This window comes from Tachyglossus aculeatus, chromosome 20 (assembly GCF_015852505.1).
Source record: "Tachyglossus aculeatus isolate mTacAcu1 chromosome 20, mTacAcu1.pri, whole genome shotgun sequence".
NCBI lineage: Eukaryota > Metazoa > Chordata > Mammalia > Monotremata > Tachyglossidae > Tachyglossus > Tachyglossus aculeatus.
Genome location: NC_052085.1, coordinates 747,443 through 871,868, shown reverse-complemented (window position 1 = coordinate 871,868; position 124,426 = coordinate 747,443). Strand labels below are relative to the sequence as shown.

The window sequence follows — 124,426 nt, the reverse complement described above, 5'->3', positions numbered from 1 at the left end:
ATGAACTAAGGGATTCGAGTCCGCCGCGCAGCCTGCAGGTGGGCCGCTCTTGCCCCCTCCCGGTGCCCCTGCTGGAGTTTATTAATAATAATAATAATAATGATGATGATGATGGTAGTATTTGTTTAGCACTTCCTATGTGCCAAGAACTGTTCTGAGCGCTGGGATAGATGCAAGGTGATCAGATTGTCCCATTTGGGGCTCACAGTCTTGATCCCCATTTTACAGATGAGCCAACTGAGGCCCAGAGAAGTGAAGTGACTTGCCCAAAGTCACACTAGTGGCTGAGTCGGGATTAGAACCCACGACCTCAGACTCCCCAGCCCGGGCTCTTTCCACTGAGCCACACTGAGCACGGGCTTGGGAGTCAGAGGTCGTGGCTTCTAATCCCGACTCTGCCACTCGTCAGCTGTGTGACTTTGGGCAAGTCACTTCTTGAGGGAAGGGATCGTGTCACCTAACTCTATTGTACTTTCCCTAGCATCAAGCACCACGCTCTACACACAGGCACTCAAGAAATACTATTTGTTGATTCAGAAGCAGCTTGGCTCAGCAGAAAGAGCACAGGCTTTGGAGTCAGAGGTCATGGGTTCAAATTCCTGCTCCGCCAGTTGTCAGCTGTGTGACAACTTGTACTCCCCAAGCGCTTAGTACAGTGCTCTGCACACAGTAAGCACTCAATAAATACGACTGATTGATTGATTGACTTTGGGCAAGTCACTTAATTTCTCTGGACCTCAGTTACCTCATCTGTAAAATGGGGATTAAGATTGTGAGCCCCACATGGGACAACCTGATCACCTTGTATCCCCCCAGCGCTTAGAACAGTGCTTTGCACACAGTAAGCGCTTAACAAATACCATCATTATTATTATTATTTATTTGACCGATTGATTGATCGTGTCCCCTGGCCTGCTACGTGACCTCGGGCAAGTCGCCTAACACCTCTGGACCTCTGGTTTCTCATTTGGAAAATGGGGATAATAGAGTAGTTCTTGCCTCTGCCTCCCTCGAAGGCATGTTGTGAAGGCCAGAATGAGATGGGTCACGTGAAGGCTTGTGTAGGAAATAATCCCGCGCTTTGAATTCAAGGTAAGATGAGAATTCTCCCAGTCTTCAAATCAACTGCGGGGCCTCAGAGGGCACAGGCCAGTGTGAGAGAGTTTGCTTATGTCACAATATTATTCTCGTTCTTGAAAACAGATTACACTGCAAAAGGGAATGGCCCATGGGGAGATGTCGCTTTGGAGAGGGGTCCTGTTCACCTCTCTGCCTTCTGCCCATTGAGTTCCTCCCAAGTCCCCTCTTCCCTGGTGATTCTCCTCCTGCCGTCCCTTCAGATCTCCCTTGGGGCTGCTCAGATTCTGCCCTGGGCGGGTCATTCTTTCAGTGAATTTATTGAGCGCTTACTGTGTGCAGAGCACTGTACTAAGCGCTTGGGAAGTACAAATCAGCAGCAGAGAGAGACAGTCCCTACCCCACAACGGGCCCACAGTCCCCAGTGCCTCTGTCCTCTTCCCTTCCCTTCCCCGCTTCTCCTCTTTTTCATGCTGTAGCAGTGCCCCCTCCCCTCGTGGAGTTCCGGAGCCGTCTCCAAGGCAACGATCCCGATGTCTGGGGCCGTGCCATCAGTGGTGAAGGTTTCTGACCAAAGAACCACCTAGGGCTTCCCGTGGGGTGGATGGGCTCGGCAGGATTCCTGAAAAAAATTGGTTAACGCGGGTAGCAAAGACCATAGCGACCCCGAGGTGGCAATCCTGGCAACCCCCTACCAGGTCATGGTGTTCTGGTACCCAGCATCGGCAGTAGACTGTGTGCCCCTTGGCCATCAGTGGGCCCTGCAGGTAAAACACTTTGCCATGTGCTGCCCCGCTGCCCACCTACTTTCCCATGGCGCCCCGTGCCCCAGGGAGAACCTGACAGGGAGGGGCAAGAGAGTGTGCAATCAGTTCTTCTGCACGGATTCTTGGCTGGGGATGGGAGGTGGGGGTCCTCTGGACCCCTACAGCTCCTATTTGGACACTTTTCCAAACTGCCATGCTGCTCACCCACCACCGCCCGGGACCCTGTTCTGGGCAAGCCTGCTGGGAGAGGCTGCCCCTGGAGAGGTGGAATGGAGAACAGACAATCAATCAATCAATCAATCAATCAATCGTATTTATTGAGCGCTTACTGTGTGCAGAGCACTGTACTAAGCTCTTGGGAAGTACAAGTTGGCAACATATAGAGACAGTCCCTACCCAACAGTGGGCTCACAGTCTAGAAGGGGGAGACAGAGAACAAAACCAAACATATTAACAAAATAAAATAAATAGAATAGATATGTACAAGTAAAATAAATAAATAAATAGAGTAATAAATATGTACAAACATATATACATATATATGTATATACAGACAAGACAACCAAGAGAGCAAAGAAGGGGTCTCGGGCGGAATGGGAGGCTGAAATGGGGTAGGAGTAGTAGAATGAATTTGCAGGTTTGAACTGTGTAGAATTGTGAGCACTGGAATCAATCAATAATATCTATTAAGTGCTTACTTTGTGCAGAGCAGTGTACTAAGCATTTGGAAGAGTACCATAGAGTTAGCAGACACGAACTACGCCTGAAGGGAGCTTTTTGGAAAGTAGAGGGAATTGAGAAAAGAAAATGGGTAAGGGGAAAGGCAAGGGAGACACATCTTTCAGCTGTTGTCTTTTCTCACCAGTGTAGAATTGTGAGCACTGGAATCAATCAACAGTATCTATTAAGTGCTTACTCTATGCAGAGCAGTGTACTAAGCATTTGGAAGAGTTGCATAGAGTTAGCAGACACAAACTATGCCTGCAGGGAGCTTTTTGGAAAGTAGAGGGAATTGAGAAAAGAAAATGGGTAAGGAGAAAGGCAAAGGAGAGACATCTTTCAGCTGTTGTCTTTTCTCACTAGTGTTCTAATTCCACTTTTATTCATTGTTTTATCCACTTCTCTCCCCCTTCAATGCCAGGAGGGGCAGGAAGAGGGGGAGCAAAGAGCTAGAGATCATAATGATTATCATTATGGAATTTATTAAGCAGTTACTATATGGTAAGGGCTTTCTATGTGCTAAATCCTGGGGTTGATACAAGGTTATGAGATTGGATACAGTCAAGGGTTGGGTCTAATTCTCATCTGTGTAATTTTTTTTCCGAGTGTTTGGTATAGTGCTTTACACACAATAGGCTCTTAGTAAATACCAATGAATAAATGAATGAATGAAGATATTCCATGCACTAAGACATGGCAAGCACTCTCCAACCTCTTTATTCTATGCCAAACACTCAGGGAAAAAAAAGGAAACCGGTAGCATTCCCCCCGTCAGCCCGCACAGGCGGAGGGGGTTTGCCTGTGAGAACAGAGTCGTTTCTCCAACCCCCACCCAGCCAGAGAGTCCCAGGAGAGCGGTTGTTGCCAGTCAGGGGCCGAGACTGCAGCCACGAGTGAGGGGAAATTCTTGGGTGAGTTCCCTGGCGAGTCTTTGTGTGTTGACCTCCCGGCCCCCCACCCCTGGTGAGGAGAGGCGGCTGAACATCCCTGCACAGACACTATTGCAAAATGGTCGGAGCGGAATGTGTCTCCTGTTAGGAGATGAGTGATCATGTCTGGGTTTGCCTCGAAAGCAAAATGGGAGCAGAAAAAAGATTCTATGAAGACTCAGTGTCCCCACAACCACCCTCAGCGCTTGTCTCTTTGATTTCCATCCTTAGCAACTTATGTACAGAGGGACATTGAATTATTTAATCAGTTCTTTCATCCTGACACAGTCACGCTACTATCGATCGTTGTTCTTCCTCCCGCTCTCCTCATCTGTAAGAAGTATTTGTCTCTCTCCCCAATTAGGGTGTAAGCTCCTTGAGGTCAGGGAACATGTGTCTTATTGCTGTTGTACTCTCTCAAGAGTTCAGTACTTTCCCAGTGGGAACTCAGTATAATGCAGGTCACTCGGTAACATCCAGTACATTGTGCATTCAGCAGCACTCAGTACAGTGCTGGTGCACTCGGTAGTCCTCAGTACAGTATTGGTGCTCTCAACAGTCCTCCGTAGGGCGCTGGGGCACTTACGAACCCGCAGGACAGCACTGGACATTCGGTAGCCCTCAGTAAATAGAAATGGTCAGTGGATATGCTGGACAATCAATCTGCCTTCCAATAAGCAAGGATCTAGGCAGCCCAGTTGAGGAGAAAACCTGTGTGCCCTTCAAGGGGAGCCCAGATCTCACCTGCCCTCTGAAAGAGGAAGTGTTTGCCACACCCCTGGGTGGTTCACTTGGCTGGGTGTAGGCCGGGAAGGGCAGAGGGAGTTGTCTCTGCAACATCCTCTATCTCCAGAAGATGTGCAAAAATGGGAATAGGACAGTTCCACTGTTCTTCAGGATGACAGGGTTCTAGGGCCTCCAGGCAGATGGCAACATCGTTGATCACATCTTTCCTACCGTCCAATTCAGAGGAGCCCTTTGAAACAGAGCGACACTGAGCCTGTTGGAACTTGCCAGTCGTGTTTGAGGTTTCTTCTCCACGTCGCTGTAACTCGATCGTGCCCCTATTGTGAAGGTGGTTCCATATTTGGGATTATTGACTTAAGGGTTGGGTGGTTTACCGCATTGGGCATTGACTAAAAAATGCATAACGTGGACGATTCCTTAGCTCTCCGGATCCAGGAGTGGGCAAGGACCCCGCCTGGAGATGGATGTGCCATCTTTGAAGATTTCTGCCCAGGTGGATGGATTTCACCACGTGACTTCCCACCAGCTGAGTTCTTCAAAGACGTGGCCCATTTTCCGTGCAAATCGGGACACTTTGTGTCATTGTGTCACAGTTGCGTCACTGTGCAAATTAGCCAGATAAAACGATGGATGTGAGACTTTTCAGAGTCTCTCTCTAGGTCGCCTAATCTTAGGGAAGGTTTCCTCTCCGAAGACACTACCATGTGACCAGAAGCAGGAACAGGCATGGGTAAAGAGAATCGCCAAGGTGCATTTGCTGAATACTAGCCAAGTGAACCCCGTCCTCCAAGAGCATGGGGCTGCATTCTTGCAGACCAAGTTAGAGAGAACTCGAACCGTCGCCCTCTCCGTATCCTCCGCTGCACCTATGCCCACGACTGTCTCTCCCTACACTGTGGCCCTCTGCATTTAGACAGGCTCATCCTGCCGACTCACGTTCCCTGATTCCCTGGCAGTGTCCGTCCAAATAATTGTGCCGCTGACCTGATCTGCCAAGTGCTTTAACAAGCTTCATTTCCATTCCCTGAAAATAGGGGTGGCCCAGTGGAAAGAGGAGGAGCCTTGGAGTCAGAAGTCCTGGGTTCTAATCTCTCGCCTGCAGTATGACCTTAGGCAAGGCACTTAACTTCAATCATCAATCAATCAATGATATTTATTAAGTGCTTACCATGTGGAGCATATTGTACTAAGCACTTGAGGGGTGGGTCCAATTCAACAGAGTTAGCAGACATGTTCTCTGCCCACAGCAGAGCTTACAGAGAATAAATAATGAATTAATAAGTTGCGGGTGTGTACGTAAGTGCTGTGGGGCTAAGGGAGGGGTCAATAAAGGGTGCAAGGGTGATGCAGAATGGAGTGGGAGAAGAGGAAATGAGGGCTTAGTTAAAGAAAGCCTCTTGAAGGAGATGTGCTTTCAAAAAGGTTTTGAAGGTGGGGCGAGTGATGTCTGTCAGCTGTGAAGAGGGAGGGATTTGTAGGACATGAGCGAGAGGTTGATGGTGAGATAGAGGAGATCGAGGTACAGTGAGTAGCCTTGCCTGGAATGCCCTTCCTCTTCATATAATGCTTACGGTATTTGTTAAGCGATTACTGTGTGCCAGGCACTGTACTAAGCGCTGGGGTGGATCCAAGCGCTCCAGGTTGAACAGACCCTGTATGGCCTGGGGATCATGGGCTTAATCCCCTGAAGTGGCTTGCCCAAAGTCACACAACAGACAAGTGACAGAGCCGGGATTAGAACCCATGACCTTCTAACTCCTAGGCCGGTGCTCTGTACACCAGACCATGCTGCTTCTACTCTATACATAGTTGAGGTCGATATGTAGTATTGAATTACTAAGGTTTTGCTCTACTTTGTCCATTAAATGTTTCTTCTGCTCTCCTTGTTTGGGGGGGCCCCATCACTTTTTTAGGTTTCTGGACGTTCTGCTTCTTCCTCACCGGTTCAAACACACCCCAGTTCAATAGCTGCTGGATTGTTTAGAGAAGCAGCGTGGCTCAGTGGAAAGAGCCCGGGCTTTGGAGTCAGAGGTCATGGGTTCAAATCCTGGCTCCGCCAATTGTCAGCTGTGTGACTTTGGGCAAGTCACTCAATTTCTCTGTGCCTCAGTTCCCTCATCTGGAAAATGGGGATTAAGATTGTGAGCCCATGTGGGACAACCTGATCACTTTGTATCCCCCCCAGGGCTTAGAACAGTGCTTTACACATAGTAAGCACTTAACAAATGCCATTATTATTGTTTTATACTGTCAGGTGCCTTGTGGTTTAGAGGAAGTGGATGGGTCACCTTGGTCAACTGCTGATGGGAGGCAGGATCAGAGCACAGGTAACTAAGCTCTGGGCCATCACTCCCAGCTACTGCTGACAGAGGCCAGAAAATAAAGCTGCAGAGTGTAAATGACCCTCTCCCCCCAGATGCAATATTGCCATACATTGTCAAGGCCTCTGTTTATCTCTCTGGGTAAAGAGAATAAATAGGAAAGGACCTGGGCTCAGTAAATACCGGTAATGGATTTAAAAGGTGCAGGGGAAGTCAAAATTTGCTCAACAGCAAGAGATCAGATTATTGCTCTGGCAAAATCAAGTGAGCTAGCTAAAAAGAGTAGGTGATTTAGATTTTTTTCCAAGCAATCAGAATAGGTTTATTGCTTTTAGAACTGTCTCCAAAGAAAGAGTAAGCACTTAAATGTCAAGCTAAGCTTTGATGTTAACACTCCATTAAAATGAATGGTAAAAGTTCACACTTGTGTTAGTGTCACAGCTCCAGCACATCTGCTGTAGAGCAAGATAGCAGACCTGGGTTGATTTACACTCCCAAATCGGGCTGGGTTTTATTTGGTAGCTTTCGATTTAGTGTGTGTTTCTACTGCCAGGGCTATCGGGCTGACAAATCATAGGTGGTTATGAGAAGGCTTCAGAGAGCCAAACCCTCATTCTCCTCTGCCCTGTTGGTGTCTTACTCCCCCTTTTAGACTGTGAGCCCACTGCTGGGTAGGGACTGTCTCTATATGTTGCCAACTTGTACTTCCTAAGCGCTTAGTACAGTGCTCTGCACACAGTAAGCGCTCAATAAATACGATTGATTGATTGATTACTCCCCACACTGTCCTCTGCCCTCCACCCCACATGGCAATACCACCCGAATAGACCTGAAACCAAGAGGTAGCTTTGTGCCTAAAGACAGGGCTCACAAAAATAATAGTAATAATAATGATAAGGGTACTTTAAACGCTTACTATGTGCCAAACACTGTTCTAAGCCCTGAACAATTGTCCCCAAGTCACCTGGGCAACAGGTTTACATTTTAAAAAGTAATATTACTAACTGAAATGATGTCTGCGCTTCCCGCTACAGCTGTGGACAGGAAATCCTCTGAACGATTCTCGGTCTTGCCACTTGCCTGGGGTGTCGGTGGGATTCCACGGCTTTTTGCCCTAGAGAAAATGAGAAAAATAATACTTGTGGTTTACCTGAGAGCGACGTTGTTGTCGCTGTCACCCTAAAGCACCCTGAGAAGGAGCACAGGTGGAAGGAGCACGGGTCTGGGAATCAGAGGACCTGGGTCTAATCCCGGCTCTGTCATTTGCCTGTTGTATGTGACCTTAGGCAAGTCACTTAACTTCTCTGTGTCTGTTTCCTCATCTGTAAAATGAGGATTAAATCCTATTCCTTCCTACTTAGACTGAGAGCCCCATGCGGACAGGGACTGTGTCCAACCTGCTTTTCTTGTATCTACCCCATTGATTAGTACAGTGCTTAGTACATAGTAAGCACTTAACAAGTACTATAATTCCCAATTATTAAAGCACATTAATAGCTTTGTTAGTGGGGCAGGGTTCCTGTCCTTCTGGGTCACTCTCCCAAGTGCTCAATACAGTGCCCTGCCCATAGTAGGTGCTCAGGAATTACCAGTGATTGATTTAAAAGGTGCTGGTTAAGACAAAATACATATTAGATTAGTGTGCCTGCAATAATCTCCTTTTAGGAACCGGAGGAAGTCTATTCTCATGTGTAGCCAAGCCACACTGCAGTGCAGTATTTGGTCACAAAAAAACCCCCCAACAAAACAGTATTTCTGAGAAATCTACTGATTACCAGGGGCTCTGGTGATTTTATGTAACAAATGTCTTAGCTAAGAATTTAGTGGAGAAATTCACTTCCCCGGGATGATGGTGGCGTCTGCTATGGAGGCCACGTTCTCTTCAAACCCCACGTTAAAGAAAATTGCACTGCAGTCCTCACCCCCAGCCTACTGTATGACCAAATGAGTGAATGCCCTGGAATGGAGGCTGTTTGTTAGAATGGCAGCCCCCTGTGGTTAGGGAACCTGTCTCAGGCTTTAGTCTGTTGTGATTTCTCAAGAGCTCAATCCACTGCATAGCATCCATGGACCTTAATAGCAGTAGTCACTGTACTTAACCACATTTACCATCTGCCTGTGCTAAGGGAAACACCTCCTCCACTGGGTCAAAGATTGGAGGGAAACTAGAGTTATTTTTGCATCATTAGGGCCCTATTGCTGCGGGGAATGGGATCTGGTTATCGCGTAATGGTCCCAGTGCTTAGCCTGATGCTTGGCACCTAGCTAGTGCTTCATAAATACCATAAATAAATAATGAGAGAATACACGTCTCCCATAACCATGCCACAGAGGCACCTTGCTTTCATGAATGAATGTGTCCGAAGGGTCCAAGGGGGCTGTATTGTTCTGGCCATCGTGAGAAAGCACAATTGGGGGGAATTAACGGAAGTTGGTCTGTCAGCGTGTGTCTGGGTCATCCACGGCATGATGTCGGAAGAAATGGATTCATGCCCCACATGGTGTCGGACATAGTGCATGTGAATTTTCCTCAGAGTGGGTCCACCAAAAAACAGCCCCCACTCTTCAATCAATCAATCAATCAATCAAATTTAGAACATGTCTACTAGCTCTATTGTATTGTGCTCTCCCAAGAGCTTTGTATAGTGCTTTGCACGTATAGTAAGCATTCAGCAATTACCATTGATTGGTTATGTCACTCGTTCACTGGAATATGTTTGTAAGAAACTATCTTGACCCGTTATGCGTTTTAATTCCATTTTGAATGCATTCTGATATGTCTCTCTCCCCCTCTGGACTATGTAAATGTGTTCCTAGTAGGCAGGGAACATTTCTACCAACTCTGTTGTATTGTACTCTCCCAAGCACTTAGTACAGTACTCTGTACAAAGTAAATGCTCAATAAATACCTTCGATTCAGTGAGTAAGGGCTTACCACGTACAGAGCACGGTACTAAACTCTTGGGAGAATATATACAAAAGAGTTGGTAAGCATGATCTCTGCTTTCAGTCTACCAGAAGAGATAGACATTAAAATATATTACAGATAGGGGAAAACAGTAAAGTATAGCAATATGTACATAAGTGCTATGGGGCTGGGTGAGTTCTTCAGAAGAACAGAATATATTTCAGGCCCTGAACTCTTCTTTTGAATGAAACACCTGGGTTATTTATAAGAAAGTGGATTTTCTGCCCTGAATGATCTAGATCCTTGCCTGATGTTGTCATAATAGTAGTGGTAGTAGTGGTGGCAATGGTATTTACTGAGTGCAAAGCACTGTGCCGAGTCCTTGGGGAATACACAGAAGCACAAGATACGTTCCCTGGCCACAAGGAGCTTGTTACAATTCCAACTCTTCTTGTGCTCAAAGAAGGAGTCAAGATGGATCCAAGGGAAATTCCAATCCCTCTCCAGCCACTTCGACTCCGAGGAAGCTCTTTAAATTCTCAGCCAGGGTGTCTGAAAGGGTTGACTCCAAGTGGAGCAGACAACTTGCATTTCAACCTAGAAACAGACGAGCTGAAGCCTCTCGCTTCCCAGCTCTGAAAAGAAAACATTCCCAGGAAACCAAAGGTGAGAGAGTGTTTCAAGAACTGGGAAGCTCAGGACCTCCTTCCTTTTTCACTCCTCCATGCTCCCCCTCCCCACCAACATTCAACAGGAACCACTGAGATGCTTCTAGTCTATCAATAGATCAATAATATTTATTGAGCACTTACAATTTGCAGTGCACTGTACTCTTCCAAGTGCTTACAGTAAATGCCCGATAAATACGATTGATTGAAATTGCGGCTTTCATATTCCAGTCCTGGAGCTCCAGGTTTGAAAGTTTCCTCCTTTTTTTTTTTACTATGTTTTTTGCTTCTGTTATTAGCTACTTTGACTACCAAAGGGACCAGCTTCAGTTTGTTGCTCCTGTAGACTGTTAGCTCATTGTGGTCAGGGAACGTGTCTGCCAGCTTTGTTGTATTGTACTCTCCCAACCGCTTAGCATAGTGCTCTGCACAGAGTAAGCGTTCAATAAATACTATTGATGATGATGGCGATGTTATTAATGATAATAAAGCTACACCCAACAGGTAGAACAAGGCGAGTTCCTCCAAAAATTCAGATTGGAAAGCTTGTTTATGACTCTGCAAAACCACCTTAATCAGTAACAACTGACCAGCTTGTACTCACAGTGAAAAAAACACTGAAAAATATCTATTATCTCCGTTTTTCTCATCTCTTTAAAATCAATCTGTCAGTAGCATTTATTGACCTCCTACTGTGGGCATGGTACTGACCTAGTCGGCAGAGTTACAGTTGAGTAAGAGACCGGTCTCTGCTCTCAAGGAGTTTATAGTCTTATGTATATATGTACATATTTATAATTATAAATCTATTTTTATTAATGATGTGAACATATCTGTAATTTTATTTATTTGTAATGATACTGACACCTGTCTACTTGTTTTAATATCTGTCTCCCCCCTTCTAGACTGTAAGCCCATTGTGGGCAGGGATTGTCACTATTTGTTGCTGAATTTTGCTTCCCAAGCACTTAGTACAGTGCTCTGCACACAGTAAGTGCTCAATAAATACGATTTAATGAATGGTTTAGCAGGAGAGACAGATAGATACGAGTCATCCACCAAGAGTCGATGGAAGAGAGAGAAACAGAGCCATAGCAGCTGGTAGTTATGACAGCAGGAGTAAGGGAGGATAAATAGATAAATAGGTGTAAGCTAATCAAAGTCAAGAATATGCATAAGGGCCAAGGTGTCAAAACCTAAGTGCTGAGGGAGGCTGTTGCAGGGACACTTTTAAGTAAAGATGTAAACTCCACAGCCAATTAATTCTGAATGCAAAAAATTTTGTCTGAACATAAAAAGGAGCCAGTTACTCCAACTGGTGAAACTCTTGCTTTCAGCCTTTCACCTTCCATTTGGTGGTTTTGATGAAAAACTGAGATTTCGTTTTCTCTTGCTACTTCCGCCCTTAGGTATGTCCGTCCACATCTGTCAAAGACTGTGTTTTCAAGGAGACACAGAGCCTGTTTTATATGGCAAAGACAGCCGAGCCAAATCACATGGGCGTGATCAGAAATTCTTTATCGCCTTGTTCTCTTGGATTTTTTTTCTTAAAGTGTTGCATCTGTGCACAAAACCAAGGATGGAAACAATGTTTCTGCCTGTCTGCCAGGAAGCTTGTCTAGGGAGCTGCTGTTTACCCCGATGTACTCTTCTTCTTCCCACCCCATATTTTCTCTTGTTTCAAAAACACGCTTACAGCAACACAGATTACTCAATCTATAGTATTTATTGTATGGCTAATAAGTGCAGAGCACTGTGCTAAGCCCCCACTAAACTGTAAGCTCGTTGTGGGCAGGGAATGTGTCTGTTATATTGTACTCTCCCAAGTGTTTCATATTGTGCTTTGCACACAGTAAGCACTCAATAAATATGATTGACTGACTGACTAAGCACTTGGAAGAGGAGAGGAGAGTTAGTAGATGTGATGATCCCTGCTCTCGAGCACCTTCCAGTCCATCCACTGGGGAATGTCAGACTCTCCCAAGAGACTTTCCTCTCCACTCCTGTCCCCTCTGCTTCCCTCACCCCCCAACTCCAGTTCCCCAGATAGCACCAAAACACAAAGCCATTGGCAAAGCCCCAGAGCTGCCAGCAGTGAAAATACCATGCTTGCTGTCTTGGTTACATTCACCCAAATCAGCTTCTTCTGGGCCCTGGGGTGAACGCCGCGGTGAGTTTGAGGGTTTGGTGGTTTAAAGATTGGATGTTCATCTGCTTAGGGACATGAAAAGGAAAAGTCAAAAACATGGTACAGGGACCATAGACTCTGACTTGTTTCAATTTCTGCTTCTCACAGGACCTTTGAAAACTTCCCCAGCCAAGGCCTCCTCACCTTGCCTCAACAGCCAGAAGGTCTTTGGGGACGTTTCTTATCACTGAGGTATTTATTTACTGCTCACTCTAGGCCAAGTGCAAGAGAATCAGATTGGAGGCAGTTTCTATAGAACAGGAACCTTATCCCCATTCTACAGCTGAGGAATCAGGTCCAGAGATGTTAAGTATTTTATCCAAGGTCACACAGCAGGCCAGAGGCAGAGCCAGGACTGGAACCCAGGTCTCTGGACTCACAATTCTGTGCTAGGTCCACTACGCTGTGCTGCACCTCAATCTGAGGGGCCTGAGGGGAATATTTTTGTTTTCCATTGTTCTGCTCTTTCCCTCCCTCATCTCTTGTTGTCTCTATTTATTGCCGACTTGTACTTCCCAAGAGCTTAGTACAGTGCTCTGCACACAGCAAGCACTCAATAAATATGATTGATTGAATGAATGAATGAGTTACCTACTAGACAAGCAGATTGGGGTGGTATGATGTCACCCAGCGGCGGTGTCCTCTTCCAGCAAGTTTGGTTCATTTATCCAAGGAAAGTGGGGATCACAACGGTGAACTCCCCGAATCTTTGCTGGCCGGACCATTACCTGGCCCCATCTGAGGAAAAGAGGCTGCTTTTCCCCACTGTCCTGGAGGTGGTTCCTGAGAAGGACCTTTCTGCCACGTTCTGTGCCTGGGTAACAAGACCTCACCACCTCCCGCAAGCTCACTGCATGAGTGAGAAATTTGCCGTCTGGGAGCTCCACTGGGAGGGGAAAGTGATTGGCGGTGTGTGTGACCGTTCTCGGTATTGTAACAATAATAATGGTATTTGTTAAGCTCTTATTATGTGCCGAGCACCATTCTAAGCACTGGGATAGATCCGAGGCTATCAGACTGTCCCATGTGGGGCTCACAGTCTTCATCCCCCTTTAACAGATGAGATACCTGAGGCACAGAGAAGTTAAGCAACTTGCCCAAAGTCATACAGCTGACAAGTGGAGGATCCGGGACTAGAACCCACGACCTCTGACTCCCAAGCCCGTGCTCTTTCCACTAAGCCAGGTTGGCATCGTTCACTTCACGGAGGTTTCACAGATTCACTGTCCCGGCGAGATCTCCTCCGCCAGGTGTCTTGCCCAACTCTCACTTTTCCCGGCTCTGCCAGGACGCAGGCTCTCACCGTGTGGTGCGGACGGAGGCTGCTGGGGACTCCGGAAAAGTTCGCCCGACAGCACACGTCCATTTGGGCACAGCGTGCCACCTTCACGGAAGAGACGGTTAGTGGGCATGTGGACGGTGCATTCACAGGGCAAGCGTAACTGTGCAGTCCCTAGGACATGGAACCCCTGTGTTCTTGGAGGACTGGGTTTAAGACGCTTGTAGAACCTGAAGAAAACTGGGTGGGAAATCCTTCTCGTGGTCATTATTCACGTTTGTGCAGTCTGTTTCATGCTCATTATCATTCCCTTCTCTAGTCTCAACAAACCAAATGACCTATTGGTCTGCAGACGCAGGCACGCACACACACACACAAACACACACACTCCTTTTACTTAGGAGTTTGCAGCCGACAATTGCTGCATGTTCACTTTTTGTGTCATCCTTCCTTGCTTTATGTAGAAGCGCCCGCTACAGTGCAGTGTATCTATTTGAAACTCAATAAATACTACTATTATTCCTACTATTATTAAGCCCCATTTCAAGGGGCCAGTGGTGAGGTTTCCTAATTCCTTTGGGAATAGACTGAGCGATGTCTAGAGTTCCTGGAAGTACTGTACCTAGCTTTCTCCCTGTGGGAAGAGACATTGCTCCACTTTAGCACTGGGGTTTTTTTATTCCTGTTCAGATGTCTACATTTTTATTTATATTGCTCCATATTTATTTGTACATTTGATTACTTAGCTATGTCATCCTGATGTATTTGAACTACTTCCTGTTCTATCCTTGTTCTTCCTCCTGCTTTCACTATCTGTAAATAATTTTTGTCTTAATAGAAGCACCTTGAGGGCAGGAAAGGTATGTCTTGCTTCTGCTGAACTCTCCCAAGTGCTTCATACTCAGTAGGCACTCTGTAAATTCCATTGATTGATAGACTGCTGGATGGAGAGACATCAGAGGGTCTGGGGGATGACCTATATGTGGATTTTCTCCTTGCTGATCTGCTTTGGTCAAATAATTCAACAGGGTCACGTCTGTTAAGTCCCGAGTAGTTACCATTGAAGCACATACATGCAAATGAGGAAATATAATAATAATAATAATGGTATTTATTAAGCACCTACTATGTGCAAAGCACTGCTCGAAGTGCTGGGGAGGTTACAAGGTGATCAGGTTGTCCCACGGGGGGCTCACAGTCTTAATCCCCATTTTACAGATGAGGTAACTGGGGCACAGAGAAGTTAAGTGACTTGCCCAAAGTCACACAGCTGACAACTGGCGGAGCCGGGATTTGAACCCCTGACCTCTGACTCCAAAGGACCTAGCACCCACACAACCGTCCACCAGAGGTTGAAACAACACCCCTGAAATGATGGGGTGAGTGTTACAGGGCGGTGGACATGGAAAATTGGTGGCGTCCCTTAGAAATAAAAATCCTTATGGCCCAAATTTCTTAGAGGGCTCATAAATGACTCGGCTTAGAGTAATTTCCCCAAAGGTAACATCATTAAATGCTGCTTACTTTTTTATGGTATTTGTTAAGTGCTTACTACATGCCAGGCACCGTACTAAGCACGCGGGTAAATACAAGTTAATCCGGTTGGACACAGTCCATATCCCACATGGGGCCCACAGTCTTAATCCCCAATTTACAGATGAGGTAACAGGCACACAGAAGTAAAGTGTCTTGCTGTGTGGCCTTGGGCAAGTCACTTATCTTTTCTATGCCTCAGTTCTACGCCTAGTATGGTGCCTGGCACATAGTAAGTGCTTAACAAATGCCATTTAAAAAAAAAAAAACAATCACAGAGCAGAAAAGTGACAGAGCTGGGATTGAAACGCAAGTCCTTCTGCCTCCCAGTCCCAAGGTCTTTCCAATAGGCTACACTGCTTTTCTTGTTGATATATGGAACACAAAAAAGATCAACTGCATGTTCTTGACTCCGAATCATAAAAAACTAAACACTCAACGTGATCCAGAGAAAATGATTTATGTGCCTTGGCTTGTCTCTAAGATGTTCATCACCATTGTCACCATCATTAGTATTGTATTGAGTACCTGTGTGCCCAGCACTATGCTAGATCTTGACACATACAAGAAAAGAAGACAAGGCCCTGCCCTAGAGAAGCTTACAACGTATAGCAACCAAATTTAAAAGATGGAGAATACAGTGCTGTCCAGGAGAAATACGTGCCATGCTTATATTCCACAGTGTCCATAAAGAGGGCAGGAAGAACAGCAGGACTAAGCTTCATGAGGGATGTCTCTATGCCAAGTTGAATGGAAACAAACTTTCAGATGAAAAGTAATAAAAAATGCCACCCACCCCAAATAAGAGGTTGTGCATTCTCATAAAGCAGTCAGTCATAGGCGCGTGCGTGCATGCATGCACGTGTGCATACTGGGAATTGCAGGCCAGAACAAGGCCCAGCTCTCTCTGCAGTTATTCACAATGCATAGCTGGAAAGCATTTCCTAAGGAGGCTCCTCACACTCCACTGATTTTCAGAAATATAACTGTGGAGATAGATGCCAGTGAAAGGAACCATGAGGTAATTTTGCCTTCTGTGGTGTGGTGACTTAATAATCTATTAAGAAATATTTTATGCTGATCCCCATATAGTTATACCATTTGTCCTTTATATTCAAATAAGATGCCACCAAGTGATGAAGTTCTCCCATCAGGCGTGGTGTAGCTGAAAAGGCCAACATGGAATTCAGAGCTACCCTGTGCAACTGTACAGCTGAGAAATATAAGGGCTAAGCAATTAACTAGCAAGCAATTGACAAGCTTGATTCTTCCCTCTCAAAGAGCAAAAGGAGAAATAATCTCCCCTTCTGGAGGACAGAGGGAGAAGGACTCTCCCCTCTCGGGGGGCAGATTTTATTTTGTTAATATGTCCTGTTTTGTTGTCTGTCTCCCCCTTCTAGACTGTGAGCCCGCTGTTGGGTAGGGACCGCCTCTATGTGTTGCCAACTTGTACTTCCCAAGCGCTTAGTACAGTGCTCTGCACACAGTAAGCGCTCAATAAATACAATTGAATGAATGAATGAAAGAAAGAACTCCCATCAATCAATCTATCAGTGGTATTTACTGACCATTTAATGTCCAGCTTCTATTAGAATGGGGAGGTGGGGAGATTTCCTCAAATCCCCCCCCCCACCCCAAAGTGTCCCCTAACCATGATTTCAACTCTGGGTGGCCGCTAGCAGAAAGCTGTCCAGTGATCATGGAAGTGGCAGGGTGGAAGCAGAGCCAGAATTTGTGCTGCCCTTTAACTTGAAAGGGGCAGTCTCTGCTTTCCCAGTGGAGGCCTTCCCAGACTGAGCCCCTTCCTTCCTCTCCCCCTCGTCCCCCTCTCCATCCCCCCCATCTTACCTCCTTCCCTTCCCCACAGCACCTGTATATATGTATATATGTTTGTACATATTTATTACTCTATTTTACTTGTACATATCTATTCTATTTATTTTATTTTGTTAGCATGTTTGATTTTGTTCTCTGTCTCCCCCTTTTAGACTGTGAGCCCACTGTTGGGTAGGGACTGTCTCTATATGTTGCCAACTTGTACTTCCCAAGCACTTAGTACAGTGCTCTGCACACAGTAAGCGCTCAATAAATACGATTGATTGATAGAGTCCAGACCTGCGGGTGCAAGCGGACTGTCCCCAGGGGAATGCCCAGCCTGGGCACGATCTTTAGGATGGAGTATTCAGTCCGGGGTTAGGGGCAGTTTAAGGAATGAAACCACTCACTCTCATCTCCCTCCAAACCAAGCCACTGGAGCCACTGGGGTCAATCCTCAAATTCAAAATGAGCCAGTCCAGCAGGATATGTAGTGAAGGTCACTGATTCTTCTGCCCAGGGGCTAGTGCTGGGGGCAACCTTGGCTTAGATGGTCGTGCTGACATTATTATTAATAATAATAATAATAATGATGGCATTTGTTAAGCGCTTACTATGTGCCAAGCACTATGTCCCAAGTCGGGACATCCCGACTCCGCCGCATGTCAGCTGTGTGATCTTGGGCAAGTCACTTAACTTCTCTGGGCCTCAGTTCCCTCATCTGTAAAATGGGGATTAAGACTGTGAGCCCCACATGGGACAACCTGATCACTCTGTGTCCTCCCCAGCGCTTAGAACAGTGCTTTGCACATAGTAAGCGCTTAACAAATGCCAATTATTATTATTATTATTATTATTCTAAGTGCTGGGGGATACAAGGTAATCAGACTGTCCCACATGGGCCTCACAATCTTAATCCCCATTTTACAGATGAGGGAACTGAGGCACAGAGAAGTGAAGTGACTTGCCCAAAGACACACAGCTGACAAGTGGCAGAGCCGGGATTTGAACCCATGACCTCTGACTCCCAAGCCCGGGGTCTTTCCACTGAACCGTGCTGCTTCTCCCTTACTTCCTCCCACCTCCGCCATTTCACACTCATTGTTGAAAATGATGACATTCTCATTCAGCCTCAGAGCATGTGCCATTTTCTGACTCTCAGTTGTTCAGGTTTGCCAGTTTGAGCCACCTTGGTTGAAAAAGCCACATCTCATTATTGCAAAAAATGATTTAGTTCCTGGTGCAAGAAGTCCTTCCTTACGAACTTAGCTAACAAACTAAGGACATCTTTTCTCAGCCTTAAAAAGAATTAAAATCCAGGCTTCTGTGATTTCCACATTCCCTGGGGAAATGTGATCGTGAAAATGTTGCTATTCCTGTAGTTTGCCAAGGAAATTCATCCCAATCATACACTGAGATGTCAGGGCTCCTTTGCTTCCCCTGGTATGAGAAAGACTGTCTCATTGCCCAGTTTGCTTTCCATTTGATCTCACACTTCCCTCCCAAAGAGCTCAAAACACTTACCAAAAGTGAAATTCTCCCCTCTTGGTAGGGGAAACATCCACAGTTAAGCACTGTAACACTCCTACGAAACAGTAATTGGCAGGTAGTTTTACAATTTCAGCCTTTATTGGGGAGAGAAATAATTATATACACTTAGTCATCTTCAATATTATTTTTAAAAGCATCATATTTTGAGATAGTCATTACTATTAATTGCTATTACTAGCTATAATGATGCTAATTATAATCATTAGCTGCTCAGACAAAGAAATTAAGGGTTCAGTAACATTTAGAACTTCTTCCACTTGAGCGTTTTCACGCACTGTATAATTTTGAAATACTGAAAATAGATTTAAACACAAGTACTTCTATATTTGTTTTCTAAAGGGTGTTGTGACGTAATGGATTATTTTGCCCTATTTAAATCGTATCTTCCAGCTGCCTCCATAACAATTACCCTAAACTGTGAAACTCGCATTAAACTGAGCTTGACAGCCTAATAAATCTTGCTGGGATTTGGGGCACAGTGATGTAGATCAATTTTGTTAGTATTGACTCGCCTGACTTCCAATCCCCTGCTCATTCCACTAAAGCGCAGATAACATATATAATCTCGTACCTTGGACTTCAAGCCCTGAGTGAGGCAGGAACTGTGTCTGATCTGATTGTATTGCATCCACCCCAGTTCTTAGCACAGTGCCTGGCACCTGGTATGTGCTTAACAAAAAATGCAATTCTACCATCTCCCTCATCACTTAGTACAGTGATCATTAGTGCTCTGCACACAGTAAGCACTCAATAAATACGATTGATGATCACCATGCTCTGGTCCTGAAGTCCGGGAACGATAGTCATTCATTCATTCATTCATTCAATCGTATTTATTGAGCGCTTACTGTGTGCAGAGCACCGTACTAAGCACTTGGGAAGTCCAAGTTGGCAACATATAGAGACGGTCCCTACCCAACAGTGGGCTCACAGTCTAGAAGGGGGAGACAGAGAACAAAACAAAACATATTAACAAAATAAAATAAGTAGAATAAACATGTACAAATAAAATAGAGTAATATAAAATAAATAGAGTAATAGTAATGAATAGTAATAATAATCATTGTGGTATTTCTTAAGCGCTTCACGCAGGTTGAGCGATGGAACCCTCTAGACTGTAAGCTCCTTGTGGGCAGGGAATGTTCTGCTCTATTATACTGTACTTTCCCAAGTGCTAGTCCTGCCCAAGATAGGCAAGGAGAAAGACTATTCCACTGAGGTTCTGAGCCAAGGGCGAAGGTGAAAGAGCAGTACTCAAACTGCACTTCACCCTCTCTCTCCCCGCATCTTTCATCAATCGCATTTATTGAGCGCTTACTATGTGCAGAGCACTGTACTAAGCGCTTGGGAAGTACAAACTGGCAACATATAGAGACAGTCCCTACCCAACAGTGGGCTCACAGTCTAAAAGGGGGAGACAGAGAACAGAACCAAACATACTAACAAAATAAAATAAATAGAATAGACATGTACAAACGTCCTTGTTCTCCTCATCCACCACCAACATTCCACCTGTCCTAGGTTTCTTAGTCTCAAAATCCAACCCAACTAGAATTCCCTGATGCTCAGGTTCTGGGAATACCTGTATTTTTCCCTCTCATTCCTTAATATTTCGATTTATTTGCCCGGAGATTGGCAGCTTGTGTGCTAGTGCCACCTATTGGTGAAAAGTAGATATAAAATTGACCCTCTCAATGAAACTAGAATCTGGTTAGAGTTGGCGCTTTGTTAGCACACGGGAAGAGGCCAGTGAAAGTTAGTTTATAAACTGCCGTGGAGGGGGGAGAAAATAACGAGATATCACCCCTTTGTCTTTTGTTTTGACTGCCCTTCCTCAACTTGAGAGACATCCATACTAAATTCTAGGACTGAGCCAGATTAGAAGGACAAGGGTGGCTTCTAACTTTGGCTGTCGCGTGGTGAATGCCATGAAGTCGGTCAATCAGTCAATATTATTTCGCTGAGAACTGTGTGCAGAGGAAATACTTGGGAGAGGTCAATTCAGTTGGTAGACTCGACCCCTGCCCTCAATGAGCTGTAATCTAATGGGGGAGACACTTGACTTCTCTGTTCCTTCATCTGTAAAATGGGATTTAAGACTGTGAGCCCCACGTGGGACAACCTCATCACCCTGTATCCCCCCAGCACTTAGAACAGTGCTTTGTGCATAGTAAGCGCTTAACAAATACCATCAATCAATCAATTGTATTTATCAATCAATCATTTATTGAGCGCTTACTGTGTGCAGAGCACTGTACCATCATTACCTTCTAGACTGTGAGCCCACTGTTGGGTAGGGACCGTCTCTATATGTTGCCAACTTGTACTTCCCAAGCGCTTATTACGGTGCTCTGCACACAGTAGGTGCTCAATAAATATGATTGAATGAATGAATTACAGTAAATTACAGGTAGGGGTTGGGGAGGGGGACACCTAAAAAGGATTGGGGTTGGAAAGATAGAAGATTTAAGGAAGCTTGGAGCTGGAGTTGGAGAGGAGGGGTGTAGATCCTGTGTCAGGAGCTTCTGATGATGATGGTGCCGATGTTGACAATGCCGGTGGTAGTGGGGTGTTACGTAGGACTCTGGAAAACTCGCACATCACGGGGGATTGTTGGAACTGGGTTTTCCACTGACTTGTCTGATTTCGGGTGCTGCCTTTGGTTTCGTTGAAAACCACTGCATTGTGAAGATAAAGCAGCTTCTTCCCAAGATTGCCTCATTGCATTTCCCAACAAATCCCAATGAGTCATCTTCCATTTGGGTCTAGTTCTGGGCTCCTTGGCTCAGAAGGGATATGGAGGTTTGAGAGAGGGACTGTGAGTGGCTGGGAGCTCCAGAGATGATTAGTGGGCTGGAGAGAAAGTGCTGGAAGCTAGGGTGGTCTGACTGGCTCGAAATCACTCCTGAGAGACATCTATTGCTTTCGGGACAGGAAATTGTTCTACTTCTGTTGGACTCTTCTGAGCTTCCAGTACAGAGCGCTACAACAAGTAGGTACACTGATTGATTGAAATTAACTCCAGACAGAAAAATCTCAGGGCAGTGGGGAGTGAAGAGGGTGAGAGTGCTGAGAAACACAAATATGGCAGGTAGCCTCAGCTGCTGGGCTCTAGTTGACTTGCAGAGCAAGGAAATTGCTGTTCAGAAGCAGAGGTTACTTGGGGTGACCCACAGCAGCTCATGTGGTGACTCCAACTTCACACCCCATCCTTTCCAGAGATCCAGGGGGGCCAATCCAGCCTTTCTGTAAGGAAAGCACTTAGTACAGTGCTCTGCACAGAGTAAGCACTCAATAAATATGATTGATTGATTGATTGAAAGGTTGAAGGAAGGGGGAGAGCATTACTTAGCTTATGTCTTTGACCTCTCAAGGTCCCCTTGAGCCCTGATAATAATAATTGTGGTGTTTGTTAAGTGCTTTTGGTTTCAAGGGGAGAGTGGTGGAGAACATCTCTAAGAGATGTGGGGGCTTCTTACAGAAGTTAAGTCTTAGCGGGTGTCTCGGAGTTGGAGACAATGCATTAAGGACCTTTGCACAAAACTGTAGAAACATTGAAGTTCTGAATCTCAATGGGTGTACGAAGCCGACGGACGCCCCAGCCCGCACCCTCCGCTCCTCTGCCACCGCTAATCTCCTCACCGTGCCTCATTCTCGCCTGTCCCACTGTCGACCCCCGGCCCACGTCATCCCCCGGGCCTGGAATGCCCTCCCTCTGCCCATCCGCCAAGCTAGCTCTCTTCCTCCCTTCAAGGCCCTAGTGAGAGCTCACCTCCTCCAGGAGGCCTTCCCAGACTGAGCCCCTCCCTTCCTCTCCCCCTCGTCCCCCTCTCCATGCCCCCCATCTTACCTCCTTCCCTTCCCTACAGCACCTGTATATATGTATATGTGTCTGTACATATTTATTACTCTATTTATTTATTTATTTATTTTGTTTTACTTGTACATATCTATTCTATTTATTTTATTTTGTTGGTATGTTTGGTTTTGTTCTCTGTCTCCCCCTTTTAAACTGTGAGCCCACTGTTGGGTAGGGACTGTCTCTAGATGTTGCCAACTTGTACTTCCCAAGCGCTTTGTACAGTGCTCTGCACACAGTAAGCGCTCAATAAATACGATTGATTGATTGATTGATTGCTTTTCTATGTGCCGGGCATTGTACTAAGTGCTGCTGGTCCCTGGCCCAGAGCATGGAGTCAGTCAGGGCGCCTCTGGGGTCTGTTCACTTGAATTCATACCCCCAAGGCTTTGATGCTTCGCCCAACCTCGAGTAATTATGTACATATCCTTATATTCTGTTGCTTCTTTTAGCAGTAGTCTGTTTTCTTGTCTACCTCCTTGTGAGCAGGGATAGTGTATACCAACTCCCAAGCACTCCTTAAGCACTCAATAAATACTACTGATCGATTGATTGACTAATTGAGCAGTAGCTCATCCGGCAGAGAAGTGGACTTCCAAAGGCTGGAAAAGCCAACTGAAAGGTTACCAGCACTGTCCCTCTGCTTTCAGGCAGACTCGTATTTAACCCTTTCTCAGAAGAGAATAATGGAAGAACTGAAAAGAAGAGGATTCCCCCTGCCCCCCATCTATTTGATTATTTTCTTTCATTGTTGGGGGATTCTCCCTTATCTTCCTTATCTCTCAATCACCCTTAGCTCAGAATCCCATTTAGGGCCATTTCCTGTAGTTAGATCCCAGTGGTGGGGAACAGCTGATCACCATCTCCCCAGCCCTCTCTGAAATGTCTCCAGGCCTGGGGAAGATCAGAAGACCAAAAGGCTGATTTGAACATAGCGAGAGGGAACCGGGCAGTAGAATAACAGAGCATAATCTTAACACAAAACCCATCTCCTTTCAGGCTCCACCTCACTCACAGGCAGGAGCTCAAGGACAGTAGCCTCATTTCACATTCAAAGGCCGGCAGGGACACACTCACCTATGCCTATTTATAGAGCTATTCAGACCCCAGAATGACCTGTTCCATTGGTCTGCTCTTCTCCTGTGTTTCTCCGACCTTTCCAAATCAATCAATCAGTGGTACTTATTGAATACTTACTTTACACAGAGCACTGTACTAAGAACTTGAGTGAGTACTATACAGTAGGTAGCCCTCAAGGAGCTCACAGCTTACAGTAGTAGTTCTCAGGTTAATTCTCACCCTTATGCCTTGCCTATCTCTGGCTCGTCATTGGGCTTTCTGCCTCCTTTCCCAGTTCTGAGGCCTGGAATGAATGCCGTCCCCACTGAGGCCCTAAGATGCTGAGGGGTTGAGGGCTGGGGTCTAGCGCATCACTTTTCCTGCCCAAAGAACTTCCCTGACTAGATAGTATACCGTTGGTCCTAATCAGCTTGTTAACTAGAAGCTGGAGTGGGAGAGGGGAGACCAGGCTTCGGCAGGACAGGAGGCTGAGAGGTGGGGGTGGAGAGAAGGCCTAACTACTCCCCTGGGGCCACTTTTCCAAGGTGGCAAGGCTTGGCCAGCCTCCCCTATAGTGCCCGTTGCAGGTTCAGTACACCCCTCCTTGGGCAAACCATTACCTCTCTCCAGACACAGCGGCTCCTGGCTTGTTGAGATCCCCTCTCCAAGGAAGAACGGAGCTTGGTGGTACCCACTTCCATGGCTCCAGATCTGGGACCCATCCCCAGTTACCCTTTACCCCAGCTCTCTGCCTGGAGGCTACTGGGTCCTAGGGTCTCCCTCTGTCAGCCAGGAGTGTCACAGTGGGCAATGGTGCTGGAGGCATAGATACAAGATAATCAGATCAGACCTAATCCCTGTCCCATCCTGTCCCTTTCCCTGTCCTGTCTCTGTCCCACCACCTAATCAGTGAATCAATCAATCATATTTATTGAGCGCTTTCTATGTGCAGAGCACATAGGGAAACACAATATACCAGGGTTGATGGAGACATTCATGCACCTGTATATATGTATATATGTTTGTACATATTTGTTACTCTATTTATTTATTTATTTATTTTACTTGTACATATCTATTCTATTTATTTTATTTTGTTAGTATGTTTGGTTTTGTTCTCTGTTTCCCCCTTTTAGACTGTGAGCCCACTGTTGGGTAGGGACTGTCTCTATATGTTGCCAACTTGTACTTCCCAAGCGCTTAGTACAGTGCTCTGCACACAGTAAGCGCTCAATAAATATGATTGATGATGATGATGATGATGATTCCCCACCCACAAATAACTTACAGGCTAAAGGGGGAGACAGACATTAAAATAAATTATGGATATGTCCATAGTTCTGTGGAACTGAGGGTGGAATGAATATCGAGTGCTTTAAGAGTACAGATCCAAGTATAGACGAAGCAGAAGGGAGACAGAGTAGGGGAAAGAGAATTTAGGGTAAAGCATCTTAGAGATGTGATTTTAATAAGGCTTTGAAGGTGGGGAGTATGATGATCTGTGGTATATTTAGAGGGAGAAAGTTCCAGAGTAGAGGGAGGATGTAAGCAAGGGGCTTGGGGGTGAGCTAGACAGGATTGAGGCCCAATCAATAGGTTCGTACTAGAGGACCAAAGTGCGCAGGCTGGGTTGTAGTAGAAAATCAGTGAAGTAAGATAGAGGCGGGGAGAGCTCCTTGAGTGCTTAAAAGCTGATGGCAAGGAATTTTTGGTTTATGTGAAAGTGGAGGACAACCCCTGAAGGTTTTTGAGTTGTGGGAGACTGTTTTTTAGAAAAATGATCCAGGCAGCTGAGTGAAGTAAGGACTGGAGTGGGAAGAGACAGGAGGCAGAGAGGTCAGGACGGGGGCTGATGCAGGAATCAAGGCAGGGTATATGTGCTTGGATCAGTATAGCAGCAGATTGAATTGAGAGGAAAGAGAGAATTCTAGCAATGTTGTGAAGATAGAACCAACAGGATTTGGTGACAGATTAAATATGTAGATGGATTGAGAGAGACGAATGGATGGTAGCACCAAGGTTATGTGCTTGGAAGACAGGGAGAATGGTGGTGTTTTCTACAATAATGGGAAAGACTTGGGGGACAGAGTTTGGGTGGGAAGATGAGGAGTTCTGTTTCAGATCTATTAAATTTGAGCTGTCGGCAGGACATCCAAGTAGAGATGCCCAGAGAGCAGGAGGAAATGTGAGACTGCAGAGAAGGGGAGAGATCAGGTTTGGAGGGATATATTTGGGAATCGTCCACGTAGTGATGGCAGTTTCTTAGACTGTAAGCCCTGTGTGGGACAGTGTCTAACGTTCAAACTAATTATATCATATCTCCCCCAGTGTTTAGTATAGGGCTTAGCACATAGTAAGCACTTAATAAATATCATTACTATTATTATTAGTTGAAGCTGTGAGAGTGAATGAGTTCTCCAGTTCTCCAAGGGTATGGGTGTATATGGAGAATAAAAGGGGACTCAGAACTGAGTCTTTAGGGATTCCCACAGTTAGAAGATGGATGGCACAGGTGGAGCCCATGAAAGAGATTGAGGTGGAGCAGCCAGAGAGATATGAGGAGTACTAGGAGAGGCCAGTGTCAGTGAAGCTGAGATTACAGAAGCGGGGTGGTCCACAGTGTTGAAGACAGTTGAGAGGTTGAGAAGGATTAGGATGGAGCAGAGGCTGTTGGATTTGGCAAGAGGGAGGTGACTGGTGACCTAAAAGAGGTCATTTCCATGACATGGAGGGGGCAGAAGCCAGCCTGGAGTAGGTCAAGGAGAGTATAGGAGGAGAAGAGATAGGGAGAGTACAAAACTGCAGAAACTGGGGCCCAGAGATGTTAAGTGTCTTTCCCAAAGCCACACAACAGGCCAGTAAAAGAACTGGGATTAGAACTCAGGCTTCCTGATTCCCATTTCTAGATCTTTCCCTTAGGCCATGCTGCCTTTCTCTTTTGTGTGAACACTTCATGTATTCATTCTTCATGCATTTCTATGCTTTGACCTAAAACTTTTCTGTCTGTTGTTCAGAACATTCGAGACCTCTTTGCTGCGTCACATTCTGAAATGAAATGCTCATGTTCTTCATTCCCCTCACATCCTCCATTTGGACTCTTTTTATCACTAGTTCCAGGTTTGATTTGCTCTCTGACCCTGAATTTTCAGGGCATTGCTCATCATATTACATTTGAATTCCCTTCCTAATCCCTTCCTGTTTAATTTTATAGACAGTACCTTTATCTCCTCTCCATGCCCTTCTGCAGTCCCAGAGCTCAGAAGCTACCTCCTTAAGGAAGGGACCTTAAATTGGAGAAGGAAATCAGGGACAAGAAAATCAAAAGAAATGTCTTTAGAAACCGATCTCGCCTCAGCAGGAGCCTAGCCTGGGAGTCAGAGGCTCTGGCTTCTAATCCTGGCTCTCCCATTTGTCTGCCGTGTGATCTTGGCCAAATCACTTATTTTCTCTTTGTCTCAGTTTATCTATAAAATGGAGATTAAAGACCTGTTTTCCCTCCTAGACTGTGAACCCCGCGTGGGACAAGGACTGCGTATGACCTGATATCCTTGTCCCGCCTGGATTACTGCATCAGCCTCCTTGCTGACCTCCCAGCCTCCTGTCTCTCCCCACCCCCAGTCTATACTTCATTCTGCCACCCGGATTATTTTTCTCAAGAAACGCTCAGGACATGTCACTCCACTCCTCAAAAAACTCCAGTGGTTGCCCATCCACCTCGGCATCAAACAAAAACTCCTCACTATTGGTTTTAAAGCACTCCACCGCCTCGTCCCCTCCTAACTCACCTCACTTCTCTCCTTCTGCTATCCAGTCCGCACACTTTGCTCCTCTGGTGCTAATCTTCTCACTGTGCCTCGATCTCCCTATCTCGTCACTGACCCATAGCACATGTCCTTCCTCTGGCCTGGAACATCCTCCTTCCTCAAAGCTGACAGACAATTACTCTCCCCTCCTTCAAAGGCTTATTGAAGGCACATCTCCTCCAAGAGGCCTTCCCAGACTAAGCCCACCCTTCCTCATCTCCACTCCCTTCTCTGTTGCCCGGACCTGTTCCCTTTGCTCTTCCCCTACCCAGCCCTACAGCACTTGTGTACATAGCTGTAATTTTATTTCTTTGCATTCATGTCTGTCTCCCCTCCTCTAGAGTGTATGGTCACTGTGGGCAAAGACCAAAGAGCTTACAGTCTTAAATTATGGATGGGAAGATGGAAAAGGGGATATGTGGGGATATGTGAGTTAGTGCTTAAAGGTATGTAAGACGTGTACATAATTGCTACTGGAAGTTGTGGGAAGACATAAATGGCCTCAAAGCCCAAATGGAAGAGACTAATTTTGAACAAGTAATTTAAATGAACGATTAGGAAGGTCTCAGGTCCCTATCAAGAGACAGGTTTCTATTTTTAATGTCTGAATTATTGAAGGAAAAAGCTTTGGTTCTTAATTTGCACAGCCTCCTTCCTTCCTCAAAGTTGCAATCTGTAGCATAATCAGAACTCGTACCAGTACCTTTAAATTCCAAAGGCTAGTGGAGCCTGAAAATTTGGTTTTATTCTCAGAATGGTTGTAGAAAAGGAAAACGTCCTCCCTCTTAAGAGAAATGCCCTTTCTCAAGACATTTTCATCTCATTCTCCATGTAGTTTCCATGGTGGCCGGACAGTGATCAGTTTTTCAACTTTTTCAAAAAATGGTATTTGTTAAGCGCCTACTATGTGCTGGGCACTGTACTAAGCTCTGGGGTGGATACAAACTAGTCAGGTTGGGCACAATTTGTGTCCCACATGGGAGACTTAATCCCCATTTTACAGATGAGATACCTGAGGCACAGAGAAGTCAAGTGACTTGTCTAAGATCACAGAGCAGACAAGTGGCAGAGCCGGGATTAGAACCCAGGTCCTTCTGCGCCCAAGCTCTATCCACTAGGTCACGCTGCTTCTCAACTTGCTCTGAGAATCAGGGGTTTCCTATGGAAATGTTTGCTCTTGCTAGAAAAAGTTTTGCATTGCATCAGCGCCGCTCTATTAGACTATCCTCAGTCAATCCCTCACGGGAGAGGTCAGCTTTTTGGACAGTACACTCAAAACAGAGCATACAAGGCCTTGTGTGCAGATCAAGTCATATGGACAAGTAATTGAAAAACCACAATGATCAGAATCCTGTCCTCTGAGGAAAGAAGGCGGCATGGCCAAGTGGAAAGAACATGAGGCTGGGAGTCAGGAAACCCAGGTAATTTATTTATTGATTTATATTTAGATTAATGTCCATCTTTCCCTCTAGACTGTAACCTCACTTGGAGAAGGGAATGTGTCTGTTTACTGTTGTACTGTGCTCTCCCGAGAGCTTAGTACAGTGCTCTTCACCCAGTAAGTGCTCATTTCCTCTCCACCTCTCCATCCCCCCCATCTTACCTCCTTCCCTTCCCCACAGCACCTGTATAGATGTATATATGTTTGTACATATTTATTACTCTATTTATTTATTCTACTTATACATATCTAATCTATTTATTTTATTTTGTTAGTATGTTTGGTTTTGTTCTCTGTCTCCCCCTTTTAGACTGTGAGCCCACTGTTGGGTAGGGACTGTCTCCGTATGTTGCCAATTTGTACTTCCCAAGCGCTTAGTACAGTGCTCTGCACATAGTAAGCGCTCAATAAATACGATTGATGATGATGATGATGATGATTAAGGGCGGATCTTGGCAATGTTGTTCTGTGTCTCCCCCTTCTAGACTGTAAGCCCACTGTTGGGTAGGGACTGTCTCTATATGTTGCCAACTTGCACTTCCCAAGCGCTTAGTACAGTGCTCTGCACCCAGTAAGCGCTCAATAAATACGATTGATTGATTGATTGATTAAGTATAATTAACTGACTGACTGAATCATGTCTTCTATTTATGCTACGCTTGAGATCTCAACTGCTTACTACAGTGTTCCGCGCATAGTGGCTGCTAACTAAACACAATCGATTGACAGATGTGTTGATTCAGTAAAAGTATTATCTTATTCCATTTATTTTGTTAATGATGTGCATATAGCTATAATTCTATTTAGTCTAGCGATTTGGACACCTGTCTACATGTTTTGTTTTGTCGTCTATCTCCCCCTTCTAGACTTTGAGTCCGTTGTTGGGTAGGGACCGTCTCTATATGTTGCCGACTTGTACTTCCCAAGCGCTTAGTACAGTGCTCTGCACACAGTGAGCACTCAATAAATACGATTGAATGAATGAATGAATGGGCAGGGACAGTCTCTATTTGTGGTTGAATGGTACTTTCCAAGTGCTTAGGACAGTGTTCGGCACCCAGTAAGCGCTCAATAAATACAATCGAATGAATGAATGAATTCTGTGAGCCTCAGTTCCCTCATCTGTAAAATGGGGATGGAGACCGTGAGCCCCACATGGGACCACCTGATAACCTTTCATATAGCTCAGAGCTTAGAACGGTGCTTGAAGCGCTTAGTCCAGTGTTCTGCACACAGTAGGCACTCAATCAATACGACTGAATGAATGAATGCTTGGCACCTAGGGTTTAACAAATATCTTTATTATTACGATGATGATGATGATTACGGGAAGCAGTGTGGCTTAGTGGCAAGAGCCCGGGCTTGGGAGTCAGAGGTCGTGAGTTCTAATCTCGACTCCGCCACCTGTCAGCTGTGTGACCTTGGGCAACTCACTTCACTTCTCTGTGCCTCAGTGCCCTCATCTGGAAAATGGGGATTAAGACTGTGGGATCAAGATTGTGATTAAGATTAATGGGGATTAAGATTGTCCCATTTGGGACAACCTGATCACCTTGTATCCCCCGCCCCAGCACTTAGCACAGTGCTTTGCACCTAGTAAGTGTTTAACAAATGCCATCATTAGAGAAGCAGCGTGGCTCAGTGGAAAGAGCCCGGGTTTAGGAGTCAGAGGTCATGGGTTCTAATCCCAGCTCTGCCACCTGTCTGCTGTATGACCTTGGGCAAGTCACTTAACTTCTCTGAGACTCAGTTCCCTCACCTGTAAAATGGGGATTAAGACTGTGAGCCCCACGTGGGACAACCTGATCACCATGTATCCCCCCAGCGCTTAGAACAGTGCTCTGCACATAGTAAGCATTTAACAAATGCCATCATTATTATTATTATTATTGCCCAACAACGGGCCCAGGGTCTAGAAGGGGGAGGCAGACAAGAAAACAAAACAAGTAGACAGGTGCCCAAACCGTCAGAATAAATAGAATTCTAGTCATATAATCGAAGTTTATTTAAAACCACTTTTTAGCACTCAAAAAAGATGAATGAATGAATGTTACTCTTTTTGTACATATTTATTCCATTTATTTTATTTCGTAAATATGTAAATATGTTTTGTTTTGTTCTCTATCTCCCCCTTCTAGACCGTGAGCCCGCTGTTGGGTAGGGACCATCTCAATATGTGGCCAACTTGGACTTCCCAAGCACTTAGTACAGTGCTCCGCACACAGGAAGCGCTCAATAAATATGATTGATTGATTGATTATTCTCTTTATTTTATTTTGTAAATATGTAAATATGTTTGGTTTTGTTCTCTGTCTCCCCCTTCTAGACTGTGAACCCGCTGTTGGGTAGGGACCGTCTCGATATGTGGCCAACTTGGACTTCCCAAGCGTTTAGTACAGTGCTCTGCACACAGTAAGCACTCAATAAATATGATTGATTGATTGATGATTGATAGACAGGTGTCAAAACCGTCAGAATAAATAGAATTCTAGTCATATAATCGAAGTTTATTTAAAACCATTTATTAGCGCTCAATAAAGACGAATGAATGTTACTCTATTTGCACGTATTTATTTTATTTCGTAAATATGTAAACAGGTTTGGTTTTGTTCTCTGTCTCCCCCTTCTAGACTGTGAGCCCAGTGTTGGGTAGGGACCGTCTCGATATGTGGCCAACTTGGAGTTCCCAAGGGCTTAGTACAGTGCTCCGTGCTCAGTAAGCGCTCAATAAATATGATTGATTGATTATTCTATTTATTTTATTTTGTAAATATGTAAATAGGTTTGGTTTTGTTTTCTGTCTCCCCCTTCTAGACTGTGAGCCCACTGTTGGGTAGGGACCATCTCTGTATGTTGCCAACTTGGACTTCCCAAGTGCTTAGTACAGTGCTGCGCACACAGTAAGTGCTCAATAAATATGACTGATTGATTGATTGATTATTCTATTTATTTCATTATGTAAATATGTTTGGTTTTGTTCTCTGCCTCCCCCTTCTAGACTGTGAGCCCGCTGTTGGGTGGGGACCATCTCCATATGTGGCCAACTTGGACTTCCCAAGCGCTTAGTACAGTGCTCCGCACACAGTAAGCGCTCAATAAATACGATTGATTGATTGATTATTCTATTTATTTTATTTTGTAAATATGTAAATGGGTTTGGTTTTGTTGTCTGCCTCCCCCTTCTAGACTGTGAGCCCGCTGTTGGGTAGGGACCGTCTCCACATGTGGCCAACTTGGACTTCCCAATCGCTCAGTACAGTGCTGCGCACACAGTAAGCGCTCAATAAATACGATTGATTGATTGATCATTCTATTTATTTTATTATGTAAATATGTTTGGTTTTCCCCTTCTAGACTGTGAGCCCACTGTTGGGTAGGGACCGTCTCGATATGTTGCCAACTTGGACTTCCCAAGCGCTTCGCACAGCGCTCCGCATATAGTAAGCGCTCAATAAATATGATTGATTGATTGATTGATTGATTGATTGATGGGAGTGAGGGTGTGAGGGAGTGAGGGAGTGAGGGTGTGAGGGAGTGAGGGTGTGAGGGAGGGAATGGTGACGATGACTAGGCAGAAAGGCGGCAGGCGGGCGGGCGGGCCCAGTTCTCGCGAGAACATGGCGGGGGGGGGGGGGGGGCGCGCGCGCGGCGGGGCTGAGGGGAGAGGCGCCCGCAAGATGGCGGCGGCTGTGGCGGCCCGCGGAGCGGCCATGGCGGCCCGCTGCGGGTCGGGGCGGCGCTGGCGGGCGGCCATGGCGGCCGCGGCTATGGCGGGCGGAGGAGCGGCGGCGGCGGCCTGGTGGAGGGGCTACCGCGGCCGCGCCCCGCCGGGGCCGGACCTCCGCACACCGGCCGCCCTCCTCACCGTGCTGGCGCAGGTAAGGGGCGCCGCCCCTCAGTCAGTCAGCACCATCACCGCCATCATCAATCGTATTGATTGAGCGCTTACTGTGTGCTGAGCACTGCACTGAGCGCCTGGGAAGTCCAAGTTGGCAACATCTAGAGACAGGCCCTACCCAACAGTGGGCTCACAGTCTAGAAGGGGGAGACAGAACAAAACCAATCAGTCGTATTTATTGAGCGCTTACTGTGTGCAGAGCACTGTACTAAGCGCTTGGGAACTACAAGGTGGCAACATGTAGAGACGGTCCCTACCCAACAGTGGGCTCACAGTCTAGAAGGGGGAGACAGAACAAAACCAATCAGTCGTATTTATTGAGCGCTTACTGTGTGCGGAGCACTGGACTGAGCGCCTGGGAAATCCAAGTTGGCAACATCTAGAGACAGGCCCTACCCAACAGTGGGCTCACAGTCTAAAACGGGGAGACAGAGAACAGAACCAATCAGTCGTATTTATTGAGCGCTTACTGTGTGCGGAACTCTGGACTAAGCGCCTGGGAAGTACAAGTTGGCAACATCTAGAGACAGGCCCTACCCAACAGTGGGCTCACAGTCTAGAAGGGGGAGACAGAACAAAACCAATCAGTCGTATTTATTGAGCGCTTACCGTGTGCAGAGCACTGGACTAAGCGCTTGGGAACTACAAGGTGGCAACATCTAGAGACAGTCCCTACCCAACAGTGGGCTCACAGTCTAGAAGGGGGAGACAGAGAACAAAACCAATCAATTGTATTTATTGAGCGCTTACTGTGTGCAGAGCACTGGACTAAGCGCCTGGGAAGTACAAGTTGGCAACATCTAGAGACAGGCCCTACCCAACAGTGGGCTCACAGTCTAAAAGGGGGAGACAGAGAACAGAACCAATCAGTCGTATTTATTGAGCGCTTACTGTGTGCGGAACTCTGTACTAAGCGCGTGGGAAGTACAAGTTGGCAACATATAGAGACAGTCCCTACCCAACAGTGGGCTCACAGTCTAGGGGGGGAAACAGAGAACAAAACCAATCAGTCGTATTTATTGAGCGCTTACTGTGTGCAGAGCACTGGACTAAGCGCCTGGGAAGTACAAGTTGGCAACATCTAGAGACAGTCCCTACCCAACAGTGGGCTCACAGTCTAGAAGGGGGAGACAGAACAAAACCAATCAGTCGTATTTATTGAGCGCTTACCGTGTGCAGAGCACTGGACTAAGCGCTTGGGAACTACAAGGTGGCAACATCTAGAGACAGTCCCTACCCAACAGTGGGCTCACAGTCTAGAAGGGGGAGACAGAGAACAAAACCAGTCAATCGTATTTATTGAGCGCTTACTGTGTGCAGAGTACTGTACTGAGCGCTTGGGAAGTCCAAGTTGGCAACGTATAGAGACGGTCCCTACCCACCAGTGGGCTCACAGTCTAAAAGGGGGAGACAGACAACAAAACCAAACAATTGTATTTATTGAGCGCTTACTGTGTGCAGAGTACTGTACTGAGCGCTTGGGAAGTCCAAGTTGGCAACATATAGAGACGGTCCCTACCCAACAGTGGGCTCACAGTCTAGAAGGGGGAGACAGACAACAAAACCAAACAATCATATTTATTGAGCGCTTACTGTGTGCTGAGCACTGTACTAAGCGCCTGGGAAGTCCAAGTTGGCAACATCTAGAGACGGTCCCTACCCAGCAGTGGGCTCACAGTCTAGAAGGGGGAGACAGAGAACAAAACCAAACGTATTTATTGAGCGCTTACTGTGTGCAGAGCACTGGACTGAGCGCTTGGGAAGTCCAAATTGGCAACATATAGAGACGGTCCCTACCCAACAGTTGGCTCACAGTCTAAAAGGGGGAGACAGAGAACAAAACCAATCAATCGTATTTATTGAGCGCTTACTGTGTGCAGAGTACTGTACTGAGCGCTTGGGAAGTCCAAGTTGGCAACATATAGAGACGGTCCCTACCCAACAGTGGGCTCACAGTCTAAAAGGGGGAGACAGAGAACAAAACCAATCAATTGTATTTATTGGGCGCTTACTGTGTGCAGAGCACTGGACTAAGCGCTTGGGAAGTACAACGTGGCAACATATAGGGACAGTCATCATCATCATCAATCGTATTTATTGAGCGCTTACTGTGTGCAGAGCACTGGACTGAGCGCTTGGCAGTACAGGTTGGCAACATCTAGAGACAGTCCCTACCCAACAGTGGGCTCACAGTCTTAAAGGGGGAGACGGAGAACAAAACCAATCAATCGTATTTATTGAGCGCTTACTGTGTGCAGAGCACTGGACTAAGCGCTTGGGAAGTCGAAGTTGGCAACATCTGGAGACAGTCCCTACCCAACAGTGGGCTCACAGTCTAAAAGAGAAGCAGCGTGGCTCAGTGGAAAGAGCCCGGGCTTTGGAGTCAGAGGTCAATCAACAATCGTATTTATTGAGCGCTTACTGTGTGTAGAGCACTGGACTAAGCGCTTGGGAAGTCCAAGTTGGCAGCATATAGAGACGGTCCCTACCCAACAGTGGGCTCACAGTCTAAAAGACTCAAAGCGCCTCCTCCCCGGGGAGGAACCCCCGCACCGGGCCAGCCGAACCTCCCAGCCACCCATCAGCCGGTCAGTCAGCGAAGCATACTTATTGAGCGCTTCCTGGGTGCCGACCACTGCACTGAGCGCCTGGGAAGGCCAAGTCGGCCACAGAGACCGGCGGGCTTGACCTGAGTGGCTCGGTGGAAAGAGCCCGGGCTTTGGAGTCAGAGGTCGTGGGTTCAAATCCCGCCTCCTCCACCTGTCAGCCGTGTGACTTGGGGCGAGTCACTTCACTTTTCTAGGCTCAGTGGAAAGAGCCCGGGCTTTGGAGTCAGAGGTCGTGGGTTCAAATCCCGCCTCCTCCAACTGTCATCTCTGTGACTTGGGGCGAGTCGCTTTTCTGGGCCTCCGTTCCCTCATCTGTAAAATGGGGATGAAGACTGTGAGCCCCCCGTGGGACAACCTGACCACCTTGTAATCTCCCCAGCGCTTAGAACAGTGCTTTGCACATAGTAAGCGCTTAACAAATGCCATCGTCATTACTATTAACAAATACCGTCATTATTATTATTATCATCCACCGATAATCCTTTCATTCATTCAGTCAGCATCATGATCAATCGTATTTATTGAGCGCTTACTGTGTGCAGAGCACTGTACTAAGCGCTTGGGAAGTCCAAGTTGGCCACATATAGAGACGGTCCCTACCCAACAGTGGGCTCACAGTCTAAAAGGGGGAGATGGAGAACAAAACCAAACATACTAACAAAATAAAATAAGTAGAATAGATAGGTACAAATAAAATAAATAGAGTAATCAATCAAATCAATCAATAGAGTAATAAATATGTACAAACGTATATACATCCATACAGGTGCTGTGGGGAAGGGAAGGAGGTAAGATGGGGGGGATGGAGAGGGGGAGAGGAAGGAAGGGGCTCAGTGTGGGAAGGCCTCCTGGAGGAGGTGAGCTCTCAGTAGGGCCTTGAAGGGAGGAAGAGAGCGAGTTTGGCGGATGGGCAGAGGGATTGGGGGCATTCCAGGCCCGGGGGAGTCAGAGGTCGTGGGTTCAAATCCCGACTCCTCCAACTGTCAGCTCTGTGACTAGACTGTGAGCCCACTGTTGGGTAGGGACTGTCTCCTTATGTTGCCAGCTTGTACTTGCCAAGCGTAGTACAGTGCTCTGCACACAGTAAGCGCTCAATAAATACGATTGATTAATCCCCGTTTTACAGATGAGGGAACTGAGGCACAGAGAAGTGAAGTGACTTGCCCAAAGTCACACAGCTGACAATTGGCAGAACTGGGATTTGAACCCATGACCTCTGACTCCAAAGCCCGGGCTCTTTCCACTGAAGTCACGTCACTTCTCTAGGGTCAGTGGAAAGAGCCCGGGCTTTGGAGTCAGAGAGTGGGTTCAAATGCCGACACCTCCAACTGTCATCAATCTGACTTGGGGCGAGTCACTTTTCTGGGCCTCTGTTCCCTCATCTGTAAAATGGGGATGAAGACTGTGAGCCCCCCGTGGGACAACCTGACCACCTTGTAATCTCCCCAGCGCTTAGAACGGTGCTTTGCACATAGTAAGCACTTAACAAATACCATCATTATTATTATTATCCACCGATAATCCATTCATTCAGTCGTATTTATTGAGCGCTTACTGGGTGTGGAGCACTGGACTAAGCGCCTGGGAAGGCCAAGTCGTCCACAGACGGGCTTGACTTGTGTGGCTCAGTGGAAAGAGCCCGGGCTTTGGAGTCAGAGGGTGGGTTCAAATCCCGCCTCCTCCAACTGTCAGCTGTGTGACTTGGGGCAAGTCACTTAATAAGAATAATAATAATGGCATTTATTAAGCGCTTACTATGTGCAAAGCACTGTTCTAAGCGCTTGGGGAGGTTACAAAGTGATCAGGTTGTCCCACGGGGGGCACACAGTCCTAATCCCCATTTTACAGATAAGGGAACTGAGGCTCAGAGAAGCGAAGTGACTTGCCCAAAGTCACACAGCGGACAATTGGAGGATCCGGGATTTGAACCCACGACCTCTGACTCCAAAGCCCGGGCTCTTTCCACTGAAGTCACTTCACTTCTCTAGGCTCAGTGGAAAGAGCCCGGGCTTTGGAGTCAGAGGGTGGGTTCAAATCTCGACTCCTCCGACTGTCAGCTGTGTGACTTTGGGCGAGTCACTTCACTTCTCTAGGCTCGGTGGAAAGAGCCCAGGCTTTGGAGTCAGAGGTCGTGGGTTCAAATCCCGCCTCCTCCCACTGTCAGCTGTGTGACTTGGGGCAAGTCACTTTTCTGGGTCTCCGTTCCCTCATCTGTAAAATGGGGATGAAGACTGTGGCCCCCCCATGGGACAACCTGATCACCTTGTAACCTCCCCAGCGCTTAGAACAGTGCTTTGCACATAGTAAGTGCTTAATAAATGCCATCATTATTATTATTATTATTATATGTTCATGCTATTGATGCTTGGCCACTTGCTTTGTTTTGTTTTGTTGTCTGTCTCCCCCCTTCTAGATTTTGAGCCCGTTGTTGGGTAGGGATTGTCTCTATTTGTTGCCAAATTGTACTTTCCAAGCTCTTAGGGCAGTGCTCCACACACAGTAAACACTCAATAAATACGATTGAATGAATGAATGAATAATTATAATTCTATTTATTTTTATTAATGGTGTATATAGATATCATTAATTCTATTTATTGCTACTGATGCCTGTTCACTTGTTTTGATATCGGTCTCCCCCATTCTAGACTGAGCCCGTTGTGGGCAGGGATTGTCTCTATTCATGGGTTCTCATCCCAGCTCTGCCACTTCTCAGCTGTGTGACTTTGGGAAAGTCACTTCACTTCTCTGAGCCTCAGTTACCTCATCTGGAAAATGGGGATGAAGACTGTGAGCCCCACATGGGACAACCTGATCACCTCGTAGCCTCCCCAGCGCTTTGCACAAAGTAAGCGCTTAACAAATGCCGTCATTATCCAGCGCTTAGAACAGTGCTTTGCACATAGCGCTTAATAAATGCCATCATCATTATTATTGTTGCTGAATTGTACTTTCCATTGTACTTGTACTTTCATTCAACCATATTTATTGAGCGCTTACTGTGTGCAGAGCACTGTACTAAGCGCTTGGGAAGTACAAGTTGGCAACATTATAGAGACGGTCCCTAACCAACAGCGGGCTCACAGTCTAGAAGGGGGAGACAGACAACAAAACAAAACATATTGACAAAATAAAATAAATAGAATAAATATGTACAAATAAAATACATAAATAAAGAGTAATAAATACGTACAAACATATATACATATATGCAGGTTATTAAAGGAGGAGCAGCATGGCTCAGTGGCCTGGGCTTTGGAGTTAGAGGTCATGGGTTTGAGTCCCGGCTCCGCCACATGTCTGCTGTGTGACCTTGGGCAAGACACCTAACTTCTCTGAGCCTCAGTTACCTCGTCCGTAAAATGGGGATTAAGACTGTGAGCCCCATGTGGGACAACTTGATCACCTTGTATCCACCCCCAGGCTTAGAACAGTGCTCTGCACATAGTAAGCACTTAACAAATGCCATTATTATACTTGTGTGCAAAGCACGGTACTAAGTGCTTGGGAGAGTACAAGAGAAGAACAAACATATTCCTGCCCATAATAAGCTCAAATTCCAGAGGGGGAGACAGACATTAATATAAATAAGTACATTATAAATATATACAGATATTTACAAATGTGCTGTGATATATATATATATATATATATAGATATAAATATAGATATATATATATGTACTGTTTAGCTGTTGTAGCTGTTGGGGTAGAAAATAACCCATCAGGGAATGTCTCTTATATTGTGTTGTACCGTGCTCTGCACACAGTAAGCGCCCAGTAAATACGATCAACTGATGGATCTGCATTAGCTTAAAGCTGTTCTGAAGGTAGCTTATGATTAAAATCATTGAATTGCCTACGGCCTTAGAATCTTCTAAACAAACATGTTTCCTCCGCTGTCCTTCAGCACTGCTCCCATTAGTGAGTGTGCCCTCCTAATGCTTCAGTGATCTTCCTCCTTTCGTTGTTTCAGGTTAAAGGGGAGTATTGTAAGCCTGTGGCTTAGAAGAGCGGCATCCTCCGTGGTCCGCGTCCCGTAGGGCAGGGGTGAGTCCCTCCGGCCTGATTTAGGTAGTCCCTTTCCCCTGGTTTAACCTTGCACAAAGTAATGGACTGACAGGCGAACCTGGGCAGAGCAGGATGTATTTTGTTGCTAAAAGAAACCCACACTTGGTGAGTTGTTAAGTCCTGCGTCAGGTGCATTCTTTTTAATGAGGTCTGGTTCCCCTTCTTTTGGTTGGATGTATTTTGTTGCTAAAAGAAACCCACACTTGGTGAGTTGTTAAGTCCTGCGTCAGGTACATTCTTTTTAATAAGGTGTGGTTCCCCTTCTTTTGGTTGGATGCAGAGCTGTTAGAGTTTCTAAAATTGGGAAAGACCTTTTCCTGTGCAACTGACTGTTGGATTTGCAGCCCCCTGACAGTATCTCTGAAGAGATACTCCTTCCTCTCCCCCTCCTTCCCCTCCCCATCCCCCCCCGCCTAACCTCCTTCATCATCATCATCATATTTATTGAGCGCTTACTGTGTGCAGAGCACTGTACTAAGCGCTTGGGAAGTACAAGTTGGCAACATATGGAGACAGTCCCTACCCAACAGTGGGCTCACAGTCTAAAAGGGGGAGACAGAGAACAGAACCAAACATACTAACAAAATAAAATAAATAGAACAGATATGTACAAGTAAAATAAATAAATAAATAAATGGAGTAATAAATATGTACAAGCATATATACATATATACAGGTGCTGTGGGGAAGGGAAGGAGGTAAGATGGGGGGATGGAGAGGGGGACGAGGGGGAGAGGAAGGAAGGGGCTCAGTCTGGGAAGGCCTCCTGGAGGAAGGCCTCCTTCCCCTCCCCACGGCACCTGTATATATGTATGTACGTATTTATTACTCTATTTATTTTACTTGTACATTCATTCATTCGTTCAATCGTATTTATTGAGCGCTTACTGTGTGCAGAGCACTGTACTAAGCGCTTGGGAAGTACAATTAGGCAACATATAGAGACGGTCCCAACCCAACAGTGGGCTCACAGTCTAGAAGGGGGAGACAGAGAACAAAACAAAACATATTAACAGAATAAAATAGATAGAATAAATATGTACAAGTAAAATAAATAAATAGAGTAATAAATACGTACAAACATATATACATACACACAGGTGCTGTGGGGAAGGGAAGGAGGTAAGGCGGGGGGGGATGGAGAGGAGGAGGAGGGGGAGAGGAAGGAGGGGGCTCAGTCTGGGAAGGCCTCCTGGACATATTTATTCTATTTACTTTATTTTGTTAATATGTTTTTTTTTGTTGTCTGTCTCCCACTTCTAGACTGTGAGCCCGCTGTTGGATAGGGACCAATGTGTTGCCAACGTGTACTTCCCAAGCGCTTAGTACAGTGCTCTGAACACAGTAAGCGCTCAATAAATATGTTTGAATGAATGAATGGAGTCCATTTCTGACATTCCGTTTTTATAGACATGGTTTCTGTGCTAATGTTGACTGATTGGCTGCAGATCCAGTCCCTCGTTCATCTTTTGGGTTCCAGCTGGTCTGACCCGGAACTCTTTTGTTGGGAAAGCAAGAAGAAGCGTGAAATACGCCCCTATGTAAAACGCCGAACCCCCTCTAGAGTGCTGTGTGCATGGTGAAGTAGTTTCTTGCTTAAAAGTGAAAAATGACTTTATTTTAAAATAAATAGTCTCCCCCACTAGACTGTAAGCTTCTAGGGGGCAGGACATTTGTGTGCAACTCTGTTGTGTTGCTCTTTCCCGAGCTCTTAGTATAGTAAGTGCTCACTAAATAGCATTGATTGATTCTTTTAAAAAACATTTTGAGAACACTCTAAATGTGACCTTTGGGCCTAATTTTGGGGTATTATGTAACTTTAAAATAGTGCTATTAAAAACTTTACTATATATAGCCAGCTGAACTTTCCGGTTCTAAGTTGGGGTTCTTTTACTGTTTGGATATTTCTTGACAAGGTAGTAGTAACAATAATTAAGGTATTTGTTAAGCACTTACTGTGTCAGGCACTGTTGTGAGCAGTGGGGTAAATGCAAGGTAATCAAGTTGGACACAGCCCCTGTCCTACATGGGGCTCACAGTCGAAGTCTAAGGTAGATCTTATAGTTTTTGTACTCCCAGGTTTTCTCATTGTAATCAGTGGTATTTAAATCAATCATTTATTGAGTTCTTATTATGTGCAGAGTACTGTGCTAAGCGCTTGGGAGAGTATAGTAGAATTAGCCAGGCACGTTCCCCGCCCATATTAAACTTACAGACTAGAGGGGGAGATGGACATTAATATAGATAAATGAATGAATATTTGAGCGCTTACTGTGTGCAGCGTACTGTACTAAGCCATTGGTAGAGTACAGTGCATTAGAATTGATAGGATCCCTGCCCCTAAGAAGCTTTCAGTCTGTTAACTCAGGGGCCTAAAGGGGCCCGTTTATTATGTTGCATTGCCCGAAGCTCAGATGGTTGGTCTGACCTAGTTTAACCAGCGGTTACCCATCTCCGTCTGTGACAAATAGGGACTCCGTGCCAAGGTTCCTCCAGGTTCCCCACCAACCTTCCCCATTTGCACCGCTTTCCCAACTGGATGGCTTGTTTTGCACTTTTCTCCCTCGAGAGTCCGCCTCCGATTCTCACTTAGTTCACTTGACAGCAATCCTAGTCCCGTGTTTTGCCATCGTTACTTCTTCGTTGAAGGATCCGCGAGAGCTCCACAGACAGTGGCGATGCTGGCAAATGAAAGCAGCAAATAAGAGGGTCCGGGTCCTGGTGACTAGTGAGATGGTTTTTGCAGAAATCCGGGAAGAGTGATGGAGGTGCTAAGGATGGGAAGGGGGGTGGTGGCTACGGAGGGACCTTTTCCAGAAACGTAGACCCTTTCCTGGAGGACCTTTCTCATCAATCAACCAGTCGTATTTATTGAGGGCTTACTGGGTGCAGAGTTCTCAACTAAGCAATTGGGAGAGTACAAACAGAGTTAGTAAAGCTTACAATCCGATGGGGGAAGAAAGACATTTAAATATGTTACAAGTAGGTCTTCTTTCCTTTCTCCTCTGCACTGTAAACTTGTTGTGATCAGGGAGTGTGTTTGCCAACTCTGTTATGTTCATATTTATTCATAACTCTGTTATGTTCCATCACATTTATTGAACACTTACTGTGCAAAGCACTGTACTAAGCGCTTGGGAGAGTACAGTATGACAACAGACACATTCCCTGCCCACAATGAGCTCACAGTCTAGGCGGGGAGAGAGATATTAATATGCGTAAATAAATTACAGATATATTTACAGCAAACTTTCCTGTTTAGTACAGTGCTCTGCACACAGTAAGCACTCAGTAAATGTGATTGTTTCTGATTCTGGAATTCACGCTGTGCCCAACTTGCCTTCACTCTTGGCAATGTTGATTTTTCAAATCAATCAGGCAGTGGCATTTATGGAGCTCTTACTGTGTTTAGAGCACTACAAAGCGCTAGGGAGAGTGCACTTCAACAGAGCTGGTAAACCCATTCCCTGCCCACTAATCCTTGGGTCTTCTTGGACCTGCCCTGACACTTTCGTATACAGCCAACCTTCAAATGTCCAGAGAAAGTGTAGAGAATACAGAACTAAATGATTACACGGAACCATGGAGAAGATTGGGAGTGACAGGTTGGAACAGGAGTGAGGAGAGACCGGGTGATGCTGGAGTAATGGGCCATTGGGGAAGGCGGGAAAGGGAACCAGAACCCGGGAGAAACATTTTCCAGACTCCCCACCTTCAAAGTCTTATTAAAAATCCCATCTCCTCCAAGAGGCATTTTCCAGTTAAGCCCTCATCTCTTCGGCCCCCTCTTCCTTCTGTGTTGTCTACATACTTTTTTATAGCATTTATTAAGCACTTACTATATGCAAAGCACTGTTTTAAGCACTTGGTTCTGTACCCTTTGGACACTTGATATTCACCCCACCCTCGGCCCCCAGCATTTACATACGTATCTGTAAATTATTTATATTAATGTCTGTCTCGTCCCCCTGCCCCTCCCCCCAACCCAGTAGACTGTAAACTCATTATGGGCAGGGAACATATGTATCAACCCTGTTGTATTGAATTCTCCCAAGTGCTTAGTGCAGTGCTCTGCACACAGTGAGTGCTCAGTAAATGCCATTGATTGATTGATGGGTGATGGATAGTGGTTATTCAGCAAGGAGTCTAGTTAATCCGCAAACTACATAATCAGCCCCTGACTAATGGATATGGTAGAAGAGAAATTCTTTTGTTTTCACTACTGCAACTTGGAGAACACCAGCAATTGAGATGATTGAACAAAGAAAAGATTTGACTCCTGCTGTAGAAATTTGAAAGACCTGGATTCTGGCCATCTGTTTTTTTGCCTATTTTCCCACCTGTCAGATGGCACCCATTTCTTTTGTAACAAATGTCCAGAACTCTGGGAGGAGGGAAGGGGGGATGTGGAAGTTTCTGCTCAGATGGTAATTGACTTTCTCATAAAAAGTATTCATGTTGTTGCCTGAATTCTTTGTGCAGGCAAGACTCCTGTCAACCCTTTGGGGTGCAGCCCTTGTCTGCTCTTGCTTGTGGAATTATTTCAGCGAGGGAGGGCATTCATCAAGACCCTCACTGTGGTAGACATGTCTGTTTAGACAGAGGCATGTCCTGATATTTGAATAAAATCTCTCACTTGTTATTAAGACATCTCATTTGGGAAGTGTGTCCAAATACGTGGAGGAATGTCTGAGCGGCTTTGGGGAGAACACTTGGAGAGAAGGTTAGAGAAGTGGTTTAGAATAAGTAGTTTCTTCCAAACCACGTGCAGTTCTCCTTTTCAGAGAAGTATTTGATTTCACTGTAAAACTTAGCTAATAGCTTGTTTTAGTTCAAAGCCAAGTTTAAAACATCTGGGCCAGGAAGGTGGCTAAGCTGCCCACCTTCACTATCGTAGTGTCAGGAAGGATTTTGGTTCTCAAGTTGTAGCCTGGGTCACCCCAACTCCAGGGTCTGCAGCCCAGTGAGGAGTGGAGCCTTTCCTCTCACCTGCCCACTGTCTGCCGGGGGCGGAGAGGGGGGAGAAGAAGCCCATGATAGAGATATCACAACCTCTTTCTGTCCTTCTCTGTCTTTCTCTACCTCGTGGTCAATAGTTGGGCAGCTTTTGCTTGGCTTCCAGCCTACTGCTGTCTCTGGCACCACTGATGACCGCAGCCTCACCCCTAGAGCAGTGGCACGTGGAAGCTCCGACCTCTTTGCTGGTCATCCTCTGGACTGAAAACTCACTGTGGACAGGGGATGTGTCTGTTATATTGTACTGTCCCGAGTGCTTAGTACAGTGCTCTGCACGCTGTAAGTGCTCGATAAGTCTCATTGATCAGTGAATGCCCCAATATCTGTCCTTGTTGCTTCCCACTTGTCCTTTTTCTTAGCTGCTTCGATCTCTGAGTACCGTTCGGTGAGCTGAGGAAAAGGTAATAAGCGATTTTAAATTTCAAGTGCTGTCTGCCCTTCTTCTGTAACTGGAAAGCTTAGCATTTCGAAGAGTAGTGTTTCAGTGTGGCCAGAGTCATCTGTTGGAGTGTGCCTTGTCTTGAGGATCAGAGGCTTCATTTTGGGTTTCGAAGGCGCAGTTGTTGATAGGAAGCACTCCGTTCCCTCCCTGAATGACGGTTCTGCCTTCTGTAGCATCTTATCCTACTCTGACCGGCTCCCCCTTAGAACAATAATAATAATAACAATAATTGTGATGTCTGTTACCTTGTGCAAAGCACTGTAGTAAGCGCTGGGATAGATACAATATATGTTGATAGGACACGGTCCTTGCCCCACACGGAGCTCCCAGTTTAAGGAGGAGGAAGAAAGAGTATTTAATCCGTAGTTTACAGGTGAAGAAAATGAGGCATAAAGAAATTAGATGACTGGCCCACAATTGCACAGCAGAGAAGTGGAGGGCCTGGGTTTGGAACCCAAGTCTCCTGAATCCCAGGCTTGGGTTCTTTCTACTAGTACATGTCCTCCCAACTTGGGACCCTGGTGTTAAGGTGGAGCCCCCCAAGACCTCCCTTTTCATGCCTTTCCTCTGGCCCAGGATCCTCCCTCTTCTGCTCCAGTGGCGAGTCAGAGGCAAGGTGAGGGGAGAAGAGTGCCATGGCTCCACCCTCATCCTTGGCTTGTAGAGACTGCAGCCCCAAGTTGATCAGTTAATGGTATTAAGTGTTTACTGTGACCAGAGTACTGTTCTAAGTGCTAGGGGAAACCAGGCACTACTTGGGAGCTGGTCCCCCTTCTCCGGCACCTTGCCGTCCTTCTCTTCTCTGCTCCTTCCCTAGCCATGACATAGGGATGGTCTCCAAGGCCCTAGAGGCCATTAAACATTTACATTAAACATGAACAACAGTGTGGCCTAGTGGAAAGGACCCAGGCTTGAGAGTCACAGGTTTGGGTTCTAATTCTGGCTCCGCCGCATGTTTGCTGTGTGACTTTGGGCAAGTCGCTTAACTTCTCTGTGCCTCAGTTGCCTCATTTGTAAAATGGGGATGAAGACTGTGAGTCCCCCGTGGGACAACTTGATCAGCCTGTAACCTCCCCAGTGCTTAGAACAGTGCTTTGCACATAGTAAGCGCTTAACAAATACCATTATTATTATTATTATTATTATTATTATTATTATCTGTAGAGCGGGGATTAAGGTAGAGTGGGGATTAAAATGGTGATCCCCACATGGGGCAGGGACTGTCCCCAACTTAATCAGATTGTGTCTACCCCAGCACTTAGTACAGTGCCTGGCACATAGTAAGCTCTTGAAAAATACCATTAAAAATTTTTCAGCTGAGGAAAGAACAGCAGTAGGTTTTTGGCCTTGCATTAAAACAATTTCCTTTCCTCAGATGGAATAGATTTGAGGGGGGGCATTGAGTTCCCTGAAGACCTGTAGGGGCCAGACAGATTCCCACCTAGATAGGGGAGCTAAGGGATGGGGCTACCTACAGCCCCAGGAAGTGACTAGATAACCTGGAGGGCTTCCAGGCCTCGATTTCCTCCTTTGGTCTTTGGACAACTCTTTTTCCTGCAGGGTTAAATTGCGGTCTCATTTCATGTGAAATTGCTTTTTTTTCCCCACATATTCAGATAATTGAGGGCAGTGTGCATTTAAGCTTTAATCATCCAAATGATATTTATTACTCTATTTTACCTGTACATATCTATTCTATTCATTTTATTTTGTTAGTATGTTTGGTTTTGTTCTCTGTCTCCCCCTTTTAGACTGTGAGCCCACTGTTGGGTAGGGACTGTCTCTATATGTTGCCAACTTGTACTTCCCAAGCGCTTCGTACAGTGCTCTGCACACAGTAAGCGCTCAATAAATACGATTGATTGATTGATTTGCCAGTGGAACCTAACCTTTGAGTTTGGCCTGCCTGTATGGTTTGGGGGGGTCTCTGTGTGGCCTGAAAAGAGGGGCCTGTTGTGGATGTGGCCAGGAGTTGGGTGGAGGGGATTGTTTCTCTTCTCCTCCTGCCCCTTCAGTTACTTAGAACCATAAGCCTTATGTTTGCCTGTTCTCTCTTGTTCTCTCCTGTTGCCTCCTGTTCTCCCTGCCCTCTCCTGCCCTTCTCCGCTCTCCCCTGCTCACCATCAAAAGGAAAAAGCTCCTGTCAATAGCCAAACTCTTTCTCCAGAACCGTCAGTTCCATGAACATCTAGAAAAATAGAAGCAAAGTTTGACTGTTTCTTATGGCCTTAGTAAGGTGCCTAGTACAGTTCTCTGCATCTAGTTTTGTTGTCTGTCTCCCCCTTGTAGACTATGGGCAGGGATTGTCTCTATCTGTTGCCGAATTGTACTTTCCAAGCCTTAGTACGGTGCTCTGCACACAGTAAGTGCTCAATACAATGGAATGAATGAATGGTTAGGCTCAGTAAACACCATTATTGATTTGGCTTCGCTCCTTGATTGTTTTCGATCAATCACTGGATACAATAATAATAATAATGTTGGCATTTGTTAAGCGCTTACTATGTGCAAAGCACTGTTCTAAGCGCAGGGGGGGATACAAGGTGATCAGGTTGTCCCATGTGGGGCTCACAGTCTTAGTCCCCATTTTATAGATGAGGTAACTGAGGCTCAGAGAAGTTAAGTGACTTGCCCAAGGTCACTCAGCAGACATGTGGCGGAGCTGGGGAGCTGTGGGGTGGCACCTGGAGCATCACTGAGCCCAAGCCAAGCAGTTTCGATGGCATCTCAACCTCCAAGTTACAGTTGCCGGCCTACACAGGGATGAATTTGGGGCCTGGTTGCATTGGCTTTGTGGCAGCTTGACCTGTTCCTGGGCTCCACACCTGCGGGACCAGGTGTTCCCGTTTTGAGCTGTGGCCATGTGGCCAGATGCTTCCCTCTCCCTAGCGGTTTCACATCATTAAATCCTCGAGCTCTTTTAATAAGCTCAGCTTCCCCAAAGTCCCAAGAGACCAAAGTGACGGTTTACCCCAGCCTTGAAAATACTTCTCAGAGTTACCAGGCCTGCCACTGTCCTGTCCGTCCTGGGGTGATGCTTTGGGCTCATTTGCCCCTGTGACTTAACAAAGCACCAGCCACGGTCTGCACAGTGCGGACAATTTGGAATTCCCCACAAACAACACGGAGTGGAAGCGAAAGCAGACAGGAATAAAGAGAAGGGGGTGTGGGGGCGTTCAGTTTGTCTTAGAGCCACTGCCGAAATCTTGGCACCCTGGGGTCACTGCGGGGGTGGAGGGATCCCAGGATCCGAGTTGGGAATTATTTTCATGACTGATTCAATCAGAAATCAATTATTAATCATTTCTCACTTGAGGGTAAAATAGCAAATATTGTGTATTGGTATATCATCTTCATCATCATCAATCGTATTTATTGAGCGCTTACTATGTGCAGAGCACTGTACTAAGCACTTGGGAAGTAGAAATTGGCAACATATAGAGACAGTCCCTACCCAACAGTGGGCTCACAGTCTAAAAGGGGGAGACAGAGAACAAAACCAAACATACTAACAAAATAAAATAAATAGAATAGACATGTACAAGTAAGATAAATAAATAAATAAATAGAGTAATAAATATGTACAAACATATATACATATATACAGGTGCTTTGGGGAAGGGAAGGAGGTAAGATTTGGGGGATGGAGAGGGGGACGAGGGGGAGAGGAAGGAAGGGGCTTAGGCTGGGAAGGCCTCCCAGACCTTATATTATTATTATATAATAATTACATTATTATATAATGATAATGACATTTATTAAGCGCTTACTATGTGCAGAGCACTATTCTAAGCACAGAAGGTTACAAGGTGATCAGGTTGTCCCACAGGACTAACAGTCAATCCCCATTTTACAGATGAGGTAACTGAGGCGCAGAGAAATTAAGTGACTTGCCCAAAGTCACACAGCTGACAATTGGCGGAGTCGGGATTTGAACCCATGACCACTGACTCCAAAGCCCGCTCTCTTTCCACTGAGCCACACTGCTTCTCTGAAATTCTGTTTTAATTGTAGGGTATTTGGAGATTTTAAAGTTTTTTTAAAAAATCACAAGCTTTCTTATGGACTGTAACTCTGTAATGAGAATTATAGCCTGTTGACTCATCTTGGAATTTAAATTAAAAGGAAGAGTTAAGAATACCGAAATAGTAAGAGAAAATGCTGTGAGATACTGTTCTTTGACCGAAGAGATCTTTTGCAGTTCTTCACATTCAAAGTGCATGGCTGAGATTTTACAAAGGGGAAATATCAAAATAATTTAAAAGCACCTCCAGTTCTGTGTCTGCATTTCATGTTTCATCAGTTGTGGGGTTTTTCCAGTCGCAGGTCTATAAATGCCATATATAAAACACTTGTATAACTGAATTAACATGTTAGAGTTATTTAATCTAAGACAAGGGTCTAAACAATTTATAAAATTAAATTGTCCATTAATGTCTTTTGTTCAGGATGTCTAATTACAGCTGTGGTTATGTTCTTCCTGAAAAATGGCATTTACCATGAGTAAAGAGTAGAGTTTATTGGATTGTAGTGCTAATGTGTTTGTGTGCAGTGACAGTAGTTTAATGATAGTGTGTTTAAGATTGGTATGCCAAGGGCAGTCAACTTTACAACAACATACAGAAGTTTAATAAGCATGAAACATTGTACGCACTATGCAGACTAAACCGTTCTTGCATCAGAAAAGCAGGAATGCAAAGTTTTTATTCTTCATAGCCTCCGGGAAAAGAAGTCTGTAGAAACAGATAAGTGATGACAAAGCTTTGATGTTAATAAACCCAAATGGAAGTCAAAAATCAAAGTGTGTAAACGGCTAGCTTATAAAAAGAAGGGATGACAGAGTTATACTCTGTAATTAGATGTAATTTGTGCTTTTGTCACAGCTATTTGTCCTGCATGAATGAAGGGTTGTCTTATATTTTGGGGTCCTTGTGTAATGGAATTACAGTTTGGGCCCATCCCACTGTACACTTTCAGAGGTGCTCTTGGGAAAAAGCTGTGATTAAATGACAACAGGTTTAAATCTTGTTTGTGGGGTGGGGAGGGCACCCTTTTAAATGGTTGGGTCAGCATGTTTGAATTCTCTCCTCGAGTAGTGAGAACAAGCAAGGCATGAGCAATTTATTTTTGTATTTTCCCAAGTTCTTGATAAAATGTCGGAAAACCGTGACGTTTCTATATCCAGTAAACTTCAGCTGTTGATCTGTTAAGCATTCATGGATAGTAATATGAAATTACTCTTTGTAATACTGTAGGGGCAAATTGCTATTTTATTAACATTTTAAAAAGTCACACGGGTGCTGTAAAGTAAACTTGACAGCTAGCATGACTCTGTACAGTCCTCTCGCCGTGAATAAAAAAGGTTAAATAGGTCTTTGGCACGGAATGAACGGCTATTTCCAGGGAATGGTATTTGTGTTTTTAAAAAGTATATACAGCATGGCTAGGAAGGTTTGAGGTGGGATTCCATTCAGTTACATGAGAGAGTGCATTTTAATTTTTTTATGTTATTTGTTAAGCACTTAGTGTCAGAGGAAATACTGCAAGATTAAGGTGTGACTTGATTAAAATTGCAATTACTGACCATGGTGTGTTAGATTTATTTGAAAGACACCTTCAAAGTTTAATTTGATAGTTTGGGAATTTTCCCAACATGGCCTTTTTTATTGTAAAGGGATTTTTCAATGTGAATGTGTAAAGAAAATTACCACCTAAGTTGTCCAAAAACGTTTTTTAATCATTTTTTTTAACAATTCAGTAGTTTGGGGTAAATGATTTAGACTTGTTTGACTTCTTAATTGTTGAGCAAAATAACATGCAGGTGATAATTTTCTCAAAAAGTTCATCTTAAGATACTAATCTAAAATGGGATCCAGCTATAGCAAATTCCATGGAATCTGTTTTTAGAACTGCAAACTTGATTTAGACTTGTTTAACTTAATTGTTGAGCAAAATAACATGCAGGTGATAATTGTCTCAAAGAGTTCATCTTAAGGTACTAATCTTAAAATGGGATCTAGCTATAGCAAATTCCATGGAATCTGTTTTTAGAACTGCAAACTTAATTGGACATTGTAGGGAAAAATGCAGGAATGTTTTGATTGTGAGGGCAGGAGGATGGAGAAGATAAGCTTGTAAGCTTTACAGTTATGGCAGTTATTTCAACCAAACAGAAATGTAAAATATTTTTAGCACTAGGGGCACTTTTTAGAGAATCCAAAAGTGTTTCAGAAAATTCCTTTTTCCTTTGGATTTGGGCCGGCGAAGGGGACACTAGGTAGTGGAGTGAGATTATCATAGAAAGCCAAGTTTTGTCTTGGCCACCTTGTCTCTTAGGTGGCAGCGGGACACCCAGCTTTCCCGTGGGAGCTGAGAGGGAGAGGAGGGGAGAAAAGGGGGGGATGCTGACAGGGGTCTGAGCTTCCTAAAGATAATAATTGTGGTATTTAAAGTGCTTGGTATATGCCAAGCACTACTTTAAGTAGCAGGGTAGGTATAAGGTAATGAGATTGGATACGGTCCCTCTCTCGCATGGGGCTGAATGGGAGGGGGAGCAGGTATTTAATCCCCATTTTACAGTTGAGGAAACTGAGGCTCAGAGAAGTTAAAAGACTTGTCCAAGTACACAGCAGGCAAGTGGCAGAGCCGGGATTAGAATTTAGGACCCCTGAACCCCAAGCCCTGGCTCTTTCCAATAGGCAACACTGCTTTTCTTCCTCAGCCAGGGTGTGGATTTTTAGAGTCTTAGGCTATCTAACCAAATGTCTATCACCTAAATCACTTTTAAGAAATCATGGACACACCGCCCCTCCTCCCCCCCAAAAAACAGATATTTACGTTTTTAAAATATTAAACTTTTTCCTAACATTTTCACTGCCAAAATGGAACAAATAAAAAAGTTAAAGAAAACTAGATTTTTTTTTTAAATGAATAAACTCAGGTTTTAATCAGATGAAACCCGACTTGATAGTTGACTCTGAATTTTTTATTAACCCCCTAAATCTGTATCCTATATTTGTAAATCTTGTTTAAATATAATTTGTGTTACAGGACACTAGTCCGTTTACCTGGTGTTTATCTCCAGTAGCATTATAACATTTGGTGACTCTGTGCTGATGAAATTCTTCTTGAATTACCATCCTGATTTCACTTAAATTGAAACAACCAAGGTAATAATTGTTTATTCTGGCCATAGAATGTAAGGGATAAGCTGAAATGGTAATGTTTTAATGTTGCTAAAACACTGTGGTTAAGTGTTTGGACTATTTACAAGTAGATTATCCAATAGTCCATGCATGATAAACTGTAATCTCTGCCAATCCTCCATAAACTCTTCATTTTTGCCTCTGGTCCTTATCCTCCCGAGGAAAAGATTTCAGTGTTGGCAATCCATTTAAATGCAATTCCAGCTGTGTTAGTAGGGATTTACAAAGATGTTTACAGCCCCACTGACTCCTCCGCTTAGGAAATATGTGCACAGATGTGAAATTGAAAAACCGCATAAACTTCCATAATGAACTAACCTGAGGAAAAACTATTTTAAGCATAATTTTAGATTTGCTAAACTGAGGCAAAAACGGTCATGTACCGAACTCCGGCTTCACCGCTGCCAGAGTATTTTTTAAAATCCTGACCTATTAGGAAATTGGTACAGAAATATCTGATGCAGAACCTGGGTTTCCATAAAGTATTAATCCTTTTACATTATTTGACAGTCTGGGGCCAGTTTAATTGTTAAGGGTGCGTAATGCCTAGGTCAGTGGTGCTGAGTACATGAAGGCAGACAGTAAAAGGTTTGTGGGTGAGGAAGATGATGAAACAAAAAATTAGGAATTGAGCATCTTTTCTCCTTTAGGATGGATCATTTTTTTAATATGTAGAGTGTAGATAACAGCGCTCAGTAAAAACTTTTGTCTTGTGAAAGGAGTTTTATTGGAGTAGGGAATAATGGGAGTAGTAGTGCTATTTAAGATGTTCTTACCATGTGCAAATCACTGGAAGGAAATCCATGGATCAGATATAGACATGATCCCTGGCCCCCAGGGGGGCTCACCCTCAACCTGAGAAGGGAGGACAGAAGTCTGGTGGCAGAAGTGTCCAGCAGAGAGTTTGCTGGGAAAGTCACGAAAGCAGCAGTTTAGCCGCGAATGACGGAACAGCAATGGTACAGTTGGGTCATGAAGCTTGGTGGGTGAGCTCTGTTTAGGCAGAGGTCACCCCAGGGAGGTCACCACCCCTCTTGGGAAAGGTGATGTTTGGAAGGAAGGATTTCATCCGGGCCTTGGAGACCTGAAAATGCAGGATGTCGGGGCACCCTGGGAGGTTTGAGAGACGTTTCAGAGGCAGGGATGATTCGACAAAATGAGTGTTGAGTAAATTCACTTCAGAGCAGGAAAGGATGGGTGTGGGGTGAGAAGGAAAGGAAGGCAGTCCAGATGGCATGGGCTTCAGACTGATCCGTGGGGAATGGGATCCTGTTTTTGACTTTGAGCCGGCTACGGACTCTCCTGTGGGGATTGTTGAATGGGGTCTAGTAGGAACCGTGGCTCGGCTGGTGCTGCCTCAGTTGCAGTCCGGGGCTCTCTCTGCCCTTACCAGGCTTAGGGGAGGTGGTGGTGGCTGATAACAACACCCCCGCCCCCTTTGCTACCACAGGCAGCTTCTGATCCCTGGAACTTTGCAGTGCTCTGGTTCATCTGAGCTGGGGAATTGAGAGTTTGCTGTAGTTTCAGCGACTTCTCCAGCACGAAATGTAGGAGCCCACATGTGTCCCAGAGTCTGGTGCAGCTCTCCCCCCGACCTCCGCTCCCCAACCCCTGACCACTGGGGTCTCCCCATTGGCTGCTCCCATTTCAGGCCCAGGATCTTCACCGAGTATGGCCTTGGGAGTCAGGGGTCATGGGTTCTAATCCTGGCTCCGCCACTTGTCTGCTGAGTGACCCTGGGCAAGTCACTTCTCTGTGCCTCAGTTACCTGATCTGTAAAATGGGGCTTGAGATTGTGAGCCCCATGTGGGACAGGGACTGTGTCCAACCTGATTACCTTGTACTTACCCCAGCGCTTAGAACAGTGCTTGGCACATAGTAAGCACTTAATAAATACCATAATTATTATTATTAGTGGCACATGTGCATGCTGGCCTGCCATCATGTCTCATTGTATGCAGTTTTCTATTTTGTGCCGTGGTTTGCGCCTTCAGAATGATTTTTTTTATGACGATGATTTTTACCATTTAGTAGTGTTACCGCAGTAAAGCAAAGCCTGTTAAAGTATGTACATGAACTTTATTACACTGTCCTTAGAGGTTGCTGAATGAGATCATAATGACTTGTTATAAAGTATGTCTGAAGAGGAGGGAGTGGAAGTGGAGGGGGAAAGTTTGGCAAGCTTGCCAAATCTAAAGTGACTTGCTACACACTTGTATCTCACAGATATGAAGCAGTTTCCCTACAAATCATGTTGTGCTTAGGCAGTAAATTAGCTTCCCAGAACATTACATGTTCACATCTGCGGATTACTACTGTATTTACTTAGGATTTAATGCTCTATGCTCTATTTCAACCTAACTGAAGTATGAACGGTATGTATTTTTAGTACCTTGACCATTCAACTTTTACATGAGTTACCCGGGCTTGGTAAAATGTCTGGCTCCCCTTGCCCCCCGGCCCCCAACCTTTCTCCATTTATTTTGTTAAATTATGTGAGGATGCTGCTACAGTTGTAATTCACAAGAAGCTTGAATTGAGATAATAGGTTAAAAAGTTGCAGTTCAAATAGTTACGATCAAAGCAAACCCTGGCATCTTCACAAAATTGAGGATTTCTGTGAGTGTAAAGTTCAAGGCCTTCACAAGACAAGCTGCTGGGGTCCATCTACGCTCACTGCCATAGAGCTGTTTCTGAACATTCACAGACCGCGGAACTTATATCTACTTAGGCTGCCTCTGTTAGATTTAGACTAAACAGCAAAGCAAGATAGTTAAAATGTTGAATGTACTTTACGGCATAATTATTTCTGAAAGTGACATATTGCATAAATCATCCTAATTTGGGTTGAGGATTTTTCACACATCTCCTAGGTAACATATATATGTATATGTGGGTTATCTTTGTCACTTTACCTAATGATTTGACAACCTTTGGAACAAATATATACATTAGCTGTATCACTTTAGTTTTACATATTCATAAACAAAAAAAATCATGCTTATTGAACATATAATTAATCATCGTTCTTATTTTCACTTGCTTCCCACATCTTATCCGTCCTCCAGTCTGCTGATTTTTTTTTTCCTCAGCAGTATCTTTTAGAACTGCCTTCATGGGTTCCACAGTATTGTATTAAATTAAAACACCGAGTCAAGGGCTTTTCCCCCATGATTCATTCATTCATTAATTCAGTCGTATTCTTTGAGCACTTACTGTGTGCAGAGCGTTGTACTTAGTGCTTGGGAGAGTACAATGCAACAATAAACAGATATGTTCTCGGCCCACAGCAAGCTTACAGTCTAGAGTCTGTGTTGCCAATTTGTACTTCCCATGCGCTTAGTACAGTGCTCTGCACACAGTAAGCGCTCAATAAGTATGATTGATGATGATAGAGGGAGGGAGACAGACATTCATATAAATAAATAAATTACAGAGAGTACATAAGTCCTGCGGGGCTGGGAGGGGGGAAGAACAAAGGTAGCAAGTCAGGGCGATGCAGAAGGGAGTGGGAAAAGAGGTAAGGGGGGGTTAGTCAGGGAAGGCCTCTTGGAAGAGATGTTCCCTCAGTAAGGCTTTGAAGATGGGGAAAAATAATTGTCTGTCGGATTTGAGGAGTGAGAGCATTCCAAGTCAGAGGCAGGATGTGGGCGAGGGGTCAACGGCGAGATAGACGAGATTGAGGCAAAATGAGAAGATTAGCATTAGAGGAGCTAAGTGGGCAGTCTGGGTTGAAGTAGGAGAGTAGCAAAGTGAGGTAGGAGGCCGCAAGGTGGTGGACTGCTTTAAAACTAATGGTAAGGAGTTTTTGTTTGATGTGGAGGTGGATGGACAACCACTGGAGTTTCTCAAGGAGTGGGGAAACATGTCCTGAGCATTTTTGTAAAAAATAAAAAATAAAAAAATGATCTGGGTAGCAGAGTGAAGTACGGACTTGAGTGGGGACAGACAGGAGGCAGGGAGGTCAGCAAGGAGGCCGATGCAGTAATCCAGGCGGGATAGGATAAGTGCTTGGATTAATGTGGTGACAGTTCTACCCTCCTTCTGATCTACCCTCCTTAACTTATAGACTGTGAGCCCACTGTTGGGTAAGGACTGTCTCTATATGTTGCCAACTTGTACTTCCCAAGCGCTTAGTACAGTGCTCTGCACACAGTAAGCGCTCAATAAATACGATTGATTGATTGATTGATTCCCTCCCCTCCTTCTGTGTTTCTGTTCATGCTCTCCACTGTTAGTAGTTACGTAGTAAGCTTCTTGAGGGCAGGGATCATATCTACCACCTCTGATATACTCTCCCAAGTGTTTAGTACAGTACACACAGTAAGCACTCAGTAAATTCCATTGATTGATTAATAGTAATCAGGTAGTAATAGTATTTATTGAGTGCCTCCAGGGTGCAATGTGCTGTACTAAGCACTTGGAAAAGTACAAAACAATCACAAGACATGATTCCCGCTCCAAAGTAGTATGTAATGGGGGAAGCAGGCATTAAAATATTTACAAATAGAGTCATCAGAAATCCATTCCAGCAAGCCAGTTTACTTTTCATTCTCTGCACCTGACTTGGCTGTTTGTACCTCCATGTGGAAATATGATATGCCTTCCCAACTCCTCTTTCTCAAACCAGTGCCCTTCCATTTCTTGAAAATTGAGTTAACACTTCTGCCATGAAGACTTCTCAGATTATCTCACCTGATGCCCAACACTCCGGACATCGGGGCAACAGCATTGGCCCTTGGGTGACTTTCTAATTGAGATCGCATATCATCATCATCAATCGTATTTATTGAGTGCTTACTGTGTGCAGAGCTCTGTACTAAGCGCTTGGGAAGTACAAGTTGGCAACATATAGAGACAGTCCCTACCCAATAATGGGCTCACAGTCTAAAAGACTGTATATTTTATATGTTACACATGTTTCTATGTCTGTAAAAATTTTGTGAGTAGTTGCCACTCTTAGATTTGAAGTCCTTGAGGGCAGGGTCTGGGTCTTACTAGTAGTTAATATGAAGCATCCCAAACATCTTCTAATCTCAGCTCTGCCAGTTGCTTGCCGTCTGACCTTGGGCAAATCACTTAACTTCTCTGTGCCTCAGTTTCCTCAACTGTAAAATGGGGGTGCATGTTCTCCCTCCTACATAGACTGTGAGCCTCATATGGGACAGGGACTGTGTCCAACCTAATTAACTTGTACCTACCCCAGTGTTGACATATACAGCGTTTAGAACAGTGCTTTGCACATAGTAAATGCTTAACAAATGCCATTATTATTATTATATAGTAAGGTCTTAACAAATACCATTTAAAAAACCCCTAAAACCTAAGGTCACATTACATTTGTTAACTCAGACTCCATTTCTACTGTCAAACTCTCTTACCCAAAGTGATGTGGTTCAATTTTAAATATCACTGTATTTTTCCCTTTAATAATAATAATTGTGGTATTTGTTCAGTGCTTACTATGTGCCAGGCACTGTACTAAGCACTAGGGTAAATAAAAGATAATTAGATCCCACATGAGGCTCACGCTTCTAAGTAGTGGGGAGAACAGTTAATGGATCCCCATTTTGCCGCTGAGGGAACTGAAGCACAGAAAAGTTGAGTAACTTGCCCAAGGTCACACAGCAGGAATATGTTGAAGCCAGGATTAGAACCCAGTCCTCTGACCCTCAGGCCAGTGCTCTTTCCATTAGGCCACACTGCTTCACGGTCAGCTTTCCAAGATCATTTAGGCCATGTTCCTTTTTAAGAGTTTAAGAGTTCCTTTAAAAGTTCCTTTTAGTCCATGTTCCTATTCTAGACTGTGAGCCCGCTGTTGGGTAGGGACCGTCTCTATATGTTGCCAACTTGTACTTCCCAAGCGCTTAGTACAGTGCTCTGCACACAGTAAGCACCCAATAAATACAATTGAATGAAGGGCTTTAGGGACCCTCTGCCGCTTGCCTCCACTCTACCTCCCAACCTTCATTTTCCTTTCCTCATCAACAAATGCTATCCAGTCATAATAATAATAATAATGGTATTTTTTAAGCATTTACTATGTGCCAAGCACTGTTCTAAGCACTGGGGTAGATAAAAGGTAATCAGGTTGTCCCACATGGGGCTCACAGTCATAATCCCCATTTTACAGATGAGGTAACTGAGGCACAGAGAAATTAAGTGACTTGCCCAAAGTCACACAGCTGACAAGTGGCGGAGCCGGGATCAGAACTCACAACCTCTCACTCCCAAGTCTGTGCTTTTTCCACTAAGCCACGCTGCTTCTCATTTCCTACCCATAGCAACTATATGGACATATTTTCTCCAGAACATCCTATATTCGCTCTTCTGATACGTATACCCATAGAGCTTTCTTGGTAAAAATACGGAAAGAGGTTTACCACTTCCTTCTTCCACGCAATAAAAACATAAGTCTTTGTCTTTGATCAGCGTTTTGATCACTTGATCATCTGCCTTTAACTCTTTCCCATGCCATTGCTGCCCAGCACAGGTGAATCAACTCTGACACTTTGGCTTAGACCTTTCCATTATGGGTAACCCTGGTGACAGAATATCTCTCAGGGGCATAGCTATGAGCTTCATTGGCATATGCAAACTCTCCTGCATTGATAAGGCATTGATTTAAAAGAGAGCATTTTACTTCTACCCCAGGTCTTAGAAGCTACATTTTTTCCAGTGGCTTCCCAGATGTCGAATTTGCCCTGGAAAGGTAAATTTGCTGAGCCGAGACTTGTTAGATCCTCTAGAGAGGTTAACACTGTGGTAGCAGTAAAGAGGCGCTGCTCCTCGCAGAAACCTGATTTAAACCTGGGAACGGCTGAAGCACCTGTCGGGATCTGGCCAAAATCCACCCGACAAGTCCTGGCTGATGAAACCTATTTATCTTGAGACTTCATACAGAAGCAGCCCGTGTGTTGGCAAGCTCCACCACTCCTTTGAGTTGTAGATTGTTTCTGGGTTTTGAACCTGTAAGTGTCTAACATGGACCTTTGAAGGGAAGTGTACATGTAAAAAATAATGGGTGGCGATATTTTCGGGACTTTTAGAACTGAAGAAGGAGATGGTTTGAGGAAGATTGCCGGGGATACTGACCCAAGGAAACTTGCCCCAGCAGAAAGCAGGCAGTGAGCCCTGTTCTCCCTGCCAAGACTGTCAGAGAGCTCAGCGCTTAGAACAGTGCTTTGCTCATAGTAAGTGCTTAATAAATGCCATTATTATTAAAGAGCTGTCTTTGAGGAGAGCAGCATTCCCTCCACCCCCTCCCCACCCCACCATTTCATCACGCTTCTTGAAAGCAGATATAGCCCTGCTTCCTAGGGAGGATTACTCCTGAGTCTAGGCTGAGGTGGGCAGCTTCTTAGATTATCAATCAATTAATCAGTCGTATTTATTGAGCGCCTACTGTGTGCAGAGCACTGTACTAAGCGCTTGGGAAGTACAAGCTGGCAACATATAGAGACAGTCCCAACAGTGGGCTCACAGTCTCACCTCCCACTGCAGCCAGGAGGACTTCAAGCCGTGTGGAGACAGTGTGGGAGGGGAGCAGAGCAGTCATGGCCAAGCTGATGGTGGAATCGGCAGCAGTGGGCACCCCCATCCTGTGCCTCCCCTGGCCTGCTTGGAGTCTACGATGCAGCCCCTGAGGTGCATGCAGCAGCCCAAGGACAGAGCACAGTATCCATGTGCTCTACCAAATTCCCTGCACACACCATTTTTCACTAGAATTAAAACTCCAATATAGGGCTCCTTTAAGAAGGGCGGATGTCACTAGGGCTTCTTGAGTGCCATTTTCTTGCAATATCATTTTGCTAAAAAAACTATCAAAATCATAACCATCTGAGGTATGGATTTACTAAGGGAGTTTACATGCACCCAGGCCCATAAGCTTGTAGTACTCTCCCCAGCACTTAGTGCAGTGCTCCGCACACAGTAAGCACTCAATAAATGCAGTTGACTGATTGACAAATGTCAATCCATCAGTGATTTTTTTTTGAGTTTTTATTGTGTGCAGAGCATCATCCTAAGTGCTTGGGAGAGTACGATACAAAAAAGTTGGTAGACAGGGTCCCCTGTTCTCAAGAAGCTTTCAGTCTAGTGAAGGGGATAGAATTTAGTGTCTAAAATGTGGCCAGAGAGAAACTGACAAGCCAGATCCAGTTTGTCAGCATCTGGCCACTCTCTAATAATAATAATAATTGTAATTATAATTGTGGTATTTGTTGAGCATTCATGTCTCAGGCTCTCATACTAAGTGCTAGGTTAGATACAAATAATCTGTCCCGGTCCCATATGGGGCTCTCAGTCCAAGGAGGAGGGGGAACTCTAATAAGTGGTGGCTGTCTAAGAATAGGTAAGTAATACCTTCATCAGTTTTCTTTTCTGCTGAAAGTTAGAAATGAAAATCCTCACTCACTTTTTCTTTTATATGGTATTTGTTCAGTGCTCACTATGTGCCAGGTACTGTGCTGTGTGCTGGAATACATACAGAGTAGTGGATTGGACTCAGTTCCTGTCCCATATAATAATAATAATGTTGGTATTTGTTAAGTGCTTACTATGTGCCAAGCACTGTTCTAAGCACTGGGGGGGGATACAAAGTAATCAAGGTTGTCCCATGTGGGGCTCACAGTCTTAATCCCCATTTTACAGATGAGGTAACTGAGGCACATAGAAGTTAAGTGACTTGCCCAAAGTCACACAGCTGACAAGTGGTGGGGCTGGGATTAGAACCCATGACCTCTGACTCCCAAGCCCAGGCTCTTTCAACTAAGCCACGCTGCTTCGTGGGCTCACAGTGTTAATTCCCATTTTACAGATGAGGTAACTGAGGCACAGAGAAGGTAAGTAACTTGTCCATGGTCATCCAGCAAGCCAGTGGCCAAGCCAGTAAGAGGACCCAGGTCCTCTGATTCTCAGGCCTGTACACTTTGCAGTAAGCCATGCTGCTTCTCAATTTGCCAACAAAGTATCTTTGGACATTTTTACAGTAATAACTACAGATTCCATTTTATGCCACATTCACTTTTATAACTTTATACCTTTTAATTTGGAAAAAAGTTAACTCTGAATAAACACCTTCTGAAACCTGTGATATTTGCTTAGTGATGAGACTCACTCCCATTGGTGGACTTGGTCCCATCAGTAACACACAGGACTATTCACGCTTGATTTCTTTACTTCCAGCGCAGTATTCCATGTTCACTAATACAGATGGCAGGAACAGATTGCACTTGGACTTGTTTTCCTGGTTGAGGGGATTGCCTCCTGGGGAAATTTTGCTTTTTTAAGGGAAGGACAGGGTGCCTTCACTGCATGGCTAGACTAATGGGAAGGTGGCAGATGATGCAGATGACTCACTAAAAAGAAGAGAAGGGACATTGGTCAATCAGTTGTATTTATTGAGTACTTACTGTGAATGGCATACTATACTAAGTGCTTCGGAAAGTACAAGTATAACAGAGTTGGTATTCCCTGCCTACAAGGATGTTACAGTCTAGAGGGGGAGACAAATATTTAAATAAATTGTGGATATATGCCTAAGTGCTGTGGGGCTGAGGGTGGGGTGACTGAAGGGTACAAATCTAAGTGATGTGGCGACACCCAAGGCAGAGTGAGTAGAGGAAATGAGGACTTAGTTGGGGAAGGCCTCTTGAAGGAGGTGTGATTTTAATAAGGCTTTGAAGGTGGTCTTGATCATTGCAATGCAAGGCAGTGTTTTCCCCCTGCCTGTCTTAGAAAGAGATCAGAAAATGATGCCTTAGAAAGATATATGTATACATATACGTGTGTGTGTATACACACACACACACACAAATATATATATTTTTCTAAGGCATCATTTGTGTGTGTGTTTGTGTGTGATTCTTTTACATATATATATGTGGGTGGGTATGATTTATATAGATAAATATAATATTGTAATATGTACTATATATATATATAAATCATACCCTCATGAGTGGGCGGGAGCACACGCTGATCTGCTGAAGTTTCGTAGGTAAATCAACTGGTACTGGGTTGCCCATATGTGGGGGTGGCTAAAGACTTGTGCTCGCTGACAGTCCATTGTAAATTGGCATGGCTCAGGTGGCCTCTGTGCAGCTTCCCCCCCAGTCCTGTTTGTGCTCAGCTTCATGAGACTTTTGAAGTCCATATCCTGCCCTCCCAGTGTGAAAATAGGCCTCAGTTAACTGAACAGCAGCTGCTGAGAAACTGTGCTCTGATCCTTTCGTCTTGCAAGGACCTCCCAGTGAGCTGGTTTGAGATGAACTCTGCCCAGCCCTGGTAAAGTGACCTCATTGTTGGTCAGTTGGCCCTGGCCCTGGATGCTGAATCTAGCTCCTAAGGTGACACTGACAAAACTCCCCGAGAAGCTGGAACTGCCTTGTTCCATTGGGAAGATTGGACACCATGACGGCCTTATGGACTGTCAATTTGGTTTGAAGTCGAGTGCCCCATTGTTGCCAAACTACATCCCTCTCCCCAAAGTCATGCTGGCCTTCCGGACTCTGTTTTCTTTGTCTTTGTTTATTGTGAGGGAGCAGAGTTTGATGACCGGCATTTAGTTGTTTGGGTTCTCCCTGGAATGAGGCATTTGGGGAGCTGTGAAGATGCAGAGAGGTACAAATCACCGAATTGGTCACAAATTCTGTTCCAAACAAAAGAAGTAATTATTGTTGGAATTTTAGTATGTTTGCATTTATATTCCTACCACAGAGATCGTGGAATAATGCATGGGAAACATTTTTGATTCCCAAAGCCACAGTTCATTTATTCAGTAGCATTTTTTGGTGAACATTAGCAAGGCTAATTATAGTTCATACAGCACTCTTCACCTTAGTAGCCTAAAGCCTTGCTTCCTGGGAATATCTCCTTAATTTTCATGCCAGTACTGTGAGAGGTAGGTTGACAGACAGGACATGGGGCCCATTTGCCCAGGATTACTCATGACCACCAGAAGGAGAATGAAAAGTCTTCCTTGGTGTACAAGGACTCTGTTCCTGTTTTATTTCTCAAGTACCCAGCACAGTGTGTTGTGCCAAGTGGCCAATGACCACTGCTCCCACTAGAAGGTGGCAGTTCTCTTGGATCCCAGGCTTCTGCTCCGTTCTGCTTACTGAACAATGAGATCACCTCAATATTTACCAGAGCCGACCGGAAGAGTCCAAGAAAAATCTTCAAATCTGTTGACCACAATCCAACCCAACATTTCAGTTCGTCATTCTGTCAGCAGCATCGTTGGGTACACACTTTGCCCACAACGCTTTGCCCAGGATGGTGAAATAGAAAGGAATTTACCTTCAGAAAATCCACACTAACCATGCTTACAACTCATTTCCCATTTCAATTGATGATAAATGAGTGTAATCCTATGTTCCCTAGTGTAGTTTTAGTACTTCCCCGTGGTCATTTCAGATTCACTGGAGCTTAGAAGTGTCCTGAGGCAAATTCTCCCAGTTCCTTTAAAGATATGCTCTTAATCCTTTCTTAACAGGATTTTGTCAGCTTCCATAACCGGGGCTCAAAAGTGTTGATTTAGTTCGCCCAACAAAAGTAGCCCTGTCAGATGGCTTATCTGTTGGTTTGTTTGTTTGTTTGTTTGAGACTATTTGATGTCTTTCCTCAATATCTCTCCTCCCGGTATTTACTAATGACACACAGGATTAATGGGGCAGTGCACTGGTCACCCTTGGTTTCCCACTGCCCAGGCAGTATTTAGTGAGCCTTGCCCATAGCTTTAGTCAGATAGGTTTCTCACTGTTTGCTTTCTTGATTGTCTTTCAGTTAACTCAGTTCTTCCCATATTACCTCTGAAACCTAAAATTCAGCTGTTTTAAATACAATTTAGATAAAGATGAATGGAAGAATAAAACCCCCAAGCCCAAAGAAGTACTGCCTTTGGAAACATTTTTTTTTTCCCAAACCTAAATTGGAACAGCAAAATTTTACCAAGTAATTGTTCTGAAAGCTCTCAATGAACTCAGAAGTAGAGCTGAAAAAATCAATTAAGAATTAAGTTCACCATGGTAAAGAGCTTGAAATCCATACAACTCATCCTTCAGCTTTAGAGAGCCAGAGTATGAAGCAGCTGGTATAATCCAGTTTCATGGCTTTCTGTTTCTGAGTTTCCATGGTTTCTGCCACAACGAAGAGAAGGAAAAGGCCTTTAGAGGCATAACCCAGGCACCACCTGTTTATCCTTAGCTTTTTGCTTTTTTTCCCCATGTTCTTGCATCTGAAGTAACTAATGATATATAATGATTGGTGGGTGTGTTTCTGTATGGAATTTTAATATAATTAGGTGGAACACTTAATTCCTAAAAGTATTTGGCTAAGATGAAATGTTTTCCAAAATATCATTTTATTGTTCCATTACCGTGATTGTAGCTTCAGAAAACAGTTTTCCGCATGCGATATTAGGGAGTGTAATATCAATCAATTAGTGGTATTTATTGAGTCTCCTCCTTATGGGCAGGGAATGTATCTACCAACTCTGTTATATTGTACCACCCAAGCGCTTAGTACAGTGCTCTGCACACAGTAAGGGTGCAATAAATACCGATGATGATTGAGAATTTACTGTGTGCAGAACAATCAGTGGTATTTATTCAGTGCTTACTGAGTGCTGAGTGCACTGAACTAAGCACTTAGGAGAGTACAATACAATGGAGTTGGTGGACACGTTCCATGCCCGCAAGGGGCTTCCATATTTAAATGCATCTGTGGCAGGAATTCTTGATGGTGTTTACTGGAATGCTGTGGTTTTGGATCCAATAGCGGGCACTGTTTTTGGGTTTCTGGTTGTTGGAACATCTTATATAGAAACCACGGGGAACAATTGTCCATTTAACCCTCATCTCCTGGGGTGCAGAGCTGAGTAGGGAGAGACATGGATGTTCTATATGGCTTGAGGTTCTTGTGCCGATCCCCAAGCCTCTGGGAAAACCAGTGGAGCTAAGGAAACTCCTGGCATCAGCCTGGTTTTGAGATGGCCCTGAAGTTATGGCACAGCAGGGGAGTCTGGCGGGTCCCAGGCGGCTCTAACTCGAAAATCCCGGGAGACCAGATCCGTTTCTGATCCATCGTGGGATTTAGTGCTGCTCCCAGGAAACTGCTGGTGTCTGGTTCAGTTTGGGAATTGCTAGTCTTCTCAGAAGGGAGAGTGAATCCAGTCCTCCGGGATAGTCATGGGAGCCTCTCCTACCTGAACTGAGCCTCTGGGCTCACCCTACACCGGACTGAGACCTCCAGAACCCAGGCAACCTCTGGCTGTGCGGAGCAAGGCTGTGCCTGACTCTCCCCCACACCCCGCCCATGTTCACACAGCAGCTCCCCTTTGGAGTTGCACACTGATTATCTCAACCAGTCATGAAGAACCAGACAGGACTCTCACAAGTTGTGCTCCCCAGTTCTGCCACCCAAAAGCCAGGTGACAAAACTGACAAACCTGGCTTTCGGCTGTGGCAGCCATGGCAGAGTCTAAGGTGGCAGGGGATGGGCCAGCAGAGAGATGAGCCCCAAGTGCTGGGTTCAGGGAAGATGAGCAGGCCCAACCAGTGCAGTCCCATCAATAGTTCCCCAGAGTTTCTGACTTGATTGCCTCCTTTGGACGCCTTGCCGGGCAGTTTCAGAGAGCAGGTGGCGGTGGCAGGTGGGTAGCGATGTTACATGTGAATTCCTCCTTCTACTGGTGCCTGCCTCTTCAGGCTAAGGGCTTCTAGCCCCAAGTATGTGCTTCTGAGTGAGTGTTTTTTGCCGCCCTTTCCTGGGTGCTCCTTTCTTTTTCTTTCTCTCTTCTTATCTCTTTCAGATTCTCTCCTTTTTTATGGTATTGGCTAAGCGCTTGCTATGTGCCAGCCCTGTCCTAAGCACTGGAGTAGATACAAGCTCATTTGGTTGGACACAGTCCATGTCCCACGTGGGGCTCACAGTCTTAAACCGCATTTTACAGATGAGGTAACTGAGGCATAGAGAAGTGACTTGCTCAAGGTCACAGCAGATGTCGCAGAATCAGGATTAGAACCCAGGTCCTCTCAGACCTTGCTCTTTCTACTAGACTATGCTGTTTCTTTCTTGGTCCCTTCTGCCACACACACACACCTACACACACATACACACTTTCAGCCCTTGCTTTCTGCTAGCCCACCCACCCCATCCCACTTGGAGCTCCAGAAAATCTGTCCCTTTAACCATGATTACTTTCTGCTTTGGAGTCCCTGTGGCCTGAAAGACAAGCAGTTTGAGGATTGCTTCTTGCAGGTACTCCTGCTTTTTTTGCCAAACAAAAGGGACTTCCCACAGATCAAATGTACATGTCCGTACATTTTAAATTATTTATTTATATTGTCTGCCTCCCCCTTTAGACTGATTGCTCGATGCGGTCAGGGAATATGTCTACATCAATTCTACTGTATTGTATTTTCCCAAGCGCTTAGTACAGTACTGTGCACACAGTAAGCACTCAGTAAGTACCACTGATGATGGTTGATGATTGATTCTCAGAGGTTTCCAAGACTGAAATAGATCCATTTTAATTCTCCATTTTAAGCCATTTACATGCACTTGGGTATTGCAGTATTGTAGATTTAAAGACTTAAAATGCCTTTATATATGTTTAGTGTTAAGATGACCCACCATTTTCAGGAATGCTTCCAGCTTCAGGAATCGTTGACTTTATGGAAGACAGAGGCAAATTACTTAAAATGGAGCTATCCATAATTATGGGCTCATATTCATAAATACAGGACAAGGATGTAAATGCTAGGCAAAAATGTAATTAGCCTTTCAGACTGATTTGTAAATTATGGTTAATGTGTTGCCGATTTGTACATCTCAAGGGCTTAGTACAGTGCTTTGCACACAGTAAGCGCTCAATAAATGCGGTTGAATGAGTGAATAAATAAAATTAAAAGCTGCCTGCCTTTGTCCAAGGGAAGGGAAGAGCCATCAGAACCTTTGCAAAGGAACAGTACAACAAGGCATTTTCGTGCATGTCCTTTCACGGTTAAACAGTAGAGACAGAATGGTGAGGCACCTGTTCATCAGAAAGCAGTAAACTAGGGAAATGTTTTAACAGAAGTCATCAACTTTCAAAGATCTCTTTCATTCAGTCCACACCCTTCATTCGTCTTAATTCTTTTGCCTCCTGGTATTTTTTTTTACTGCTTGGCAAGGTACCCTTGCAGGCTAAGGAAGAGTTTCTGTATGGCCTGAGACTCTGTAGAGTTCAGTGGATTCAAGGAGCCTTGCCCTTCTTTTGCCACCCTTCCCATCTCACAAATTTGAATTTGGAGGCCTAGGTGAATTTTGGGAAGCCCGAGAGTGGGGGCTGAAGAGAAACCTTTCCCAGGTCTATCCGAAGGGGCAATTTATGCAGGCTAGGTTAGATGGCTAGATCAAAGAGTCCTGAGCAGCCTCAGGCAGCTCTTTGATCTCCTCAGAGCCCCTAGATTGCATTTGACACCCTTTCCTTCAGAATACCTCTTTGGGTAGCCATCTCTCTCTAGCCACTTCCTCTCTTCTTGAGACTGTCTCTGTGCTGATAGCCAGAAGCTCCTGTAGGTTTAAATCTGTGCTCTTAAAGCCGCACCGTCCCTGGCCCCCCCCCCAAACACACAAAGACCTGCAAGAGATTAAGTTGTGTTGAAGAGCACCCAGTGAGGTAGACTGGCTCTAAGCCTGAAAAAGACCTCTTCTGCATACAATAAGCTCAAGGTGTGCATGGACTCTGTAAAGTAGTACTGCGCCCCACGCAACCACCTGGGTGTGTCCCTGGTCTCGGGGAGAAAATGCGAATGTTTTCCGTGGTGTGGGTCTAATGATTAGGCCTAATGACACCCCACCATCCAGACCATAATTTAAATAAAAGTCCCCTGCCCAACCGTTTCTTGCTCTCTAATAAACCATAATTTATATAATGGTCCCCGGCCCTACCGTTTCTCATTCTCTAATAATCATGATATTTGTTAAGCATGCACTTACTCTGGATTATTGCAATGCCTGGAGCTGTTTGTATTTGTTTCCTTTTTCCCAGAATCTCCCTTTTAGGACAACTCTCCCAGTTTAGGCCATGCAGCGTTCCAGGCTGGTCTTTCAACCACTGCCGGCTCCCAGCAGTCTACTCCTAGGCAGCATTTTTTGAGGTTGAGTTTCACTGAGCTTATAAATGTTTATTTTGCCCTTCCTGTGGGCCACAGCCCCAATTTCATCTCCATATGCAACAGCTGCTAAGTATCCTGTTGTCTCCCGGCCTCTTTCCAGTCCTGCTCGGTACAGTTGAATTCTGACGGCCATTGCCTCAGTGCTGGCAGATTGCATTCCACAGTGTGGGATCCCATCGCGCCATTCTCGGTGTTGAGCGTAGCCTTGTTTTGGGGGGAAGGGAGAAGGAGGAGGGGCAGTACCTGTTTGTGGTAGGCCCAGGTCTCTCAGCCATGTGGAAGGTTAAATATTAAAATATTATCATAGGTTAGGACTGGGCGCTTGGGAGAGAACAATCCAGTTGGTAGATACACATTCCTGACCACTACCATGAGGAGCTCACAGCCTAGAGGACTCTGTCTCTCATCACCACATGCCCTTTTGCTTATCTCGCTGAACCATTCATTTTTTGTCACCCACCTACATGTCACCTTGGGGAGAAATAGCCTGAGGCAGGGGAATGCCTGCTGGCATGGTGCCATCCCATAAATGGGATTGAATGAATAGAGTTTCTTATTGAAGAACTACCTTGGGCATTTCACATGGTGACCAGGTAGACGGGTTCTGGAGAAATCCTGGAACTAGCCGGCGGAGAGCACGGCGATTGCCACGGCAGCTTCCTTGGCCACTGGCTGCAGGTCTGTGGCGCTCCGGCACGGCCTCAGCACTCTGCTGCCATCACTTTGGCCACTTAGGGATTTCGAACATAAGATTCTTGCATGCCCTTTGCAATGGGCTGCCCTCCTGCCTGCCTACACATTTGCTGTACTCCTTGCCCCAGTGGGAACATGACCGGCAGGGAGGGGAGCGTGCCACTGGTGCTGTGCAAACCATGAGGGCCGGGATCAAGTCTTCCTCGCAGGTTCCTGATCCCGAAGTCTTCGGGACCAGACCGAGGCTCAGCCCTCGTTTACAATGGGAGACTTCATCATCACCTAATGCACCACTCTGCTGGACTCCACTGGTGATGAAGAAAGGGTCAGCAGGTCCCTTTCAACTCTGATGTAACTGGACATACCATTGTGGAAGAGCCTTTTGATCCTGGTGAACTTCTTAGGAGAGCCACATTTGTTTAGTAACTGACAAGGCCCAGGTCATCTGATGGCGTCAAACACTTCTGTTAGGTCTGAGCCTACAGTTGCAGTTGGAGAGAGGTCTTGCTCCCCGCATTTCTCCTGCATCTGTTGTGCGGCAAAGATCATGAATACTGCATTACAAAGGGCACATTTGTCTCCTGGAACTTACTTACGGAGTATTTTCATGGAGCACATTATTCTAATCCCATCTGGCTCCAGTTACTCCAGCAATCCTCTTCTCAGTTTTGAATATCACTTTACAACCGTAGGAATGTACAATTTGTATGCTTATTTCCCATACGATTGTATGTAATTGTATTTGTCTCCCCTTGTAACTTGTAGCACCCGAAGCTAGGGACCATATTCAGCTAGGGACCATATTCGGGGCTGGCCCTAAGGGTGTAATCGGTGAATTGTGGCAACAGGAATTTTTGGCAGGGAGGCCAGAGACCCTGAGACCACACCTCACTCCCTCTCCCCCCAGCCCTGTGTCCCTCCTTCCCCGCTGCCATGCCATCGCCAGTTTCTCTGACTTGGTGACCATCTGGGTGTAAATTTGATGGAATGGAGTGTACGCATCCCGTAAATGCTCATAGCATCTCTGTTTTGAAGGGGTGAAATAAAATGTGCAACTTCTTGGCGCTGTAGTTTAGCTAGTGCGAGCCCTCTCCAGAGTTCCGGCTCTGTTTCAGGGCCCGTCAGTTCCTCCTTCTAGTTTAAGTCCCCGTGGTACAGTCCCCACGGATTGCTGATGGTGGTGGTCATCCCTTACCTGCTGTAAAAGGCTTCAAATGTGATCAATCAGTCAAACAGTGATCAGTGTCTTGTATAGAGTGCCTATTGAATGTGAGACCCTGAATGAAGCCCTTGGGGCAGTACAACAGAAGCGAAGAACTTAGGCCTTCAGGGAGCTTTCACCTAGCCGTGGGATCTGATTTTTCAAGTATTGATGGAAAAGTTTGCTCACCTAGAGAATTAGTATACAGCCAACAGACTGGTGTTCCTCGAGGCTGGTGTCTGTGGAGGCCTCTCAGAGCAGAGCTTGGCTCCACAATGCTCCTTTACTGTGCAAGTAAGGAGAGGCTCTTTTGATTTTTAACAGTATTTGTTAAGCACTTACTATGTGCCAGGCACTGTACTAAGTGCTGGGACAGACACAAGCTAGTCAGATTGGACACAGCCCACATTCCACAGGGGGCTCGCGGTCTTAATCCTCATTTTACGGATGAGGTAACTGAGGCACAGAGAAGTGAAGTGACTCACCCAGGGTCTTACAGCAGACAAGTGGCAGAGCTGGCATGAGAACTCAGGTTCTTCTGACTCTTAGGCCCATGTTACATTCACTAGGCCACTCTGCTTTGGGCTCTGAGACAGATAAGAGACTGGCAGCTGGAAGAAGAGGAGTTTCTGGTCTTCCAATCCACCCTCTCCCTGCTGTTCTCAGTGGAGCGTTCTCCAGCTTAGTCTGGTCCAATATTGGTAGCTCTCCTAACAGCATCCAGGCAGTGGTTCTCTATTTAGGGCTTACTATGTGCAGAGTGCTCTGTTAAGCACTTGAGTACAGTACACTAGGAAGGCAGGGTCCCTGCCCTCTTGTGAGATAGAAAAGGCATGAAAATAAATTACATATAGGGGTAGCAACTGAATTTAAGACTATGGACATAAGTGTTTTGGGGATGGGCTGAATACCAATACCCAGTGTTCATTTAAGGAAGGCCAGGCTGGGGAGGGAGGGAGAGAGTGAGAGAGAGAATATAAATAAATAAATGGTGAAGGAATATGTAGGCCCCTTATCCTCACCGCCTTTGGCTCCAGAAATGTGTCTAGCCCGCGGCACTAGCTTGTTTTGGGGTTTTCCCTCGTATTCTCTCCTTCTTTCTCCACTTGCTGATCATATCACAGCGGCTTCAGCCCACTGTGTCAGGGCAGCAGTGATGGCAGGGACCACCATTTGGCTCATTGTGTTAGTGTCACTCCCCCTGTGATCTCTCCAGACTGAACCCTGGGTCCCTGCCAGAACCCCTGCCTGATACACCATGGGCAGCCCCAGCCTGGGCTGGCAGGGATTTCCCATCCCTGTACCAGGGTGGTGCTGCTAATTCTTGGAAATCCCGAACCTGCCCACCTCTGGGGTTGTGGGTGGATGGGGAGGGGGACTTTGAAAGGCCAGGAAAGCTGCAGGAGTTTGGCTACTGTGCCTTAGGACAGAGGGACAAACTAGCACATCTCAGGGAGGGGAGGAGCAGTAACGACAAGGACAGCACAAGGTTCCCCCTTCCTCAAGACTGAAGGCTCTCCTGCTCACATGTGGGCCCCAGCTGCTGCTGAGACCAGTAGGGGAGATCAGTGATTAAATGGCAAATCCTTCCTGATAAGAGCAAGACCTCTTTCCAATTCAAAAAGGTTCTTTCAGGAGTGCTTAGCTGAAACTTAATAGCCCAATTGGATCTCCCGCTTCCAGGTGGTCTTCAGATAGTGTCATATTGCCATAAAAAAGTTACATTCCCAGAGCAGAGAGAATAGTGTTTCAGATTTTCTGTTTTCTTTTTGAAGGGGAAAGTTGGGACCGGGAGAGAAGCAGAGCCTTGACATTATCGACAAAGATATAATCTCCCTCATCTCATCTGGAAAATGGCTCTTTTCCTTCTAAAAATAAAAAGGCTGGAGGCCAGCACCATCCAGAGAAAATTGGATTTTAGCATAGGGGAACCTGTCTGGGCTCCCGCTCCAACTTGAAACGAGGAAACCAAGACTATTTTGAACCCAGCCACCGTCATCAGCTCCTGTGTTCCCCTGCGTAAGATAAATATTTGGAAACTCGCTGGCATTCCTAGTCAGACACACATATTGTGGTTATTTGTAGATTTTGGAGCTCCTTATTTCTCTTCAGTTAAATGTTCTAGCCAGATTGACTTTTGCTCTTAACATAAGTGAATCCAGCATTGAAAAATGTCAGGGTTAACCTGATGACGGAGGTCTGTGCAGTGCCCTGAATTCAGGGGTTTCTTTTTATTATTACTAAGGTCTCTCCTTTAGATCCACTTTTTGTTTTCCCCAGCATCCGTCCTCAGCAATGGGCAGGCCCAGACATAAGGACCAGAATGGAGGGAGAGGGGAGGAGGGGCCAACGTTGGTACCAGTGATAAGCTTATTGTTTCAGCAACTGTGCTGACATCACCCCAAATGTGGGCCCCCTCTCTGGGTTGGCAACTTGGCACGACAGACCCTTCACCCCAGATCGTCAACCTTTTGCTGAACTGCCCCCTTGGGCCTCATGGTTTTTTCTGATATACCCTCCCCCAAGCCAGAATCTGTCCCCACGACTTTCATCCAGTCCCCACCTGCCCGCCACAAAGACCCTGCAGTCCCACATACCCAAAACAGCCAGTATGCTGAGCAGAGAACAGAATCAATCAATCAGTCAATCAATCGTATTTATTGAGCGCTTACTGTGTGCAGAGCACTGTACTAAGTGCTTGGGAAGTACAAGTTGGCAACATATAGAGACAGTCCCTACCCAACAGTGGGCTCACAGTCTAAAAGGGGGAGACAGAGAACAAAACCAAACATACTAACAAAATAAAATAAATAGAATAGATATGTACAAGTAAAATAAATAGAGTAATAAATATGCACAAACATATATACAACAGGTATATATATACCCTAAATATAACCCTAAACATGTAAACTTCCCTTTCCTGGCATCACCTTTAGATGCCAAGGACGAGGGGATGAGCTCCATGTAAGGCAGGGATTGTGTCTAAACTGATTATCCGGCATCTACCCCAGCACTTTCATGGTGCTTAATACCAAGTAAATGCTCAGTCAGTCCATCAGCAGAAAACACACACACACACACACGTACACATATCTCAGGATGTCCTCAAGTTAACATAATGTGTCTACCACCTCTTTTGTATTGTACTCTTCCAATCGCTTAGTGCAGTGCATTGCACACAGTTTAAGCGCTCAATCAATCCCACTGATTGATATTTCTAAAGCTTGAGAAGTTTTACACAGAATCTGGTTCCCAATAGGGCTTCTGACGAAAGTATGATGCCCTAGTCTTATTTTGTATTATCCCCCACATCTCTAGACTGTGAGCTTATTGTGGGCGGAGAATATGTCTTTGTTGTTGAATTGTACTCTCCCAAGTGCTGAGTACAGTGCTTTGCACACAGCAAGTGCTCAATAAATGCAGTTGAATTGAATGTACAGTTAACTATCATTTAGTATTGCAGCTGGTTAATAGCCTGGGAAAAATCATTTCTTTCATCAAATTTGGGCAGATTCTATGAAGACATTATGAGGGATGAGGTTAAAAAGCAGTCTGCTAATAATGGAGATATCTTTCTCATTAATTTCTGCCAGCATGCTTCCTGGAACATTTTTCTGCTCCCCAGTGAACATTCAGAATTCCTTCAGAGAATTTCGGCCAGAGGGTGCTGGGAGTCATTATTCACATTGGCATTGCCTTTAAGGGCTGAAATTCGTACTTCTTCATAGGCAACCAGAACAGAAGGCGAAGAGTTTCTCTTTGAGGAGAATTGTTGACGGTAGTTATTGATGAACTGCTGAAGAGTGAGTGGTTTGTGTTTCCCTATCAGATTGTTTGACCTTGGGGTAAAGGCAGGACTTTGAAAGGGCTATGGAAAATACTCCTTGCTATTGTCATTCTCGCAAAGCATGAATTCCCGAGCATGGAAAAAACGTTATTCCAAAAGACTTGAATTTTAGGGACAGCTTAAAGCAAGGGAGGCCAAGAACAGGTGCGTGTTGGGGGCACTCCAGCAGTGTCTAGCGGTTCTCAAGCCTGCAGATGCTGGACATGTCAGTCCTCAGCCCTGCTAATTAGGAGGGCGCTTTTCTAGTAATGGGACTCCCCTCCGTGATGAAAAATGCATTAGGGAGAAACTATTCAAAAAGCATGAACAGTTTTGAAAAGATTAAAGGATGAACATTGCATGTTTGTGAGCTCATGGAAAATTGTAACTGTTTCTATTCATATTTACTGGGAAAGTGCTGTATCCCCTCACTTTTTACTCATTTTCAGTGTACAAATGTGATAGCTGTGTTATCAGAATGCCTGTAAATATGCAAGCATATTGGCTAGTCTTTGTGAGAGCCACTGGCTCTCCCCAAGCTAAGGGAAAAGGGAAAATGTGGGCCAAAACAGAAGTTAGGCCTTGTAGTGTTGGTTAATGATAATAATGATGGCATTTATTAAGCGCTTACTATGTGCAAAGCACTGTTCTAAGCACTGGGGAGGTTACAAGGTGAACAGTTTGTCCCACGGGGGGCTCACAGTCTTAATCCCCATTTTACAGATGAGGTAACTAAAGCACAGAGAAGTTAAGTGACTTGCCCAAGTCACACAGCTGACAATTAGTGGAGCCGGGATACTAACCCATGGTTAGTTATTATGGTATTGATTAAGCATGTACTATGTACTGGAATAATACAAGATAATCAGATCAGACACAGTCCCTCTCCCAGATTGGGCTCACAGTCAAAGAGGGAAGGAAAGCAGGTGTCTTATCCCCATTTGAATGAATTTTACAGTTGAGAAAACTGAGGCCCAGAGAGGTCATGCAGCAGGTCATTGGCGGAGTTTGGAACCAGAGCTCAGACCTCCCGATTCCCAGGCTCGGGCTCTTTCCACGAGGTCACTTTGGGTAGAGAACCATTCTCCTATTCATAGCTTCTGGAACTTCCTTTATGCCCTTAACTTTCTTCATTCCCCTTCCAGATAGCTCCCAGGATTTGCCACAACACTCTTTTGTCCCTTCTGCTCCTTTTTTCTCCCACCTCCAGGTTAAAAGGAACCGAGGTGGAGTCCAAGCACATGGATTCTCAGCTTTTACTTTCCGGATGAAGGAATGCATTTAGCCTAACACAAAAGATCTAAATAAATAAAAATGATTGTGTTTTTACAGTATCATTCATCTCTGAGTGGCCACCGTGAACACAGTAAATGAACTTAGAAATGTGAAACTCTGAAAAACAGGAACATAACTGTGTTATTAGTAGCCTCTTTATGGTTAATCTTGTTTTCAAACCAGAAAATGAAGGCACACAAAAGGCCACAATTTGCTGCAAGTTAAACAATTACTACTTAGCCTAATGAAGAATAAAATTCTGGGCTCCTGACCCCTTAGCTGGATGCAGTGTTGTTTTTAAACCTATTTCAATATTTATTTCTTTTAGAAAGATCCTGCCAAAGAAGAATTATCAGATAAGGTGTCCATTCGAAAGCAGCGCTTCCTACAGTTTTCCTCGCAAGAATATGAAGGAGAATATTACATGACACCCAGAGATTTCCTGTTCTCAGTAATGTTTGATCAAATTGACCGTAAGTTAATTTCTTTCTTGGGGTTTTAATCTGATGAAAGAATCTTATGAATAGAAAAAAGTCTCCTGGCTTGCCCAGGGCTACAAGCTCTCTGTGTACAGACTTATTTTCTATGATATGCTTTTCAGATTGGTAAAAGTTACAACAGAGTTTGTAATTTATTTCCACATAAGACCTCGAGAAAAGGATGAGGAGATGGAGATAAATTGAAAAAAATAGCCCCCAGACATTTTGCTTCAGGGAATGGTATTAAAAATCACTAATTGAAAAATAATTGGTTTTGGAAATTTGGAGTGTGGAATCACTAATACTCTCAGTCGAGCGTCTTCAGAGAGAAATAATCTCTGAGATCTCAGCTGGAATTTGAGCTGGGAGCAGGCCCTGGAGCCCCGGAACATCCAACTCTCTTCACCATTTCCACCTTCTGCAGTGCCTTTTTTCCTTTCCCCAACTCTGAATCGTTCAGAGTGATGGAAGAAAACAGTGGCCTCTACTACCCAAGCCACAGGCAAACAAAAGAATGTGCAAACTAGTCACAATTCATGGCACTTTGGGTGCATTTCCACTTTACACAGCCAGTTGTATCTCATCATCATTCTCATCATGGTTTTCTTTATGGAGTTATTACTTAGAAACAGTGTGGCCTAGTAGAAGAAGCATGGGTCTAATAGAAAAAGCAGAGGATCTGGGTTCTAATCCCGGCTGTGCCACTTGCTTGCAGTGTAACCTTGGGCAAGTCACTTAACCTCTCTGTGCCTCAGTTTTCTCATCTGTAAAATGGGGATTAAATCCTGCTCCCTCCGGACTGAGACCGTGAGCCCTTTATGGACGGGGGACTGTGTCCAGCTTGGTTACCTTGTATCTAGAATGTAAGCTTGTTGTGGACAGAAAACATGTCCTCAAGAGTACTCTGTTCTGTTGTCCTCTCCCAAACGTTTAATACAGTACAGACTGTTCACACAGTGTGCATACTGCACGCTGGCCTGTCCCAGCAGGGGACTCAGGGCTGCTGAAGCATCACAGAGCCACTAGCATCTCTGTTGATTGATCAAACAGCAATGAAGCCTCTAAAGAAGAGGTAAAGTGTAGCGTACCTTTATGAAGAGGACTTAGGGGAGAGACTTCTTAATTTAATTTGGAAATGCCTTGGAAACAACTAGAAAAGCAGTTGGACATGCAATCAAAAAGTCAATTTGTAAGCTCTGAGAGATCTCAATATCTATTGAACGATCACCCTGGCTTTATGGAAAGAATTGGGCTGCACAAGTGTAGGTTTGGCTATAACCTGAAGGGTGTTGAGTATGGAGTCCAAGGTGGGTTTGGGAGGGCGGCGGCATGATTTTATGGTAGGTAGAAGCTAGTGAAAAGAGCCCGGGCCATCAAGTAAGGGGACCTGGGTCCTGTTATCATCTCTGCCATTTGCCCGCTGTGTGAAACTTGGGCAGGTCACTTAACTCCTCTGTGCCTCAGTGTTCCCATTTGTAAAATGGGGATTAAATACCTGTCTCCCTCCTACTTAGACTGTGAGCCTGATGAGGGATAGGAGCTATGTCCGACTTAATTATTTTGTATCTACCCCAGGGCGTAGTAGAGCGCCTGGCACAGAGTAAGCAGTTAACAAATACTATCATTAGCAATAGTAGTAGTAGCAGAGCTCCAACAGGAACGGGTCTACACCAGGGACTTTTTAACCATTTTAATTTCAGGGAATAAGGACAGGGTTCACTGAAATTTGCTGATGGGGCAGCCAGCACTTTGGAACAAAAGCCTGGAGTCGAGACCTTCCATTCCAAGTAGTTGCGTGGCTCAGTGGAAGGAGCACGGGCTTTGGAGTCAGAGGTCATGGGTTCAAATTCCGACTCCGCCAATTGTCAGCTGTGTGACTTTGGGCAAGTCACTTCACTTCTCTGGGCCTCAGTTACCTCATCTGGAAAATGGGGATTAAGACTGTGAGCCCCACGCGGGACAACCTGATCACCTTGTAACCTCCCCAGCGCTCAGAACAGTGCTTTGCACATAGTAAGCGCTTAATAAATGCCATCATTTTTATTATTATTATTAAGTTGGGGAAATGGACAGGTACAGAATTGTTCATTAGGAACGAGAGCAAGGCCTTTTACTTAAGGATAAAGAGTAAACTGCATTTAAAGACCGTAAAGTCCTTCTAGACTGTAAGCTCGTTGAGAGCAGGAATCATTGTGTCCACCAATTCTGTTGTGTTGAACTCTCCCAAGCGCTTAGTACGGTGCTCTGCACAGACTAAGTGATCAATAAATATGGTTGATTGAGACATTGGGCAAAACTGGCCTTGTTCTACTGAAGCAGAGAAAGATCTAGGAGCCATAAGCGAGCTCAAGTTCAGTATAGATACACAAGGCATAAACCGAAGTCTGATCTTGGCATGGCAATCTGAGAGTTTGTCAGCCTTTGTTTTGATCTCCTGAGCTGAAGAGGGTTCAGAGGAGAACAACAAAAATAATTAAAGGTTTCATAAAAGACTAAGAATGGGGTTAAAAAGTAATGGATTCATTCAGCCCGAAGGAGAGAACATTCAACCAGCATTTAATAACAATCTTAAAGTCAATGAAAGGAAACTGTATGGGTGGCGAACAACTGCTTTTGGTTTTCACTCAAGGCAGGACAGACTTGAGAATCTTGAAGTTTAATAACCCTTAAAAGTTCTTCACTCTTAGAAACTTGCTGATTGTAAGAGATGAGGAACCCCGGAATGGGTTATCAGAGCAACCATGGAATCTTATCAGGAAAGGTATTGTTTTATGTTTTTTTATAGTCAGATAGCTCTTTCTGAAATGGTTTGTGGGCTATCACTTTTTTTATGGTACTTATTATATGCCAGGCACTGTACCAAGCAATGGGATAGATAGAAGACAGTCAACTTGGTCATAGCCCCTTCCTCATGTTGGGCTCACAGGCTAAGTCAGAGGGAGGAGGATTTAATGTCCATTTTACAGATGAGGTAACTGAGGCACAAAGAAGTCGAACGATTTGCCCATGGTCACACAGCAGACAAGTGGCATTTCCTAATACTATTGTTAATGTTATTATCATTATTATTCTTAAGTACAGGACACATCTTTTGACCAGAAGAAGCCCACATTCCAAATGGGGGAGGCTGAAATGAAGATCTTCACTAACAGTGGAGGCTAAATTGAATGTTCAGTCAAAGTATACATACATACACACAGGTGCAGAAGATAGGTATAAATAGTATGTGAGTGCAACAGGCGGCTATTGGTTTGAAATGACTGTGGTTGTCAACAGTGTTTATGGCTCTGGCTTGGCTAATCCAAACTCAGGAATAAAATTTTGGTTTTCCATCTACTGCCCTCAGGAACTTTTCCCCTTTCAGGGCATTCACTCCCGTCTCAAATCTGCTAAACCAAAGCCCGCCCCTCCTTTGGAGCCAATTCTAAAAGCTCCCCTTCCCCTCAGACACCTTCTATAATTAATCTTCCCCCTTCCTGGTAATGCCACCCAAACAGCAGCCTTAGTGGGCAGGAATTATGCCTACCAACTCTTTTATAGCCTCCTAAGTGCTTAGTACAGGCTCTGCACACAGTAAGCGCTCAATAAATATGATTGATTGATTGATAGGACAGTGCTCTGCATACAGTAAGCACTCATGAATATAACAATGATTTAGACTTTTTTTATATTCGTTTATCTCCTTTTTGTACTTAATCACTGGCTTTTGTTTTTTCATCATTTGCATCTGTGCTCGTCTCTTTTGCCTAATGTATATTTGGCAACTTGGATCTGCTTCTGTTCCCCCATTAGATTGTAAGCTCCTTGGGGCAATTAGTTTATTGTGTCTTCCCTGTAAACTTCTTGAGGGCAGGGATCACATCTACTAACTCTGTTGAACTCTCCCAAGTTCTTAGTAGAGTGTTCTGCCCACAATAAGTTCCCAGTAAGTACTATGCTCTATTAGATAGAGCATGAGCCTAGAAGTCAGAAGGTTATGGGTTCTAATTCCGCCTCTGCCACTTGTCTGCTGTGTGACCTTGGGCAAGTCACTTCACTTCTCTGGGCCCCAGTTCCCTCATCTGTAAAATGGGGATGAAGACTGTGAGCCCCATGTGGACAACCTGATCACCTTGTATCCCCCCCAGCGCTTAGAACAGTGCTTTGCCCATAGTAAGCACTTAATAAATGCCATTATTATTATTATTATTCTTCATCTTCTTCTTTACAACAGTGTCACTCTGACCCATTGGTTTTGATTAAATTTGCAAAGCGGGGAGATATAGAGAATTGAAATGAATGTTTTTGGCTGAATTTAGAAATAAACATATCACGTTTTGATGTTCCTTGGTAACTTCCAATCATAGATAGTCTGGATAAATTTGATCTTGAATCTCCCCTTTCATCATTGTTCAAATAAATAGTCCCAATTTTGAATTTTTCTCACCACCCATGAGAAACATAATGGGGTGGGCATGACCCTCTGGGTAATTCTAGGTAGTTAACAGGTACTATCGATTCATGACGAGGTACTTGAGAGCAGGAATCTTCTAGACTGTGAGCCCGTTGCTGGGTAGGGACCGTCTCTATATGTTGCGAACTTGTACTTTTTGGTAACAGTGCTTTGCACACAGTAAGCGCTCAATAAATACGATTGAATGAATGAAAGGAATCGAGTCTCCTAACCTCTGTTGTACTCACCCAAGCCCTTAGAACAGTGCATGGCCCAGAGTAAGTGCTCAGTAAATACGATGAATTGTTTGTTTTTATTTCTGGGGCAGAGGAAAGGTGCCCCCACTTTGAGGAGCTTGAAATTGAGACAAATGAGAGTTTCTCCCTTCCTCTGGCTCATGGTTTGTTGAACCTAACGCTTTAAACTGAAGGTACCAGTCAGTAGCCCTCAGGGGTTTTCTGAGGGTTTTGGAGGGGGAATGAGAAACAGCCATCTCGAGAATTCAGAGGTTTAAAGAATAATGTGTAAAACCACTCAGGCACCAGGATAGGTGAAAGAAAGAAGAAACTGAGACGCCTCATCTAAAAGTCAGTTATTCGAACAGCAAATTACTGGAATTTTCACTGGGAGATGAATTCTTTAGAACTCATGAAAAGATAACATATGGTAACGTAGAGAATGCCTTTAATGTACGTAATGGAAATAGTTGGATATTAATACCCGAAGTATGCTGGTATATAAACATGGTCCTTCTTGGAAATTCACAAACCTGCAGTGCTTTCTACTTCAGCAAACTATTCCGGTTTTGTTCGTCTGCCATGATATTTATAAAAGTCAAAGACTTTCCTCTTTATCAGTATGAGCAAAAAGCCTCAAGTCTGCATGTCCCAATATAAATATTTCACTTATTTGTAATGAAATTTTTGTTTAATGCTGCATTCCAATTAGACTATATTTAGACTAGGCATAGCTGAAGTCTGAAACTATTCCTGTGTGTTTTTAATAGCCCTGTCAATAGGCTCCTAGTCTTACATTGTAAAAAGATGGAGTGGACATTAATACCGCCTGGAATTCTCCATTTTACTAAGAAACAATGGACAGACTAAGATCTTAACAGCTGAACCAAATGCAAATTGAAGGTCTTATTGGCGCAGTATAAAATTAATTAATATTGCAGTGAGCTCCCGAAAGGAAGGGTTACAAACATTGCAAGAATAAGTGTTATTGTTGCAAGTTACACGGATGCTGTCATCTGTTCTCTTCACGTGCTCCACCAGCAATGCTGTGACACAGGGAACATTGCCTTCAGTGCTGACTGGTGAGCCGGCTGGGTTCCAGCTCCTCATAGTTGTTAATCCTAGCCTACCATTTGACTATTAATAGTAATAGTATTATGAACAATAATAGTAATTGCATTTGTTGAGTGTTTACTCTTTGCAAAGCACTGAACTATTTGCTAAGAACAAGAATAACACTCAGTCAGTCAATGGTATTTATTGAGTGCATATTATGTGCAAAGCACTGTTCTAAGCACTTGGGAGAATACAATACAAGAGAAATTAGCCAGTAGGTTCCCTGCCTATAATGAGCTTACAGTCTCCAGGCACAGCCCTTGAACCACAGTGGAAAGGGAGGTGGAGAGGAATGCCTACAGGCCCGCAATCAAGCAATCAATCGGTCAGTCATTGGTATTTATTGATTGACTGAGTGCCTTAAAGCCGATGGTGTGGAGTTTCTGTTAAATGCGGAGATGGATGAGCTCCTCCACTTGCAGATCCTTCCATGCTCCAAGATGTACACTCCCATCAGCCAACTGTAGCACCTACAAGCTTATTTAAACCCATCCTCAGCACTCACAAGTGTGTGTATCTATATAGATAGATTTGCATGTGTGCATACATGTGCTTACTCAGTGATTTGTATTTTCTATTTGTAAATAACTTTCTGTTTGTCTCTCCATGAGCCTATAAGGTCCTTGTGAGCAGGGAATGCCTCAGTTTGCTATTCTGTACTTCCCAAGTGCCTAGGAAAGAGTACCACACCTACAGGGCACTCAGTGAATCCTGCTGCTACTACTACTACAAATAATGTTGGTATTTGTTAAGCGCTTACTATGTGCCAAGCACTGTTCTAAGCGCTAGTACTCCTCTACCTTCCCTCCACCCACCCCACCTCTGGGGCGGGTCTTCAGCCTGGAGACATCCATCGGCAAATGGTCAGACTTCAGGGGAGATGAAGCTCAGGGCTGCTCGCCGGTGGTGGATATTTGGTAACGAGAATGGTTCGTGGGTGACGGTGCTGAAACTCCTCCAAGATCTGCTTGGGTCTTCTGTTATAGGCCCAGACCTCACAGCCGCCTGGAATATTGAGCACCACTACAGCTTCATAGCCCTGCGGCTTGTCTTGGTGCCTGATGGTTACCAAACTCTGTCAGCTTGTCTTTCCAGGAGCCACACGGGCCCCATCGGTCCCATTCTTGACTTCTTTGTCGGTCTGTGTACTCCCTTGGAAACAGCGTTTTATTCTGTGCTGTGAAGGACAGTCTTTGCCTGAGTTTTCTGATTGTCATCTGGGACAGCAGCTCAATTTCTTTGGACTTACTGGCCAGCCATAGCCCTGCCTGTACTCGGCCAAGAGATTCGTAATCATCCGCGTGACTTCTTGTGTGAGTGCTCCTAGAGCACAGCTGTCCACTTAGGGTGGTTCCTGAATCACTGTCTCCAAGACTTGACGAGGCTCCTAGCCTGTTGACTGGGAAGACTTCTCACCAATTTTTCCCCCTGTAGACTGCAAGCTCATTGTGGGCAGGGAACGCATCCATCAATTCTGTTACGTTGTACTTTCCCAAGCGCTAGTACAGTGCTCTGCACACAGTAAGCGCTCAATAAATATGATTGATTGAATAGGAACAGTATCCTGGTTCCAGCTTGCACATCCCTCATTGCGTCCTGGATTACAGTGACACAGGGTAGTTCGATCAGGACTGAAGCCACACTGGGTCCACCCTGGCCACCGTGAGAAAATAGTCAGATTGAGCACCTTCAACTCTGACTTGACTGACCGAGCGCGGCAAAGGAGTCTTGGGTTGCTTGTCGGCCACCCGTGGACTGCGTTCACGTGGACAGCCATCGTGCTTGGGCTTGAGTTTGGGCATCACCAAACGCCGGCTGGAACCAAACCGCGGTGGCAATGGGCCTCCGGGCGGTTTCTTCCCTACAGGGTGGTGGAGAGCAGAGAGCAACGGAACTTCTTTGATAAAGTAACCTTAAAGGAGCCTTAAAATAGAAGCTGCATTTGGATCTTTGGTCCTTGAAGCACACTGACACTAATAAAGGGGAGGATCTGCAGCTCTTTGGCCGGTGATGGAGTCACTCGTCAGGAATGATGGGCGAGCCAACAAGGGACAGAATGGAGCAAACACATTCCCAGTGTGTGCCTGACCGCTGAGCATAGTCAGAAGCAGCGTGGCTCAGTGGAAAGAGCCCGGGCTTTGGAGTCAGAGGTCATGGGTTCAAATCCCGGCTCCGCCACTCGTCAGCTGTGTGACTTTGGGCAAGTCACTTCACTTCTCTGGGCCTCAGTTCCCTCATCTGTAAAATGGGGATTAAGACTGTGAGCCCCCCTGTGGGACAACCTGATCACCTTGTAAATTCCCCAGCGCTTAGAACAGTGCTCTGCACATAGTAAGCGCTTAATAAATGCCATTATTATTATTATTATTATTATTTATTATAGTAGTAATAAATCACTCAATGGTATTTAATAAGTGCTTACGGTGTGTACAGAGCATAATACTAAGCGCTTGGGAGAATACAGTACAACAGAGGTGGTAGACACGTTCCCTGCCTACAAGGAGCTTACAGTCTAGAGGGGGAGACTGCCCTTAAAATAAATTACGTCCATGAACGTAAGTGCTGAGGGGTGAATATTATGTGCTTAAAGGATACAGATCCTCCCAAGTGGCACAGATGGGGGAGAGAAGTGAGGAATTGAGGGCTTAGGAAAAATGATAATATTTATAAAGTGCCCACTCTGTGCAGAGCACCCTATTAAGCCTTGGGAAAGAGTGCACTTGTGGGATTTAGGTGCAGATCCTGTCCCTTGAGGGGCTCACAACCTGTGATGTGTACCCGATACTGGCCGAAGGCCCTGCAGCCCCTGCTTCTCCCTCTACTCCCAGCCCAGTCCCCCAGCCCATTTCAGTTTGTCTGTCTCAGGCCTCCTGGGTGATCCGCTTCTATTCCATGGAAGTTTGCCAGTGGCTCACGCCAGTGGATCTGGTCTAATCATTTTCCAGAGTCATTTCCCCATGTGTGGAATTTTTTTCCATTCAATTTATTTTTTTTCTCCTTTTGAAAATGTCAAAGAAAAACTTCTCACCTTTCTCAGTGCCACCTGGCTGCAGGTAAAGAACTCTGCAGCCTGAAGGAGTGTTAAAAAAGGCTAATTATAATTTAGTCAGTTTCCCTTCAAAGGGCCCAGTGTGACCTCACACAGGGTGGAAATGTGCTTGCCCAAATCATTGATTATTGAGAAGTTTTCAGCATTTCATCGAGCACGACTGCATCGATCACTCAACCTATCATGTCCTCCTTTCCCGCTACATATAGGCATCCTTCCCTTCAAAGCCTTACTGAGAGCTCACCTCCTCCAGGAGGCCTTCCCACACTGAGCCCCCTTTTTCCTCTCCTCCTCCCCACCCCCGCCCTACCTCCTTCCCCTCCCCACAGCACCTGTATATATGTTTGTCCAGATTTATTACTCTATTTATTTTACTTGTACATATTTACTACTCTATTTTGTCAGTGATGTGCATCTAGCTTTACCTCTATTTATTCTGATGACTTGACACCTGTCCACATGGTATGTTTTGTTGTCTGTCTCCGCCTTCTAGTCTGTGAGCCCGTTGTTGGGTAGGGACCATCTCTACATGTTGCCAACTTGTACTTCCCAAGTGCTTAGTACAGTGCTCTGCACACAATAAGCGCTCAATAAATACGATTGAATGAATGAATAAGTCCTTCAAATTTGAAGAAGGCACTACTGACGGTGAAGTTTGATGAACGCATGGGTGGCTGAAAAGGCCAGTGAGAGATTCACAGTCCCTGGCACATTTGACACCCCAAAAGATTGTCTCTTGTTGTGTGGTCGTGCTTAGTGTGTGTAGTGCCTGGCACCGTTTCCTCTCCTCACGGCTACCCTGGGGGCTTTAGTGCCTTGTCAGGGTCTGGGCAAGCTGACCGTGGGTGCGGCAGGGAGCTCAAAGCTACCTGCCTACATTTTAGCCTCCCTACATCCCAGCCCCTGCCTGCCCCCTTGGACAGCAGCTGTCAGTCATTAGACTCTCAGGCCAAGCAGGAGGCACATCCTTGACTTCCCCTGCCGAAGTGTGGTGTGGCAAATTCCTGTATTGCTCTGTAGCCAGTGGGTATCAGGTGCCCATTAAGACACTGGGTAAAATCCTTGAGTGGGTTGGTGATTGACTGATGTCTCCCTTGAGCATCAAGGCCAAACGTACAAGCCTCAGCCCAGGCAATCGCCACTTCCGTATAAGCGCTTTAGGAAAGTAATAGAATTTTGCCAATCTTAAAACATTCAATTTGTTCCAAACTGAATGGAAATGGCAATGGCTTATTAAGATATTGACCCAAGCCTAAGATTTCAATTTGTCCTGTAATTTAAGATGGAGATAGAAACGTTTATGCTTAGATTTGTACAAGGAACTGTGTGAGACATCATAATGTAAGGGATAGGGCCAAATGAATTGGGGTCATTTCTGGATAAAATATTTATCATTCCAAGAACCCCAAATTCCCCTGACACATGAGGCCATCTTATAAAGAGTGAAATGAGGCAAGAATAAGAGAAAAGACCAACCATCTTTTATCTGTGAAAAGGGGTCGCTTTTGTCTAGAGAAGCAGCGTGGCTCAGTGGAAAGAGCCCGGGCTTTGGAGTCACAGGTCAGGGGTTCAAATCCCGGCTCCGCCACTTGTCAGCTGGGTGACTTTGGGCAAGTCACTTTGCTTCTCTGTACCTCAGTTACCTCATCTGTAAAATGGGGATTAAGATTGTGAGCCCCACATGGGACAACCTGATCACCTTGTATCCGCCCCAGCACTTAGAACAGTGCTTTGAACATAGTAAGCGCTTAATAAATGCCATTATTATTATTATTATTAAGGAGAAGAGATGATGGCAGCAGGATTTGGGGGTTCATATGTTGTGTGTCACCTCAGCAAAGCACAGGCATAATCCTAAGGAAAATTTTGGGTCACGTCTAAGTAAAAGTGTTTTCCTTTGCTGGACTTGTAGTCCAAGTTTATCATTTTCCTAGCTGTTTTTCTCACTGTATGATCCCCTTCTATGTGCTCATGAAATAACCCCAGAGCACATAAGGTGACTTTAATGAATGCAGTACCCATGGGCTGTGCCCATAGCAAAGTCATAGTGTGATCAGGGTATATAATTGGCACCCCTCTTCGCGTGCTGCATGTCACGTAATTGCTTCGGCATTTGCTGAGATGCCGCCCTTCTTGTTTGTGAGGCAAAGGTGATGGCAAGGCGCAGAGGCCTTAGGTTTATTTATTTATTTATTTGTGTTAGTATGTTTGGTTTTGTTCTCTGTCTCCCCCTTCTAGACTGTGAGCCCACTCTTGGGTAGGGACTGTCTCTATGTGTTGCCGACTTGTACTTCCCAAGCGCTTAGTACAGTGCTCTGCACACAGTAAGCGCTCAATAAATACGATTGATTGATTGATTGATTGTCTTTAGTTGTATGGCTAAGTTAGGGAGAGGGTTGAGGCTTGGGTTGAGAGGTGACTAGTCATTTGCCGTAGATAGCTGCACATTCGGTAACTGATTTGTGAACACTTGGCGTTTAGGCTTTTGGCAGTTTGTTATGCCTTCTCCCACCTTCCTTGAGCTGACTGAGATTTCTCTCAGAGATGCAAGATTGTCTCGAGTACACGTCCTTTCTTTCAGTAGCCTGTCCTGGTTGCAGGCAAGGCAGGTTACAGGACGGCACTCAGTTCCTGGCGGAGGCAAACAGCATGGACAGTGGACCAGAGGTGGGGAGAAGAGAGACTGAGGCCCAGAGGAGAGGAGGAGTGTGAGCTGGGCTCTAGAGAGAGAGAGAGATTGGATATGTAAGAAGGAGAGAACTGATGGAGTGCTGTAAGGACAGGACTCAGGTGTTTATGCCTGCGTGTTGAGCCCGACATATTAGGAAGCTGATCGGGGTAGCACGGTGTACTGTAAGCTGAAGAGAGGAGAGGCTGGAGATGGGGAGACCAGGGTTGGGATTGGGGCAGCAGTCTACCTAGGAGGTGACGAGAGCTTTGGCCGTCAGGGTGGAGAGGAAGGACGGAGGCGGATCGGGAAGTAGTGTGAGGAAAAACCCAGAAGGATTTAGACACAGGCTGAATGTGAGAAGTAAAGACGAACATTCTTATTAATAAAGCATTATTACTGCAACCATGAATGTTTTCATAGCTAAGGTATAATCCCTAAATGGCTGTTTAAGATGTATATTTTCATTTGTTTCGTGTCTCTCTACCCAGGAAACAACTAAAGAATTGCACTTGAAACAGAACACCAGTGGCCATTTCTGGAATTTTTTTTAAAGAGTTGTATCCTTCATGCATAGCCTACCCATCACCACCTCTCTTAAAGACCTTCACTGATCCTGAATAATGACACGCCTTGACACTCGAGACACTATTTTTGTTTTCTAATTTTATCTTGCCATCCTTTGATGTAGTCTTTCTAAATGTGTTTTTTACCCACATGGCCACCCCTATCCCCTCCCTCCACCCTGCCGTCCTGCTTGTAGTGAAACCCTCTGATGTTGCTGGGGTGTGACACGACTTTGTCAGCAGCATGGAATTCTGCTGCAGCTGGTCCTGACCCAGAAAGGGAACTAAGGAACAGCTTTTCTGAAGAAAAGACCACATGTTCTGCCCCGGTCAAACCCTCCCCTTTAGGACCTGACCTTGACCTCCTGAGAGTGTCCACCAAAAAATTTGGGATAGCACGTACAGCTCCAATTTGAAATCCAGTTCACTAATATTTGAAGCGGACTCTGATCGATTGCCATTGATTTGACCCACAACAACTGGAATCCTAATTGATGACTTAGCCATTTTAAGCCCGTGTCCTTGTCGGCATCGTTTTTACATGACTGCAGTCGAGCTTCTCTAGAGCCTCTGATTTTATCCGTTGGGAAGTGGTAGTGGTGACCTAGGGAGAAGAAAATAAATCATGAAAGGCCTCAGGAGAAAGAAGGATTTTAAAAGGTGGAGAGAGCTGTGGACTGGCAGGTTTGAAGAGGGGGGAATTCCGGGCATGAACAGGGAGTGAGAAGTGGGAGATGTGAAGCTAGGAGAGAGGATTGGAGTCTGTAACTCCCTTTTTTTAAATGGTTTTTAAGTGATTACTATGTGCCATGCACTGTACAAAGCCCTGGGGCAGGTACAAGCTACTCAGGTTGGACACAGTCCCTGTCCCACATGTGGCTCACAGTTTTAATCCCAATTTCACAGATGAGGTGGCTGAGGGGCAGAGAAGTTAAATGACTTGTCCAAGGTCACACAGCAGACAAATAGCAGAGTGGGATTAGAACCCAGGTCCTTCCGACTCCCAGCCCCGTGCTCCATCCATACTGCTTCTCAACTCCTTGTGGGTAGGGATCAGGTTCATCAACTGTTGTATTGTACTCTCCCAAGTGCTTAGTACCATACTCTGCACAGTAAGCACTCAGTACCCCTGATTGATTCATTGGGAGAACTCAGGAATGAAAAATTCAGCACTACACAAAATGGATGATGAAATGAAGCTTAGAAGAACCCCTCTAGTTTGTTGGCTCACAGAAGTAGTTAACAATGGAGATAAGCAGTAATTAGATGAAGACGCGGGTCTGCCACCAGCTTTATGAAAGCACAGAGGAAAAGAGTGAGTGAGACACCTTTTGTGAGATTTCAAGTCCGATAGAGAGAGGGCTCCGAAACTCTAGGAAAGAACAAATGAATGAAAAACAATGTGCAGTGTTGTGGATGTGAAGGATCTGATTGCCGTGTTTGTGTGTGCCCACCTTTGTACTCGGATGGAAACTCCTGATGGTGGATTTGGCCTTGGTGCGGTAGTGTCTCAAAGGCAGGCTTGTCCTCACAGGCAGCTGGAAGGAGAGCAGGGCCCATTTCTGGACCTTTCTGGCCCAGTGTGCCATGGGGGCTCCCCAGACATTGCCCTGGATGTAGTCAGTAGGCTGTGTCATCTCTCCAACACTTGAGAGGCCACACTTGGGCTGCCCTTGCGTTGGGTCAGATTGAGGCTGGGGCAGGGATAGCATGCCGACAGCAGGCCTCACATGGCTCAGGATGCGCTGTCAGCAAAACTCCCTGGATGTCATACACTCTTAGAAACTTTTTCCTGCCTCCAGGAAGTGTTTAAGGAAAAAGATCGATTGTAAAATACTGTTTCATATTGGCATTTTCCTGGAATCACCTGAAAAACACAGCCACACTTGGTGTGAGAGTAAAACAGTTCTGAGACTTGTTACTGATGACGACTCTCCCTCTCCCCCTCTGTAGGTAAAGCCTTGGTCAGGAGGCTCTCCCAGAAGGTAAGAAGAGGGGGAGGATGGGGGACTTCTGAAGCTACATAGAGTTGTTTTCTCCAACTGATATGGTGTGCGCTTGTGTGTGAATTTGAAGGAGGTGGAAGGTGCCCTGGCATTTGCCAAGCGGGCCCGTCGAGGATCCAACTTTTTCCGAGACCTTGGAGATAAAGGTAAATCTTGACTTCATTTCGTTTTGGTACTGTTTTTGACACATGCTGATTTGAGATGATTTTGAAACCAGGGTGTGGGTGTGCCTGTATGTTTGTGTATGTGTGTGTGCATGCGTGCCCGCCAGCGTTCAACCTGTCAGCATCCAAGCAGGCAGGTCCTGAGTGGCCAACAGCGTTTCCGGCTCCTGCACCTCTGACCCGCTCTCTGCCTCAAGCAGCTGGTCCGGGATTGACACAAACAGCCACTGCCAGTCTGGCAGGGTTGTAGGTATCCAAGAAGCAACCAGGGAAGATTTTCCCATAATCTTCCCTGATAATAATAATAATGATGATGATGATATTTGTTAAGCATGTACTATATACGAAGGGATCAAATGTATGTATTTGTATAGATTTATTACTCTTTTTATTTTACTTGTACATATTTACTATTCTATTTATTTTGTTAATGATGTGCATATAGCTTTAATTCTATTTGCTCTGATGATTTTGACCTGTCTACATGTTTTGTTGTCTGTCTCCCCCTTCTAGACTGTGAGCCCGCTGTTGGGTAGGGACCGTCTCTATATGTTGCCAGCTTGTACTTCCCAAGTACACTGGAGGGATACAAGATGATCAGGTTGTCCCACGTGGGGCTCACAGTCTTAATCCCCATTTTACAGACGAGGGGACTGAGGCACAGAGAAGGTGTGACTTGCCCAAAGTCACAGCTGACAGTTGGCGGAGCCTGATGGGTGGGCCCTGATAGGACACCGTTTACTGCCTCCCAAGCCTGCTCTCCCTCAGTCAATCCAATCCAGTCTGTGGTATTTATTGAGCACTTACTGTGGGCAGAGTACTGTACTAAGCACCCGTGCTCAATAGCTGTTCTCCCTCCTATTTAGATTGTGAGCCCCAGGTGAGAGAGCAAAGCTCTCTGATTCTGGTTCCATACCAACGTACACCTCCTGGGGTGGGAGGATGGAGGGACTAAGCCTGGGTTGGGGAGGGGGAAAGGAGGAGGAGGAGGAGATGCTGGGGTTTGGGGGGGGTTGATGGGGAGATGCAGTAATGAAGGGGGGTCTTGGGCAGCTGAGTCTGCTCTCAGGGGAGCCATTGTTAGGGAACAATGGAGGCCCAGGCTCCTTCCGAGGAAGTTGAGAGAAGCCTCATTTTGCCCGATGGAGACGATAAGGCAGACAATAAAAGTGGACATGAAAGGCATGGAAACTCAATGGAGCGGTGGTGCCCTTTGAAGGCAGCAGCGGGGGTGTGCTGAGGAAGGTGATAAGGACCCATCCCAGAGTTTGGAACCAGTGGAGGAGTTGAGTAATCAGTCAATCAATCAATCAGTCGTATTTATTGAGCGCTTACTGTGTGCAGAGCACTGGGGAAGTACAAGTTGGCAACATATAGAGACAGTCCCTACCCAACAGTGAGCTCACAGTCTAAAAGGGGGAGACAGAGAACAAAACCAAACGTACTAACAAAATAAAATAGACTAGATATGTACAAGTAAAATAAATAAATAAATAAAGGAGTGACAGGATACCAGAGGAGCCTGGGAGCAAGGGAGCCAGTCCCTTCTAGACTGTGAGCCCACTGTTGGACAGGGACCGTCTCTATATGTTGCCAAATTGTACTTCCCAAGCGCTTAGTACAGTGCTCTGCACACAGTAAGCACTCAGTAAATACGATTGAATGAATGAATGGGAAGAGGTAGTACGATTTAGCCATGACTGGAGCTGAAGAGAGGAGAAATTGCAGTGGAGAGGTGAAAAGCATCCCAATTCCAGCTCAATAATTCCAATTCCAAAACTGGAAAGTTCCATTATCTGCAATAACAAGTTCCACTTTGTTTTTATTTTGAGGGTTTTTTTTTGGTAATTCTCTAAAGCTAAGAAAATGATCCAAAAGCTGGATTGTCAGTAATATATGCTTTTAAAGATAATTATGTTTTAAATCGGAATTGGAATGAAATGCCCTGTCAGCGAGCCCCGGTGGTGGCTAGGCATTGGTCTACACCCTGCCCAAAGCTGACCCTCAGCATCTGCCCTTCCGTGCCCCACAACTCTGGATCCCTGACCTCCAGCTTGGGGCAACCCACGCCCCACCCACCCAGCTCGTAGCTGGCGGCTTGACTTGGTAAGGTTGTCTGTTAATCTGGTCATTTGGTAATTTTCACAGCTTTTCTGAATATTTCTTTCATTCATTCATTCAGTCGTATTTATTGAGCGCTCACTGTGTGCAGAGCACTGTACTAAGCCCTTGGGAAGTACAAGTTGGCAACATATAGAGACGGTCCCTACCCAACAGCGGGGCTCACAGTCTAGAAGGGGGAGACAGACAACAAAACAAAACATGTAGACAGGTCAAAATCATCAGAACAAATAGAATTAAAGCTATATGCACATCATTAACAAAATAAATAGAGTAGTAAATATGTACAAGTAAAATAAATAGAGTAATAAATCTGTACAAATATATACAAGTGCTGTGGGGAGGGGAAGGATATTTGATCGCCCCCCGCCAGAAACACCTCCACAATATTCTGTGATTCCACTGTTTGAGCCTATTCCAGATTCCATTGTTTTAGCGTATGCCGTTCTCCGGTCCATCTCTCCAACACCAGTTTCTCTGCCGCTTGTTCTCAGCTGCCGGCCTCACCGTGGACTGTAGAGTCAATCCCTGTGGGCAGAGGCGGTCTCAGTGAGGGCTTGGTGGGCTTTCTGCTGGCTTTTCTCAGCTGATGGGGTGGGAAGAAGAGCGAAGGGAGAATGGAATCTTAAAACTAAATAACGATTGGCTCCGAATCCTTGTAGTTAGTAATTTCAGGCCCCATTGTAATCACTCTTTACATTAAATCTAGGTAGAAATAATGCTATTACTGCATAGTGACAGTGATTAACCAGCGGCTTGCCTGTCTTGTGGTATAATAAACTTAGAAATAGACTTGAAGAGTACCACGTCCATACGAACAAAGTTTTCAAATCATACTTCTTCCCATCTCCTCTGGTGTATCTAGAAAGAGTACTATTTGGACACTTGTTTGCTGTCCTCTGACTTTGTTACTCAACATTTTTGCTCCGTCCCTCAAATGGTGGTTCTGCCCGAAAGCCCCACCCTTTGGTGTGCGAAGCTCACTGTGAGTTATAAAGATAAAAAAAATGATCTCTGAAAGAGTATGCATTCTCACGAAAAAAGTTTTTGTGAGATTTAAAGTTTGGAATTCATGGTTGGTGGTTTCGGCAACTGTTTTCTTCACTCAAGACCATTTCAAATTCACTTTTATGCTTTTTCCTCCAGGATTGATTTCATACACTGAATATCTGTTCTTGCTGACAATCCTCACCAGTGAGTATCCAGATTTTCAAGTTCACATTCAGGGATGCCAAATTTGCATTCTGCTCATTGTATTCAAATATTTCATTGTAATAACAATAACAGCATGGCTTAGTGGAAGGAGCACTTGCTCGGGAGTCAGAGGACGTGGGTTCTAATCCTGACTCTGCCACTTGTCTGCTGTTTGACCTTGAGCAAGCCACTTAACTTCTCTGTGCCTCAGTTACCTCATCTGTAAAATGAGGATTAAGACCGTGAGCTCCATGTGGGACGACCTGATTACCTTGTACCCACTCCAGAGCTAGAACAGTGCTTAGCACATAGTAAGTGCTTAACAAATACCGTCATTATTATTATTATTTTAGTGCCTGCACTGAGCCCAAACACCATGCACACTCCAGTGTCTGGGTTGAAGTCTGTGAAACATCTCTACGGAGAAAATACCCCCACCAGCATGATGGAGGCCAGGCCCATGTGCACTTTTCCACCACAGCCAAAAAAAACAAGGGACCAGAGATGATCCCTCCAGGCTAGGCTCTTCCAGGCTAGACACTTCTGCTAACTGCCCATTTGGATGTGAAGACCCGAGCCTCCTGTGGTGTTTTTATTATTAAACAATCAGTCAATAGCATTTATTGAGTGCTTATTGTGTGCCTTCATTCATTCATTCAGTCGTATTTATTGAGCGCTTACTGTGTGCAGAGCACTGTATTAAGCACTTGGGGGAGTACAATAGAGTGGGTAGATTTGTTCCCTACCCACAAGGAGCTTACAGACTGGAGGGGGAAACAGACATTAAAATAATGTACATCATTTAGATATATACATAAGTGCTGTGGGGCTGAGGATGAGGTGAATATCAGTTGTTTAAAGGATAAAGATCCAAGTGTATAGGCAGTGCAGAGGGATATGGAGTAGGGGAAGTGGGGGCTTAGTCAGAGAAGCCCTCTTGGAGGAAATGCAATCTTAATAAGGCTTTGAAAGTGAAGAGAGTGGTGGAGGAGCAGAGCGTTGCAGGCCAAGGGGAGGATGTGGGCCAGGGAAGGGTGGTCAGATAACAAGATCGGGGTAGAATGCGTAGGTTGGCATTGGAGGAGAAAAGCGTGCAGGCTGGATTGTAGCAGGAAATCAGCCAGGTAAGGTAGAAGGGGGAGAGCTGATTGACTGACTTAAGGCCAATGCTAAAGATTTACACTTAACATTTACAGAAGTTTGCTTTTTTTACCACGCACTGCAGGACCGCAGACTGGATTTCACATGGCCTTTAAAATGCTGGATTCAGATGGTGATGAGCGGGTTGACAAGAGAGAATTCTTCAAGGTAAGCAGGCTTGAGCTCATTTAGTCCATTTCATGAGAGTTCTCCAAAGAGTACATAGAAAATAAACTTCATAAGCACTACATGTAGATTAGTGAATCTGTTTGTAAAAATGAAAATCATCTTTGCTTCAAGTCTGACTTATTCCAAATCCAAAAGCAGCAATTCTGGTGCACCAGGGTAGAAGCCGGGGGACAAAGCAAATGCTCAGGATGCTTCTCCGCTTGCCCCTTGCTGGGAAGGGGAGTGGTGAGCTGTCAATCAACAGTATATAATGAGCACCTACTGTGTGTAGAGCACAGCACTAAGCAACGTGGACAATAGAGGTAGGAGACATGATCCGGGCTTGGATTGTAAGCTCCAACAGAAACTGAAATTGCAAGCAGCTAGAGTGGAGTCCTGGTGAAGGCTACTTAACTGTAAATCTTTTTTGGAATCCAAGGGACGTTTGGGAGCTGGAGGCTCCAACAAAGCCATCGCAGGACCACTAGCCAGTTTGGGGATTGGCAGGTGCAAATCCCTGAAAAGTGAGGACCACCCGGACAGTCTCCTGGGGAATCAGTCAATCAATCAGTTATATGTATTGAGTGCTTACTTTATGCACAGCACTATACTAAGCACTGAGTACAATATGATAGAGGTGGTAGACACCTTCCCTGCCCACAACGAGCTTACAGTCCAGAGGGAATCTTCTGGTTGCCCTCAGAAAGGTGGCTGGGCCAGGAATCTGCCTCTGAGCACCAGCCCTTCACTGAGGAACCCATCTGTCCTTCCCTCCATCCTGTTCTCTTGCTTCTGTGTATGTCCTTAAGTCAGCAAGGCCAGAGGAAAAACTTGGCCCTGGCCTCTCCCTCAGCAGGAGGGAGCCTTTGGCTTCCAGTTATAGAAACCTGGGGCCGACCCTGAAACTAGGGGAGTCCCCCTCAGTGGTTTGGAAGTGATCAGCATATGTGTGGTGAGTCACCCAGCTTAAAAATTATTTTCTGATTTGGAGAAGTGAGCTCATTTCATTAGCTGATTTCTCTGAGTTCCCAGTGGGTATAAGACTGAAGAACCAAATTAAGTAACCCACTTCACCATCCGGTTCTCAACCATAAAAACGTCTACCTGTTGAACATATCTCCCGCCTGCTGCTCTTCCCACCCTTACCGCACCCCACCATTGATTCTCTATGTTGCAAGTGATAAGCTTTAGGGGCCTCGAAACAGAAAGCTAACACATCAGGTGAATCCTGAGAACAATCACCAAGGCAGAAATAGGAGTACTCTGACTTCTGAAATATCTACAAATGGAAATATTTTGAGATTCCTTTGTTGCCTTTCAGAAATCGCTGTAGTTTACAAGTGCGAACAGCTGGGACCAGTGTCTATGTTAGTTTATAGACCCTCGCACACTGACTTCCTGTTTAGCGAAGGACCCCAAAATACGAAAGAGTAGCCATGATCCTTCCTCCTTCCTCCTTTTCCCTGTCCTGCTCGTGCAAATAGTGCTTAGGGGGACTGACCCAACCTGACAGAGAGCTAATCGGGTTCACCCATACCCAGATCAGGGGTCCAACCGCTTGGCTGGGGCAGGCCAGGCACCCAGGGCAATTTCTCCTTTGCCCCTTACTGCCAGGGTGAATGCTTCTCAGGGTGGCTTGTGGTCATATCTGCCCACAATCCCCCTGCAGCTCTTTCAGTGTCCCTTTTCTTTATTAGATCCATCTCTGAATCTCCCTAAAAGAGTTGGGAGACATCTGTGAAGATGTGGTTTAAGAATCCCTCAACCCATACAGCTTTTCACCAGCCAATAAAATCTGCATTGGCCTCACATCGTTACTACATGCAGCTGCCATTGCTTTCTCCCCTCCTCTCCCTGTGCCCTTTTCTCTATTCCCTTTCTCCCACCCCGACTCATCCTTTCCCTGCCCTTTGTTCCCCTCTCCTTGTCCCCCTTCCCTTGCCCCCTCCTTGAGCTAGGTGCTATTTTCAGTAACCACGACCATTTATTTTTACCAAGTTCTTAGCACAGTGCTCTGCGCACAGTTGCTACTCAAAGACTAAGATTGGTTGATTGATTGCACTAATTCACTGATGTTTATAAATGTTTGGCAGTGACAGCATATCAGATTTCAAATATTTTCGGGTCATTTAGTAAGTATGTTTTAGACTTTCTCATTGTTGCATATATTCATTACAGTGGCAGGGAGCATTGCCTACGCACGCCAGTGGGACCCTGGCTCTTCAGCCTGGTTCCTGACTACAGCACATATTCTATAAAGTGTCTTTTTTTGGCTATCACACAGTCCAGTAAGAAAATAAGCAAAGGGAGTCAGGAGGCCCCAGGCAGGTTATTTTTAGATTTTGCTGCACAGGATAGCTTGTGACTGGGTTTCAGAACCGGGTTCAATTAGTCCCAGTTGAAGTAGCTAAAATTAGTTGCAGAATCGAGTGTTGAAAATCCTTAAAAAAGATCTTTCCTGTGAATGTTGATGGATTAGTGGACAAGAAAATAAGAGCAAATTGGAGTAAATTACTGTCCTCAGAGAGAAGGGAGGCAATTTGGCCTAGTGAAAAGAACACAGAACTGAGAATCGGAAGATCCAGGTTCTAGTTCCAACTCTGCCACTGACCTACTGTGTGACCCTAGGACAAGGCATATATCTTCTTAGAGCCTCAGGTTTTTCATCTATAAAATGGGGCTAAGATACTGTTCTCCCACCCTCTTAGATGGTGAGCCCCAATCCTGTTGTCCTGTATCGGTCCCAGCACTTAGCCCAGTGCTTGGTGCATAGGAAGTGCTTATTCAGCACCATTAAAAAAATAACAGCAGTGAGGCGGGAGAGTGGTGGAATAGATAGGAGGGAGAAGTGGCGGAGGGTGGTCCTTTGAAGAACTAAAAACATGAAGGGTGGTCGGAAGGGGAAGGGGCTGAGTTTGTCATGTGCCTAGGGCCCCGCGCTGACTACTCCGCCTGTGGGCCCTCCCCAGCCAAAAATGGAGGGTGTTGGAGGTGGATAAAAGGGAGGGGAGGGCAGCACAATCCTGAAACAAAAACAGGGCAAGGGGAGTCAATAATAAGTTACAGGGGGAGGTCAGGCGAATCCGGAGGAAAAAATTCCATTTAAATGTTCGGTCTGAATCCATAATGCTACTTCTGGGCTGCCTTCTTTACCCACAACTCCCTTCTTCTTTCATTTTGCTGCCCATTTGAGGATTGAAACAATGACCCTGAAAGGTATGTATGTCATATTTAGTCCTAGTGACTTTATCCAAAGTCACTAAACCGGGAGAGCTAGAATGATTTTACTCCTGTAGTTGTGGAAGCACTTGTTGGAAAAAGGTCAGCATAAAAAGGCAGATGTGGAAATTGTGAGTTCAGGCGCAGGATGGAGTCATGTCTGTAGTCTTGGGCGCCTCTTCTGCCCTCCACACACTGGGTGGCATCAATCAATCAATCGTATTGAGCGCTTACTGTGTGCAGAGCACTGTACTAAGCGTTTGGGAAGTACAAGTTGGCAACATATAGAGACAGTCTCTACCCAGCAGTGGGCTCACAGCCTAAAAGGCATGGCATGGGGCATGGTGGCATGGTGACACTATAGACTTGTGGGAAACTGGCTGCAGAACGGCAGTCCTACGGACCTGCGGGATCCTCACTATAGAAAGGGAGCGGAGCTCGAGAGCAGAGCCCAGCCGGGCAGAGGGAAGGGCTCCAGTGAAGGAAGGGAGGGAGGGAGGGAAGGGACCTGGGACAGGAATTGTGGGGTTCTGTGGACTGGGAAAATAGCAGGATTGTGAAGTCAGAGTGGTGGTTTGGAGTGAGGGCAGGTGAAAGGCTGGGAAAGGGAGCGGGGAAGTAGTGGAGGCTACAGGAATTGAGAAAGACAGGGTGGAGTGAGGGAAGCAGGTGGAGGGAGGGAAGTTGATGGAGTTGATCCCCAAGTTGATGGAGGGGAGAGATGAAGACTGGGAGGTGGCTGGGAAGAACCAAAGATGGGAAAGGAGGACACCAGGGAGAGATTAGAAAACACTAAAGCCTGTGAAGATTTCATGGGTTTCAGCCAGTTTTTAAATTGTCAGAATAAAAGGACTAGCCGGGGGAAAGCCTGGGTAAAAATAAGGAAGTTAAGCATTAATTCGATTAAGTCAGAGGTTCTGTGGGTATTCACCAGCTTTCTTAGGAAAAACTGCTTGGTATGCATCTTTCTGAGGCAGTAAAGAGAAAGAAGTATGAATAAGGAATCCCTTTTTTAAAATCAATACAGCTTTTATGGTATCTGTGATGATCAAATAGTTGGTGAATAATATGTAGTTTCTAATGGAAAGCTTCAAATCAATTATTCTTGTAACCAAGTCACAGACAAACTGTTAGAAATTATCATCTGCCAATTCATTGTCTTAAATTTCATTTTATTTCAGCTTCAGCAAATTATTAGAAGACAAGAGGATTTGAAGGCAGCAGCCAGGGATGAGTCCATGCTTATGGTATGCACTGATGAACAGTTTACTGGATTTTTGGCAGAATCTGGAGACTTTTCCTGTTTAGAATCATTGTCAGAATGTAGTTTGGTGGCTGGGTAATTTTAGCCACAAGCATGTAGGGCTTGAAAGGTAGAGGGTTTGCTCTTAAACTTGGAAGGTAGGTAATGTAATAGGAAAAGTTAATTGAATCTCCTTCAGCGGCATCTTGGAGTGATCACTGTGAAGCCTCTGCTCCAGGAACGTTAAAACCTGTTTTTCAAAACAGGAAAGCAGCTTCCAATGTGGTACCTGTGCTTTATGCTGCTTTCCTGAGGAAGCTGGAAGGCTGGATGAGTAACTGAGCCCCAGCGCACCCCACCAGCCAAGATAGGCAGGGACCATGAAGCAAACAATAGCTACTCTTCTTTTACCTCATCAAGAAGAAAATCTAACCTGAGCCAACGGTGGCTTTCCCCAAGCAGTTGCCCTCTCCTCGGGCCCTTAGCTCCAGAGAGGAGGATGGACAGACTCTCAGTTACAAATTCCCCTTTGCAAATGGTCAGAATTCCACAGTCGCTTTGGAAGCTAGGTCACATTTTTGTTTCTAGACGACTCCCTTGAGATGGCAATTGTCAGTGTTAGAGATTGTCTTATGATCTAAAGCATGCCGACAAACAGCACTTTTATTTTTATGCACCTTACAAGCGCTTCGTTTAAAACATCCTCCCTTCTGCGGTATTTTTAGCTCATACAAGACCGTGAACTTTCCTTATCACTGAAAAAGTTCAACATTCTGAATTAATGAACTAGTAAGCTTTGACCAATCATAATTAATCTGAGTGAAAGCAAGAATAACCCTAGGTAATGAGTTAGATTCTGAGAGAGAATTAAAAGTCACATATAGGGAAACTACATTGAAATCAGGCCATTAGAAAATCTAAAAGAAATTCCTGTAATAAGAAAATCAGCATTGCTTTTCATGTGGCAGGATAGCCCCAGATATAAAATATTTTTAAGTAGAATCAATGCTGTGAGGGATCTCATCAGCTAAGCAATTTTTATGTCTTGTTTTTTTTCCTCACTTCGGGGTAAACCTAAGCGCTTAGTTGTACTTCCCAAGCACTTAGTACATTGCTCTGCACACAGTAAGCGCTCAATAAATATGATTGATTGATTGATTGATAGAAGACTTTTTATTAGCTTGTAAGGTCCTTAAGGGCAGGGGCTATGTCTTTAGCTCTGGTTGTACTCTTATAGGCACTAAGTAAACAAGATTGGTTGAATTTTGTTTCATTTTATCCCTAGACATGAAGTGCTGCTATCTACCATGTGGGTACCCAAAGTATTTCATTTTTACATTCCGTGGATCATGTTACTGGTCCATGAGATGACAACCTTATTGAGCTTTTGTAGAATTGCAACCCAGCAACCAAAATTTTCAACTTGAACCTGTAAAGTCAATTTGCCAGTAAGCAACACTAAACAAAGGCCTGCTCCCTGCACTCCCACCACCCGACGTTCCCCCATCATCACCTGGTTTAATGCTCCTCCACCCCCCCAACTCCTCCCATGCACCATAAAGGCAATGGTAACATTTTCAAAGGTGCTACATCTCATTGTATTGCTTGTTACAGACTTGTTTATGAAAAATGTTTCAGACAGCTAATTATAAAAGTGACTGGGCTTATGTTTACATTGAAAACTGAAGAATTTCAGAAAATTTTCTGCTAGTCTTTTCTAGACTTTGGCATACATACACCTGCATATTTAATTTGTCGGCGAATAGGGCATACGATCTCCGGGCATTGAGGGCAGCTAGGTTATGGTCCTGGAGATGACCAAGGTCAGTTTGCATCGGTAGGAAACACTATTGTAGCTGAAGCCCCCATCTCAGGGGCCCAGTGTTGTTTGCGGTGGCTTTTCAGACTCTTCCTTTCCCGGTGTGTTTGTGGAAACAGGCTCCCCCTTCCTAACTCCTCCAGGCCAGATTAGAATTTCTGTGGCCGGCATTCCCGGCCGCTCCGCTCTTGACCTCGTCATTTGAAAATATCGTTCATTGTTTCTTTACAGAGTTTTTCCTGCCCTGCTGTTCACAGTAGCCCCATTTCAGTTACTCGGTGTCCAGTGGGCATCCATTTTCCTTCAAGTCCAGTCCTGGGTCACTCTGGAACACTGTCGCCATGGTGATGCATTTTAGGACTTTGTTTTTGGCTATTCTGTAGCATCACGCTTCGGGGGACTGGCAGATAGAGTCTGGCAGTGATATGGCATGGAGCAGGGTGTCCTGGTGTTGCACCACAGGCCTGGTCCCGCTGTCCCCGTCCCCTCCAGCCTAGGGAGCAGTTTCACCGCAACGCCCTGAGCCGCGCTAACAATTTTCCGTAATCTCCCGTTCTATCCCTCCTCTCAGGTCACTGGTCACTGACCCAGTGAGGCTCTCCAAGACACAGTCCCAAACATTCAGTCCCATTTTTTAGGCGACAGGCACAGAAAATCAGAGGGCTCGGTTATGGATATAGATTGGCAGAGCCTGCAGGAGGCAAAACCAACCCCCACTTGAAAAAAAAAAAGCCCAGAACTAAGGTGTTCTTTGTGGTGCTAATTAGCTTCATTTTCCACCCAACGAAAGGGGGATTTATCACAAGGATTTTTGTCACCATTTTTCCAAATTAACGGGAAGTGGTTTGTTTTAGCCTGTGCCAACACGGATGTTTGAACGTGCGGATGCAGGTGCGTGTACCGGATCAGCCTGAGATTCAGTAGCTGCCCTTCTCTCGTGGGCTGTCGGGAGCGTGCAGCCGCTCTCTGGACCCCACCACCAGCCTGGCCGGTTCAGGGGTTGCCAGGTTTGGGAGAGGATGAGGCCAGGGTGGGTAAAGCCAAACTGACCTCCCAGCAAGGAGCAGTGAGTCCGTGGTGGCAGGTTGAAAGGGCGAGTCCATGGTACCTTAGGCCTCCAGGGTGGTTCCACCAATCTCACTTGCCCCCACCAGCCAGAATGGCTCCTGGAAACCTGGGTTTGGCCCAGTTGTTACATTTGACCTTGTGGCTTTGGGTCAGCAATATCCAGTTCCTCTGGAACAGCCTCAAAACCACCCTGGTCCCTGCCCCGGCCTCAGGCAGTCAGCGATCTGACAACTGTAGACTGTAGGGACCCTCTGCTCCCCCCCACAGCCTCCAATAGACTGCCGGTACTGACCCATTTTGGATAAAGGGGGATTTAGCATTTCATTCTTTCCCATATTTTTCCATTTGTTGAATAAAGGCAGCCCTTCACTTGAGGGTCTGTAATATTTGCTCTGGCAAAAGTCCAAAATGAACAACTCACTCATCCTTGCAATATGGAGAAACGACTTGCCTGTGTCAGATTCCGAGACCTTCTCCCTCTCTAGCCCTTGTAGTATTTCTGCACATCATCAGCAGTGTCTCGTTTCCAGAGACATGAAAGCCATCTCAGCGTTCCTCAGTGCAGCCGGCACAATGGTGTCTGGTGTCTGAATGTCACAGGATGTTGTGCCAATACTTGCCGAGATCTGCATCTCATTCTTGTTTCTGAGATGAAATGCTCCAAATCCGAACAATGCTTCCACTTAGAATAGAACTCATCTAGGGAGAGGAAGAGAGAAAGAGGGAAAAGAGGAGAGAGAGCTCTAGAAAGAACACTGTTTTAAGAATCTGGAGGCCTGGCTTCTCATCCCGGTTCTGCCTTTCGCTGGCTGATGTGGGTACAGGCTACACTTGCATTTTGCAATGGACTGCCCCTCTGCTCCGTGCCCCAGCGGGAACGTGACGGGAGGGGACGAGGGAGTGAGAGTAGGGCCCAAGGTCACCTGAAGCACTGCAGTCAACTCCTCCCGGCTGGTTCTCAACCCTGGAGCCTCAGAACTGACTGAGGTGTGCCCACCATTCTCCCCAGGAGACTCCCTTGCCATCAGTGCAACCTAGCCTAAGGTCATTTTTAAAAAGCACGTGAAGTGTGTCATTGAACGATAATCGCATTTGCCATCCAACATATTAGCCGCTTTCTCCGTCTCACATCTTAGTTTTGGTTAGATATTTGTGGAATGTATGGAATTCATTAGGCACTTACGAAGTGCTAGGCACTGCCGAACCCAGAGGAAGGTACAAGATAATCAGGTCAGACACGGTCCGTGTCCAACCTGGGGCTCACAATCTAAATAGGAGAGAGAACAGGTATTGAATCCCCATTTTGCAGATGAGGAATCTGAAGCACAGAGAAGCTAAATGACATGTCCACTGTCAAGCAGCAAGCATGTGGTGGAGTCAGGACTAGAACCCATGTCCTCTGACCCAGGCTCTTGCCACCAGGCCATGTTGGGTAGGACCAAATGCCCTCAATTCTGTAGTGTGGTGCTCTGCATATAGTAGATTTCACTGATCGATTGACTCAATGAGTGATAATCGGAATTTTTGACTCCCCTGTGATTCCTAGGAAGAAAAACTCTTTGGCATTTGAAATACCCTTAAAGGATGGCATTTAAAAAGCTCCCGCTAGCGTAGTTGGACATCTGCCAGCTCTTCCCTGGAATTTCAGCTGATAAAAAGAATAGCAAGTAGGTACGCATTTATTGTAAATCCAGGGATAGGCTTTTGTCATCTCAGATCGGCTCTGATAAGAACTGTTTGTGCCCGTCACTTTCCTGTCAATAGCTAAATAAATGCCAGTAAAGGAAGGTGCCACTCAGCTCCTTCTGTTGAAACTGCTGCTTTGTGTGCTTGCTTAACTGACACAATGCTAAATGCTCCCCCCAACAGTTGAATTAATATGGATATAGTGAAAGGTGAACAATTGAAGCTGTCTGTTGTGGGCAGGGGACATGCCTGCCATCTCTGTTGTAGCATACTCTCCCAGGCACTTAGTACAACGCTCTGCACAGAGTAAGCACTCAATAAATGCTGTTGATCGATTGATTATGTCATTAGGTCACCGGAATATGTTTTTATGAAATTATTTTGGTCCCATTCTGCTTTTTAATTCCATTTTGAAGGCGTTCTGTAGTGTCTTTCTCTCCCCGTCTAGATTATATAATGCTGCTGGTGGGCAGGAAATCATCATCATCATCAATCGTATTTATTGAGCACTTACTATGTTCAGAGCACTGTACTAATCACTTGGGAAGTACAGATTGGCAACATATAATGTGTCTACCAACTCCGTTGTACTCTCCCAAGCTCTTAGTACACAGTAAGCACTAAATAAATACTGTTGACTGAATGATTGATTGATTTAAATGCCAGAGTTTGGCTAGGGATCATCACTGCAGGTGAAAATGTCCTTAGTTCTTGTTTGCTTCTCTAAGGCTCTTTTTATTCTGTTGTAATCTAAAGTTTGTTCTTAACTTCCCCAGGAGGGCTGAGGTCTGCGGTGTTGCTCCCTCATCTTACACGAAGGGAGAAACACCACAAGTCCTGAAGCCCGGACACTGGGACTTTTCAGCTTCTCCCCAGTGGTCGCATTCCAAGACCCCTACCTGGGCTTATCCAGGTTTAGTAAACAATCTCAACCCTGCTCTGCTTGAAGCGAAATATGGTGTAGATAAAAACAGAAAATGTTTCCTTTTAAATATGAACATACTTTGTGTCCTTGGGACTTAGTATTGATGAGGCCGCTGGAAGCTAAGTAACCATTAATTAGTGTGCAGTCAAACTGAACAGACTCATCTTTCATTTCCCTTCTTCAGAGGGATAAAAGCCCCAGAGCCCACTTAGAATCATCTTGAAATTCCTATGAACTGCTAGGAAAATCTCATGTTGCTTAGGGTTTTGCTGGACTCAGTAAACTCCACTATGCTATGCTGAAAGTAGACTAACACAGAAATCCACCCTCATTGTATGGTTTTAGACCTTTTAGAGGCTCTGAAGTTCTGTTCAAGTGGCTTCTCTGCCTTGTCTAGGAGAACAAACAAAAACTACTTCCAGTCAGTTTCCAGGCTCTCTGCCAACCCGCTCCACCTTCCCTTTATCCTCTCTCCTCCTCTTATTCCCCACATCACTCTCTCTGTTCCTCCCAAGCAGACTTCTTCACTGCACCTCACTCTTGACTCTCCCACTCCACCCCATTCCCTCTCTCCTGCTGTTTCCCCAGAACTCCCTCCCTCCCAAAACGCCCCCCGCTACATCCCTCTCTGATTGCAAAACTCTTCTGAAAGCCTTCTTCACCTACACGCTTTCCCCAACTAATTCCCAGTACCCAAAGCCACGTAAACTCATCAGCCACCTGTAGCACTTAGAATTATATTTATATGCATTCTCAGCACCTTTTTATGTGCACTTGTTCAACTGTACATTCAGTTACTTTGATCACTCTACTGTGTAAATATTTATATGTCTGCCCTGTTAGAGAGTAAGCTCCTTGTGGGTGAAGAACATGCCACTTATTTGCTTTGTACTTCCCAAGTGCTTGTTACTTCCCACTTCCCAAGTACATAGCATCAAGTAAGCACTCGATAAATTCTAATAATACAACTGTTTTTTTGGTAAAGAAAAAATTATGCAACAGTGTTACAGCAGTTATGAATATGTATACTAGCCTAAGTGTCTTGGTGTTCTTTCACCTAACAAACCATGTTGGAATGTGAGCCCTGCAAAGGATAGGGACTGTGTCTAATTCCCACCTGCGTATTCTTTCCCATCACTTAGTACAGTGCTCTGTACAGAGTAAGCACTTAATAAATTATATTACTGCTACTAAATGCTTTATAATAAATTGGAGCATGGAATTAAAAATACTATCTTGAATTTATTAGTCGTATTTATTGAGCACTTACTGTGTGCAGAGCACTGTATTAAAGAGCTTGAGATAGTACACTATAACAGAGTTGATAGACGTGTTCCCTGCCACACAAGTGCCTTCACATTTTATAAATGTGTCATCAGTATTCTTGAGAGGTAGGAAGAGGCAGATTTTGCACATGAGGGAAACAGAGTCACAGAGACTTTAAGTGATTTGCCTGAGATACTATTAATAATAATTTGGGTATTTGTTAAGCACTTACTATGTGTAAAGCACTGTCCTAAGTGCTGGGGAGGATACTAGGGGATCAGGTTGTCCCATGTGGGGCCCACAGTCTTAATCCCCATTTTACAGATGAGGTAACTGAGGCACAGAGAAGTTGTGACTGGCCCAAATCACACAGTAGGCCAGCCAGTAGCAGAAGTAAGACTAGATCCCAGATCTCCTGACTCTGACTTGTTCTCTTTCTGAATGTTCTTCTGTTTAAATCACTTTCCTCCAAGAAGAAGGAATGTATTAATTTTCACTAGGCATAATTTATTAAAATGTTGCCATCTGTTTTCGTAACTGTTGGCCTGAAAGCACTACCATGAAGCCATAACTAGACAGATCAGCCTCATTGGCCAGTTACTTCCAATTGTGGAGGACTTCCTTGTTAATGGGAGATTTCCATTTGCTTGACCAGATCTGCCAGCCAGTACAGTATGGCATCTAGCCACCAAAATGCATTGAAATGTTATCCATAATTGCCCCCCTCCCAGTGAGGCAACTTATTCTAAGAAGCAGGCGGCTGACGGCAAGACATTGGCGCTGAAGATTTGGGACTGTAAAAGAAGTCAAATATCGAAATAAGGTGTCGTCAAAGAAGATGGTTGGTTCTGGAGAAACTCAGCATTGGGTTCAGGGCAGGACCAGTCAATTTTCCCCAAGTTTTCTTCTCCTGGGAATAAATACTGCTTAGAAGAAATAGCAAGTTCAAAAATGAGGAGCCATTTCAAACCGTAAAAGACAAAACACACTTGGAAACATCTGCGCTGTTAAGAATAGATTGAAAAACAATACCTGCAACAACGGAAAATTCATTTTTGGTAAAGCTGCAGCTGTATGTAATTTTACACGTAGCAATTCTAGCACCTAACCTAATTAGAAAAGATTATTTAAAACATGTCCTACCAACGCGTGCTGTTGGCATATGGTGACAGTCCATATTAGAAACTATTCTTTCAGAGTAAGTCAGCCAGGAAATACCCACTAGATCACGCTGGTTCTATCTGCAGGGCAACAGAAGTTCTTTGTATCATCATCATCAATCGTATTTATTGAGCGCTTACTATGTGCAGAGCACTGTACTAAGCGCTTGGGAAGTACAAATTGGCAACGTATAGAGACAGTCCCTACCCAGCAGTGGGCTCACAGTCTAAAAGGGATCATTACGTGGGTCAGCAGTTGAAAACTTGAGTGGAGACTGCTACCAGCAGAAGTGGAGGAGAGGACTTGCTTGAGCTGACCTGTCCATCAGGAAACCAAGGCACTAGATCAATTAATCAATGGTATCTGCTGAGCTCTTACTGTTTGCAGAGCACTGTACCATCGCTAGACGATCGCTAAGGTGATCAAGGGCCTGTTTTTCAAGAACTTAAACCGCAAGTCAGCTTTTCCTTATCCGCAGTTGCCCCATCTGAGGACGCAGCATGGTTTTGTGGAAACAGCCTGGGACAGGCAGTTCGGAGACCTCGGGGGGTTCCAGTCCCAGCTCTGCCCCTGGCCTGCCCTGGGACTTGGGGCAAGTCCACTTCACCTCACCTGCAAAATGAGGATAAGGTAGATTGTGAGCCCGGTGGAGGACGAGGACTCCGTCTTGATCCGTTAGGTAGTCTTCTATCTACCCCAGGGTTCAGCACATCATTAACACTTAAGCGCTATCATTATTACTAGTATATGACTTGTCACCCAGATATTGGATAGAGGCCATCATCTATCAATCAATCAATCAGTGGTATTATTGAGTGCTTACTGTGTTCAGTACATTGTACTAGTCCTACAGGACTTTAAGCCGCCCCCTGCCCATCCGGTCTTTATCTCATCCCCTTCATCTAACTTTTCCTGTCAGAAACCAAAGTTCACTTGAAGAACTTTTTTTAACAGTATTTGTTAAGCACTTTGTACGTGCCAGGGACTGTACTAAGCATTGGAGGGTAGATATAAGCTCCATGACAAGTCCTACATGGGGCTCATGGTCCTGATTTCTGTTTTACAGATGAGGTAACTGAGACTCAGAGAAGTTGTGACTTGCCCAAGGTCACACAGCAGATAAGTGGTGGCGCCAGGATTAGAACCCAGGTCCTGCTAACTCCTAGGCCCGTGCTCTATCCATTAGGCCACACTTTTCTTTTTTCAATTTTTGGATGATCAATCAGTTGTGTTTATTGAGAGCTTACTGTGTCCAGGGCACTGTACAAAGCGCTTGGGAGAGTACGGTACAACATAATTAGCAGTCCCGTTCCCTGCCCATAATGTAATATAACCAGATTCCTGCTAATGCATTTGTTTACCCAGGGACTGTCCCCAAACAGGACTGGGACCATGTTGATTACACGAATTGGAGTAGTGGCAGACGATACACTTGTTATATTTGAAAATATAGTGATTATTCATATTTGAAATGTTATTGTTTGGTTTTCTAGGAATCTAAAATGGAAGATTCTGAAGTTAATACCACCCTCCAGATCCACTTCTTTGGAGCAAAAGGAGAAGACAAGCTTCACTATAGAGAATTTCACAGGTAGTACACTGGTGCTAGGGAAGACGAGCTATATGGTGAAGGTTTACGCGGGGGGCGGGGGCGTCTTCATCAGCCTTTGTAAATAAAGAGTTGGAAAGCAAAAACAATCCCCACCCTCACCTGTCAATCAGTGGTTTTAATTGAGTGCTTACTGTGTGCAGACCACTATCCTGAGCACTTGGGAGAGTACAATATCAAAGAGTTGATAGACACGTTCCCTGCCCCCAAGGAGCTTAACGGTCTACAACCACAGGTGAAAAGCTGCCCTTCAGACGGGAGGTCTGAGAGGTGAACATAGGCAGATGTGAAATGCAGCCATGTTCCATCCTTTGATTTCACAATCAAGTAATAATACCATTCCCACTTTAGGACCCGGTGTGAGTTATTAAAATAGGGCCAGAGGTCCAGCTCCAATTGCCATGACAAAAGCATGAAAATTAAGGGAAAAATACTTGGTGCGAGTTATTTAGAATGCTGGCTGATGAGCTGAGGTCAGTAGCCAGAGTCTCCGTGTGTGCGGGGGATGTAGTGGTGGTTCCCTTGCTCAGAAAACTCAGGAGATGTGTTTCTCTTGCTTTTCTCTTCCTCGGGCTTCAAGTAGCTTCTCTCCTGCGGCTACTCTTCGGGGTTTACTGGGCATTTAATGATGATGATATTTGTTAAGCGCTTACTATATGCCAAGCACTGTCCTAAGCGCTGGGGTAGGTACAGGGTAATCGGGTTGTCCCACATGGGGCTCACGGTCTTCATCCCCATTATACAGATGAGGCAACTGAGGCACAGAGAAGCTAAGTGACTTGCCCAGAGTCACACGGCTGATAAGTGGTGGAGCCAGGATTAGAACTCACGACCTCTGTGACCCCCAAACCAGTGCTCTTGCCACTAAGCCACGCTGCATTTGTACTACATGGTTTTTAAACCCAAGCAGGGTCAAACATCCAAAATGAAATGGCATAAGCCTTCTTGCAGCCTGACACGGACTCAGTGGCTAGTAAAAGGTCCAGTCACCTGCCAATTTGACAGTTATTGCCCTGCTGGAAAAAGATCCTGAGGCCGCCCCCGGCCCCCTCATGTCTGTTTTGCCTGCATTTGAGACCTGGTTTTCTCCGGGGTGGGAGGCATCCCTGCAGAAGCAGTGAACCCTGCCTGGACCCCACTTTCCAGCCCAGCAGGCACTGGCTCCACGGATCCTGGCTATCGTAGAGGAGTGTCCGCAATTCAAGCTCAGCTGCCCAGGGCTCTGTGTTGGGCAGTCAGGCCCTACCAGGGATTCGGTGTGAAAGAGAAGCTCAGCTCTCCCTCCTGTCTTGCAGGCAGGCACCCCACGGGGAGCCCCTCCTGTCTTCCAGCTTGAAGATGGGGATTCACTCTCGGTTATTGCCCCTCCATAGGTATGGTAGAGTGTTGACATTCACAATGCAACTCTCAGTGCTTTGTCCCGAGGCGGAGGACAAAAATGTGAACTTCCGTGGTGGAAACAGCCAAAGAAGTACTAGTGTAATAGCGTTCATCAAAGAATAGTGAACCGTTTCGTGAACAGTATTATTAAGCTGTGACTCTGGGCCAACATCCAACACTTATTTAATTGCCTGAAACTCTGCTTCTTGAAAACCTTGGAGAAACAGGTGTCCGGTGACCTAATCCCATTATTCATCATCGCTGGCTTAATACGAGTGGAAAGCCTAAACCACATCAATGTTTTGATGTCCAATCTGGCTACCGAATAGCTCCTCCCTCTCCTTGTCAGGACCAAACTACAGGGGAAATCCTTTTTACCAAATTTACTGTACAAGAACTTAACTTCCTCAGGCGCCAGGCTTACCCCATCGAGTTGAAAGGAACTGGAGTGAGAAGCTGCTTTGAGTGAGCCGTATTCTTTAATGCCGACCTTGCCCTCAGGGCAGGGGAGGGGAAACCATTCTCCCTCTACAGCACTCCATTAAGACAAAATCATTTTCTTTAATCTTCTAATTCATATTGCCTATTTTCCATTGTGAAATTCTGTTGAGAAGAGGGCTTCTTTCCAAATCTCTGCCCTGGGCACATTTTTCCTCTTGAAAAGGGAAGAAACCCCTCCCCTCTCCCCAGCCGCTCTCCCCCCACACACTCACACACAGCAACACAGTGCTTGCACTCCACGCCCTACTTTGGGACCGGCTTCTAATTTCTGCTCCAGAAGAAGCACCCCTGTCAGCTAGCGGGGCTATTAGAGGAATCAGTGCCTGACCAGTGAACTCTGGGGCTGCCTGCCTGCCCAGCCACCTTGGCTCAATCAGGCAGATGTCAGGTCCAGCAAGTGGGAAACGTTGCTTCTTGGAAACGAACGTTTATACGGAAGCGTCCATTCGTCCTTGAGGAAGATTGTGGACTGAAACGTTAAGGGAACAGCATTATTCTGCTTCCTAAATTGTGCCCTCTCTTTAGAATGAGTGAGGAGGCTGGCTGACGGTTAGGGAAAGGCCACCCTTTTAAACATTCCCCTCCCTAACCAGCCCAAACGTAGGTCATCCACATTGCCCAGGGATACCCAGAGAATTGGATCGGGTATACTGTAGTATGTAAAGACCATAGGCTCAGATACTAACTGGTTCTGAGCAGCCTTTCTTTACAGGCATGAGGGATAAATTAATTTAAAAGACAAGTATTACTGGCTCCCCTCCCACCAAATGAACTTTATGGCCTGATTTTCTTTCTTGAAAATGGTATTCTTAGTAGCCATGGCTTCTCTTCTAACAGATAGCTCTGGGTTCTAGTGAGTGACCCGCCAAAGTTGGAAATTGCCTAATCCCCACCACCTTTTCCCAATTCCTCAGGTCAGGGCCCGTGGTTTCTAGATTCCAAGAAGTACCTTCCCAACTTTCTGATTCTTTTGATGCCATTGGATTTAGTTAAGTCAGGTTGATCAGGTATCTTTGCAGACAGCTATGAATCTTTTGGCTAGAGCGTGGAGACCCTTGCAGTAGACTTTTGAGGAGCCCCTACTAGACCTGGTGTTGTGTTCCAGCCAATATTAAAGTAATAATAATAATGGCATTTATTAAGTGCTTACTATGTGCAAAGCACTGTTCTAAGCGCTGAGCACTGTAGTGTCGTTACCACAGGGCTCACCTTCCACCCATCCTCCCACAGGTTGGGAAGTTAAGGAGTTCTGTTTTGGACGTGTTAAGTTTGAGGTCTCAGCAGAATGTCCAAGTAGAGATGTCCTGAAGGCAGGAGGAAATACAAGACAGCAGAGATGGAGAGAGATCAGAGCTGGAGAGGTAGATTTGGGAATTGTCTGCATAGAGATAGTAGTTGAAGCTGTGGGAGCAAAGGAGTTCTCCAAGGGTGTGGATGTAGACGGAGAATAGAAGGGGACCCAGAACTGAGCCGTGAGGGACTCCCACAGTTAGAGGGTGGGAGGTGGCCAAAGAGATAGAGAAGGAGCGGTCGGAGATAGGAGGAGGACCAGGAGAGGGTCGTGTCCATGAAGCTGAGGTCAGATAATGTTGCCAGGAGAAGGAGGTGGGCTACAGTGTCAAAGGAGCTGAGAGGTAAGCGCCCAATAAATACAACTGATTGATTGAGAGGTCGAGGAGGATTAGGGTGGAGTAGAGGCCATTGGATCTGGCAAGAAGAAGGTCAGTGGTGACCTTAGAAAGGGCAGTTTCTGTTACATAAGATCACATTAAGACAATTTGGTGAAAGAAGAGTTTGTAATAATTGCTGACTTGAAGGAATTCCCAACTATTGGTTACTCAATTGAGTGCCTCATGTAAATTCAAGCATGTCCAATTAGAGTTAGAAGAAACCTAGCATGAGCAGCAGCATTTATTGGACACCCACCGGGCAACTAGATCCTTGGAAGAAAAAGGGGTGAACGATGTAATCCCTTCCCTCAAGGTATTTACACTCGAACTATCTTGGGACCCTCCTGAGGGTCTTTTTTTAATGTTTGTTTTATGCGCACTATGAAAGAGAAGCAGCGTGGCCTAGTGGGTAGAGCGTCAGTCTGGGAGTCAGAAAGACCTGAGTTTTAATCCTGCCACTGCCACTCGTCTGCTGTGTGACTTTGGGCAAGTCACTTCACTTCTCTGTGCCTCAGTTCTGTCATTTGTAAAATGGGGTTAAGACTGTCCTGTCCCTATATGGGACAGGGACTGTGTCCAACCTGATTTGCTTGTGTCCATCTGAGGACTTAGTACAGTGCCTGGCACATAGTAAGCACTTAACAAATATCACAATTATTATTTAATTTGCCCAACTAGTCCACTTTGGTATTTCTGTGGAATTTTGCACTTTATACAAATTTTAAGCAACAACCACTTTCTGGAATTTGTCCCAGTTTTCCTCCCACCTACAAAACCAAGATATTCACCTCATCCCATCTCCCGTGGCTGGCAATGAAGACTAATGAATGAATTGCAAAGAAAAAGCTGCAACGTGCTTTCAGCTTCTTGGAAGTAGTAGTAATAATGTTATGTACTGTGTGCCTATTGACTGCAACACACTGTGCTCAGGCCTTAAGATAGTACAGTAGAAGCAAAACATATGCTCCCTGCCACAAGATTATGCTTATGATCTAGCGGGGGTGACTGACAGCCTGACAGATCATGGGAGCTGAAGGAAGAGAATTAAGGCCCTGTCTTAATTATGTGGTCTCTGTACAGTCAGAAGTAGGAAAGCTGAAGTGTTCTGATCCTGTCTGAGCTCAGGGCGGTAGGCGATGAAACTTGTCTCTGCAGGACTTACTCTAATTGTTATTATTTTAGTATTAGAACTTATCGGGAGCCTCGACTTACTTCCGGTAGAGGAATTCATACTTGCCTATAAGGATCTAGGTTTGCTTGTTGCGGCATTATCTAAAATTTCATGCGTAATGCAGAAAGACTAGCTTACTGAAGTTCTTGTTTTCTTCCAAAGAAACAGAGTTTGTTGAGTTGGAAGGAGTCTACAGCCTTAGTTTAGCTAACGTGAATTCACAGGCCTTTCAGTGTTTGCCTTCTGAGTGGGTGCTGTAATGTCGTCATCATCATCATCATCATCATCAATCGTATTTATTGAGCGCTTACTGTGTGCAGAGCACTGTACTAAGCGCTTGGGAAGTACAAATTGGCAACATATAGAGGCAGTCCCTACCCAACAGTGGGCTCACAGGGGGAGACAGAGAACAAAACCAAACATACTAACAAAATAAAATAAATAGAATAGATATGTACAAATAAAATAAATAAACAGAGTAATAAATATGTACAAACATATGTCCAGAGAAGCTTCATCAGAAACCTCTCAGCACAGGCGCTGTTACCCACGGTTGATTTCCATCACACTAATTTACTCGCAGTCATCTTCCAGGCAGCAAATAAACTTTTCCCCTGAAGATCCTGACTCTGACTTTAGGCTCCTAGATCCCTCCTTTCCAAATACAGGCCGTCTTCCCAAGACAAAGGCAGAATCCATCAGGGGCAGCTTTGTTTGCCTGTGCAGTCTAAAGTGGAAATGTCTCCGGTTTCAGATGCAATCCCCGCACTGACCCAGAGCGGCCTGGCAGTGATAAAGCTGCGTACCCTGACCATTCGGAAAACGTTGTGGGCTATTCCCTACCTACCACACAGGGAGAGGCTGCTCAACAAAATCAAACTCTTCCATCTTGCTCGCTCACGCGGGTAGCAGGGAAGTGGAGAGTCTGTCTAATGCATGCAATTTTTCAACAGTGGCAGCTCTTTTCCATAAGAACTGGAATGTGTCTCCTTATCACTGCACGCCCATGCCATTTACGTTGTTACGTGAAGGTGGGGCTTGTTTGACCGAGAGAGGATGAATAAGAGGCTCAGAGTCTTTTAACCCATGTAGAGCTATCACTTTGCACATTATTTTATTCGTAAGTAAATTAAGCACATCATTCCAGGGGTCTTCCCGCCCAGGGAAAATGGGATCGCATCATCCCATCACATATATCTCCCTCAGGAAGCTGCGATCAGCAACTTGGCCAAGCGGCCGAGCTGCTTTGACCAGACCCGAAGAGACGTGTGTCATTGTCCGCAAGGACGAGTGTGAAGTCTTTCGTTGTTTTCCAGTGAAATGCGGTATAGAACAATTAGCCAGCCCTCAACGGGAGTGTGGAACTAAAAACAACTTCATCCGATACTTTCAGAAATTTTGAAAATACTTTTGAAGTTCTTCAGCGTTGAGCGTTTTTCTTTTTTCCAAAAGCACATTCACAACCCCTCTGCCATTTTTACCCTCCCAGTGGTGATCCTTGTGATTCCTGTGTCACTGCCTCTTGGGTCTGCTCCCTGTCGCCAGCTATGCTCCCAGTCTTTTCCTGGCTTCTGAAACAGTATAGGAAGGGATCAGAAGCCTGTCATTATGTCCTAGAAAGAAATGAATGGACTCAGACTCTTAAGAGGAGGTTTCATTGTCTCCCCAAATCCCTTCCAGCTGCCATCCCCTCTTTCCTCATCCCAGTCTTTCTTGAGCACCCGCCACATCAGAGAAGCCTATGTGGTGCTCAGGAAATATACAGGAGTACAAGACACAGCCCCTACCTTTCAGGCGCTTATAATCAAATAGAGAAGAAGGGACCACACAAGACAACAACAACAAACAACAATGAGTGGTTGTGTGTGTGTGTGCATGTGCGTATGTGTTTGTGTGAGCACTGATAAAATTAAAAGAAAAAGAATAATGAGTTATGGTCGTGTATGAGTGCTGTGGTGGTTGAGAGGGCAGAGTGAACAAGATAATAGTGGGAGCCAGCTGGGGAAAGCTTCAGGGCAGAAGGCAATTTTTAGAGGATTCTGAGGGAGGGACACTGAGATGTGGAGGGTACTCCAGGCGAGATGCGTGGCCTGAGCAGTGAGTAGGAGGGAGACAGCTGATGGAGAGCCTCGTAAGCAATGACTGTAAGTTTGTGTTTTATGTGGGATGTGATGGGAAGACATGAGAAGGAAGTGATATTTCCCATCCAGTGTTTCAGAAAGAAAATTTGTATGATTGTACATAGGATAGGCTGCACAATGGAGATCAGGGAGACCAGAAGGACATAGTTTTGGTAATGCAGTTGGAGAAGTCATTAGGGCTTGGAAGGATGAAAAGAAAGTAGCAGATGCATGGGATTATTAAAGAAGGAACAGCAGGAGTCTTCTCCCTGTCTTGCTCCATGGACATAGTATCCCTCCCTACTGCTCCATTGCCCCTGTACCAATTTTATTCCCCTGGCTTCTCCTTGCTTCAGTTCACTTGCTTTTTGTTTTTCTCCTCCTGAACCTATCTGCTGCCTATGGCACTGTTGATTACACTCCCCTCCTTGACACTGCCTAGCCCCAGACTAGCGCACATCCCTGTCTCTAGGTTTCTCTCAGTGCACTTTCCCTTCATCCCTTTACTAGGCTCCCTCCCCACTAATTTGTGGAGATAACTGAGGTTAAACTTCATGTCATCCTTCATCATTCAGTCCCCCACTCATCTCCCTCCACTCTCACTCTCTTTCTCACCGTTCTCCTTAGACCTAGATAGCTTCCAACCCTAGATCTCATCCCTGACCGATCAGCCGTATCACCTCTCCCTCTATCCTGTATTACTTTCTGTCTGTAGGCATCTATAGGGTCGTACCTCCAACACTCAAAACTCATCCTATCTAAAGCCTAGCCTGGTCTCTTTTCCCCTCAAATTTGCTCTTTTACATCTTCCCAGGATCCAGCCAGGGCTCCGCTAACTTCCTGATTTCCCTAGCTTAAAGGATTCAAAGAGCGAGCATGCAAAGTCCTGATCTGAAAGAGCCCCTCTCTTCCCATAGTTAGAACTTAGACTGTGCCTTCCTACAGCTCTTTAAGATGTGTTCTGGAGAGAATGTGTAATTAAGCCACCTTCTTTATTTATATTACAAAGAAGAGTGATTCCCAAAGCGAGCTAAGATATAAAAATTGAAGAGTGAATCCCCCCATCTTACCTCCTTCCCTTCCCCACAGCACCTGTATATATGTATATATGTTTGTACATATTTTTTACTCTATTTAATTTGTACATATCTATTCTATTTATTTTATTTTGTTAGTATGTTTGGTTTTGTTCTCTGTCTCCCCCTTTTAGACTGTGAGCCCACTGTTGGGTAGGGACTGTCTCTATATGTTGCCAATTTGTACTTCCCAAGCGCTTAGTACAGTGCTCTGCACATAGTAAGCGCTCAATAAATACGATTCATGATGATGATAATAAGAAGCATCTATGCAAACGCCATCCTGATAATTTAAGTCCTCTTCTCACTGTTCTGTGACTTTAAACACATATCCCCCCTCGTCCGCCCTCCCCCCCACCGCCCAAACTACATATGTGCTCACATATCTTCCTGTTTACTCAATGTCTTGGATAAACCAATTCAAATTATCTGAAAAAAAAAAAGGACTCTCCTTTCTAGGTTGCAGACTTACTCTGTTGCCTTGCACGACAGAATACCAAATCCTTACTGTGACCAAAAGGAACACAGCTTCACTGCAGTGCTCATGCCCTCAAATTGGACTTTTCTAATAATAATAATAACTGTGTTATTTGTTAAGTGCTTACTGTGTGCCAAGCACTGTTCTTAGCATTGGGTAGATACATGGTAATCAGGTTGGGCATAGTCCCTTTCCCACATGGGGCTCACAGTCTTAATCCCCATTTTAGTAGAGGTAACTGAGGCACAGAGAAGTTAAGTGACTTGCCCCAGGTCATACAGCAGACATGTGGCAGAGCCCGGATTAGAACCCACATCCTCTGACTCCCAGGCTTTTCCACTTTCCACTGGACCATGCCTCCCAACAAAATAAATAAATCACTCAATCGTGTAAGACTGTAGTTCAAATGACAGTGGCACCACCTAAGATGGGGTAACTGTAAAAAAACGTCAAGTTTGTAAATGAATATTGTTGTATGAATGAGCTCAAGAATACGATAGAAAACTTGGATGTTTTGAGGCAAAGCTTGAATGAGACCAGTAAAGCTTGATAGTCTAAATTTTCTGCTGTTTGGTCATTAAAGGAAGATTGGAGCTTACTGTTTGCTGTTGCCCTAAATGAAAATATTCCCAGACAACATGCCGGGAAGATAAGTAAGTGTGTGGGCAGGAAGAAGCTGAAACACTGAACAGTTTCACTCCAAGATTGTAAGCTCCTTGAAAGCAGGGATCATATCTACCAAGTCTATCGTATTCTCCCAGGTCTTTAGTACAGTGCTCTGCATGCAGTTAAGTGCTCAATCAGTGCCATTGATTGTTTGACTGATTGGGGTACTGAAAAGTAAAACCAGTAGCCAGGCTCTGACCGATAGAAGACCTGAAGGGCCTGGGTGTTTAGGTCAAGAGGAGATTAGTTTGAGAAATGAAAATAAATAATTAGGAAATCCAGCATTCCTTTCCTTGCCTTCCAAGATGCAGGCGCAGTACTTACCTCTCCCACTTCCCCACTTCTCCCCCGGACACGAGTCCACCACCAACTTCCTACCTGCCCTTCCTCCCTCCCTGTCCCTCGGCCCTGCCGTGCTTGATAGGCACTCCGGAGGAGGACCGAGCCCAAGAAGGAGAGAAAAGGGAAGACCAGGGTGTCGGCCAGCCTGCCAAGCAGAGGGGCAGAGCCTCTAGCAGCGCCTGCAGCCGCTCCCATTCTGAGACTGTTGTTCGGAGACCGTTCCCCCAACGAGCCCCATGTTCACATTTGCAGAGTGATTCTGTCGGTAGCAGCAAGGCCGAACCCGGGAGACTGTCAACTGATTTATCGGATTTTCCTAGCCTCCTCCTGAAGAGACAGACACCGCAGCGGGCGGCAGTTCCGGCTCCTTCCCAAGGAGCTTGTCCAAGGTGCTTACCGCAGTGTAGACAAGACAAACGCACATACCGTGCTAAGAGAGCACTCTGGTGGCTTACGTACTGAACTGTTGCCTGGGAATCACCATCGCGGGAAACTACTCCTGCACCCTACAATTCCCATCTTCCTGTCATCTTTGCCAAGTCGACCTATTTGCCACACTGGGCTGGATTAATTCATTCAGTCGTATTTATTGAGCACTTCTATTTATTCTGATGACTCTCCGCTTGCTTTTTGTTGTCCGTCTCCCCCTTCCAGCATCATCATCATCATCATCAATCGTATTTATTGAGCGCTTACTGTGTGCAGAGCACTGTACTAAGCGCTTGGGAAGTACAAGTTGGCAACATCTAGAGACAGTCCCTACCCAGCAGTGGGCTCACAGTCTAAAAGGGGGAGACAGAGAAGAAAACCACACATACTAATGAAGTAAAATAAATAGAATAGATATGTACAAGTAAAATAAATAAATAGAGTAATAAATATGTACAAGTAAAATAAATAAATAGAGTAATAAATATGTACAAGTAAAATAAATAAATAGAGTAATAAATATGTACAAACATATATACATATATACAGACTGTGAGCCCGTAGTTGGGTGGGGACCGTCTCTATATGTTGCCAACTTGTACTTTCCAAGCGCTTAATACAGTGCTCTGCACACAGTAAGCGCTCAGTAAATATGATTAAATGAATGCAAAGCACTCTACTAAGCACTTGGGAAAGTACAATATAACAACAAATAGACACATTCCTGCCCACAACGAACTTGGCACCTTACTGGTGGAATAGTATTTCTGATTCATTCAGTCATATTGATTGAGCACTTAACTGTGTGCAGAGCACTGTACTCAACGCCTGTGAAAGTACGATATAGCAATAAAGCGAGACAATCCCTGCCCACAATGTGCTCACAGTCTAGAGGGGAGGAGACAGGCATCAATACAAATAAATCAAATGACAGAATGTACTTAAGTGCTGTGGGGCAGGGAGTGGGGAAGAGCAAAAAGAGCAAGTCAGGGTGATGCAGAAGGGAGTGGGAGGTGAGGAAAAGTGGGGCTTAGTCTGAGAATTTCTTAAGTATTGAAGTGAACTGTTTTCACCACAGGTTTATGGAAAATTTGCAGACAGAGGTGCAAGAAATGGAATTCATACAGTTTTCCAAAGGACTGAGCTTCATGAGAAAAGAGGACTTTGCTGAGTGGCTGCTGTTTTTCACCACAGGAAACAAAGACATTTACTGGCAAAATGTGAAAGAAAGAATGCCAGCTGGAGAGGTTGGTGCCCATTTGGACTGCTTTCAGCTGAGGGTGGGGTAGGGGAAAAGTCAACCCGGGCATATGATTAATCCCGATCTTGGTTTCAGTGCAGAAAAATTTCAAGGGCACTCTTGCTCAAATTCATCTCATAAGATGGATGATTTTAATATTAGCTTTTTGTCGGTTTGAGCAGGGTGCTTTAAAGAAATCAGAGTGGCCAGAATGAAATGACACAACAAACTTAAAAGAAATCTGCTAAACTCTGCTTCTTCCTTGTGTTGTATTGTTGGGTTTGAATCAGAAGCTGTTTAGGAAGGCTCAGGGTGCCGGCTTCTGCAGTAAGGCACTGCTGTTCCCTTAGGTGAGAGTTGAAAAGGGAAAGATTTGGAGGGGTGAGATTTTAACCTACTTGATCAGTGTTTAATTTTGTACCGAGCTGGATTGAACCTAACTAGTTGTTTTATTACATAGAGTATAAGCTTGCATGAGTTCAAGACGTTTTGCCAGTTTACGACACACCTGGAAGATTTTTCCATCACCATGCAAATGTTCAGCATAGCCAATCGCCCTGTCAAATTGGGTAAGTAACAGGTAGTCATGTAAATGTCTGTTTCGTCTGTCATTTGCTGCCGTAAGTGGCGTAGGTAAGGGGGCCGATTGATCCAGCAACTATCAATGGATGGTCGGTGTTTTAATCCATTTATGCTACCCACAGCCATTTATACTAGTATATTAGACCCCTTTTGTAAAAGAGGTTCCTTGTTTCACTTTGTTCACTTTTGCCGTAAAAGGAAAGAGGGCATTTCTGGGTTGAGCCCAGTTACCACTGACTGATTGCAACTCAGCCAGGGTGGCATCTTTGAAGGCAATTCCACAAGTGCTTCATAGCCACCTCCTAAACCCTGTCTGGTCCGGGAGGGTAGGCTGAGCTCCTCCTCCCAGGGGAATGGTGGCTCACAGGAAGCGTGGCAGCTGTGGCCTGCCCAACTTCCCGTGGGTGTATTCCCTGGAGCGCCCGGGGCACACCTGATTCCCGACACCCCCGGACGTGCGATTGAATCCCACGGGGCTTGCCTGGTCATGGAGTGCACTCCCTGGCTTCTTGTTGCAGTCAGGCCCCGCCCCAGAATTTCACCCATGTCATCATCATCATCATCAATCGTATTTATTGAGCGCTTACTGTGTGCAGAGCACTGTACTAAGCGCTTGGGAAGTACAAGTTGGCAACGTATAGAGACAGTCCCTACCCAACAGTCGCCCCTGTGGCCTCTGTTTATAGATTGCTGCGCCAAGAGAACTGGAGAAGATGCTGACAATAGACTGAGAATTTATCATTGTCAAAATTTTCATGTCTCATTATTTACATTGATTTGGTTTTTGCTTACTTTTATTGTTACCGATAATAGCTTTCTCCTTTTGTTTCAACATTATGTACACCATCTTGGTCTGCTTATCTCCCCTATTAGACTGTGAGGTCTATGATTGTTGTCTTTTACCTCTGTTGCATTTGCCCAAGAGCCTAGAATAGTGCTCTGCACACATTAGGTGTGCAATAATACTAAATATTGATGATGTATTTCTCAAGGAGGCGAGAATCAATGCCAAACATTTTTTTTAAATGTACAGACATTAATAATGATGGAGAGGAACTGACAAAGTCCAGGCAAGTAAAAGAACTCTTTATCCTCCCCGTAACTTTTGGAGCCCTTCATATAGGCCGTAGCCAATGATTTGGCCATAATGGCCAGTTGTAATGATGTGGTCACATAATTTCATCTGAAATCCCACAACTTCCCTAAATTCCTTTAGATCTCCCGGGATTAGCAGATGCTAATTGATTGCGATGATCTGTTTATATCTAGTTTGTCAGATTGGTCACCAACAATCTGATCCAGTTTCTCTGACCTGCCTACTATAAAGAGATTCTCTACACATACTCCTCTGTAAAGAGTGAACTAAAGAATTCACTGAGACTCTGGGCAATCTCTTTCCCGGCCCCCGCGGATCCTTCCAGCCAGTTTCCTGCTCCAGTAGAGTTGGGGAACTCTTTTATCATTAGTTGGCATCTTTTGCAAGGTGCTGTTCGATTTTCGTTTTGGTCACCTGATTTTCCTGACCAGATAATGGTGAGCTTTCCATTCCTGCTGGCCAAAGTAGAGTTTCTGTCTCCCTTCATATGAGTGAGTCCTGCCATTTGGAGAGCTCTGGATACAATGGTATAGAAATAGAAGACCATGGACCATCTTGGCTAGAGACTGCCGGTATTTTGTAATCCCTGTACCCCAGTATCAACTAAAAGAAATTAACTAGTTTGCACGTCCAGAATAATTCAGACTGTGAATCTGAGATATCGCAAATTGCTTAAGAATGCTTCTGTCGCTAAGCTGTTTTATTTCACAGTAGCCTATAAGATGTCATTTTTTGTTCTGTTTTAATTAGCGGAATTCAAGAGAGCTGTGAAAGTGGCAACGGGACATGAGCTCTCAGACAATGTTTTGGACACAGTCTTCAAGATCTTTGATTTAGATGGTGATGATTGCCTCAGCCATGGAGAGTTCCTTGGGGTTTTAAAGAACAGGATGCATCGTGGTTTATGGGTAACATGGAGTTTTGAATACATTTTTGAATATACCTAGCTATTTATCAAATCCTAATAGAGGTTATAAAACCCCAATTTAAACTTATTTTTCAAAAAACAACCATTAAAGAGATGTTAATAGGCCAAAGAAGAATCACTTATCACAGCCCCTGAAAGTCACATGGCAAATTCCTGAGCAGTAGCCTTCTGTGCATCCCAGGTGCTCACATACTGATAATGAAAATGATGATGATGATGAGAATGAAGAATACTGCTTAGATTCTCATTGTCATTGCATTCATTTGATTTGACAATTTACTGTTAAGATCGGAGATACCCTGGAAGAGAGTCATTTATCATAAAACCTTTTCATGGGAATCAACTAAGCGCATGAACATGCATTCCTGAAGAAATGAATGTGTGACTAATACCCTTGTCCAAGAAGCACCAACCCAACACGGACCTCATAATCTTATCATAATTAGCCATCAGAGAGTGTGAATGGTCGTAAAGGGTAACTTCAGCCCTTGTGGTCCAAGGATCAGTTAATGAGAGGATGTTGTTATCCTCTTCATTGTTACCAGACCAGGCTAAATGCTCCCGTTGGTGTCCTTGCCCTTTCCTGGTTGCTGGGATTCTTTTAGTAACTTGAATGAGAACACAGCACAGCACAACAAAGTACAGTGCTCTGCACACAGTAAGCACTCAGTAAGTAACATTGATTGCCTGTGTCTTTTGTGGTACTAAGTGGAACCTGTGAAGCCAGAGCTGATTCTTGTACTTTAAAGGCAGAATTATTTGAACCAAATAAAGATTGATGGGCAGGTGAGGAGAGGAGACCGGAGATTCCTGGTGCTATTTTCCTTAATAATTGTTAATGGCTCACCTGCCCTTAAATCCTTAGATGACTTCAGTTGTAATTCCACTGGGTAGCCTCTATTCCAATGAGTCTTTGCAGGGGGACAGTATGAAATATACGATGTTCCCAGATGGGAGAAAAGGAGCATGGAAGACATTCTAAAGAGAGGAGTGAGCGGGGAGAGAACAGATTTGAACAACCTTTCCTTCTTCTACAGCTGTAGGAGGGTGGAGTAGGGGAGAGTCAGGCTCTCCATGCACCACCAGAGCAATGCTGTTTGTTGTTTTGGTTGGACAGGTGCCACAGGAACCAGGCCTACAAGAATACTGGAAGTGCGTGAAAAGAGAAAGCATTAAAGGAGTGAAGGAAGTCTGGAAGCAGGCCGGAAAACCGCTGCTGTAAAAGACCAAAGGGAAGGGGCTCCAGGGTGATCACCTGGCAGGACTTGGACTTTTAAAGTGTCTGTTTCTGTTTACCTAATGCAAATGTTCTTAAGTCGTCTGCAGCGTGTGTAATATCAGAGTGCAACGGACTTGCTTTCTGATACCATAACCTCATGATTTTGGTTGGGTGGAGGAACTCGGCTTTTATTCTCTTAATAGGAAATGTTGAAGTTTACAAGCTGGGCACATACCCTAGTGGTGCCAGTCTGTTTTCCACTCCCAGGAAGAGTTGAGAATCTGGTTTTAGTCCTGGTCTCCCATAATCAGGAACAAAAGCCCGGTCCCTTGCAGGGAAATACCTGGCATTGTGCTAATTGTAATCAATCAGTCAATCAGTGACATTTATTGAGCACTTACTGTGTGCAGAGCACTGTGTACTAAGCACTTGGGAGAATACAGTTCAACAGAGTTGCCCACAAGGGTTTACAGTCTACAAGTCTGGTATCACACTCCAGTGAGCATCTGAGCCAGTACTACCCCGGGGGAATGACATTTTGGAGGGTCCTTCCCCTGAAACACATAGGGCCAGGAAGACAGGATCGGGTGCTTGTGTTCTTAGGATTTTATTCCAGCTGGGGGCTTGAGTGGGGATTAGTTCTAATGATAAATGTCTTAACAAATCTCATTATCAAAACTGGAAATAAGAGCGTTTACAGAGACATGGAAAATAGAAACTGTGTGCTTGATTTCTGAAAGTTTCTTTTAAAATCTCACAGCCGAAGGTAGAAATAAACAAATTTTGTGAGCGAAGTCTGCATTTTTACTTTTTACCTAAAGTTAGAGTTCTGCCTCTCAGCTGCTGTTTAAGAAAACAGAAAATACTTGACACCGTGAATTCCACATTTGCCTCTTTCAGAGAAGCAGTCCAGCTTCCCCAAATTGCTGGGAGGAAAAGCTAAGCCCAGAAAGTTCCCTCAACTGTCGAGTATGTCCAGCAGATGGAAGGAAGAGCTTCTGCCGTTACGGAGCTGGAGAGCTGGAGGAATCTACCGAGGACGAACGGAGCTCTGCCTGGGTGAAGGGTTTGTGTTTGTGCTTGAAAAATAATCACCATTTCCTCCCCAGCCCACCGACTCCATTGTGC

At 45.1% G+C, this 124,426-nt stretch overlaps 1 protein-coding gene across 1 annotated transcript; it reads left to right on the top strand.

Annotated features, from left to right (window-relative positions):
* Window positions 1-32,342: 32,342 nt before the first annotated feature.
* MICU2 (mitochondrial calcium uptake 2) lies at window positions 32,343-124,092 on the top strand. Its single transcript, XM_038762152.1, has 12 exons — window positions 32,343-32,543; window positions 75,394-75,538; window positions 89,565-89,596; window positions 89,688-89,763; window positions 93,049-93,096; window positions 94,322-94,404; window positions 98,805-98,870; window positions 108,285-108,382; window positions 119,312-119,480; window positions 119,934-120,042; window positions 121,902-122,059; window positions 123,197-124,092. The coding sequence occupies exons 1-12, from the start codon at window positions 32,343-32,345 to the stop codon at window positions 123,299-123,301; spliced, it is 1,290 nt and encodes a 429-aa protein (XP_038618080.1). The 3' UTR covers window positions 123,302-124,092.
* Window positions 124,093-124,426: the final 334 nt, after the last annotated feature.

Excerpts from the sequence above, each read along its gene's own strand:
- MICU2 (XM_038762152.1), top strand. The coding sequence starts at position 32,343 with ATGGCGGCGGCTGTGGCGGCCCGCGGAGCGGCCATGGCGGCCCGCTGC. Across the intron at positions 32,544-75,393 it reads TCCTCACCGTGCTGGCGCAG|AAAGATCCTGCCAAAGAAGA; the intron begins GTAAGGGGCGCC and ends TATTTCTTTTAG. Across the intron at positions 75,539-89,564 it reads AATGTTTGATCAAATTGACC|GTAAAGCCTTGGTCAGGAGG; the intron begins GTAAGTTAATTT and ends CCCCCTCTGTAG.